At 43.7% G+C, this 144,179-nt stretch overlaps 2 protein-coding genes across 2 annotated transcripts; both read right to left on the bottom strand.

Moving 5' to 3' along the window:
* Positions 1-47,895: 47,895 nt before the first annotated feature.
* Positions 47,896-125,013, bottom strand: LOC145350578 (uncharacterized). Its single transcript, XM_080199780.1, has 9 exons — positions 124,893-125,013; positions 122,222-122,317; positions 104,178-104,306; positions 96,060-96,218; positions 82,656-82,754; positions 81,409-81,547; positions 78,852-78,946; positions 54,494-54,589; positions 47,896-47,958 (listed from the first exon to the last, which is right to left on the bottom strand). The coding sequence occupies exons 2-9, from the start codon at positions 122,291-122,293 to the stop codon at positions 47,953-47,955; spliced, it is 795 nt and encodes a 264-aa protein (XP_080055906.1). The 5' UTR covers positions 122,294-122,317; positions 124,893-125,013; the 3' UTR covers positions 47,896-47,952.
* Positions 125,014-130,897: 5,884 nt separating this feature from the next.
* On the bottom strand, positions 130,898-131,857 carry LOC145350709 (neuropeptides capa receptor-like). Its single transcript, XM_080199915.1, has one exon. The coding sequence runs from the start codon at positions 131,855-131,857 to the stop codon at positions 130,898-130,900; it is 960 nt and encodes a 319-aa protein (XP_080056041.1).
* Between the last annotated feature and the right edge of the window lie 12,322 nt (positions 131,858-144,179).

Here is a 144,179-nt window from a genome sequence, read left to right as displayed (position 1 = left end):
GTGTATAAAAGCTGGCTTCAGGTATTTGATCAGTGAGGGTGAGCGAGGAGGTAAGTCTCTGTGTTCAAACTGCTCTGTGCTGCTCAGAGGAGGTTGTTTCATGGTGGCCATATTAAGTTTCGAGTGGGGAGGGGGCTTGTGTGTGTGCTGGGGGGTAAGGGGTTGTTGGTGCTCATGGTGTCCAACATTGGATTATCAACACGGACTCAACTCAGCGCTGACCTCAGGTCTTAGCACTGACTCTGGGTCCTAGTGCTGGCAGCAACAAATACTGTTGCTGGTGGGAGATGGACTGGAAATTCTCTGAAGTGGCAATGCTGCAGCTTCAGGCCTTGTGAAGCAGCACCTTCTAGGGCCACTACTGCATGGGTTTGAGACTGGGGGGGGTGGTGGATAGGGGGGTGCCTGTACTGCCATTTCGGGATCTGTGGGGGGGGGGGCTATGGGAAGTGTGTGGTACTGGAGGTCTGTGGGGGTTTTGGGGAATATGTGTGATGGGGGTCTGTGGTGGGTATATGGGGAATGTGTATTGCTGTGGGGGGGGGGATATAGGAAGTGTATGTTGCTGGGTGTCTGTGGGGGGTTCTGGGGAGTGTGTGGCATGATGGGGGGGATGCAGGGAGTGTGTGTTGCTGGGCTGGGGGCTAGTAGTGCTCTTTAACCTCTCCACCTGTCTTTCCCCTTCCCCAAATCTACCCCTCTTTCAGATTGACATGATGGCTTTGTTTGGTTGCTGCTGAAACTGAGGAGGAGGAGCAGGAGGATGAATTGCGGGCACACGAGGCTCAGCCTTACCACTCACAGGAGTAGAGGGAACTGGGGGCAGGACGTGACCGCTATTCACCCGAGGAGAAGGAGTGAGCGGAGACCCCAGCAGTTCCACACATGAGTGACTTTGATCAACTGTCAGACATCATGTGCTGCCAGCTCCAAAAGGAGACAGTGTGTCACCTGTGCCATTTGTTGCAGGATCTGGCACCTCCGGGCACAGGGCGCTGGGGGCGGGGGGGGCACCCATTCCCGGTGGCTGTAAAACTGACAGCCACTTACACCTTTTTCATCACCGAGTCCTTCCAGATGACCAGTGGAGACCTTTGTGGCATTTCACAATCATCTGTCCACAGGTGTGTCAAGGAGGTCATGAATGCCCTGTATGCCCGGGCTGATCAGTACATTAAATTTGACCTGGACCAGACCCAGCAGGAAGCCTGAGCTGCAAGAGGCCCATGTTGCCACCCACTCAGTAGTGCAGCAGTGCTGAGGGCTCCTCAAAATGTTCAGGAGCCTGGACTGCTCTGGAGGGGTCCTACAATATAGATCCTTGATAATGTCACACATTGTGGTGATGTGCTGTGCCCTACACAACTTGGCGCAGCAGCAAGGAGACCTTTTGGTGGTGGAGGCCGACCAACCAGACGTTATTGTGGAGGAGGCCACCCAGCAGCAGGAGGAAGAGGAAGACAACGAGCAACATCACCTAATCACAGGAGGGCTGGCGGCAGCAAACATCAGGCATGCGAGCATGGTGAGGGAGGTCCTGATCATCATGTGCTTTGGTCACTAGGGGCCTGTGTTGCTTCACGTGGGTTCCATTCCCCTCTCACACCTTGGAGTCCTACAATCTCCTGCAACATTGTAACACCAAGCAGAAGGCTGATGACAACTTGATTTGCACCATTGCGATGATGCTCTGGTGCAAACTAGTCTGACGCCTACCTGAACTCTACATGCATGTTGGCACCTGGGTCCAAGTCTGGTGGTGGGTAAGGAAGCATAAAACCCCAATGCAGGGCCCTGGGGTGGATGAGTTATGGGGGAGAGGAGGGAATCTCCTGTGGGGTCTGGGGATGCCATGGCAGATGCTATAAGTCGCTGCCAGTGTATAGCACCACTGTAGACACTGAATTATTTGAGCACCTTGATTTTCTCAGTAGCAGTGCATTGAGGGGCCTCCCCCACTGCCTGCTATGCCCCGCGATCTGTGAAGCCCCTGGCAATTGTCCAGTGGAGGACCTGGATCTTGAGGGCCCTAGCCAGCTTCCAGAAGTCAGGGATGTATCCATGACACCCTCTTCATCTCACTGTGCCTGAGATGCCCTGGTGTCAGGAAGGGGGAGTCAGAAGGCATAGCCACAGCCGCAGTCTCCTGGATGGAAGACCCCGGCACAGGCTCGAGCCCTTCCTCCTTCCTTGGGGTTCCTGTGTACCCGTGGGGCTGTGTGAACAAATCGTCCTCCCCTGTGTCAACTCTGCTCAATTTCCCTCTCTTATAGATCCAGCTGAAATGTGGCTTTAGTATGTATGACTGGGAGCCAGTGAGCTGGCCAGAACCTAGGCCACTCCATACACAGCATCATTCATTGTCAATTTCAGCTTTAGAAAACTCTTAGCATTTCTACAAGCTATCACAGAGACAGTAGAAATTAATCAGCATGAAAACAGTAAGTAGTTGATGGTTCCTCTAAACAATGCTGCTGAGGGATCCTTCCTGTTGCTGAACACAGGTTCAGCTGTGAGGATAAAGTTAACATGTTAGCTAGGACACTGATTTACCGACTCTGCATTGTTCCGGCATACATTCTTAATATCTGCAATGCCACCCTTAGCTCGTGTCACACCAGTATTGAGCACACGTAGCATGGACATCATTCTGGTATCAAAATGGCCTGTACAGCACCAATACTGCTTCTCGGTCTTTTAGTTAAGATTAAGCATCAGATCAAGTCCAAGATAGACAGTCCTTGTCTTGCTCGCTTGGATGTTGTTTGTCTCTCTTCTGGGGACCACAAACCTGTGGTGCGGTGGTGCTTCTGCAGTGAGCTCCAGAAGCCCTGTGTCACCTGGCCCTGCCAGGCCTGGAGGATCACCTGCATTCTTGCTATTGTTGTTGAGGCCTCTACAGCCATAGACCGCTGTATCTCAGCACTGTCCCGCTGGGGGCTCCTGCAAGCTCTCGAGCTTCTGAGTCTGGGCCGCAGAGTCTCAAAGTCCTTTGAGGCCCTCAGTTGTGGCCTACTGTGATTCGACCATCGCTTGGAATCTGCCACTCATGGTGAGAATTTCCTGCCTCAGGCTTTTCAAAGCGAACGTCACCCTTGCAGTGTTGGCCTGGGAACCGCGCAAGACAGGCACTAACTGGTCTGCCTGAAAGCTTTGGAACTCCTCCCAACAACTTTGCAGTCAGTCCAGTACTGCTGTCAGCCCCCTCTGCATACCCTGGCTCTGTTGCTGCATCACCAGCTGCTGAGAGAGAAGTGATCACAGAAGCCCAGCAGATTGTCTGAGGCCAGCCGAGTCCTCGCCTCCGGCAGGCCCCTGCCTGCCTGAAGTCTCAGACATTCTGTCCTCCACCTGAAGTACATCAGTAGATGTGTCGTGCCCATTAGAGAGTGACCCAGCTGCTTTGCCGCTAACTTGGCCCACCGATGTGAGAATCTCTGTGATGGTGAGTTGCGAGGTGGATGCTGATGCAAAATTGGTGCTGGCCTTGGAGGTCCCTTTATTCACTTCTTCCGAGGAATCTTCCAAGGTGTCAAGGGTGGGAGCAGCAATGGGGACCGTGATGCCAGATGGTGCAGGCTCAATGGGGTCCCTTCCTGCAACACAGAATACAAAGTTAAGTGCAAGGGAGGGAGAGGAATCTGGGCTGCGTCAACTTACATTCTCCAACAAGTGGAGGATTGGCAGGTGCTCATTTCTATGTTCCAGCCCAATCATGCTGTCACTAATGTTCCACGTGCCCTCCTCTCCCACAGGCTCCAGTGCCTGCTCCTCCAAGGGGATGAGGATCCTGGATCTCAGACACACCACTCCCTTTGCCCTTTCCTGGCGATTATGGGAATTCTTCTCCTGGGGATGTCTCTGATGTCCATGGAGGGGAGGAGGAGGCTGTATCTGGCCAGGGGACGGGATTCTGACAGCAGAGCTTTTTTTCCTGCTGATGCGTACCCAGGTAGTTAGTGTTTACCAGCAGTACGTCAAGCTGTGGGGGCCATCACTGCTGGGCCCAATTCACTCATCGTCTCATTTTTAACATGCTCATTTCCAGTAACAGCAATGTGAATCATTTTGTTTTCAAAAAGATTATTAAAATTTTAAAGAAAACCAACATTCTATGTACAAGTCCATCTCTTCTAATGTCTAGATTAGTGAGTGAATGGAACTGTTGCCATAAAATTAAAGATCCCCAAGCATAGGTAGTTGAAATGAATAAATTTACATTGTGATATGATGGTGAGCTTGATTCACTTGAACAAAGCTTACATTTACATTTCAGTCAGTAGAACAAACTTTCTTCTTTATTGTCATTTCCATGTCCATTTTAGCTGATAAAGGGGAATGGGAAAATGACCTTGGCTTTAATTGCTACAACAAAGGACACATTTCTCTTTTAAAGCAAAACAACTCCCTCAGCCCAATTCAAATGCTAATAAGGACAGAACTGAATTGATGGCTGACTTTCTCTCGCAGACAACCAGCTTCTATTTTACTGTGACCCATTCATCCATGTGACTAAAAGAATTTATAGTCCAAATTCCAGATCAAGTACTGCAGTTCATGGTCTGGAGCATGAACCATATCAGCACCCACTTAGTCATTCAGAATCCCCTGCATAGTTTGATGTCCGTGCACTGACACAGATGTATGAATTTTCAATAAAAGCGAAGTAAATGCCTACAAAGTATTTAAATTCAGAGCACCCAATGACAAGACTAAGTAATTTCCTGCTATTTTTAAATTTTCATTAAACTACTTTGAGGGGATCTAGTTTTGGAGATAAAATGCAGAGAAAGAGCAAGAGAAAAGTGGGACACCAGAGAGAGTAATGGTTTATCATTTGATTGTTCACTGGAGCGAGCAGAGTGAAGGTTGCACGGAGTAAAGGTAAGCAATTACTTTTGTAAAGATTTTCGCGGGCTTTGTAACAGTTTTTCTGCTTTAAAAATTAGACAGGAAGTGGGCCGCGGGGCTTTGTGGGAACGGATTTTTTTTATCAGGCAAAGTTTAAAAGGACTGCTGTAGACAGCAGGCAGCGGAGTGAGAGGGAAGCAGAGTGAGCAGTAAGGGCTTTGGATCACACAGCTTGAGAGAAAAGGGCGAGGTAAGTTTAAATTCTTAACTGTGTTTAGAAATCACTAGGAGACTCGGATGGAGGGGCATGTGATGTGCTGTTTCTGTATGATGTGGGAGCTGGTGGACCCCAAGGCCCTTTCCAGTGACCATGTCTGCAATAAGTGCTGGTTGCTTGAAGAGCTCCATCTCAAAGTAGATGAGCTGACCTCTGAGCTTCAGACACTGAGGCTCATCAGGGAGAGGGAGTGTAACCTGGATAATGGGGTACAAGAGAGATTCGCACCCCCTAGTCTGGCTAACTCTAAGGGTCAGGAACAAGAGGGTGCTGCTGAGGGGAGGAAGGATGGGGGGGAGTGGGAAGGAAGGGTGAGAGGAAGGAGGGGGGAGGGGAGAGTGTAGAGGAAGGGTGAGAGGAAGGAGGGAGGAGTGGGGAGGAAGGGTGAGAGGAAGGAGTGGGGAGGAAGGAGGGGGGGACCCAAAGGCCTCAGCCTCTCAATCTGCACAACAGTTTTGAGGTTCTTGCTCCCAGTGTGGACAAGAACAAGGGCTGTAAGGTTGATGAGCAAACTGGTCATGGTACAGTGGTGCAGACACAGGACAAAGAGGAAGAAGTAAAGAGGAATGTAGTGGTAATTGGGGATAGTGTGGTTAGGGGTATAGACACTGTCTTTTGTCACAATGATAAAGAATACAGAAGAGTGTGTTATCAGCCTGGTGCTCGGGTCCAGGATGTCTCATCTGGGCTGCAGAGGAACCTGGAGCGGGAGAGTGAGAATCCGGTCGTTGTGGTACATGTGGGTGCCAACGACATAGGCAAAATGCGAACTAAGGATCTGCAGAGGGAATATGAAAAGCTGGGAATCAAATTAAAAAGCAGAACCAACAAGGTGGTTACCTCTGGATTACTACCTGAACCACGTGCAGATGGGCGTAGGGTAAATAGGATTAAAGAGATGAATGGGTGGCTCAGGGATTGGTGTGGGAGGAATGGGTTTGAATTTATGGGGCATTGGCACCAGTATTGGGGCAGGTGGGACCTGTTCAGATGGGATGGTCTTGGTCTGAACCGTGCTGGGACCAGAGTCCTGGCGAATCGTATAACTAGGACTGTAGATAGGGCTTTAAACTAATTGGGGGGGGTGGGGGGGGGAGGAGGGTGCAGGGGTAGGAGAAATTACAATGTCTAAAGTAAAAGAGAGGGTACGGGCACAGGAAAATGTTGAGGATGACCCAATAATACAGGGAGAAGGGGGCATGAGAAAGGTTGGTAGCTTTCCTTCAAATAGGGTACAGATAAAGGCTGGGATAAAGACACTTTGCCTGAATGCACGAAGCATTCGGAACAAAGTGAATGAGCTGGTGGCGCAGATCAGCACAAATGGATATGATCTGGTGGCCATTACGGAAACATGGTTGCAGGGTGACAGGGACTGGGAGCTGAATGTCCAGGGGTATCAAGTGTTTAGGAAGGATAGACGGGAGGAAAAAGGGGGAGGGGTACCTCTGCTGATTAAGGACAATATCAGGATGGTAGTAAGGGAAGATACAGGCTCCAAAGAGCAGAACGTGGAATCGTTGTGGGTGGAGATATGGAACAGTAAGGGGAGGAAGACGCTGGTGGGTGTGGTCTATAGGCCCCCAAATAATAACTATAAACAAGCAAATAAATGATGCGTGCAGAAATGGAACCACGAAAATTATGGGGGATTTCAATCTACATATTGATTGGTTGACCCATGTCGGACGCGGTGGGCTTGAGGAAGAATTCTTGGAATGCTGCCGGGATAGTTTCCTTGAACAGTGTGTGATGGAACCTACGAGGGAGCAAGCTATCTTAGATCTGGTGTTGTGTAACGAGGCAGGTAGAATTAGGCATCTTATTGGGAGGGATCCTCTTGGGACGAGTGATCATTGTATGGTTTAGTTTTTGATGCAGATGGAGGATGAGAAAGTAGGGTCCCAGACCTGTGTCCTCTGTTTGAACAGAGGGGAGTACGATAGGATGAGAGAGGAATTGGCAAATGTAGATTGGGGGCGCAGATTGGTTGGTAGGACTGCTGAGGAACAGTGGAGAATCTTTAAAGAGATCTTTTTCGGTGCTCAGCAGAAATATATTCCATGGTAAAGAAGGCATGTAGGAGAAGGGATAATCAGCCGTGGTTATCGAAGGAAATAAAGGAGAGTATTAAATTAAAAGCTGATGCGTTTAGAGTGGCTAAAAGTAGTGGGCGAGTAGAAGATTGGGAGAGGTTTAAAAATCAACAAAGAATGACTAAGAAGTTGATAAAGAAAGGAAGGATAGACTATGAAGCTAAACTAGCACTAAATATAAAAAAGGACAGTAAGAGTTTTTACAAATAAATAAAGAGGAGGAGGCTGGCTAGAGTGAACGTTGGACCCTTAGAGGATGAGGGGGGGATTTAGTGGTGGGAGATGAGGAAATGGCTGAGGCCTTAAATAAGTTTTTTGCCTCGGTCTTCACGGAGGAGGACGTGAATGGTTTGCCGGATATTAAAGATAGAAGGATGGTAGGAGTTGAGGGCCTGAATGCGATTACTGTCACTAGAGAGGTAGTGCCTGATCGACTACCGGGACTGATGGTGGACAAGTCCCCAGGACCGGATGGAATGCATCCCAGGGTTCTGAAGGAAATGGCAGAGGTGATAGTGGATGCCTTAGTGATTATTTACCAAACTTCGCTGGATTCTGGGGAACTGCCGGAAGATTGGAAAATGGCTAATGTTACACCGCTGTTTAAAAAGAGTAGCAGGCAAAAGGCAGGGAATTATAGGCCGGTTAGTTTAACGTCTGTTGTTGGAAAAATGCTTGAATCCGTCATCAAAGAAGAAATAGCGAGGCACCTAGAGGAGAATTGTTTGATAGAGCAGGCGCAGCATGGATTCGTTAAGGGGAAGTCTTGTTTGACAAATTTATTGGATTTCTATGAGGATGTGACTTATGCGGTAGACAGGGGAACCGGTGGATGTAGTGTTTCTCGATTTTCAAAAGACGTTTGATAAGGTGCCGCACAAAAGGTTGCTTCAGAAGGTTAGGGGGCATGGAGTTGGGGGTAAGGTGTTAGCGTGGATAGAGGATTGGTTGTCTAATAGGAGGCAGAGAGTTGGTATCAATGGGTGCTATTCTGATTGGCAATTGGTGATTAGTGGAGTGCCGCAGGGATCGGTGCTGAGGCCTCAGCTATTTACCATTTATAAAGATGATCTGGAGGAGGGGGCTGAGTGTAGGGTGACGAAATTTGCTGATGACATGAAGATGAATGGAAAAGCAAATTGTGCAGAGGGCGTGGAAAGTCTGCAGAGGGATCTACATAGGCTGAGCGAGTGGGCGAGGACCTGGCAGATGGAGTACAATGTTAACAAGTGTGAGGTTATCCACTTTGGCAGGAATAATAGTAGGAGGGATTACTATTTAAAGGGCGAAAAGCTGCAGCATGCTACGGTGCAGAGGGACCTGGGGGTCCTTGTGCATGATTCGCAAAAACCCGGTCTGCAGGTGCAGCAGGGGATCAAGAAGGCGACTGAGATGCTGGCCTTTATAGCGAGGGGGATAGAATATAAAAGCAGGGAGGTCTTGCTGCAACTGTACAGGTTATTGGTGAGGCCGCAGCTGGAGTACTGTGTGCAGTTTTGGTCGCTGCACTTGCGCAAGGATATCTTGGCCTTGGAGGGAGTGCAGAGGAGGTTCACTAGGCTGATAACGGAGATGAGGGGGTTAGACTATGAAGAGAGACTAAATAGACTGGGTCTGTACTCATTGGAGTTTAGAAGGATGAGGGGGGATCTTATAGAGATGTATAAGATAATGAAGGGGATGGATAGGGTAGAGGTAGAGAGATTCTTCCTGCTTAGAAAGGACAGCAGGACTAGAGGGCACAGCCTCAAGGTAAGGGGGGAGCAGTTTAGAACGGAGTTGAGGAGGAACTTCTTCACTCAAAGGGTGGTGAATCTCTGGAATTCTCTGCCCGTTGAAGTGGTGGAGGCTACCTCGCTAAATATATTTAAGACACAGGTAGATAGGATTTTGGTAGACAAGGGAATTAAAGGTTATGGGGATAAAGCGGGAAAGTGGAACTGAGCCACTTCAGATCAGCCAAAATCTTATTGAATGGCGGGGCAGGCTCGAAGGGTTAGATGGCCTACTCCTTCTCCTACTTCTTATGTTCTTATGATTTGCATTAAAAGAACAACAACAACAAACTTACCTTTGGGCTTCTATCATGTTAGCAAAGGAGCGCCTGTACATCTGATACAGCTTGCCAAGGTGGTCCTCTCCCTGATAAGGTTTTTCTTGCACTTTTTTAAGGCTTCTCATCTAACAAATTGGTAGAATCAAAGTGAATATGAGAAAATAAAGGAACATCCACTGTGAAATGTTAAGCATGTTTACAAAATTTAATAAATGCTACTAAAGCAATTAGTAACTGCCTTTCCCCATCTGGTTGAGAAAGATAAATTTCATTGGAGATGGGACATTATAGCTGAGCCCAGGTTTGTCCTCAAATGAAACCTACATATATGTTCTTTCAGTGTGGATCACTGGATGGAGATCAGAAATGGGAATCCAGGTTGATAACCCTCTCTCTAGCTCAAGAGCAGTCATGTTATTTATATAGTAGTTCTGTTGTGGCTGAAGTTGAGATTGGCTAACTCAGTACAGGTTTGCAATGAAACCTTGGGCCTCCCTAGTTCTATATAGTCCACAACAATCACATGTGATGTATTTAAATACTAAGCCACAAAAATTTCTACCTCTGTAAGTCCTGGGTTTGTGATTATTGCATATAATGCTGAATTATTAAAAGCTCAAATAACATAATGTGGGTAGAATTTCCACTACGATACTCTTATCTCCCACTGTAAATCCAGCAGCAAAGCAGAATGAATGGCCATTTCATTGGAGTTTCCACCAATATCACAATAGAGCATAATGGAACTGCAGTGGAAATTTCAGCCCAACATTGTCCATATTAAAATTATGGGCCAAAATTTGCTGGAAGGAAATGCTGAGTTCATGGTGTACCTTATTGCTAGTGTGTGACACCAAAACAGAAATTCATAGTGAGGAAGAGAACTCCTGTAGTTAGGAAATTGTAACACGTTACTGCGTGTTTTTGTTGTTCTTCCATGAGCATTGTAAAGATGGGAGTGCTCCATCAACCTCCCCGTGACTTCCAAGAATCTGCTAAATGAAATAAACTTGCCACAGCAAGTTAGAATTGCTACTTCATGGCATAAGGGACCTGTTAACATATCACTCAATGTTGAAGACCCAGAAGTGAACAAGTGAAATGTTTGTATCTCACTCCCTCAAGGAATAACTTGCTCTTAGAGATATTTTCTTTAATTCTTTCTTTTCCTTTTTGTCTGTTTTCTCTCTCAATGTAATCTTTCTAGCTAAATCTCTTGCTCTTTGTGGATCTACTTTTGGTTCTAATTCACCCTAGTTCCTTCTTTCATTAAATTTAAATGGTTAATCCTGTATTGACCAAAGTTCCAGATTATCTGAACCTTTACCAATCTGTACTTCTAGAAATTGGTATTGTAAAAATAATTGCAGGTGAGGGAATATAATTCACCTCAGATGCGCACCATGAGATGCCCCACTCCAACAAATTCTTGACCTAAATTCTACATTTTTCTGTCATTTATTTTTGCAATGAAGCATTAATGAGCTATAATTTAGTAGTCTATCATTATGATCCTCTTGGGATGAGCGATCATTGTATGGTTGAGTTTTTGATGCAGATGGAGGATGAGAAAGTAGGGTCCCGGACCTGTGTCCTCTGAACAGAGGGGAGTACAATAGGATGAGAGAGGAATTGGCAAATGTAGATTGGGGGTGCAGATTGGTTGGTAGGACTGCTGAGGAACAGTGGAGGATCTTTAAGGAGATCTTTTTCGGTGCTCAGCAGAAATATATTCCGATGGTAAAGAAGGAACGTAGGAGAAGGGATAATCAGCCGTGGTTATCGAAGGAAATAAAGGAGAGTATTAAATTAAAAGCTGATGCGTTTAGAGTGGCTAAAAGTAGTGGGCGAGTAGAAGATTGGGAGAGGTTTAAAAATCAACAAAGATTGACTAAGAAGTTGATAAAGAAAGGAAGGATAGACTATGAAGCTAAACTAGCACTAAATATAAAAAAGGACAGTAAGAGTTTTTACAAATAAATAAAGAGGAGGAGGCTGGCTAGAGTGAATGTTGGACCCTTAGAGGATGAGGGGGGGATTTAGTGGTGGGAGATGAGGAAATGGCTGAGGCCTTAAATAAGTTTTTTGCCTCGGTCTTCACGGAGGAGGACGCAAATAGTTTGCCAGATATTAAAGATAGAAGGATGGTAGGAGTTGAGGGCCTGAATGTGATTACTGTCAGTAGAGAGGTAGTGCTTGATCAACTAGTGGGACTGATGGTGGACAAGTCCCCAGGACCGGATGGAATGCATCCCAGGGTTCTGAAGGAAATGGCAGAGGTGATAGTAGATGCCTTAGTGATTATTTACCAAACTTCGCTGGATTCCGGGGAAGTGTCGGAAGATTGGAAAACGGCTAATGTTACGCCGCTGTTTAAAAAAGGTAGCAGGCAAAAGGCAGGGAATTATACGATGGTTAGTTTAACGTCTGTTGTTGGAAAAATGCTTGAATCCATCATCAAAGAAGAAATAGCGAGGCATCTTGAGAAGAATTGTTTGATAGAGCAGACGCAGCACGGATTTGTTAAGGGGAAGTCGTGTCTGACAAATTTATTGGAATTCTATGAGTATGTGACTAGTGCGGTAGACAGAGGGGAACCGGTGGATGTGGTGTTTCTTGATTTTCAAAAGGTGTTTGATAAGGTGCCGCACAAAAGGTTGCTTCAGAAGGTTAGGGGGCATGGAGTTGGGGGTAAGGTGTTAACGTGGATAGAGGATTGGTTGTCTAATAGGAGGCAGAGAGTTGGTATCAATGGATGCTATTCTGATTGGCGGTTGGTGACTAGTGGAGTGCCGCAGGGATCGGTGCTGGGGCCTCGACTATTTACCATTTATACAGATGATCTGGAGGAGGAGGCTGAGTGTAGGGTGTCAAAATTTGTTGATGACACAAAGATAAGTGGAAAAGCAAATTGTGCAGAGGGTGTGGAAAGTCTGCAGAGGGATCTACATAGGCTGAGTGAGTGGGCGAGGACCTGGCAGATGGAGTACAATGTTAGCAAGTGTGAGGTTATCCACTTTGGCAGGAATAATAGTAGGAGGGATTACTATTTAAAGGGCGAAAAGCTGCAGCATGCTACGGTGCAGAGGGACCTGGGGGTCCTTGTGCATGATTCACAAAAACCCAGTCTGCAGGTGCAGCAGGGGATCAAGAAGGCGACTGAGATGCTGGCCTTTATAGCGAGGGGGATAGAATATAAAAGCAGGGAGGTCTTGCTGCAACTGTACAGGTTATTGGTGAGGCCGCAGCTGGAGTACTGTGTGCAGTTTTGGTCGCCGCACTTGCGCAAGGATATCTTGGCCTTGGAGGGAGTGCAGAGGAGGTTCACTAGGCTGATAACGGAGATGAGGGGGTTAGACTATGAAGAGAGGCTAAATAGACTGGGTCTGTACTCGTTGGAGTTTAGAAGGATGAGGGGGGGATCTTATAGAGACGTAAAAGATAATGAAGGGGATGGATAGGGTTGAGGTAGAGAGATTCTTCCTGCTCAGAAAGGACAGCAGGACTAGAGGGCATAGCCTCAAGATAAGGGGGGAGCAGTTTAGAACGGAGTTGAGGAGGAACTTCTTCACTCAATGAGTGGTGAATCTCTGGAATTCTCTGCCCGTTGAAGTGGTGGAGGCTACCTCGCTAAATATATTCAAGACACGGGTAGATAGGTTTTTGGTAGGCAAGGGAATTAAGGGTTATGGGGAGAAAGCGGGAAAGTGGAACTGAGCCACTTCAGATCAGCCATGATCTTATTGAATAGCGGGGCAGGCTCGAAGGGCTAGATGGCCTACTCCTGCTCCTATTTCTTATGTTCTTATGATGTTTGAAGTCATTAATATGCATTTATACATCAACAGCTGGCCTAAGCCACTCAATGCAATAAGAGAGAAGTCAGCAACAAAAAATATCAGTGCCTACAGAAAGCTGGACATAAGAACATAAGAACATAAGAAACAGGAGCAGGAGTAGGCCATCTAGCCCTTCGAGCCTGCCCCGCCATTCAATAAGATCATGGCTGATCTGTCATGGCTCAGTTCCACATTCCCGCCCTCTCCCCATAACCCTTAATCCCCTCTCTTATCAAAAACCCATCAACCCGCTTCTTAAAAATATTTAGCGAGGTAGCCTCCACCACTTCAACGGGCAGAGAATTCCAGAGATTCACCACCCTTTGAGTGAAGAAGTTCCTCCTCAACTCCGTTCTAAACTGCCCCCCCTTTATCTTGAGGCTGTGCCCCCTAGTCCTACTATCCTTTCTGAGCGGGAAGAGTCTCTCCACCTCTATCCTATCCATCCCATTCATCATCTTATACGTCTCAATGAGATCTCCCCTCATTCTTCTAAACTCTAACGAGTACAAGCCTAGTTTATTCAGCCTCTCCTCATAGCTCAACCCCCTCAACTCCGGCATCAGCCTAGTAAACCTCCTCTGCACTCCCTCCAAGGCCAAAATATCCTTGTGTAAGTACGGTGCCCAAAACTGCACACAGTACTCCAGCTGCGGCCTCACCAATGCCCTATACAGCCGCAGCAAGACCTCCCTACTTTTATATTCAATCCCCCTCGCTATGAAGGCCAGCATCCCATTCGCCTTCCTGACCACCTGCTGCACCTGCAAGCTGGGTTTTTGCGACTCATGCACAAGGACCCCAAGGTCCCTCTGCACTGTCGCCGGCTGCAGTTTTTCTCCACGTAAGTAATAATCCTTCCTACCATTATTCCTACCAAAGTGGACCACCTTGCACTTGCCAACATTAAATTCCATTTGCCAGTTCCTGGCCCATTCGCCCAGCCTATCTAGATCCTTCTGTAGACTCTCCACACCTTCCGCGCAATTTGCCGTTCCACCAATCTTGGTGTCATCAGCAAATTTCGACACCATACACTCGGTTCCCTCCTCCAGATCATCTATATAAATGGTAAATAGCTGAGGCCCCAGCACCGACCCCTGAGGCACTCCACTAGTCACCAACCGCCAATCCGAATAGCACCCATTGACCCCCACTCTCTGCCTCCTATTTGACAACCAGTCCTCTATCCACGCTAACACCCTACCCCCAACTCCATGTCCCCTGACCTTCTGCAATAACCTCTTGTGAGGTACCTTGTCAAACGCCTTCTGAAAATCAAGAAAGACCACATCCACCGGCTCTCCTCTATCCACCGCCCTAGACACATCCTCATAGAACTCCAGTAAATTTGTCAGACACGACTTCCCCTTAACGAAACCGTGCTGTGTCTGCTCTATCAAGCAATTCCCCTCAAGATGCCTCGCTATTTCCTCCTTGATGACGGATTCTAACATTTTACCTACAACAGACGTTAAACTAACCGGCTATAATTCCCCGCCTTTTGCCTGCCACCCTTCTTAAACAACGGTGTAACATTAGCCGCTTTCCAATCTTCCGGCACTTCCCCGGAATCCAGTGACGTCTGGAAAATAACCACCAAGGCATCCACTATCACCTCCACCATTTCTTTCAGAACCCTCGGATGCATTCCATCCGGCCCTGGGGACTTGTCCACAATCAGCCCCCTCCAGTCTGTCGAGCATCGCCTCTCTAGTAACAGTAATGTCATTGAGACCCTCCAGTCCTACCACCTTTCCATCTCTAACACCCAGCAAATTATTCACGTCCTCCTCCGTGAAGACCGAAACAAAAAAGTTATTCAAGACCTCAGCCATTTCCCCATCCCCTACCACTAAGTCCCCCTTCTCGTCCTCTAAGGGTCCAACATTCACCCTAGCCAGCCTCTTTTTTTTTATATACTTATAAAAACTCTTGCTATCCTTTTTTATATTAAGCGCTAGCCCAGCTTCATAGTTTCTCCTACCCTTTATCAATTTGTCAATCTTTGTTGACATTTAAACCTCTCCCAATCCTCTTCTCGCCCACTACTCTTAGCTACTCTAAATGCCTCCGCTTTTAATTTAACACTTTCCTTCACCTCCTTCGTTATCCATGGCTTATTACCTCTCCTCCCACGGTCCTTTTTGACCATCAGAATAAATTTCTGCTGAGCACCAAGAAAGATCTCCTTAAAAATCCTCCACTGCTCCTCAGTAGACCTACCTTCCAATGCGCTCCCCCAGTCCACATTCGCCAATTCCTCTCTCATCCTACCGTACTCCCCTCTGTTAAAACAAAGGATACGTGTCCGGGAACCCACTTTGTCCTCCTCCATCTGCACCAGAAACTCCACCATACAGTGATCACTCTCCCCAAGAGGATCCTTCACCGCAAGGTCCCTGATTCTACCCGCCTCATTACATAACACCAGATCCAAGATAGCTCGCTCCCTCGTCGGCTCCAACACACACTGTTCAAGGAAACTATCCCGGCAGCATTCCAAGAACTCCTCCTCGAGCCCACCGCGTCCAACATGGGTCGACCAATCAATGTGTAGATTGAAATCCCCCATAATTACGGCCGTCCCATTCCTGCACGCCGCACTTATTTGCGCATTAACAGCCCGCCCCACCTCCACATCATTATGTCTTGATGCAACTATATCAGGTTTTGGTGAGGTCATACCTGGATTATTGTGTGCAGTTTTAGACTCCTTATCAGAAAGGATGTTCTTGCTCTAGAGGGAGTGCAAAGTAGATTTACCAGACTGATTCCTGAGATAGCAGAACTGATGTATGAGGAAAGATGGAATTGGTCAGGACTGTATTCACTGGAGTTCAGAAGAATGAGGGGAAATCTCATAGAAACCTATAAAATTCTTGCAGGACCAGACAGGGTGCAAGAAGGATATTCCTGATGGTGGCTTTGTTCAGAAGAGGTCACAGAGGATACAGGACAGACTGTTTAGAACAGAAATGAGGAGAAATGTCTTTATCCAGAAAATGGTCAGCCTCCACTACTTCTGCTACCACAGAAAGTAGTGGTAAGTTGTGGTCAAAACATCCAATGTTTTCGAGAAGCAGTTAGATATAGCTCTTGGACTGAAGTGAATCAAAGAATATGAGGGAGGCTACTGAGATGGATGATTAGCCATGATCATAATGAATGATGGGACAGGCTTGAAGGGCTGAATGGCCTCCTTCTGCACCTATTTTCTACGCTTCCATTTAACTGTGATAGGAAAAACTATGCCTCAAATACAAGTGCTACATCTTAGCCGGAGAGCCTGCCTGACCAATACATATCTGGGACATTCATTGTTCCAGTGACTCAGTCCCCTTCCCTCATCTCTTTTGCTAATGCATTGATAATCAGTGCCACACCATGCTCACACCATGAATTGGAAAGTTTTGTTTGACTTTGTTTCCAGTTTTAACAGCTCTCGTGCCTTTACTACTTCATCATTGACTCCCTTCCCTTTCTCAACTTCTCTACATTTCTGGAGATAGGCTACCAGTTAAAATTCACAAACCCACCTTGACTACACTTACTGACACCCTGCTTCCTGTAAGGGTCCATTCCATTTTCTCAGTTTCTCTGTCTCCACCCCAACTCTTCTGATGATGAAACTTTCCACACCAGTGCTTCTGGTATGTCTTTCCTTTCCCTCACCTGACGATCTTTACCCAGCATAGTTGACAAGGTTCTCCACTTATCTGATCCATTTTATATATTTCTGCTCCCATTGCTTTCCATCCTTCCCAAAACCATGCTCGGGTCCCTCTCACCCTCGCCGTCCACTCCACCAGCCTCTGTAATCAATAGATCATCCTTCACAATTTCCACTAGCTTCAGCATGATGCCACCACCAAACACATCTGCCCCTGCCCTTCCCTTTCAGCATTCTGAAGGGACTGTTACTTCTGCAACATCCTGGTCCACTTCTCAATCATCCTTTCCCTGTGACACTTTTCCGTGCAAGGACAGGAAATGCAATACCTCTCCTTTCACCTCCTTCCTTCTCACTATCTAAGGCCCAAACATTTCTTAATTTCCTTGTGCTTCTTCCACTTTAGTATATTGTATTCATTGTTTATGATGTGTTCTCCTCACCAAAGGGGATGACCACTTTTTGGAACACCATCATTCAATCTAAAGCAAGACTCTGAGCTTCCTATCACGTGTTATTTTAATTCATCACCTTGTTCCCACTCTGACCTTTTAAGTATTGTATGAATCATTGCTCGCTTCAGCTGAAAGCAGGTTACCGCAAGGGATGATAGTAAAGGCGAATAGTTCAGAGCCAAAGGCCTTTCAATGCCATAGTTAGCGAAAATTCATGTCAGGAGATTTCTTACGTGGGAACATATATTGCAACATAAAGGAATAGGTTTATTCATTGTTTAGATTTAAGATTGGGACGTGGGACGTGGGATTATGTATTTGGCAGTGATCTGGTGGGAATGTCCACTTTGACCCCTGTAATTGTGTCTAGGGTAATGAGGCAACAAGAAAGTGACTTTAGCCAAGATGGGAATTAGCATCTGGATTAAATAGATGAATGAGATATCATTATGCTGAGTGGTGGAATGCAATTGGTTGAGGTGAGTGTCAGGGATTATAATTGACGTGTGTACATTAAATGGGGTGGAATTTCACAAGATTTTTTCTAAGTGTCCAGCTAGCATGAAAACAAGAGAATTGCTGATCTGTTTTTCAGGTGAGTTTTCACACCCAATTTTATGTACTCAGTCTTTGAAAGTATGGACTAGACCATTTCTAACCACTAGAGGCAGTGGGTGGGACTTAATTCGCCAGATAGTCAGCAGCTCAGATCGGAGTCACAAACTGCACATGTGCAGGAAAACTGGAAAAAACAGCTTTGCTGACAGAATCTCTCCTGGGCCAGATACAGCTTCCCCATCCCCTAGGGACATCAGAGACACCCCCTCCCCCCCAACATTACTGACCTCCTTGCCACCCCCACCCCACCCCGTGGGACTGCAAGTGCTGACTTGGCTTCCCCTCCATGGTAACAAAGCAAACTGCATTAAACTGACTGGAATGGTCTTACGGGTGCATGATTCACCCCAAACTACCTGCCGCTGATCTACCCTAACAAGGGGCAGCTCCATAAAAAACCCAAGGATAGACACACAGGCAGACAGTACAGGAAGAAATGGCAGGGTGGTAAAATTCTAGCCACTAACTTTGTTTCTTTCACAGATGCTGTGCAAGTCGCCCTGTCCTCCTCCCGATGTACCCTCCCCACCTCTCACTGGAGTCTGCTTGCCATGCCTGTACAAAATCCCTGGATTTACTTCAAGTCCTGGATCCAAGAATTCATGGGGGACTGCTTGTAATCCCTCCAGGGGCCAGTACTCTGTCCTGGTGCTGCTAGGACTGCAGAGTTGCAGGCTTATTGGGCAGGACTTCCTCCCAGATCTGGGTGAATGTCCCACTCTGATTCACCTGGCTGCCCCAGCATAATATGACAATGGAACAGCTGGGTATCAGGTGGGTGGGGTGACCAAAGGTTTTTTAGTCGGGAGAGGCAGGGAATACATTCATCCTGTAAAATCCAGCCCACAGTTTCAAGAAAGTTGGGCATAAATTTGGGAGTCAGCAACATGCTAAAGGACTTTGCAGAGTAAAGGGAGATTGAAGATTGGATGGTAGTTTGCAAGGATAGAGGGGGACAAGGGGGGGGGACATTTTGAGGAAGAGTTGATGGCAGCTGATCTAAAAGATGAACAGTACCTGAGAAGAAAAAAACATTTACAATATCAGCTAACACAGGGTGCAGAAAGGTAAACTGGGTGATCAGCTGTTTGGTGTGAATAAGATTAAGAAAGCAAGAGATTCAGATCATGTGGTCTGGGTAGGAGAAAGTAGTCCTGACTGGTACATGTGGTTTAGGTAGACGAATGTAGACCTAATCAATACATGTGTTCTGAGTAGGGGAGTGCAGACCTGATCACATGCACTCCAGGTCTGGCAGATGATAAGCTGTAGGTAAGATGAGTAACAGTTGGCTTGGATAGCTGAGGCAACTTGTAAAGCAATTTTCTTAAATTGAAAAGTGCAGTCTACTTTCAATTAATGTGTGAGTGCCTTGAATTTGTTGCAGCATTGTAACACACTGCAATTTAGCTTTTACTGTATATTCAATTCAGTGAATTGCTGAAAGGACAATAAAATTTGAATTGAATTGAGAACCCATCCAAATAACTGGAATTATGGACATATTCACTTTTCCCTCCCCCTCTATCTGTCTCCAGACTAGATGCATATCTTATATAACTGCCCCACCATTAGATTCACAGCTGTAAGATACATACCAGGCACTATATCCACACCTGTGAGACTAATGAAGCTATTAAAGCACACATACATACCTATCTAAAGATTGACAGGCATCAGATACATCTTTCTCAGAGGTATCAGATTACAAGGATCTTCAAAGAGCCCAGAAGCAGCTACTGATAGACTGACAAGAGATCAAATGCATTTCTGGAGCCCACCTAAATCTAACAAACGACTGAGACTTTCAAAAAGCCATGCCACTGCCACTTTGAGATTGACAAGATTTGGATCTTTCCCCAATAGACCACTGAGTGTGATGTGTAACATTTATAAATAATACCTGCTATTATTTCAAGTGCTATAGTTGCAGACATCATCCTACTAACCTCAAAACAGGGAACTTCTGATAGGAAACTGAAAGTGGTACCGTGCATGGACAGTCCCATGATATGACACAGCATGCGGTTGTGTAGGTGAAACAAGATGTTCTAAATGCATGTACTAGTTTGTCTAAATTAGTTTGAGTCTTCAAAATACAGACACATTTGACCAGATCTGAATAAAGCAGTAATTGGGGCTTCATACTTATGCTCTTGTTTGATAAATCACAAAGCTGCTATACATCTACGTTTTCTAACTGGAGTATTTAACCACTTCACTCTAACCCCAGTAATACTATAATTAAATGTAAAACAAATTGGATTTTTGTTTTCATAACAGTTTGGGAAGATCTGAGCAGTCGCGTCATTACTTCTGGTGCCAAAAAGAGCAGGCACTGGTTTGATTCCTGATTTGCATCATGCTGAGTGTGATCACACTGAGCTGCTGGGAGATGTTATCAGTGGAGAGAGTTCCTAGTGACCAGGCTGGGTGTGAGGATGTTCGGTGGCATGGTTGCCTACAAGCAGGAAATGCACTTACCACACAATTCCAGACTTTAGGTCAAGCGCAAAACTAAAACCTGTCAAAATACCCTCAGAAGAATTTATATTCAACTTTCTTCTGAAGATGCTGATTCTTGCTTATATTTAGTTTTTCCCAAAAGTCAAGAGCCTGATTCCTCTGACCTCTCCCGTGGTAGGGATTCTCCAGTCCTGCTGCAGCAAATTGAGTTTTGGCTGAATGCCAAATTCTCTGTTCTCACTGTCAGCAGTGATGGGGCGAATGAGACTGGAGAATTCCGGCCCTGACCAATGGTTACCAAACGTTTCCTTCATGTGGACCAGTACATTGTCATCAAAAGCTTTTGTGAACCATAGCACACGCAAGCATTTTAAACATTTCTTTACATAGCCTATGGCTGAAGGATGTCAAACTTATATATCTATGGATATTAAAAATAAAGCTATTTCTAATTGTTTTTGAGGCACATTAACAAATGCACTCATCACAGTACGTTCACCTGTGGTAGGCCTATCAGTAGAAACCTAATGAGAAGGCTCATGCTGCTTTGCAGATATCAAATGCTGGATGTCATGTTCCAGGGATGACCATCTCAATTGGAGATCTGCTTCAATGTTCAATTTATTCTGATATTTGATCTTCAATGTGACAAGCCCTGAAAATCCAGTTTCACAAAGGTAGGTCGTAGGAAAAGGCATCAGAAATTTTGTTGCCTTGGTGGACAGTTCTGGGTATTCCGAAGCAACTTTAAGCCAAAAGTCAGCCAGGTCACTATGAGAAAAATCCAGCTTTAAGCACTGTTACAGGCCAGTTCTGATGTGGAGATGCCGGCGTTGGACTGGGGTAAACACAGTAAGAAGTCTCACATCGCCACTATCAAATAAATTGTTGGACTTTAACCTGGTGTTGTGAGACTTCTTACAGGCCATTCCACAGGGCTGTCTTGCTGTCTCGAGGTCAGGTTTGTGAGGATGTTACCATCATCAAGGCTTGCAAGGGATTCTGAACATTGTGTCAGGAAAAGGGAAGTACTCATGTGTCTGTTTTCAAACTTTGTGGGTGCTCTCAGATGTCATGTTTCACATTGTTTGGAAACTGCATTCCTGCCGTGGCCAAAAAATCTGACAGATTCATAAATGAGTTATAATTTGATTTATCAAACTGTCTGGCCCATATCTCTATTTTCTTGATCATTGCTTCTATTTTGTCCAGCACATGAAGAACTGTCACTGATTCTGCAATAAAATTATCGCTTAGGTAAAGTTATCTGCAGATTGAGAATTGCTGTTTGACTGTCCAGGATGGATAATTTTTTACGGATTGATGCTGAACTCTGTTTAGTCCTTTCATCACCATCTGCAAACTCTGAACAATGACACGTCAGTTGCCCAGATTTAGTTTCTGTTGGAGGTGGACTTTGTGGCCCAAAGCTTTTGGGAATTGTGGCTGCTGTGGCCAGTTCTGAGCCTGCTTTCAGCTCATTCTCTTTTGACCTTTAAGCAGAATTTCCCATTTAACCTGTGGTGATATGAAATCCAGCAAAGGATCCACACAGGGTGGTTCATCATGAGCTTCATCTGTGCATTTATTTGAGTGACTTCCTCCAGTTGAAAGTTGGAAAACAATCTATCATTAACCCAACATTTCTGTTCACCTTGGAGATCTTCATTCCTGTAGGTACCTCATAAGAACATAAGAAATAGGAGCAGGAGTAGGCCATCTAGCCCTTCGAGCCTGCCCCGCCATTCAATAAGATCATGGCTGATCTGTCATGGCTCAGTTCCACATTCCCACCCTCTCCCCATAACCCTTAATCCCCTCTCTTATCAAAAACCCATCAACCCGCTTCTTAAAAATATTTAGCGAGGTAGCCTCCACCACTTCAACGGGCAGAGAATTCCAGAGATTCACCACCCTTTGAGTGAAGAAATTCTCCCTCAACTCCGTTCTAAACCGCCCCCCCTTTATCTTGAGGCTGTGCCCCCTAGTCCTACAGTCCTTTCTGAGCGGGAAGAGTCTGTCCACCTCTATCCTATCCATCCCATTCATCATCTTATACGTCTCAATGAGATCTCCCCTCATTCTTCTAAACTCTAACGAGTACAAGCCTAGTTTATTCAGCCTCTCCTCATAGCTCAACCCCCTCAACTCCGGCATCAGCCTAGTAAACCTCCTCTGCACTCCCTCCAAGGCCAAAATATCCTTGCATAAGTATGGCGCCCAAAACTGCACACAGTACTCCAGCCGCGGCCTCACCAATGCCCTATACAGCCTCAGCAAGACCTCCCTACTTTTATATTCAATCCCCCTCGCTATGAAGGCCAGCATACCATTCGCCTTCCTGACCACCTGCTGCACCTGCAAGCTGGGTTTTTGCGACTCATGCACAAGGACCCCGAGGTCCCTCTGCACCGTCGCCTGCTGCAGTTTTTCTCCACGTAAGTAATAATCCTTCCTACCATTATTCCTACCAAAGTGGACCACCTCACACTTGCAAACATTAAATTCCATTTGCCATTTCCTGGCCCATTCGCCCAGCCTATCTAGATCCTTCTGTAGAGTCTCCACACCCTCCATGCAATTTGCCGTTCCACCAATCTTGGTGTCATCAGCAAATTTCGACACCATACACTCGGTTCCCTCCTCCAGATCATCTATATAAATGGTAAATAGCTGAGGCCCCAGCACCGACCCCTGGGGCACTCCACTAGTCACCAACCGCCAATCCGAATAGCACCCATTGACCCCCACTCTCTGCCTCCTATTTGACAACCAGTCCTCTATCCACGCTAACACCCTACCCCCAACTCCATGTCCCCTGACCTTCTGCAATAACCTCTTGTGAGGTACCTTGTCAAACGCCTTCTGAAAATGCCATGCAATCTCCACATTTTGGTCAGATGGACAGTGCTGAGGAAGTTGAGCTGTGTTGACTCATTGTTTACCTGTATGTGCTTCTTGGAGGTAATACACGGAAAGTCTGCCTCTGGAAGTTGGCGGCCACTGATGCATCTTCAACCATGCTTGTTTCTTTGTTATCAAGAGAGCTTCACTGTTCTATTCTCCAACTGTATTGCCAATTTCAGGAACAATTTCTTCAGTCAGTAGTTACATCCTCTGCGCTGTGCAAGATCCCATCAGCAGCACAACTCAAATCACAGAACTGATTGCCTGACGCTGCGGTGAAGCTCTGCACATCTCCCATCCATTATGCATTCATCCTTTTTGAATCAAATAGTATGATTTCAGTTTGCTCGTGTCCCTTAGATTCCGAGGGACAACCAACAGTGGCTCTAAAGATTGGCTCAGTGCTGCAGCCAGAGGAATCACCTCCATGTGTGAGAACACAAAAACAGGGCTGTGTACTCCTCCTATAAAGCCAGGTGAGGTGTATTGGATAAGCAACATCATGAGATGTGGGCATGATGGCACTGCTGCACCTGTAAAGACTGAGATCATTCTGGTATCTTTCATAATACGTATTGTGTTTCATACGTCTGCAGTGGAAGATCACTCACAGCACCCTCATAGACCACCAGTGATCTACAGAACACAGGTTGGGAGCTATTGGTGTAGATCATGATTGTCTGCTTCATGGGGACCAGCATAGTTCAACTCGATCCTATACTCCATATTAGGTGCTCACACACATGAGCTTCCCAAAAAAGACAATCAGAGATGTACACCATAAATGACTTTTCTCTTTCTGTTAATGTTGCCTAGCCCAGGAGGTTTTGGTGGTACACTGCGCCAGCTGCTGCTGCAACTGAGATCAGATAACTCAGCATAGATCAGTAACTGAATCTGCAACCTTCTCAGTATGGATGTGTATGGATTAGTACACCATCAGTTGGAAGTCTTGACTCACCAGACATTCAGGGAAGACTTAGTAATTAATGAAAACAATGAGTTTAATTATCAGTGAGACAAACAATCAAACTTTCGGACCTTCCTCCGTTGCTCCCACTCTCCCCACATACTCCAAATCCAACTCCCTATGCCTCTTGCTTCAAACTTGGACTTGACAGTGGTGGAAAGTTTATCATTAGTATTGAGTTACACAGAAGCAGAAACATTCCTTAATCCTGCCTGATGCAGGGAAAGCTAAATTTTTGCATCCCCAGGGTAGCAGATGATTTATCTGACGACTATCTCCAAACAAGTGCCAGATATCAGAAGGTGAATTTACAAGTGTAAGTGATCTAAGTGTCTTTGCTTTTGTTAATGAAGTTTCCCAGCAATTTACACTAAGGTGTGCTGGATATTCTTGAGACTGAGGTTTAATCTCCAAGACTGGTTTCATCATATTAGCTCTACAGCTGACTGCACATATTTTCTTATTAGCTGTATTCATCTACTTCAATTAATCTGTAGCTCTTGATTTTTATCCTGTTGTCTCATTCTAAGCTCTTTGTTTCTTGTCGTTGAGCTATCACTGCTTTGGCATTTATGGTTTCAACTGCTTTCAGCAAATCATTTAGCAAATATCTTGTGAGAAGTAGATTTGTAACCTGTACCTTGGAAAGGAGATTATGTGAGCGAGACAATTAGTGCATGAGTGAGCGTAAACGGTTTGCATGAGACTAAAGTGCTGAGAATTGGTGAATACATCCCCCTGGTGGCTCAGGGAATTCATCCAGTGAATAACAAAGCCACATGTTTGAACCTTGACCTATGCTGAGTTAGCTGCCATTTTCTAGGCCTTGATACCAATAGACGCAGTAGAGTTTTACTCAACCGGGCACTGGTTCAGCTGCTGACAAAGGTAAAATTACAGAAAAATATTGACATGTTGGAAACCCAACTCGATCCCTCTCACTTCCTGCTTTTACTATAGCACATAGTAAAATGTTGGCTCTCTAATTATGTTAAGAAGCAACTAATTGTGAATTTAAGCCAGCTTTCTGGTTTTACCAGGCAATATACAGCTTTCCTAAACTGGGTGAAACTCAGCAGGGTGAGAGCACTATGGGGATTGATGGCTCTGTGGAATTGACAGGCTCAAAAGTTTTTATAGACTGAAGCTGTACAGCTGCTTCCCTACCAAAGTGAAAGGCTTGCATTTACAGGACAGTCTGGAGTGCTTTCACTACTTTACAAGTGATTCTAACATCTTGGAAGATATTTCACCAATCTTGGAAATTTAATCATCTCGATCTGCATTGGCCTGCTATCCAACATTCACTGCAGTGTATGGAAATACTTTATACAACTCAGCCTGCGATCTCTGATGAGGAACAGGAGAAGTAACAACTGCAGCATCATCTGCAACAGGAGCGTCACCATCAGCCGTCTTTGCCTCACCACAGAGGGAATGGACCCAGAGCGCCAGGTCGAAGGACTGAATCCCTCTGGCACAGGGTATACAGGCAAACAAATAGATTTCCCAACATGACTGAACAACAATGCCCCAGGAAACTTAAACTTGCATACAGGTCAGATCCATCAAAATCTCCAACTACTGGAACAAAATCTCATTCCCAACGGACCAAATGGGCAACCACTGCTAGTGGCCAATAAGGTCACTGCAACTCTGAATTCCTTCACCTCCAGCTCCTTCCAGGGATCCAGTGTTGACATCTGCAGGATTCCATAATCTGTTGCCAACATGTGACTCCCAACTGACAATGTTTGCCAGGTCAATCACTAACCCCCGTTTTGCTATTGATGAAGATATTCACAACCAAAGGTTTTTGGATATGCTGCAGTGGCTGGATTCCTACAGTTACAGGGAATATTTGGGATAAAAATGTGCTTGTGCAGTAGTGTTCAATGTCTTACTACGTAGACTCATCAACGAAAGACAGCACCACAGGCTGCTATCTGCATAGCTCACACAGAGTTTCTTCACTGATATCAAAGGAGATCACATGGACAATGCAGATTATGGCTCATGGTGCTGCCATAGTCCATGTAACATTGCATCAAAGAGGTGCTTTGGAAACACATTTTAAACCTGCCGGCAGTACACATGTGGCAATCAGCACAATCTCAGATCACCAGCAGCCTTTACCATTCAAAAGGAATGCAACACACTGTTGTTCAGTTCATGTCAGCTGTGGCTCAGTAGGTAACAATTTTACCTCTGAGTCAGAAGGTCATGAGTTCAAGTCTCACAGGAGTATAAAAATCAACGCTGATGGTCTTTCTTATCAGAAGTTAACCTAAGACCATGCCTGCTGTCTCAGGTGGATTTCTAAGAATCCATGGAACTATTCTGAACTAGAGTTAGCCCTGATGTCCTGGCCAATATTTATCCCTCACTGGACATCATACGAATAAGTTCTCTGCTCACTATCACCTTGCTGTTACAAGAGCTTGTTATGCATAAATTATCTGCTGCATCTCCTACATTATAATAGTGACGATGCTTCAGAAGTATTCAATTGGCTGTAAAACACTGTGGGATGTCCTGAGGTTGTAATGTATAAATGCAAGTCTTTCAGGTTTGTCATCACTGAAAAGTTTGATGTGTTCATTCTGCACATCTTCCACAGTAAAAAGTCTGACAACACCAGGTTTTAGTTCAACCGATTTATTTGATAATAGATTCACAAGCTTTCGGGGTTAGTCCCTTCGTCAGGTGAATCTTCCACAGGCCAGAGACACAGAGGAAAGGCATAACCAGAGCCATATGAGCACAAAGTTGATAACTGAGCAAGCCATTGTATTGTTGCAGATGTAATTCAGATGTCAGGACAGGTTTGAAGGTGCCTCCCAGAATGTACCAGCAAAGGTGTCCTGAATTGTAGCGCTCTGATATGGTTTGTAGTACATTACATTGCTGGGAGGACTGAGGCTGTAGGATGAGGAAGGTGAGGAATGCTCGACATTCTCAGAAGAGCAAGGGGAGCCTGAAGTTCCTGTAGCAAATCATTTAACTGCCAGAATAGCCTGCAATGGCTTATCCAGGCATAGTCCAGATCACCTGAGTGCCTGCAACCTTAAGGCACCAAATGAGCAAATCCACTGCTGCCCCTTCCTCTGCTACCTAGCCCACCCCCTCCATCCATCTCTACAGCCCCATACAAATCATTGCCAAAGTCACAAATCCTTCCATCTTGTTCACACTCACAAAAGTGAGAGAACAAAGATGTGGTTCCAAGTCATGATGGTGTCTGGTTTGGTGGGGAAATTGCAGGTGGTAGTGTTCCCACGCAGCTGCTGCCCTTGTCCTTACAGGTGACAGGCAGCATGGTGGCACACTGCTGCCTCACAGCACCAGAGCCCAGGTTTGATTCCAGCCTTGGATCACTGCCTGTGTGGAGTTTTCATTCTCACCATATTTGCATGGGTTTCCTCCGGGTGCTCCAGTTTCCTCCCACAATGCAAAAATGTATAGATTAGGGGCAATAGCCATGATTATTCATGGGGTTATGGGGACCTGGTTGAAGGTGGTTACTAATGATTTAGCCTTATCTTTTTCACTGATGTGCTGGGCTTCCCCATCATTGAGGATGGGGATATTTGTTTTTTTAATTGTCCTTCATCATTCATATGGCAGGACTGCAATAATTAGATCCAATCCATTGGTTGTGGATTTGCTGAGCTCTATCTACTACTTACTTCAAGTAGTCGAGATATATGGTAATCAGCAGGAAGTTTCTTTGCCCATGATTGACCTGGTGCCATGAGAATTTATGGGGCCCAGAGTGAACATTGAGGATTCCCAGGGCAATCTCCTCCGCACTATATACCACTGTGTGGCCAACCCTCTGGGGGGGTTTGTTCTGCTGGTAGTGTGTAGGACCTTGTGTTTAAGGAATGATTCTGTTAGTATGACTATGTCAGACTGTTGCTTGACTAGTCTGTGAGACAACTCTCGCAATTTTGGCACAAGCTTCAAGATGTTAGTAACGAGGACTTTCTGGGGTCGACAGGGCTGCATGTACCATTGTTAGTTCTAGTGCCTAGGCCGATGCTGGGTGGTCTGTCCGGTTTTTGATTTGTAGCAGATTGACATAACTGAGTGGCTTACTGAACCATTTCATAAGCCACCTTGCAGTGGGTATAGAGTGACATGTAGGCCAGACCAGGTTAGGATAGCAGATTTCGTTTCCTAAAAGACATTAGTGAACAAGACAGGTTTTTATGAGCATTGACAGTGATTCTCCTCTGAACCTTTGCCAGTGCCTCTATATCGCCCCATCATGTGAGGGGACTAAAACTGGACACCATATTCTAGTGAGATGTGACGACAGGGACAAAATAGTATTTTTCATTTTACACTTAATTGTTCCAACAATACATTTTAACATTGAATTTCTCTTTGAAATAGTCTTTCAACACTGGTTATCCCATGTGCAATGTAATTGCCAGGTTCTTCTACTCAACAACCCTGCTTAATGTACCTGTGGTACTGCACCCATCCAAGTGCATTACCAAGTTATGTTTATACATATTCAATCCATTAGCAAGATAGAGAAATGTTCTCCATTGTATCTTGACCTGGTTGTAGTCTATTTTTCTCATCTAACGTTGATGCACCCAATATATATGTATATCATCTACAAACCTGCGAATAATTCTCCTGAATTCAGTAATACTTAATGAACACTATGCAGCAAGACATGCAGAAAGAAAATGTCATATTGAAGTGGGCAATAGCTTCCAGTCTGAAGTCATAAATACTTCCATTCCATTCCTCTCCACCCTGAATATTGTCACAGGTTAGTCATCCCCACTCTAAACCCTTCATACTTTTCCCACTCCATCCATTCACAACTCCTGCTTTTTATTATCAGCCTTAAATTCTCTATTGGTTGCCCCTGTAAAAACACCTCTATGATGTTTTCTTTCCAGCTCTGATGTTCCAGTGCAGTACTGAGGGACAGCAGCATTCTGGGTGATGCCTTCTTTCACATGAGATATCAAATCAAAGGCTGTCTGCCCTCTCAAGTGGTCAAAAAAGATTCCATATCAGTATTTTGGAAAATAGCAGGGAATAGCAGGGACTGATTGTGGACAAGTCCCCAGGACCGGATGGAATGCATCCGAGAGATCTGAAAGAAATGGCGGAGGTGATAGTGGATGCCTTGGTGGTTATTTTCCAGACGTCGCTGGATTCTGGGGAAGTGCCGGAAGATTGGAAAGCGGCTAATGTTACGCCGTTGTTTAAGAAGGGTGCCAGGCAAAAGGCAGGGAATTATAGGCCGGTTAGTTTAACGTCTGTTGTAGGTAAAATGTTAGAATCCGTCATCAAGGAGGAAATAGCAAGGCATCTTGAGAGGAATTGCTTGATAGAGCAGACACAGCAGGGTTTCGTTAAAGGGAAGTCGTGTCTGACAAATTTACTGGAGTTCTATGAGGTTGTATCTAGGGCGGTGGATAGAGGAGAGCCGGTGGATGTGGTCTTTCTGGATTTTCAGAAGGCGTTTCACAAGGTACCTCACAGGAGGTTATTGCAGAAGGTCAGGGGACAGGGAGTTGGGGGAAGGGTATTAGCGTGGATAGAGGATTGGTTGTCAAATAGGAGGCAGAGAGTGGGGGTCAATGGGTGCTATTCGGATTGGCGGTTGGTGACTAGTGGAGTGCCCCAGGGGTCGGTGCTGGGGCCTCAGCTATTTACCAGTTATATAGATGATCTGGAGGAGGGAACCGACTGTAGGGTGTCGAAATTTGCTGATGGCACCAAGATTGGAGGAAAGGCAAATTGTGCGGAGGGTGTGGAGAGTCTACAGGAGGATCTAGATAGGCTGGGCGAATGGGCCAGGAAATGGCAAATGGAATTTAATGTTGGCAAGTGCGAGGTGGTCCACTTTGGTAGGAATAATGGTAGGAAGGATTATCACTTACGTGGCAAAAAACTGCAGCAGGCGACGGTGCAGAGGGACCTTGGGGTCCTTGTGCATGAGTCGCAAAAACCCAGCTTGCAGGTGCAGCAGGTGATCAGGAAGGCGAATGGGATGCTGGCCTTCATAGCGAGGGGGATTGAATATAAAAGTAGGGAGGTCTTGCTGCGGCTATATAGGGCACTGGTGAGGCCGCAGCTGGAGTACTGTGTGCAGTTTTGGGCGCCGTACTTACGCAAGGATATTTTGGCCTTGGAGGGAGTGCAGAGGAGGTTTACTAGGCTGATGCCGGAGTTGAGGGGGTTGAGCTATGAGGAGAGGCTGAATAAACTAGGCTTGTACTCGTTAGAGTTTAGAAGAATGAGGGGAGATCTCATTGAGACATATAAGATGATGAATGGGATGGATAGGATAGAGGTGGAGAGACTCTTCCCGCTCAGAAAGGATAATAGGACTAGGGGGCACAGCCTCAAGATAAAGGGGGGGCAGTTTAGAATGGAGTTGAGGAGGAACTTCTTCACTCAAAGGGTGGTGAATCTCTGGAATTCTCTGCCCGTTGAAGTGGTGGAGGCTAACTCGCTAAATATTTTTAAGACGTGGGTTGATGGGTTTTTGATAAGAGAGGGGATTAAGGGTTATGGGGAGAGGGCGGGAATGTGGAACTGAGCCACGACAGATCAGCCATGATCTTATTGAATGGCGGGGAAGGCTCGAAGGGCTAGATGGCCTACTCCTGCTCCTATTTCTTATGTTCTTATGTTCGCCCTGGTGTCCTAGACAATATTCATCCCTTAACCAATATCACTAAAATATTTGACTGGTCACGAGCACAATACTGTCTGTGGGACCATGTTACACACAAATTGGTCACAGTCTCCTGCATTATAACAACGGGTGGGATTGTCCGCTTCCCACTGTGGTGTGTTTTGCAGAATTGACTCACCATTGGTTGGTGGTGGGATCTTATGGTCCTGCTGCTGTCAATGGGGTCACCTATTGTTTGCCCCCTTCACTGCCATGCAAACCACAGCAGGGGCTCGCTGTCGGTGAGGCCAGACAGCCCCATCAGTAGGAATGGCTGGAAAATCCCACCCAATAATTGCATTTCAAAAATACTTCATTGTCTGCAAAGAGCTTGAGAAGATCCTGAGGCCGTGAAGGTTTCTTTAGAAATGCAAGTCTCTTTTTCTTTAAAAGGTTCACCTGGGGGCTCTCTTCAGCTTTCCAATCCTCTCCACTCTAGCGTTCACCTGACAGCACTGGACCCCAGTCAGCATTTATAAATCACACCGGCTTGGGCCAGGATAAGCTTGGCTTAGCTCTGAAGCAACTGTTAAAATTCGGATCCAAGAAGATTTCCAGTTGGTACGTGCCCCAGGGCTTGTCTACTGCCACTCTGCCTGATTTCTGCTGGATGATGTAGAGATGCTGGCGTTGGACTGGGGTAAACACAGTAAGAAGTCTCACAACACCAGAATACTGATTTTATTCTGTAAACTGTGTGTGTCTTTATATGCCTTTCTCTGACCAGAACCTTCCACACACCTGACGAAAGAACACCACTTCCGAAAGCTTGTGGGATTACTATCAAATAAACTGGTTGGACTTAAACCTGGTGTTGTGAGACTTCTTATTCTGGATGAGCAGGGTTAATATCACTGCAGTCCATATTCATCCTCACCACATCAATCGATTTACTTTCTTTGTAATTTGTAAAGGACTTCCTTTCTCTTCATTTTATGTCTTATTTTACTTTGTTCATTGATTTACGGCATTCATATTCATCATTGCTGCTCAGATTTATGTTTTAAAAGGTGTTCCACTTGTTGTCTGATTTAGTATTGAACAAATGCCACATAGTCAATTTTTGGACATACTTATCCTGATCACAGGGATGTTTTTACACTTCTGTCTGCACATTTCTGCCATTCCTTTGCACCTGTTGTAATGTGACAAACACCTGTGGCAAAATCATCCTTTACCTTGCATTCAGCTGACCCCAGCAACCCATCACAAAACTAAACATTTAGTTTTGATGGATGATTACAATTCAGACACAATCCATTTTATATACTCATCGAGTGTAAACATAAGTTTCCAATCTGTGAGGGAAAATTAAGGCCATTCAGTTTTGAAAGCAATTATACATTTATTACAATGCTAACTAATTGATTCAGAATGTCTGCTTGCACATGTGCATGGTGAATGTTTTGTAACATAAATTCGTGCAAAAGTTGTCATGCAAAAATTTGAACACCTAGCTCCAGAAATATTCTGCATCAAAGTGGTTCAAAAAGACACCAGACCTAATGTTTAAACATTTCTCCCGATCGTCTTGCATTATAACACAAAGAGCAAACTGATAAGTAGGGAAACTATTCCCTTGCAGGTGGCATGATCTCCAGACTGAAGAAATGTGGAGTTTGAAGGACTTACAGTATTTTAAGAAATGCATATTGAAAGGTACCTCACACAGCTGAGGGAGGTGTAACTTCATGTCTTTGATGCTGTGAGAACAGTTGTTGAGCTTTGTAGTTTCCAGCTCTGTGTATGTGTTACCTCAGTAAAAGTGTGTAGTGACTCCCTGGAGCAGGAAGCAGTTTATACTGTAGTGGCCAATGTAACCCAGTCTATTGTTTAGGCCCATTCTCCACAATATACTAATTGCTTTTACCATGATAAAGAGGAGTATTCGTCTGCTTTTTCTTTTTTCTCTCTCATTCATTTCTTCTGCTGCCTGCTTTCTACAAATTGGGAGTCCAATTGTTATAGGCACATCTTGTCCTTAACCAGACAGAATCATGAAAGGAACATAAATAAACTTTGCAATTTAAAATGAAAGGCTTACTCCAGGTATTCCTGACTTGGGTCTGGAATTTTTAGCGATCTGGGCGTTCCTTCGCTTTTGGAAGGCAGCAAGATGAGGAACCATAATCTAGATTGAAGAGATATAGAGAAGACATATGAATCTTGGACTGGTACCAGAAAAGAAAAGAATTCTAAACTGAAACGCAACTGCTTTCATCATACATTGAAGGGTATGCTGCTAACATTCCATTTTATAGGATGGCACGTTGCAAATCTAATAGCACCACAAGCACTTTCAAGCAGCCTCTCCAGGAGATGGAGATATCATTAATACATGGCTCACTCAACAAAAACAGAAAATGCTGGAAAAACTCAGCTGGTTTGACAGCATCTGTAGTGAGAGAATAGAGCCAATGTTTCAAGTCTGGATGACCCTTCATCAGAGCCCAATTCCAACCTCATAATTCCAGCATCCACAGTATTTTGCTTTTATATTGGTACATGGCTACCTGACAAACAAAAGTCAATATCAGCAATTATACAACAATTGTATATCATGGAACATTGTGGGCCCCATTCAAATTCATTCAGGCAATACCAGAGATCTAAACTTTCTGATAATCTGTGTGTCCTGGGCTTATGAGTGATAGACTTTTTCCAGGCTCAGGAGCAGGATCCCCCTCCTCACCCCAACCCCGTCTCCCATCTGCCAGCCCACCTCCCCCACTTCCCCTCCACCACAGGAGATCCTCTATCAGGTACCAAAGACAAACATTATTTATCAAAAATTTTTAATGATTTGAGAAGCAACAGGCCTGATTTTACCATCAAGTTGCACCCGTTTTTGGGCACAAAAACTTGGTGAAGTTGGGTGTGAAGCAAGTAGCACAATCTGTGACCATCTCGGCTTCTTTACCAAGGGTCTAAAATGGCATGTGCATGCACTTAAATTGACTTAGTGGGCTGCATGCATAGCTTTACTGACAATGCCCCCTTTACCACTGCATTCACCAGTCAGATTCGGTGTGAAACAGACTTGGTCTGCAAAGGTCCGATTCGGGCACTCCAGCTTCTGAGGAGGTAAGTTCAGAGCTTCTGATGGCTTTCTGAGTCAGATCTGTGGTGGAGGGGAGGGAGGTTGGTCAGATGGCTCTCTGGTGGGGGGTAGGAAGCAAAGTCGGTGGGGGGCTCTGCTGTCACTCTGTGTGCATTCAGTGGGGGAGTGGGGGGGTTCTGCTGCTGCTCTGTGGTGATCGGTGGCGGGGGAAGGGGTTCTGCTGCCACTGTGCATGCGATCGATGGGGGGGAAGGGGGGCAGGAGTTTGTGATTGGTTTGGGTAGCAGAGGGAGGTAGAGGGATAAGTGGGTCAGTTATGTTGTGGAGTGGGGCAATATCTGTGGGAGTTGGGGAAAGGCATTATCTGGCCCGAAAGCAATGTGGCAGGGGAGCATTTTTCAATTTTTTTACTGCACATGTGCAGTTGAAGGCACCAATCGGAGCTGCAGTGTTTCGGGCACAATAAACCCTGCCCGTGGGTTTCTGCAGCACAATTTAGAATCACTGATTTTTTTTTCAGGCAGACTGCATATGGAGGCACCGAAGAACGGGTCTAAAAGTTGGATCTGAAACACTCTCAGATTTAAGTCCTAAGTGCCCAGCACTTAGAATTAAATGGTAAAATCGGGCGTCTCAGTTAATAGGATAAAAGCTACAAACTCAAGCAATAGAGGCGTTAGTGGAAAATTATTTTATCTTAACCCCTTAACATTAATATTGACACTGTTGCATAATGAATCATGAGACACTGCTATGCTGTGCAGTTCCCTGCTTTAGGCCCCGAAGGACTCCTGAATTTACACCCACCCACAGGGGACACTCGTCCACATCAGGTGGTATGATTCCCCACTGGGGATCTTCCTGTGAAAGATGAAAACAATGAAATACTGCACCAAGCAATACAGGAAATTCCTTCACACAAAATGGATGGAACTTCCAACAAGTTCACAGAATTATAGAATCCCTACAGCATAGACGGAGGCTATTCGGCCCATTGCGGCTGCACCAACCACAATCCCACCCAGGCCCTATTCCTGTAACTCCACCTATTTACCCTGCTAATCCCCTAACACCAGGGTCAATTTAGCAAGGCCAATCAACCTAACTTGCACATTTTTAGACTATGGGGGGAAACCAGAGCACCCAGAGGAAACCCACGTAGACACAGGGAGAATGTGCAAACTCCACACAGAGAGTGACCCAAGGCCAGAATTGAACCCAGGTTCCTGGCACTGTGTGGCAGCAGTGCTAATTATTGTGCCACCCCAAAATTGTGAAGTAGAAATGCCTGGGCAAAAGAGATCAAGCTCTATATATCTTCTCTGGACTCTGGTAGAAAATAGACAATGGATTCTAGGAGGTTTGCTTACAGGTTGATGTAAAGTAGCTGCTTATTATAGTTCAAGTCCTGCAGCTGGAGGAAGAGTTGCATCTCCAATACCAACCAATTCAGAGGATTTGCATAAGTCTGAATGTGGAAATTTGTCAACTGGTGGACAGAAATTCCATTAACGAATGTATTCCCAAGTCGAAACTTAGGACAGCTGCAGCAACTCAATGGCCACAATTTTCTGATCCTTCACCCAGCAAAATCTTCTGGTCTCACCAATGGTGCATCCGCACTGCAAGTTTCCCAGCGGCAAGGGATGCATTCAACAGAAAACATAATTGACAACGAGGAGACCAGACGATCCCGATGTTGGCCAATGGCAACCGCCTTCTCACAGCAAGATGCGTGGAAAATCCCACCCAATGATTTTATTTGTCCAAGAAAAATCTCAACTTTGTGCAGTTCTTGATCACACATTCAGGAGGAAGAGCCAAAGTTGGCAGCCGGAATCAGAGCAAAGCAGCCTCTAGCTAGAATACTTCCCAATAATATTGGTTGGCAACAATTGATTCATGGCAATGAGATAGATTCTAAACCCATTTATCTCCTCAGAATAACATTTATCATAATAAGTTAAATATTTCAAAAGCGAAGTTCATTTATTAGTCACAAGTATGCTTACATTCACATTGCAATAAAATCATTGTGAAAATCCCCTAGAAAAATAATAGGCTGTTTCTATATGTAATATACACATTAGTCAATGTACTCTAGGTTTGTATATAAAGAGTCACGACAAAAACTTGGAATAAGGTGTTTGAAAACGGGGGTGCAACACACACAAACACACACACACACATACACACACACACGTTATGATTTTTGACCCCATAACCTAATGACCTCCTCTTCTTTCTACGGCCTTGGGAATTATGTAGGAGGTCAGGCATTTCACATGTGTCAGTGCAGACTTGATGGGCCAAAGGGCCTCTTTCACACTGTATGATTCTTTGATTCTACACTGTAAAGTCTCTATGAATCTATTTCCTATGGGCAGGAATTTTGATCCTTCCTGCTGCAGGAACTTCTAGTCCCGCCAAAGGCAACTCTCCATGGTGGGATCCCTGGCAGTCAGCTGGGCCAGTCACACAAAATGGCTTCAACATCGGCAGGACCGAAGATCCCGCTGGTGCTAACAGTGAGTTGCCTCTGCTGCTGAAAAACGTGCCATGGGGGTGTCGGAATCCACCACTCTAAAAGTTTAATGCTGATTTTTGCCAACCGGAAATGGCACTAAGCATAGAAATATATCAATATCCTTGTCCAACAATAAGCTGGATAAACAGATTACATTTACTTTCAAAATATCACAGATATTTAGCACTGTGGGTGGCACAATGGTTCGCACTGCTGCCTCACAGCTCCAGGGACCTGGGTTCAATTCCTGTCTCAGGTGACTGTCTTTGTGGAGTTTGCATATTCTCCCTGTGTCCATGTGGGTTTAAGAACATAAGAACATAAGAAATAGGAGCAGGAGTAGGCCATCCAGCCCTTCGAGCCTGCCCCGCCATTCAATAAGATCATGGCTGATCTGTCGCTGCTCAGTTCCACTTTCCCGCCCTCTCCCCATAACCCTTAATCCCCTCTCCTATCAAAAACCCATCAACCCGCATCTTAAAAATATTTAGCAAGGCAGCCTCCACCACTTCAACGGGCAGAGAATTCCAGAGATTCACCACCCTTTGAGTGAAGAAGTTCCTCCTCAACTCCGTTCTAAACCGCCCCCCTTTTATCTTGAGGCTGTGCCCCCTAGTCCTATTGTCTTTTTTGAGCGGGAAGAGTCTTTCCACCTCTATCCTATCCATCCCATTCATCATCTTATACGTCTCAATGAGATCTCCTCTCATTCTTCTAAACTCTAACGAGTACAAGCCCAGTTTATTCAGCCTCTCCTCATAGCTCAACCCCCTCAACTCCGGTATCAGCCTAGTAAACCTCCTCTGCACTCCCTCCAAGGCCAAAATATCTTTGCGCAGGTGCGGCGCCCAAAAATGCACACAGTACTCCAGTTGCGGCCTCACCAATGCCCTATACAGCTGCAGCAAGACCTCCCTACTTTTATATTCAATCCCCCTCGCTATGAAGGCCATTCGCCTTCCTGACCACCTGCTGCACCTGCAAGCTGGGTTTTTGCGACTCATGCACAAGGACCCCGAGGTCCCTCTGCACCGTCGCCTGCTGCAGTTTTTCGCCTCGTAAGTAATAGTCCTTCCTACCATTTTTCCTACCAAAGTGGACCACCTCACACTTGCCAACATTAAATTCCATTTGCCATTTCCTGGCCCATTTGCCCAGCTATCTAGATCCTTCTGCAGACTCTCCACACCCTCCGCACAATTTGCCGTTCCCCCAATCTTGGTGTCATCAGCAAATTTCGACACTCTACACTCGGTTCCCTCCTCCAGATCATCTATATAAATGGTAAAAAGCTGAGGCCCCAGCACCGACCCCTGGGGCACTCCACTAGTCACCATCCGCCAATCCGAATAGCACCCGTTGACCCCCACTCTCTGCCTCCTATTTGACAACCAATCCTCTATCCACGCTAACACCCTACCCCCAACTCCATGTCCCTCGACCTTCTGCAATAACCTCTTGTGAGGCACTTTGTCAAACGCCTTCTGAAAATCTAGAAAGACCACATCCACCGGCTCTCCTCTATCCACCGCCCTAGACACATCCTCATAGAACTCCAGTAAATTTGTCAGACACGACTTCCCTTTAATGAAACCATGCTGCGTCTGCTCTATCAAGCAATTCCCTTCAAGATGCCTCGCAATTTCCTCCTTAATGACAGATTCTAACAATTTACCTACCACAGATGTTAAACTAACCGGCCTATAATTCCCCGCCTTTTGCCTGGTACCCTTCTTAAACAACGGCGTAACATTAGCCGTTTTCCAATCATCCGGCACTTCCCCGGAATCCAGCGACGTTTGGAAAATAACCACCAAGGCATCCACTAATCTGGTTTAATCTGGTTTCCTCCCACCATCCAAAGATGTGCAGGTTAGGTGGATTGGCCATTCCTTGGTGTCAGGGGACTGACAGTATAGGTGTGTGGCCTTATAGGGATGGGGCCTAGGTGGGATTGTCATTGGTGCAAGCTCGATGGGCCAAATGACCTCCTTTTGCACTGTTGGGGTTCTAATAACTGTTTTTGGAAAACCACAGACTGGATCACCAAATCAGCACTTTTGTTGAAAGTAACTTTTTTAGTACACAATATAGATGGGTAATCCCACTTTTTTACAAAATACTTGATATACCTTTCTGCCTCCATTCTGTCAACCTTTTCCATGATACATGTCTAGAATGGAAACTGCCTTTGTGTCATTTTGCAATTATGTTTCATGATGTGGAGATGCTGGCGTTGGCCTGGGTAAGCACAATAAGATGTCTCACAACACCAGGTTATGGCAAATTTGTTCCGAATATGGCAACCCTGCCTAAACCATTGCATAATTTGTTGTGCATGAAACATGCATGGCTATGGACATCAGAATGCAAAAAGCATATAAATCAGTTGAGAAAGCACTAAAGAAGTCAGAAGTGTTGGCATATTTCATTCCAAAGTTATCACTACAACTTGCCTGTGATGCATTGCCTTACAGAGTTGGACACACATTCTCTTCAGGAGAAGAAAGGCTTAAAAAGTGTTCAGTTAAATTACACCCAATTGGAGATGGAGGCACTGAGTATTATTTTTGGAATGAAAAAAGTTCACCAATAGCTCTACTTTACATTGCTCATAGGTCACCACCCCTGACAACTATCTTTGAGCTGCATAAGGATGTTCCCTTGCTTCTTTCAAGCAAACTCAATGCTGGTCTTTCATTTTATCAGTACATTCCTATGAGATCCAGTACCATCATCTTGAGTGCCACGCCAATACTGACACATTGTCAGCTTGCCTTTGCCTGCTGGTCAGGCATCACCCAGCAGTGTTTCCAATATTTTCTATTTTTCACAGATAGAACACAATCCAATGACTTCAGCTGAGGTCCAATGACAGACCAGAAATGATCCATGGTGGGGAAGCTACTGGAAATTGTATTAAACGGGAGGATAGTGGAATCACATCCTGAATTAAAGCCATATGTTTCCAGAAAACTCAAGTTGATAGTCCAGGGCAGATACCTGTTGTGGGGGATGAGGGAAATAATTCCTCCAAACTTGCTACAGAGTATTGGAATAATTACATGAAGAACATTCAGGATTAGTTTGAATGAAATAATTTGCAAGAAGCTATTTCTGGTGGCCAGGATTTGATGCCCAGATCAAGAAAAAAGCAGGATTGTGTCAGTCATGTGCACGGGTAAGGAGCTCATTCCTCTTCTCTCTATTGCATTCACGGTGTGGCCTAAAGTGCCTTAGCAACTTCTACACATGATTCAAGTCCATACAAAGGGTACATCTTTTTGGTTATTATTGATGCACACTCCAGATGGCCTGAAGATGCTCTCATGAAGTCAACAATAATAGAACAAACCTTCAAAAAGCTGGATGAGATTTTCACCAGATTTGGAAACCTGAACAGATTGTGAGTGGCAATGGAACACAATTTATGACTCAAAAATTTGAAGATTACATGAAGGTGAGTGGTATCCAACACATAAAATTAGCACCACACCACCTTTCCAGGATTGGTTTAGCCGAAAGATTTGTGCAGTCTTTGAAGCATTCACTGAAAATCTCTAAAGACCAAGGGCACGATCTGACAACCTCGTACTACTCAACTTCCTACAGGACAGGAGGTGAAAAAGAAGAAACACACCCAGCATTTCACTGGGGTGGGAGAGCACTGCTGGGGTGGGGGGAACGGGGTGGTGGTGAGGGTAGGGCAGGCACTGCTGGAGGGTTGGGGGGGGCAGGGGGAGGGAGCGGATGGTTGCAGCCAAGCTGTGGTGACTGGCACCCTCTTACTTCTCCTTGTTCAGATGGGGAATCACTTCGCTACTTGCAAAACTTCCCCAGCCATGGGGCAACTTATTGGAAAAAAAATTGATTCTGCAAAATAGTTGCTCTTCAATATGAATAATTTAATGATATTTCTTAATCTGCAGTTCCATTTTTCCTGGTGACTTCTTGAGTGGGAAAACCTCTATGCCAGTGAGTGGGATTAAAACAGCTTCATTATCTTCACAGTGAGATATTCAGCTTGCTACTTCATTCACCATTGTTGCTGCCAAAACAAAGGGCGCAATTCTCCTATCCTGCCCATGGCGAGTGCGGTGGTGGACGAGAGCAGAGAATCTAGCTGGAGCTAAAAGTCAAAAATCCAGGAATGTAAACTACATTGCAATTCTCCCAATAATGGGTTAATGGTGAGTCAATCTTCCCGCTGGCTGGTGGTGTTAACGCCAATTGCATTCACTTGCATCTCATGAATGCTCATTAAAACAGCTGCCCACCAGTGTCCTGTCAGGCCTTACAAACTTGTGTCACACCAGCACGAAATCATGTCAGTATAAAACCCATTAGATAAAGAGGGTTTGCACAAGGTGGCCCACAGATAGCCAGGAACTTCAGGCTGAGTGTAACACTGCCATGGTGCACTGTTTCTGATGCACTGTAAACTGTCGAGGCAGACCTGTTCCTGCAACTGGACCCATTGACCCTCCTGGGTCACCATTTCGGATTAGAACAAAGAACAAAAACAGCCTGGGAAACAGGCCCGTCGGCCCAACGAGCCCGCGCCACCATCTCAACACCACCAGTCCCCCTCTCCACCCACGACCCTTGTCTAATGTTTTATGGCCATCAGATTGAGGGAAACTGATTTAGGGACAATTTATTCCTGCCAATCAGCCTAACAGCACATCTTTGGGGTGTGGGAGGAAACCGGAGCACCCGGAGAAAACCCACACAAGCACGGGGAGAATGCGCAAACTCCCACAGACACCGGCCCAAATCCATGTGTCTGCACAGCAATCAGCGATAGTCACTGAGCTGTCGTCTTGCCCAGTATCTTGTCCAGTTTAGGCACACACTAACGACATGAAGCACTAGGCCAATCTCGAACAACCAAGAGCAGCCCCAGTACGACCCATCACGTGTATGCCCCTCGTTGGACACGAAGCGGACCGACTTAAAACCTGTGAATGAAAAGGGAAAAAAAAAAGTACAGTGCCTGGTGTCGGGGAATGCGGGTGTCTCCTTTCCCCTGGTGCCACACACCAATGCTGTGTTTATCTGAATAGCACTGTGCTGCAGGAGTCATGTAGCCACCATGGGCAGCACGGTGGCACAGTGGTTAGCCCTGCTGCTTCACAGCACCAGGAACCCAGTTTCAATTCCCGGCTTGGGTCACTGTCTGTGCGGAATTGCACGTTCTCCCTGTGCCTGCGTGGGTTTCCTCCGGGGTCTCCAGTTTCCCCCACAGTCTGAAAGATGTGCTGGTTAAGTCCATTGGCCATACTAAATTCTTCCTCAGTGTACCCGAACACGCTGGAGTGCGACGACTAGGGGATTTTCACAGTAACTTCACTGTCATGTTAATGTAAACCTACTTGTGACACTAATAAAAAACATTAACACTTAAAAACTACAAAGGTCCAAGGTTTGGCTAGGGTTGGAGTGAGAGATGGGGCCAAGGGGTGGGGACGGGGAAAAGGGATGGGTTACCTATTGAAGTTAAAGGGGGGAGGAGTGATGTGCAAGGATGAGGTGTGGGCTCAAGATGGCAGGCAGAGAGACAAGGAGGTGGATGAAGAAGATGAACAATGGAAAGCAGAGGGAAGACTGAGAAGAGGGAAATTGGACCCTGAAAATGCTGCATGAAAAGCTCACATGGGGCCAAAAGGTTACCACATTATTTACTGGAAGGGGATGCACAAAGACTCCAGATGCAGTGGGTAGAGGTTCAAGTGAGGCATGGTGATAGGCTCAGAGAAAAGGTGGATGATTGAATCGAGGAAGAAACTTCCTCTACAGGCTGCTAGCCTTTTCCCTCTGAGTTGATGACATGGAGCGACTCTTCCCACTCAGAAAGGACAGTAGGACTAGGGGGCACAGCCTCAAGATAAAGGGGGGGCGGTTTAGAACGGAGTTGAGGAGGAACTTCTTCACTCAAAGGGTGGTGAATCTCTGGAATTCTCTGCCCGTTGAAGTGGTGGAGGCTACCTCGCTAAATATTTTTAAGACGCGGGTTGATGGGTTTTTGACAAGAGAGGGGATTAAGGGTTATGGGGAGAGGGCGGGAATGTGGAACTGAGCCACGACAGACCAGCCATGATCTTATTGAATGGCAGGGCAGGCTCGAAGGGCTAGATGGCCTACTCCTGCTCCTATTTCTTATGCTCTTATCCTAAATGGGATGCTGAAGACAGCAATGCTGGAGAGAGTGATATGAGTGTGCTGCACTGGTGTTTAAATATGGTGGCAGGACCTTTGAAACCGCTGGTTGAAGGTGGGTGGGCCAGGAAACATGGGGTGGAACGAGCCTGTGCATAGTTAATGAGGTTCCAAGTGTGGAATCTGATGCAGATCTGCCATTCTGACCAGCGGGAAAGGTGCTGCTGGAGAATTACTTATATTTCTTTTAGACAGTATAAAGACGGATAAATCTCCGGGGCCTGATGGCATCTATCCCAGGCTGCTAAGGGAGGTGAGGGATGAAATTGCTGGGCCTCTGACGCAAATCTTTGTCTCTTCTTTGGACACAGGTGAGGTCCCAGAGGATTGGCGCATTGCAAATGTAGTACCGTTATTTAAGAAGGGTCAGAGGGATAACCCAGGGAATTATAGACCGGTGAGCTTGACTTCAGTTATAGGCAAGCTAATGGAGAGGATCCTCAAGGATAGGATGTATGAACATCTGGAGCGCTGCAATCTGATCAGGGATACGCAGCATGGCTTCGTTACAGGGAGGTCGTGCCTTACGAATCTATTGGAATTTTTTGAAGAGGTGACAAAAACGGTTGACGAAGGACAAGCCGTTGATGTCGTCTATATGGATTTCAGTAAGGCGTTTGACAAGGTCCCTCATGGTAGGCTAATAGAAAAGGTGAAGGCTCATGGGATACAAGGCCAGGTATGTAGATGGGTGGAGAACTGGCTTGGGAGGAGGAGACAGCGAGTAGTAGTGGAAGGCTCCTTTTCCAATTGGAGGCCTGTCACCAGTGGTGTGCCGCAGGGCTCGGTACTTGGACCTCTTCTATTTGTGGTATATATTAATGACTTGGAAGAGGGGGTAGGTGGTGTGATCAGCAAATTTGCTGATGACACTAAGATGGTTGGATTGGCGGGTACTGAGGAGCAGTGCCTGGCAATGCAACAGGACATAGACAGGCTGGTAGATTGGGCAGATAGATGGCAAATGGAATTTAATCCGGAGAAATGCGAGGTGATGCACTTTGGCCGGAATAATGTGGAGGGGAGTTATACGATAAAAGGTAGAACTATCCGGAGTATAGATACGCAGAGAGACCTGGGGGTGCAAGTGCACAAGTCCCTGAAGGTGTCGGTGCAGGTGCAGAATGTGATGAGGAAAGCGTATGGTATGTTAGCCTTCATAGGAAGAGGTATAGAATATAAGAGTAGGAGTCTGATGTTGCAGTTGTATAGAACGTTGGTTAGGCCTCACTTGGAGTACTGCGTCCAGTTCTGGTCGCCGTACTACCGAAAGGATGTAGAGATCCTGGAGAGAGTGCAGAGGAGATTTACCAGGATGTTGCCTGGTATGGAAGGGCTGTCTTACGAGGAAAGATTGAATGAACTTGGGCTGTTTTCCCTTGAGAGACGTCGGCTGAGGGGGGATCTAATAGAGGTTTATAAGATTATGAAGGGGATAGATAGAGTAAATGGTGGTAAGCTTTTTCCGCTATTAGAAATGGATAGAACGAGGGGTCACGGGCTTAGGGTGAGGGGGACTAGGTATAAGACAAATATTAGAGGGCAGTTTTTCACACAAAGGGTAGTGGGGGTGTGGAATGCACTGCCGAGTAAGGTGGTGGAAGCAGGCACGCTAGGGTTGTTTAAGAGTCACTTAGACAGCCATATGAGCGGGCTACATATAGGGGGATATAGTAGGCCTTACTTAACATTGTAGGCCTGGGAATACGTTTTGCCTCAGGGATGTTAGTCTTTGCCTGTTTAATAATGAATTTTTTTGTCTCCACAGGCACTTAAGTCCAGCAAGGGGCATGCATGCGGCAGGTTGTAGTGGGCTGCTCTTGGACGTTGCTTCGGGAGTTGCCTATTGCTTCATGTCGTTAGTATGCTTAAACTGGACCATCTCGAGGGCAACATGACAGCTCAGAGACTATCTCTGTTGCTGTGCGGACACATGGATTTGGGCCTGTGTCTGTGGGAGTTTGCACGTTCTCCCCGTGGTTGCGTGGGTTTCCTCCGGGTGCTCCGGTTTCCTCCCACATCCCCCAAAGATGTGCTTTTAGGCTGATTGATTGGGTACTAAATTGTCCCTAAATTGGACCTCCCTGATCCTCGCACGTTAGGTGTAGACTAAAATCATGAATAGGTCACTGAGACAGGGGGACGGCGGCGCGGGCTCGTTGGGCCGAAGGGCCTGTTTCCCGTGCTGTGTTGTTGTTGTTGTTGTTGTTATTTCATAATAACAGAATTCCACCCAAAATGTTTGCAGGTAAACCCTGCCTTTGTGTAATAGTGTAAAATGAGTAATAGTGAATTTGCACGGTGTTCTTTATGCCCTCTCATTTTTTATTTCCACTGATCTGATTTAGGCTTTTAATTCACTATCATGCCTTTTCATACTACCACTTAATGTCACAATTTACCCCCTTGTTCCATAAAATGCGTTGGAATCCAGATTTCTAAAGCTGTTTTTGATGCCGTTTTGTGATGAACTCCCTATATAATTTTTACAAGGTTCGTTGTGCTTTTTCAATTCTTTTTGCTGCTCTGAGTCCATTGTGTGTGGACAACCTCCTTGAAAAACTTGCACTTTCCTAACCGCCCTCCTCTCGCCAAGAAGAGGAAATTTTTTGTGTATTAGCTGTGTCTCTAGAGACAAGATGATGCTGCACTGCGTGGACATGGGATTTTACATTGCTCACTGTGATGCCATTTTCTTTTCTATTATTTATATTTTCCTGTGTGATTTTTAATAAACGAGCAATGAACTTTTTATAAAATCTGAATTGAGTTGATTTTTTTGGTACACAGCATGCAAAAAGTTTTAAAATAAACTATAGGAAGAAAAAGGAATTAATTTATTAGTAACTAAAACAAATGATTCTGTGTTGTTCTGAATAGCAACAGCAGGCTTGCAGTTATGTTAATGCAAGTTCTGTTAGTCAACATATAGAGCAATGGTACAATTTGCACCATGATGCAGCAAAATATATCTGCATCCTAAAAATACTGACACATTGCTTTGCATGCCCTCTTATTGGAAAGCAAAATCCCAGTCCAGACTTTGTGTTGCTTCCTAATCTTCCTGGAAGAGGGCCAATATTTCTCCCAGCAGCTGACTGCTATGTTGCCAGTCAAGATGCTGCAAGGGAGTAAAAGTATCTTGACCTTGCCCTGTGAGACTTTCTTTCAATCGTTCAGACCTCAGTCTGAAAATACATTGGCACCACTTTAAATAACACTGGCGTCTTCAGTGAGAGAAAAGTATTTCTCTCAGAGTTTGCTGCAGGGAGCATGGAACAAAGTTTAGGTTCTAATTCTAGCCTAAATCCACGCAAAAGTAATAACTTAGAGAAAAAGTAAATAGGAAGGTTTTTTTGAGGGATTCTTTTTAATTAGGTGGTCAGATTATCAAATTACTTGAGACAGTTAATGACTAAAGGGAAATAGAAAAAGCCCAGCCTATTGTAAACATCAAAGGTAAAAGTGAATCTTCATGATCTTTTCTTCCTCCTCAGATCACTTTCCTGTCTCTCCCCCCACCACCACCCCCCCAACACTTCCTTCCACCTCCCACCCCTTCCAACAGCTGTTGGCTGCTCTTTAAGTGATTGGTGTCAAACTTACCTCCTCACAGCCCGTAAAATTACAGTCAATCATCACGGGACGGTGGCATTATTTTGTTGGCAAGTCTTCTTTCCACAACACTCCCTCCACCAACCACACTCCCTCCACCAACCCCCCCCCCCCCCCCCCCCGCCCCTCACTAAACATTTTGAACATTTGACAATAGTAGCTTGTTTGAAGATGAGGTGTTCACTTTCGGAAAGTGTCCACTGCCATCGAGTGGTTTTCCAAAGGCAGAAGTGTTGGCCATCACTTCAAGTTGCTTTAGTGACTCTGTTAATTTTACCATTAACCCAAAACTGATCAAATTAAATTGTTCTCTGCGTTTTTAAGATTGCCTAGAGACTGATCAAGAGAACAACATTTGAAGTATTTCCTGCTTTATATCATTTGGAACAATTGTTATTTAGAAACTGATTAGACTATGCATTGCAGAATCAACCTAGACTGACCTGCTAAGGAATTAATGGAGTGGAACACTAGGGTTGCAGTACAACAAGAGGGAAACACCAAACAACAAGCTACAAAACGATGTTTGATGTGCCTTTGTAGTGCTGTGCCATCCATGAGCATGGCATGGATATGTCTCCCTCAGAGTGGGATCAAAAACTCAATTGCTGTAGTGTATAGAAATCCCAAACATTTCCTATACCGAGAGAAGGAAAAGTGGATGAAGTGGAAAATTAAACATTCTAATGGATCTCCTCACTGCTGGTCACATACTCAGGTTGACAGAGGCTTGGAAATAGCAAAGGGAAATAGGGACAAAAAGCAAATAAAAAGGGAATTTAAAAAAAGTCACAAAATATTTTGTTCATAATTTTCTAAAAATAAAATTTCCATTACTCTTTTTAAAAATGACTGAGGCAGACTTGTGAAAAAGCCTCTAAAACATGTCCGGTAGGATAATTCTTTTAACTTATTTGTTCAAAGTTGTACAGAATTAACTGGTACGTTTCAACTAAAATTTCTGTTAGCAATGTATAAGACTGACCCCCTGGTTCACTTATTTTTATTCTAAAATATTTGTGCAGTTATTTTTCTGAGTGAAACATTACATGCTTTTAGGGATTAGAAAATCCTGGCAAAGTTAGTTTGTTTACCAGATGGCACGAAAGTAAAATGTTTGCAGAGCTGAGTACATTTATTTTTATTCTACAAACACTGTAATTTAAGGTACACAGGGGGTGCAGGGCCAACTGGGGATTGACAATGTTAGGAGAATCTGCCAGTAATGCACTTTTGTCAATCTGCACAGTTATACACAATTTCAGGAAGCCATTAAAATTTCACCCGGCTACACGATGTTAGCTGATGCTGGTGTTTTTTCTTTACAAGATGGGATTTGTCACCAGACACCATGGAACTAACTCCTCATGGGCTTTCAGATTCCCTTGCTGAGCTGTGAGTCATGTTTTTAAAAATTATACTTGGAGCAAAATGCAAAATTCAAATACTTTCCTCGTAATCAAGTGTTCAAACTCTTATACTTGTGCAAATTTTCTGTAGATCTTTATTTCGTTTTACCTTGGTAAATCCACATTTATAATAGACACTGCAGCGATAAACTCTGAGGTTAACTTGTCTGCAACCTGATCCAATATCATCTGCATCTAAACCTGCAACACAGGAAGTTTTGATTCCTTATATGCAATGTTGTATGGAATTTGATTAATATTTCTTTGAGTAACCATATCCACTGATAATTTGTCAATGCTGAATAGCACCCATTCTGACATGGTCTTCATGTTTTGTGACATCCAAATTGAACAAAGGCAGTGATAAAGTGGTTAGCACTGCTGCTCCACAGCGCTAGGGACCCGGGTCACTGTCTGTGTGGAGTCTGCACATTCTCCCTGTGTCTGGTTCCCTCCCACAGTCCAAAGGTTAGGGCATTGGCCATGCTAAATTACCCTTCAGTGTACCCAAACAAGCGCCAGAGTAAGACAGCTAGGGGATTTTCAGAGTAGCTTCATTGTAGTGTTAATGTAAGCCTGCTTGTGACACTAATAAAAAAACTTAAGAAAAATAATTTCAGGACCCAAAACAATGCTAGGCTGCTGCCAGAATTATTGTGCAAAGCCCAAAGTGCATACTGGCAGAATGATGAACCTGCCTGGCTATGCTTGAGCAACTCAGGAATATCATTTCAACATGTTCCCAGCACAAATGAAGCTTTGCACAGGCAACAGAGTGAAAGGGTTTTCACACAATATGATAATCATGCAATCTTTAAAGAACAATTGCTCTCGAGATTATAGGGTCACAATCACTTAAAGGTTAAGAGGCAGCAAATGACAATTTTAAGGGCTCCAAAATGTTTCTAAAAGGTTTTCAGCTGTTTAAAGTCTGGGATCATGGAGTCATGATTAAGATCAAAGGGCACAAAACGAAGGCCAAAATTCTCACATGCAACCTTGTCTGCAGCTGGGAGTCTCCAGTCCCACTGCAATAAATGGAAATTTGGTAGAATGCCAAATTCTCCATCCTCACTGGCAGTGGTAACAGGATGCGCAAGACTGGAGAATTCCGGCCTAAATAGGAAACTATGAAATAGAGTTAGTGGGCAAGTGAGGGAACAGTTTATGAAATGAACAAGGCAGCACAATAGCACAGTGGTTAGCACTGCTGTCTGAGAGCACCAGGGATCTGGGTTCAATTCTAGCTTTGGGTGACTATCTGTGTAGAGTTTGCATGGGTTTCCTCTCTCATTCCAAAGATGTGTGGGTTAGGTGGATTGGCCATGATCAATGTGCAGGGTTACGGGGTTGGGGTCTAGGAAGGGTGCTCTTTTGGAGAGTTGATGCACACTTGATGGGCCGAATGGCCCTTTCTGCACTGTAGGGATTCTATGATTTTACTTCTTCATGAGATGGAAACAAGGAGAGCTCATACTCCCCAGAAGGTAGCTGTGCACCATATCTCTCCGAAGTTCGAAGTTCGAACTTGTTGATGTCATCATATAGTTGTTTCAGTGATTGTTCACCATGAGTCCAAAGGAAGAAAATGTCATCGATGTATGTAGTGCATTGGTTGAATGTCCTGTATGATGAAGAAGACTTGTTTGAACCTGTGCATGAAGACGTTGGCATATTGAGGTGTGAATTTGGTCCCCATGGCTGTTCCATGTGGCTGGATGAAGAACTGCGTGTTGAAGGTGAAGACATTGTGGTCCAGGATGAAGCGGATGAGTTGTAAAATTGCATCTGGAGACTGGCAGTTGTCGGCATTGAGTACTGAGGCAGTTGCAGTAATACCATCAACGTGGGGGATGGTGGTGTAGAGTGCCGAGACATCCATTGTGACGAGGAGTGCTCCTGGTTCAACTGCTCTATGTGTGCTGGGTTTCTGTAAGAAGTCTATAGTGTTGCAACAAAGGCTGGGAGTTCGTTATACAATGGGTTTCAGGATGTCCTTGACGTAGTTGGAGAGGTTCTCACACAGGGTGCCATTGCCTGATACAATGGGACGGCTGGGTGTGTTTGCCTTGTGCATCTTCAGGAGGCAGTAGAGATCTCCAACGCGGAGAGTATCTGGGATGAGAGCACGGACGATACTCTGAAGGTCTGGATCAAAGGTCTGGATCAGTCTATTGAGTTGATGGGTGTGTTCTTTGGTCGGTTCTGCGGGTAACTGTCTGTAGTGTTCCTCGCTGTTCAGTTGTTGGTATACTTCTTTGCAGTAATCCATTCTGTTCAGTATGACGATGGCCCCTCCTTTGCTGGTTTGATGACAATGTTGCAGTTGGCCTTGAGAGTGCAGATGGCATTGCATTGTGCTTGGGTGATGTTCAGGGCTGTCTTGTGAGTGCGGCCGATGAATCTCATGTTGACGCATCTCCTGACGGCTTGGGCATACACGTCGAGTCGAGGGAGCGGCCTTCCAAAGGAGTCCAATTCAACTCTTTCCTCTTTGGTTGCTGCACTGCGGATCTCTCTGTCGGCTGTTCCGGTTCATTGGCTGCCTCATTGTGTTCGCCGTTGGTCTCTTGCGGTTTGTGGATGAACTCCCGCAGCCTCATTCGCCTGATGAACTCCTCTGTGTCTGCTACGAGACTGATGGGGTCTGTTTTGGTAGTGGGGCAGAAACTGAGCCCTCGGCTGAGAACTTCGATTTCATCTGGTTAAAGTGTGTAGTCTGACAAGTTGACAATGGACTTCCCTGCAGTGGTACTGTTTTCTACTGTGGTAATGGGGAGGCTTGGTTGCTGCTGATGGTGATGCCGAGTTTCTCAAGTTTCCTGTTCTTGGTGTGTATGTAGATGGCGTAGTTCCTTTGTCTCATCTGCTTGGCAGAGTTTCACAGCTGATCTGCGTCCTGAGCGCAAGTTGAGAATATGGACTTGATCTTTGTTTCCGGGATGCGGCATTTGCTGTAGAGCTGGTGTACGAGGTGGTTGAGGAGTGTGAGAGGTGCGACAGCAAAGTCTCTCAGCGTAGTCTGTGTTATCGGTTGACCTGAGTGGGTCCATGATCTGTAGTCCTTTCGGTATCTTGTCTGCTTTCTTGCATCTTTATAGAAATTTGATGTCTCATGAGTGTGGAATTTGGCTATCAGTCTCTGCTCAGTGACTCTGCCTTGTCATGTGTTGTGAAGGCCGCCTTGGAGAACGCTTACCCGAAGATCAGAGACCGAATGCCCGTGACCGCTGAAGTGTTCCCCAACAGAGAACACTCTTGCCTGGCGATTGTCGAGCGGAGTTCATTCATTTGTTGTTGTAGCATCTGCATGGTCTCCCCGATGTACCATGCCTCAAGACATCCTTTCCTGCAGCATATCAGGTAGAAAACATTGGCTGAGTTGCAAGAGTATGTATTGTGTACCTGGTGGATGATGTTCTCATGTAAGATGACGGCGTCCCTGTCGATGATCCGGCATGTCTTGTCGGGGTTGCTGTGGCACGGTTGTGTGGTGTCATGGTCACTGTTGACACAATCATTGAGCAGAGACTGATAGCCAAATTCCGCCCAGATGAGGAAGGCCTCAACTGAGATCTTGGGTTCATGTCACACTATCTGTAACCTCCACGACTTGTCTGGGCTTGCAGAATCTCACTAATTATCCTGGCTGGAGACAATACACATCTCTTTAACCTGTGCTTAACTCTCTTTCCACTCACGTTGTCTCTAACTTTAAGACTTAATTACCTGTAAAGACTTGCATTCCAACCATTATTTTGTAAATTGAGTTTTTGTCTTTATACGTGAACAGAACTCCCACTTACCTGACAAAGAAGCAGCGCTCTGAAAGCTAGTGGCTTTTGCTACCAAATAAACCTGTTGGACTTTAACCTGGTGTTGTGAATCTTCTTACTGTGTTTACCCCAGTCCAGTGCCAGTATTTCCACATCATGTCCTCCACAACGACAGGAAGATAAACTCTTCTATTCTATTTCAGATTATCCATGGAAGCATTTTCATTGTTTTGCCAAGTTTTTTGGCTGTGGCATACAACTTACTGGTTGTGGACATTGTTGGCTAAATCAAGCTTGTGGACGTTTTGATAGAATTATCTCTGTCAAAGGACGCACAAACCTCCTTCACGCACTCATGCACCAGAAACCAAAGGCTCCTCCTGCCCCAGTGCTAGCCCCCAGCCCCCTCCCATCACCCCCCCCCCAACCCCCCTCATTCCACTGTGGGTTCCAGATTTACTGTTTACCCAAGGCATGCCTTCATCTCACACAGCATCATGCATGGAGGCAGCAGGCAAATTCACTCTCAAAACCTCACAAATAGCCCTCGGAAACTTAATGTTGTGGGTGAAAAATCCAAATTATTAATAGAAAAGTCACACTTGCACTTCCACGGCTGCACTCCAGGAATCTTTGCACTCTCACAACTGGGTGACTGCTTCTGAATGCATTTCCTTCTTTCCCCTCCAACTTGATGAGTCTGGGCTGTGTGTTGCTGCTAATGGCTCTCTGTCTCTCTCGTTTGTTGCTGGGACTTTGTCGGTTACAGGAAACGTCATTAACATTGGCTATGAGTCAAAGTGCTTCTTTCTGTCATGGCAATGCTAGTGGGAAAGAGACTGCACCCTTCACAACTTCAGATGTGTGAACGTTTGTGTGCCGACCTTCCTCTCACTCTTCCTAGGTTTGCCGGGGAAATGCTGTAAATAGGTCAGGATTTGGGTATTTTGAATTGCCAGCTATGATTCTTTTAACCAGGCCTGTGCTCTTAGTTATTCGCCAACTGCTTTCCCTCCCAATTTTGACGTGCCTCTTTTTAAAAAAGTCATTGCACCTTACAGCAAATACATATCAGTGGCCAAACACCATTAAGGGCCAACTAAAACCATTAATCAGAGACCAACTGGAACTTTACCAGTTGATCTGCTAGAACCTTATGGCATCTAGAACATAACATCTGCCAACAGCTGCCCAGTGACAGACCAGGAACACCAGTACTCCAGGATCACTCTGAGGCCCTTTCCATGGTTACCATATCCGTAGGGTCTCAGCTGCAGCTACAGGCTCCATGTAGAGGATTATAATGGCGGCCACTTTTAATTTCAAATATTTCAGAAGTGTTAAGAGGGTGCCTGAAGGTGGAAGCATCATCTCTCTCCCCTAACCACAATAGCTGGCTGAAGCTCCCTTGGTGCTGCAGCAACTCCTATTGGCCTTCCAATTACAAGAGCATGCCTACTGTGCTTAGCTGGACAACAACCGCGCCCTTTGGCCGACCCAGTAAAAATCACTTTGGTGTGAGGTCAGAATCTGCGTTTGATCCAGAAATCGATAACCCAACACCAACCGGAAAATCCTGCCTCAAATCTCTGGCCTTTTATTCCAGAGTAGACAGAAGGAGCTCAGTCATTGGCAAGTAGATATGCCAAGACCAGTAGAAATGGACTCAGGTTGTAGGTGCTTGTCATTATCTATCAGTTCAACCGTGAAATGCTGTCTTTGAGAAAAGAATTCACGTGGTGGGGGGGGGGAAACCACAAAAAAGAACTGGATTAAAATAAAACAGTACTAAATAGGATCAGTGCAACAAAATGAAGCATTTCTGATTTAAGAGCCTGGCCATCTTTAATCCTGTTCCATACACAGGCATAATGGAACCGAGCAAATCCTGTGCAGTATATCTCTGATGTGGAGATGCTGGCGTTGGACTGGGGTAAACACAGAAAGAAATCTCACAACACCAGGTTAAAGTCCAACAGGCTAGTGGCTTTTGCTACCAAATAAACCTGTTGGACTTTAACCTGGTGTTGTGAGGCTTCTTACAATTTATATCTGTTAGATGGCCATTTAAATATTTTAGCTTTAATTGAATGATTGCACATAATGCACATAGCACTTCAGGTTGTCTGATACAGAAGTACACGCTGGAATTACAGTGCAGAGAGAAACAAGCACAGCTCCTGAATTCTGTCCCTCTAATGTTCCAGTTGAATAGTTGCTCTCTCAACAGTAGAAACAACGAATTGGGACCTATTACTGAAAAACAGTTATTACAAACTATCTGTTCCATTTCACAAAAGCATTAAAAAAAACAGCTGGCTTAAATTTTTCAACAAATGAGTGCTGGCCTTGCCCTCTATAAATCTTCACTGCACATTTATTGGGAAACTTATAGATGCTGACTTCTCAGCTGTCAGTGCCAAAGACTATAACTGACCAGTGAGTAATGCCTCTTGCAGTTCTGCTGACCACCAAGTTACACTCTGTTTACCGACTCTCCAATATAACCTTGCTTCTGTAGGACTGAATTGACTTTGACAGTAACGTGTGAAAAAATATTTCCAAATAACTTCATCAGTTCCAGAATGCCTATGTAGTTCTATGCTGCCACCGACAGTGTGAATGGTGTTTTTGTTTCATCTTCCTATCGATTTTGCTTTTGTTTGTCTTTGGGTTTTGCAAATGTATTACTGCAGCTGAGAATCCAATGTGTTAATGGTCTTTATATCTTGACAGCAGATAGGAATGTCTAATGCTGGATTTCCTCCATCACAATGAGCATCCATCTCCCTCCTGTGAGTTGTAAAAAGCAGCAATGTTTCCAGCACCTACTCACTTTAGGTGACAACAGTTAATTAGCTGGAGAGGAAAAGAAGTATTAATTCTAACACTGGGCAGTGTGTCTGCTGTTGAAAAACACTGCTAAATATGGAGCACTGAGCAAGAAGTTTGGCACCTACCTTGGGAAACATTTGCTCAGTTTCTTCCTGCACTTTCCTTTGTTTGCTCACGAGATGGTTTATATGTTGGAAGGATGGTAATCCTGGAAGCCCACCCTGTTAAGGACATGAACAAAAACTGTAATGAAATGAAAAAGAACTGTAAGTGGTAATCACTTACCTCCTTTGAGAGGCTAGTCTGTTATAATGCAGAGAATGTCATATTTACAGAGGGCAAGGCCAGCACTCATTTGTTGAAAAATTTAAGCCAGCTGTTTTTTTAATGCTTTTGTGAAATGGAACAGATAGTTTGTAATAACTGTTTTTCAGTAATAGGTCCCAATTCATTGTTTCTACTGCAAATTGACGAAAGTTTTGTATCCTTATTAACACTGAAGTTTTTAAAGGAGATCAAATACTAGTGTACTGTTTTATAAAAGTACTTAAGGAGAATGATCAAATCTCCATTCAAATAAAACTTTGATAAAACATCTTATTTTGATCTATTTCAATTACTTCAGTTTTGATAAGATTGCAATACTTTTGCTGGCACTGTACATAATGAAGGCATTGCCTGGTCATATAAACCAAGAGGTCATTGACTCAGTTCTGATCTGTGCTGAGTTAACCAGCAGCAACTGGTTTGTATAGTCACTCTAGTGTTCTTGGGGTAATAGGATGAGACCTCTGCCAGAGTTCACATTCCTGAGTAATATCCACTGACCTTTGCTGAAAAGTGTGTTTGTTAGATGTTAGTGGATATCACGTAGGAGAAGGAATGGGCTCACTGTGATGATGTCCACAGTTGAATAGCAGCTGACATTAACTGCCATAACAAATGTCAGCTTGCGCAAAATTCTAGGAAGTTATGAAAGTTTGTGTAGATGTAGTTCTTGAGAGGCAGAATATTTTTAAAATGAAAGCTGGAGTTTCAAGGTTAATGAGAAACTTGGTGGTGAAATTCTTGCAGCCTTTATTTTGCACGCAGCACAATTCTCTCATATGGGACTAAATCCTGTGGACAGGAAATATTTCCTGCTGCAGAGGCCAAAGTGAAACCACACCATATCTTCCATCATTCCATCATATCTAGCATCATTCACTAAGCAACCCCAAGGAGGGTTTTGCACCATCTTCTGTGACATGTCAGACTTGATGGTGCATGTCTAGCCATCATATCTGGTTGTTATATTTAAGAGATGTCTAACATCTGACCCATTGTTGAAGAGGTTGGAAGATGGAGCTCCTTGAAAACACTGAAGCTTCAAGATCCAGCTGATAAATGCTTCCCCACCCACAGCTGTGATGCTCCAGGGTCCAAGATTACTGACGGCCTCCATCCAGATCTCTGGAGGCAGCTCAGGCCTTCTTCAGGTGAGTCCTGACTTCTGCATGCCATGCTAGTCCAGGCGCATTCTGGGCTGTCAAGTTTTCCCACTGGTGTCATGCGGAAATGGGGGGGTAGATTCTGGTTGGCCTTTCACCTATTAACCCATTAATCAGATGCAAACAAGTTTCACACCGGTCTCCAGTGGGATTCCCAATTCATCATGGCAGACAGCATAGGACAATCCCGTAGTATCTTCACACTGGCGTGAGACCAATTTTTGGGCCTCCCACCAAATTCCACCCCCACTCTGACAAATCCCATCCCCTCTGCCCTCCATTGATCCCGCCAACCCAATATTTTTACAAATGCATGCTCCTGGTAGGTGGACTTCTGCCCCCGAAAGTACATAATGGGAATTTAGCATATGTTCCTCCCCTGCTCTGCAACAAGGTTTTGTCTATTTTCCTATTACACTAAACCTGACTGCCTCCAATTGTTTGTCTGTAGATTTCGCAATTGGCACTGTGTGAAACTGTCTAAAAGTGAAGATAATCTTTTCACTATTGGTTACTTCCCAACCAAATTAAGTGTTGAAAAACACAGGTAAGCCATTTAGTGTTGTTAAACTGACATAGACAGTGAACAAAATCATCAGCACACAAACTTATATGGGCATTTATGAATCAAAGCTATTTCAAATTTGGCAATAAGAGTAAGTAATGTACTGCCATTTCATGACAGAATTCCAGAGGTCTCTCAATATCAGAGAATGAATTCCACACGTGTACATTGCTGATGTGGTCCCCACACACACTGACAGAGAAAATCAGAGTTAGAGAAAGGATCACAAAACACATTTAAATTAATGTAAATTTCAGATGTGTGAAAATCATGTCAAATTGAAGTGTTGTTAAAAAGCTACTGTAATCATTACAAAAAATGTGCCAAATCCATTCCTTTTTAAGAGCTCGATCATTAATGAATTCAATGAAACATATCCTGTACGTTGCTGTAACATTTTGCTGTTTTTGGGTCTTCTGAATATTCACTATGAATGTGGTTGTTTCACGGTGAACACATCTAAACTGCAGCTATTTCCATTCTAGTTTTCTCATATGCTGCTAAAACGAGGTTTGTATTCTTGTGTTATCTGCACCATGGAATTGTGAGTAAACGCTGCCCATTACCTTGTACTTAGAATCTCTTTCAGCAGGCATTTTTACACCCAGCAGCCAAAGTGTGCCAGCACTGGAGTGAGCAGTGTTATCGGGTGTTAGCTGCACAGCTCAAAGACTCTTCTGAAAAGTATCACATCATTAGCACACTCCTTAGAACTTTAAAATCCAATTCTTAGGTCAACTCCAAACCAGATTAATCTGAAAAAGGGATTAGTCTGATTTAGCCAGGTAAATGCAGCAAAACATTTTCTGTCTCATCACTCTGGCTTGCTGTGACAAAGACACCCAATAAGACTGTTGCTTAAACTTCATAGAAAGAAGTGAATTAATTCATCTGCTCCAAAATGACAAAGTCCACACATCTAAGGGAGTTTACTGTAACACTGTACAAATTGGAAAGAAAGCAGCAAATACATAAAATTAGTCATGTTTTGGGCTCTCTTTCAGTCCCAATTCCAAAATGGCTACTATGTAATTCTGAAATGCAGAAAAGATTATATGGATTTATTCTTAGGCAAGGTAACATGGCAAAATGTCTTCAATAGGATTTTAATCTTTCCATTTCCCCTACAAGTGACTTATCCAGTGATATCTCACCTGGATCCTGCTATTTTATCCCAGGTGCCAGGGACCAGAAACTGTTGTGAACCTTCTTTAACAGTGCAGATTAGGGTCTGATGACATTGTTGGACCCTGTCTCTGGTTTGACTGGAAAATAGTAGTCATGATGTGGGTATGCCGGCGTTGGACTGGCGTAAACACAGTGAAAAGTCTGACAACAGCAGGTTTTAGTCCAACCTATTTATTTGATAATATACTCGCAAGCTTTCGGGTTAGCCCCTTCGTCAGGTGAATGGAGAGTTCACCTGACGAAGGGGCTAACCCGAAAGCTTGCGAGTATATTATCAAATAAATAGGTTGGACTAAAACCTGGTGTTGTCAGACTTTTCACTGTGTTGACTGGAAAAGCCATTGTGTCTTTCCTGCCAGATGAAGAATGGGAGGTAGTTCTGAGACAATGTAAATGTTGTTTGCTTTTTTTCTACCTTTTTGTGAGGCCAGGAGTGTGATGTGTGTTACTACAAGCCCAGCAAGAAAGATTTAGGCCTCCCAGGCCCTGGAAACCCTTCTCCTCTTGGGCCACAAAGAGTGCTAGATGAGATTAGTTGCTGGGAATTCCAACACTCAGCCTTCCCTGACACTTTCTGTTAAATTTATGTTACAGCACTGATTATATTGTGAAGTCGCAACTTCTCAATGTTCATGAGCAACAACCCCCCTTCCCCCGCACCCCACTTCTGCAAAAGCTTTGCTGACACACTGGGTTCTGCACTTTAGTAGAATGCGCTGCTCAATTCAGGCTTTTTGAGAGATCCCGTAGGGTTCTATATAAATGCAATGTTTTCTTTTTCTACCCTCCTTCTCTAATGTTGCATAGCACTGTCTGAAATCAAGATTCCTTACACAGTTGTGTCTGGTCCATTTTTCCATGTATGATCAAATGCGCTATTTCTTGCAGAACAAGATCTTTCAGGCTGCTGTGTGAGATCACATATGTGCTGTCTAGCAGGAACATTAACAGCCAAGCTCAACGATGGGCACAGTTTAACGACATAATATACTCCCCGAGGATATACACCTCTCTATGCATCACAATCATGCAGTTCCCTACAACAGCCTAGCTGAACTGAATTCTCCTGCTCCTTACTGCTTTCTACTGCTCTTCTGTCATTCTCTCATCATCGGCTGAAGGTGCTGAGTCATACGTCCATTCACAGTGCTGACTGCACACTGGTGTTATCTGCCCCAGTAATCATACCTCATTTGTGACAATCAACATGCTTCTAAATCACAGACAGCATCACAGCCAAGCCTCGAGCCTTTATCCAACATTCATAAACATATATAAAATAAAAAACAGAAAATGCTGGTCTGGCAGCATCTGTGGAGAGAGAAACCGTTCAGGTTTCTGGTCGTGACCTTTCATCAAAACTGGGCAAAGTTTGAAGGAGGACAAATGGGGGAGAATGGACAAAGAGCAAGTGGGAAGACCCATGATAGGATGGAAGACAGGTGACATTAAGTGATCAAAGAGTTATTGGAGCAGAGCCAAAGGGAGTGGTAATGGGACAAGTAAAAAGAAAGAAAAGATGTATCCAGAGGAGGTGTGAATGGCAGAATAATGAACAGCTACTGCCTGAAAACAGAAACAAGAAAAAAATATTTGTTGAACTCAATATAGAGTCCTGAAGGCTCGAAAGTGATTCATTGAAAAATGAGGCGCTATTCCTTCAGCTTGTTTTGTGATTCATTACAACACAAATGGGCAAAAAAAATTGGCAAAGAGAGTACAATGTGGGAAAAGGGGAACTTGTCCACTTTGGCAGGAAGAAGAGAAAAGCAATACATGGAGAGAGATGGAAATCTCTGCGGCACAGAGGGATTTGGGTAAAAACAAAAAATGCTAGATAAACTCAGCAGATCTGGCAGCATCTGTTGAGAAAGAAACATAATTTACATTTACATTTTTCCTCAGAGCTCAGATGGGTCAGGGTGCCCTGGTACATGAATCACAAAACATTACAATGCAGGTATAGCCAGTGATTAGGAAGGCAAATGGAATGATGGCACTTATTGCAAGGGGAATGGAATATAAACATAGGGAAGTGTACTACAGCTATACAGGACAATAGTGAGACCACATCTGGTGTCATGTGCCAATATTTGGTCTCCTTACTTAGAAAGAATATAATTGCATCAGAAGCAGTTCCAAGTGGTTCACTCGACTTATCCTTTGAAGAAGTCGGCTTATGAGGAAATGTTGAGCAGGTTGGATCTATACCTACTGGAGTTTAGAAGAATGATAGGTGATCTTATTGAAACATACAAGATCCTGAGGGAACTTGACAGGGTGGATGCTGAAAGGATGTTTCCTCTTGTGGGGGGCATTTAGAATTAGTTCAAAAATAAGAGCTCCCCCATTTAAGACAACAGAGGGTCATTAGCCTGTGGAATTTTGTCCCCAGGGAGCAGTAGGGGCTGGGTCATTGAATTAGACAGATTTTTGATTGACAAGGGAATTGAGGGTTATGGGGGGGGGCAAACAGGAAAGTGGAGTTGAGGACACCAAGAGAGTAACCATGGTCTTATCAAATGGCAGAGCAGGCTTGAGGGGCCAAATTACCTACTCATGTTCCAAATTTGTGTGACTTTATGCTGTTGCACTACATTAAGCAGAGGACAGAATGCCTAGAATGGGACTAAGATGGGAAATTAAAATGGCAAGTGACATGAAGACCAGAGCGATGCTTGCAGTCTGAATGGAGGAATTCCAGGAAGCAGTTACCCAATCTGCAGCAAATTCAATTGAAAGAAGTATGCAGAAATCCTGAAAGGGATTTCACCTGAAAGGGGTGTTTAGGGCCTTGGAATGGGGAGGAGAGAGAAGATAAAGGGCCAGGTATTCCATTTCCTGTGCTTGCATGGAAAAGTGCTGTAGGAAGGGGATTGGGTTTTGAGGGTGACTGAGAGTGAAGCAGGGCATCACAGAGGCAAAGTCCCTTCAGAATGCGAAAGAGGAGGAGAGGGAAGCAAACATATGATTGGTGATGCACACAGTGGAGGTGATGGAAATGCTCTGTTGAATATGGAGGCTGGTGGAATCGGAAGGTGGGGACAAAGGTAACCATATTGTCATTCTGGGATGGAGGAAAAGAGGTGAAAGCAAAGGTGTAGAAAATGGGTTTGACATAGGCAGGGGGTCACAGTGGGAGGCAATCCTTGGTTGAGGGAAACAGAAGATAATTTTAAAGTATTATTGTGAAAAGTTTCTTCATCAGAACAGATGCTGGAAGAATGGAACGGTGCAAGATGTGAGGAACTGTAGTCAAGCAGCTCTGTGAGTTTGTGAGCATATAGTCAATATTAGTTGATTGCCTCTATTTTATGATCCATAACACCTAAAAGGTAGAGAAAAAGTTTGCTATTAAAGTGTTATAGAATCACAGAATCCCTAGAGTGCAGAAGGAGGCCATTCGACCCATCGAGTCTGTACTGACCACAATCCCACTCAGACACTATTCCCATAACCCTACACATCTACCCTGCCAATCCCCCTGACATTTGGCATGGCCAATCAACCTAACCCGCACATCTGTGGAGGAAATCGAAGAACCCGGAGGAAACCCATGCAGACACAAGCAGAATGTGAAAATTCCACACAGACAGTGACTCGAGGCAGAAGTGAACCTGGGACCCTGGCGCTGTGAGGCAGCAGTGGTAACCACTGTGCCACCGTGCCACCCGTGTCAGATGAGATGAGGGTGAGATGAAATTGTGCAGCATTTGAACTTTGGTCACAGAATCTTGAGTTGTGCTGAATGTAAGTTGATGATGCTGAAGATAGAAAAGGGCAGGTTGACAGTGTAGAGCATAGAGTGTAGACCTCAGAATGTGGCAATAAGCAGTTTGAGGAGCATTGAATATCTAGGAGACACCTATAATCATGGGTGGATCTGATACATGGAAGGCAGAATTTCCATTGGAATCCATGTGGAACAAGTTGAAGCTGGAGACAGTTGTGGAGGAAGGAAGTGTGATTGTGAAAGTGAGTTTTGGGATTATCTGATCAAAGACAAGCAGGGAAATGGAAAGCAATGAAGATAAACAAGGTAAAAGAGACAGATCGGAGGGAAAAGCAAACCTTCTTTGAGGTGGTATTCTTGGAAGAGAAGAAGCGGTGATTTAAACACTGGTCGAAAAACAAAATGTTGCTGATGTTGGAAGTTGGAAATGGAAACAGAAAGTGTTGGAAATAGTCAGCAAGTCAGGCAGTGTCTAAAGAGAAAGAAATATATTCAAGGCTGGAATTTTCTAGCCCACACCAAGAAAATCCCACTAGCGTGAAGAGTCGAAATATCCTGGCCAAAGCTAGGCAGTAAAGTGGCACAGTGGTTAGCACTGCTGCCTCACAGTCTCAGGGACCTGGGTTCAATTCTAGTCTTGAGTTTCTGGTGTGGAATTTGCACAATCTTCCTCTGTCTGTGTGGGCTTCCTCTGGGTGCTCTGGTTTCCTCCCACACTCCAAAGATGTACAGATTAGCTAGATTAGCCATGGTAAATGCTTGGGGTTACAAGGATAGTATAAGATATGGGCCTGGGAAGATGCTCTTACGTAGAGTCAGTGCAGGTTCAATGGGCCCAATGGCTTCCGTCTGCATAGTCAGGTTTCTATGGGACATGTGCTGTTGATTATGAATCATTAATTGAGAATCCGAAACTTGAATCCTGGACGGTTCCCTGATCTGATTCCAGTGCCACTAAAGCATGAAACCTTGCAATTACTGTGTTCTTTCCAGCTTTTCATCCTATGCCAGGCAGGGGAACTTTGTTAGGCAGAGCTGAAACAGAATGTTCTGCCACCAGGCAGACGTGTTTGCCATTCAAGTAGTGAGAATTCACACTACTAAAATACTTGTCAGCACAAGTCACTGCTACTCTTCTTACCCGCTTCCTAATTTCAACTAGACAGATACCTGCTGGCGTTACACACCCTTACTAACATGATACACAGCCTACTAAACAGAGTTAGACACTCATTGACAATTAGCAGCAGTAGCTGCTATACCTCACAAGTCATGACGTGGAGATGCCGGCATTGGACTGGGGTAAACACAGTAAGAAGTATCACAAACCTAGGTTAAAGTCCAACAGGTTTATTTGGTAGCAAAATCCAATAGCTTTCGGAGCGCTACCCCTTTGTCAGGTGACTCACTTCTGACTGTGTAGTACAGAGTTGGAGTATATGTTGGACATGTAATCTCCTGGTAGCTTAACCACTCATTATTCCTTTATAAATTTGAAAGTTATGTCAGTCAATGTGACTGATATTGTACAGCAGTATTGTGGAGCACGTTCACTGTAACTATCTAAACTGGTACAGACCATTAGATCACTGAACTGGAGCTCCCTGCATGTTTCGCTGTGAACATCAATCTGTCTTTCATTAGTTGTTTTAAAAAATGTTCAGGAGCAAGTACAGATCAATAACTTAGTGGAATGTTCAGGTTAAATTACAACTTGATAATCATTCCCAAGACATAATTAATTATTCGTATCAATCTTATCCTTATCTGAGAGTACCTATTACGCCATGATTGTTGTGAATGAACCTCTGATGTATTTTGTCCACCATTTTAACTGTTGTCAAATTGTTTATTTAATACCGCTATTAAAATAACAAGGAATATCATTCAAATTACTAAGTTTATAAACAGTATGTGGTCAAGCAGCCATTCATAAAATTGTAATAATATGACTGCTTCTCCCAGGGCCATTCTAAAATGTCACATTTCAAAGCACTATGCTATGAGTTCAGAAACAGACCATTTTAAAACCAGTCTCAACCTATACAGCACGGAGTTCTACTCAATAACACTGATTTCAATTCATCCCAAAGCACTGTAGCCAGCTTAAAGATTGTGGAAATTTAAGCTCAAGTTACATTCAGCACAACTCAAGATTCTGTGATCATTGTAAAAGCATTGTGCTAGAAGCAGACCACAGCTACATCCATTGCATGCGCAGTGGCCCCGATCTGTCAGTGCCCCCACTTTGCTGACAGCTCGATCGCTGGCCAGCCCAGGACCTCCACAGTACTACCCCTCCAGCCCACCTCACAGCCTGATTGCAGCCCTCATGACAACTCCTGGGCCAGCCCCGACCTGCAACCCCCTCCCCTCCCACCCTGGGATGTCCAGCCCGCCTACCCTAGCAGTGGCGATCCCCCCTTCCCTCACCCCGGTAGACCTCCCGTCCCCTGAGTCAGACTCCCCCAGGAGTCATAGAACATAGAACACTACAGCACAAACAGGCCCTTCAGCCTAAAAGTTGCGCTGATCACATCTATACCTGCCAAGCCATAGAACTATCTGTAACTTCCAATGCCATTAGATCCCATATACTCATCCAGAAGATTTTTCAAAGACCCCAGCAAGTTCGCCTCTACCACTACCGACAGCAGCCGATTCCACTCACTCACCACCCTCTGAGTGAAAAACTTTCCCCTAACATCTCCTCTGTACTTGCTTCCCAGCACCTTAAACCTGTATCCTCTCGTCGTGACCATTTCAGCCCTGGGAAATAGCCTCCGAAAATCCACCCTATCTATTCCTCTCAACATTTTATAAACCTCTATCAGGTCACCTCTCAACCTTCATCTCTCCAGGGAGAAGAGACCTAGCTCCCTCAACCTATCTTCATAAGGCATGCCTCCCAATCCAGGCAACATCCTTGTACATCTCCTCTGCACCCTCTCAATAGCTTCCACATCCTTCCTGTAGTGAGGCGACCAGAACTGCGCACAGTACTCCAAGTGGGGTCTGACAAGGGCCCTATAAAGTTGCAGCATTACCTCCCGACTCCTAAACTCAATCCCTCGATTAATGAAGGCCAGTACACCACACGCCTTCTTGACCACATCCTCCACCTGCGAGGCTGATTTAAGATCCTATGGACCCGGATCCCAGGATCCTTCTGCTCTTCAACCCGGCTAAGACTCCTACCCTTGATATTGTACTCCTGCATCCCGTTGGTCCTGCCAAAATGGACCACTACACATTTATCCGCGTTGAAGTCCATCTGCCACTTCTCTGCCCAGTCTTGCATCCTATCTATGTCACGCTGCAACTTCTGATATCCCTCCAGACTATCCACAACACCACCAACTTTCGTATCGTTGGCGAACTTACTAACCCATCCCTCCACTTCCTCATCCAGGTCATTTATGAAAATAACAAACAGCAAGAGTCCTAGAACAGATCCCTGGGGCACTCCACTGGTGACCGACCTCCATGCAGAAAAAGACCCATCCACAACCACTCTCTGTCTTCTGCAGGCAAGCCAGTTCTGGATCCACAAGGCCAAAGCCCCTTGGATCCCATGCCCTCTCACCTTCTCAAGAAGTCAGATCAACCCCCTCCTCTCCCCCAGGAGGCAGACCATCCCATCCCCCCACCCGCCCTGATCACTGGCCTCCCTCCAGGCCAGTCTGATTGCTATGCAGAATGGCAGCAGGACCCCGCACCCCAACCTAGGCCCTGCCCACAGTAGGCCCCACCCCATGGGCACTGCCTGATGTGGGCAGTACCAGAGGACACAGGCTGGTGTTGCCAGGGTGTCCATGCTCATGGGGCACCAGCCTCCCACCATCCGACTGCCCTGGGGGGGCCCTGATTGCACCCCCTTCATTCTGGCAGGGTCTCATGCTAGTTCCCTGAACGTGGGGAGCTAGTCTGAACCCTGCCAGAATGAAGTACTCTTGGCAGGGTGGTAAATTCTATCAGGAATGGTGAGTTCCTGATAATGAAATGCAAAATATATTTAAACTACATTAAAAAAAGATTCAAATGACTTATCTGTCTTCATGCTGGTTTTCAGCATGGCCTGGACTTTGGCTCTGCTCTGGCTCTGGGAGATGCGCATGCATTCCTGGCGCATGCGTAAATTCTGGAACGAGGCCAACGACTTGCATCTCCCAGCCCTCCCCACCAGAAAAGTTGCAGGTCGCGATGAGAGAATCGTCCCCTGTATTTCTATTTTGAGTGCATTGTCTTTGAAAGTTGCAGCATTTGGTTCTCCACAAATGGCATTGGGACTCTTGCCAGTGTGCTTACTGGTCTAAACAACAGGCACTCCTGGGCATTTGCTGCTTGAGGTTATGAAGTAGGCGGCTGGAGAGGCCTTTTAGAACTTTGGTCCACTGTGTAGGATGTAGGGGGCAGATGTGGATGACAGATATACAGTTAGTCAGTGGCATGGGCTCTTCATCTTCTGACTGGGTGGAGATGGGGAATGAAGCGATGGCACATTGAATTATAGAGCAGGCTTTCAATTACAGTTCTGTGGCTTTCAGGATAGAGATGGACAGTCTCTCAGGCAGCAACATTCCTTGTGGGGCAGCAGATAAAAAGTTGCAAAGAGGGAAGTGGTATTGCGAGCAACGGCACAAACCAAGAAGTGAGCATCTTTCAACACTTGTGTTCACTGCTATTGTGGTTGATTAGGGGGGCAGAAGATGGGGTTGGTGGAGGTTGTGTGGGATCTCGTTTTGAATCCGAGTAGGAGCATTGGGAGCTACTGTAACAAGTGAGTCGGTAGCTGGATTAGCAAGTTAATCAGTGCTCTTGTTGAGATTGGTAAGGACTTCGCTGATATTTTAAACTCACCTTGGGAATCAGGGGAGAAATTACTGAGAATCAGCAGATCTGCTGATCTGGCATTTGAAGGTTTTGCTAGATGGGCTGCCAAGGAAGGAAATGAGGAAGCGGGATTCTTCAATCAGGATTCGGAGTTCCTCTCTGGTTCTTAGATGATGTCTTAGTTTTTTAGTTCTCTCCTCCAAGAGGCGATTTCCAGTAGAATATTGTGTCAGTTTCAGAGTTCCTGTCTCACACAGGGTCACAACGTCCCCAGAAGTTTAACCACACAGAGATCCCACCATTTAGACTGGAGGATAAGCAAATTGGAGTTAATGTGATTTACCTGCTATAAGTGGTGGGCAGTAAAAGCAAACACCACTACTGTGATCCTGCAAGCCCTACCCTAAACAGAAATACAGACCTTTATTTGGGCTAGAGAATGATGGGAAAGGCAGACATGGACCAGGACTTTCTGCCATTCATGCCAGTGAGATCTTCCCCACCGCAGATTTCCCACTGGCCTGGGGTGGCTTCAATGGGAAATCCAATTGGCAGTGGCAGGACCAGAGAATCCTTCTGCCGGCCAACTTGAGGCCGAGAAACACGCTGTGTGGGGGCTGGGAGTAGAGAATCCCACCCACAGATCAGCACTAACTCTGCTGTCTCTGTCAGGGAAAAAAATATAATAATCACGTTAGTAAATACTACACAGGGATTGATGAGGCGTGATGCACTATCCAAAATCGTCAATGTGTTTCAAGTGTTGTAGGTAGTGCCTTTCCCATGACACTCATAGAATCATAGAATCCATACAATGCAGAAGGAGGCTATTTGGCCAATCAAGTCTGCACCGACCACAATCCTATTCAGCCCCTAACCCCGTAACCTCATGCACTTACCCTAACTAGTCCTCCTGACACTATGGAGCAATTGAGCATGGCCAATCCGCCTAACCCACACATCTTTGGACTGTGTGAGGAAACCGGAGCATATGAAGGAAACCCATGCAGACACAGGGAGAATGTGCAAACTCCACACATACAGCGACCCAAGCCGGGAACCGAACCCAAGTCCCTGGTGCTGTGAGGCAGCGGTGCTAACCACTGCGCCACCATGTTGAAGATGATTCTGAAATTTCTGCTTGTGTTCTGATCAACATTTATCCTTGAACCAACACCTAAAAACAGATTATTTGGTCATTATCATGTTACTGTTTGTGGGAGTTTGCTGTGTGCAAATTGGCTGCTGCTTTTCCTATATAATGGCAGTGATTACATATTGAAATGCATTTCATTGGTAGGAAAGTGCTTTGGGACATCTTTAAGATGTGAAAGATGCTATAGGTCTGCAAATCTTTTTCACTTTCTCGCTTTGAAATTGGCTGTAGTGGTACTGGCAAATAGTTAGCGCTATTTGTCCAATGTTGACAATATTGCCCCCTCACCACATGGACTATATGTAATGGATTGTGTAAAAGGTGAGGATTATAATCATTACCTATTCTGCCATTTGGAGTAGTTTTATATTGATGGATAATCAGTGCTGTCTGATCTGATGAGCTGTATTGTGCAATATAAGACACATTTCACAGTGTAGATCTAGGTTATACATGCAAGTTCAAACCTGATTTTTTTGATCCAAAGGCAACTGAATGCATCAACAGGATCTGGCAAACACTTGTTAATAAAAGTAATATTCCGAAATAATAATGTGTACCTAATGTTTTTCTAAATTGTCATTTTCAGGAGCTGTTTCAGCAGCTTCCTGAATATAATGCACTGGTTTCCCTTTCACATTTCCTCTTTTCAACAGAAATTTTCTCTTTGCTGTTTCATCATGCATCTGTGAACAATTTCTCTTGCTCAAGTCAGACTGATGATAACAGGGAATGAGTTAAGATCTATTTGTCCTGGGCCAGGCAGGGTAAACAGTGACCCATGTGACTTACCTTAGGTAGGAGGTAGGATGAAAGACCTGCCTGGCCTCCTCACGGTTTGGTGACATTCCCAGTAATCCTTACAGCATTTGGAAGCAATTACAAAAGTCAGCTGAATGTACTCTTAAGGGGTTTAATGGTCAAATCGTGTAGGACCAAACTTCTAAAGAATGTGGTAGATCACAGAGTTTAAGACAGGATGTACATATGCTCTGATCACAAAACTAATCACAGATACCATGTCAATAAGTACAATGCTTGTTTAATAATATTCTTGCTGTGATGCAACTGATTCAATATAACTGTGACGCAAATGATTCAATATAAGTTAAATCTAAAAATGTATTTTATACCTAAGTTCACGACAGCAACAAAAACCATATTATTTTACCTGTGAGATTTATATTTATTAATATTTGTGCTATTTCATGAAACAATTTAAACAAATATTTCTCTGGCCTACAAAGATGCAGGAGACTAAATTAAGTAGTCCCCCAAAACTGGGGATATTATTGAACTAGAAAGAGTACAGATGAGATTTACTAGGATGCTACTGGGACTTGATGGTTTGAGTTATAAGGGGAGGCTTGATAGATTGGGACTTTTTCTCTGGAGCATAGAAGACTGAGGGGTGATCTTATAGAGGTCTATAAAATAATGAGGGACATAAATCAGCTAGAAAGTCAATATCTTTTCCCAAAGATAGGTGAGTGTAAAACCAGAGGGCATAGGTTTAAGGTGAGAGGGGAGAAATACAGAAGTGTTCAGAGGGGCACTTTTTCCACACAGAGGGGATGAGTGTCTGGATCAAGTTACCAGAGGTAGTAGTAGAGGGCGGTACAATTTTGTCTTTTAAAAAGTATTTACACAGTTACATGGGTAAGATGGGCATAGAGAAATGGGCCAAATGTAGGCAATTGGGACTAGTTCAGGGGTTTAAGAAAAAGGGTAGCATGGACAAGTTGGGCCAAATGACCTGTTTCCATACTGTAAACCTCTATGACTCTGACTCTATGATAGGCTTGCCTTCGTGTCCTGATACTTGTGGAAGAGATAATACTGACCATTATTGGGATGAGGTTATTGCTGAGGCTATGGCCAGCTGTGGCACCAAAACCATCGAAGATCAGGGCATCCTCATAATTAATCCACCTTTTTACATCCCACTTCCTCCTCCTTTACAGGCTTTACTGATTTGCAAGTTGCAGATAAGATAAGCATTCACCTCTTTGCCCCCACCGGCAGTCAATGTCAATTAGCATAGAGAAGTCTGAACCCAACTTGTCACAGGGTTTTGTGTGCAGTTTGGAATCTGTCCTTTCCAGCACAAAAGTTATGGCTATCTTTGTTCGAACACATATGGACCCAACCATAATGCAGTTATAATGTGATGTCTGCTATTCCCGTTGCAGGAAAAGCAGCAGCCATTCAATGTTCGAAAGCTATTGTGGAAACTCAGGCAGCTGCCATCCTGGCTGTGGATGCCAGTGTGGAGCAGCAGTCCATCAACATTTGTTCCTGCAGAATATAGGTATTGAGGTGCCGCCCCCTAGCATTGGCTCCATGGAGTGTAAAACCTGCTGTCCTCTCAGAGACAACAGCGTTGTGTTCCCACCTCTGACACTTTGCTCTTGCCCATGTTGTGATGGTGCAATCTGAAGCTAGGTCTCCTAGGCCCAAAGCTGCTCGAGATCATCTCTCAAAACCATTTGCACCTGCCCCACTGAAAATTATCAGCCTTGTACCAACCATGCTGCAGCCACTGGGGTAGCCCTGTATTTGTGCACTGGACAAAGCAAAGACACAGAGGCACTAAGGATAATTAGTTGACTATATGATAGCCTATTTGATTTCTATCTGATTTCAATTATAAATTTGGTTTGGAGTGTTTACTTGGTCAGACACAGAGAGTAGGTAAATTGTGGGAATGTTGCTGAATGAGAAATTAGGGTTGTTGCTCCTGGTATCGCATTAAGGGTGAGTTCTTCACTGACAGGCAGACAGAATAGGACTGTCTAGGTCTTCCTCCTGCTCATATTCCTCCTACTCAGCTGTATGAATGATAGCAAGGGCTGCTCCATCCTGACTGAGAGGGTGTCCAGTATGAAGTAGACCAGAATGAACCTTAATACCTGCTTTACTGAGTAATGCAGGGTCCCTGCCACATGGTCCAGGTGACGAAAGTGTGGTCCCAGTCAGCAATGGTCTGCCCACTCATCTTTCCTGAGACAGTGCAGTTTTCGTTGTAAGCATGCTGTGCACATGTACATGGGTTATGGACTAGAGTCGTCAGTCATGTGGTTGGCGAATAGCCCTTGCCACACACTACTTACCCCTTGGTTTATCTGGGTGGTTTGAATGCAACTGGCACAGCAGACTGCTGCAGAATGAAGGCATCATGACTGCTGCCAGGATACCTAAGTGCACGGACTGGTAGAATATGCTGCCAGTGGGTGCACACTGATGGAGTGGAATCTTGTTCTGATCCAGTACAGGGCAGTATTGACTTGCAGTGCCTGTGATGGGATACAGTCAACGGCATCCTGCACCAAATCTGATCCTAGTAAAACTGTGAGCTCACTTCACATGCTGAGCTCTGACAAGAGAGAATAAAATGTTATTTTAAAATGTCTTTCATTCATGGTCCTTAGTGACCTCTATCTAACAGTGGATGGCGGAGTGTAAGATGTTGTAATTATGTCCAGCTCCATCCGTGACATTCAATGGCGTTACCATCGCTGAATACCCACCATTAACATCATTGAGGGTTACCATTGACTAGAAATATAATTGGAGCGGTATATAGATATTGTGACTGCAACAGCAGATCAGGGGCTGGACATTCTGTGATAAGTAACTCACCTTCTGCCTTCCCATCCACCACTTACAAGCTACAAGTCAGGAATGTGATGGAATACTCTCCAATTGCCTGGATGGTTTCAGCTCTAACAACACTAAAATCTCAACACCATTCAGGACATATTAGCCTATCTGATAGACACCCATCCACTAACTCAAACATTCAGTCCCTCCAACATGATGTACAATAGCAGCAATGTGTACCACCTACAAGGTGGGCTGCAGCAGTATGTCGAGGCTCCTTAGGCAGCACCTTCCAAGGCCAAGACCACTACCACCTAGAAAGACAAGGGCAGCAGACACATGCAAACACCACCCCTTGAAAGTTCCCATCCAAGTCACTCACTATCCCGACTTGGGAATATATCATCATTCCTTCAACGTCAGTGGGTCAAAATTTTTGAACCCCTTCCCTTCCTAACTGCATGTAGCTACACCACAGGAGCTGCAGCAGTTTAAAAAGACAGCTCAACACTATCTCCTGAAGGGCACTAAACGCTGGCTCTGCCAGTGATGCCCACATTCCACAAATAAATGAAAAGCAAGAAAGGATCCAGATGCCACAGTTATGTTCATGGTCACTGGTTGTGTGGTCCTTCAGTACCTCTGGCTTCAGCAGGTAGAAGATTTCACTGAGGATGTCCTCCCTGATTCACAGACATTTCATACATTGTTCTACACTGAGGTTCAGAGGGAACACTCTGGGCAGAGATGGTCTCCTGCTGAGAGTCCTCTCCCCCTGCTGTTCCACGCGCACTGGGCAGCTCTGCCTGGTCACTGTTAATTCCCTAATGCTGTATTCTCAGGGGGATCCTAATCGTGCAGCCCTGTTGGCAGAGAAACTCCTTCAGCACCTGCCACTATAGAAAGCACTAACACTTGTAGAAGTTGATTGAAGCTAGCTGTCCAGCAAAGAACTGAAATCACAGCAATTGGTATAGGCTGGTGAAGCCTTGGGAATCCAGGGAGAAGGAATCTTGGAAGGCAAGATTGAAACCCTGTGAGGTGGACCATTGTTAAAGCTGTCCAAGTTGGAGCAATCATTGGAAACAATTCCAAGGAGGGATCTTCAAAGGTGGAGATTGGAAACCCGTGTGAGAAAGATAAAGTTTCAGCAGGATCAGTTGACTCAGTGGGATTAACATCTGGGTATTTATTGAGAGATCCATGGAATTTTATGAGGTCGTATGTGTCATTTACGCTGGTGTGGTGTGTTCGACCACAGTTTTCCTGTTAATTCGCATGTACCTGATAATTCACCTGACTGTTAGAGGATAAGATACGTATTGTAAATTGTTTTATCCTTCTAAACTTGTATGGTAAATTTATTTTTTTGGAATCTTGTGGCTTTATTCCACAAAAAAGCAGGTGTCTTGAATTCTAACCTTTATTTACTTTGAACAAATGGCTATTGGTCCCAAACCAGATCTCCCCCCATGTCCTAGGATGTGGCCAAGATCATAACAGAGGTAAAGAGCAAGCATTAGGTGGAGCATTGAGCTCCAAAGTGGCAGCGCTGATATCAAATCAAGTTTACAGCACACACACTAACACGTCCATCAATCTGGCATTTGGTACCATGCAAGCTGTGGATGCCATGTTAGATTGCTTGGGATACTCAGGGTGCCCAATGAACCTAATTTCCTGTCCGTTGTTTAAGATAGTATTCAGGGATTTGCGTACCCTCCCCTTCCCGTCCAATGTATCCATTCTGCAAAGACTGGCTCTCATGTTTCCTCATGTAGCCAACAATGATACACTTCAAAGAGTATGTTGTTGAATGTTTGGGATATCCTGAAAAATCTAATAAGATCATTTCTCTTCCGTTTGTAAAACTGGCAACACAGGTAAAGCCCTCCAGTACCATGTGTGAACCAAGACCTGAAGGCTTCATAAAGCTCTTTGACAACAACATGCATCATAATTGAACCCAATCTTGTTCTTGCTAACAGCTAGTTCTCTAGCAGGAATCCCTAAGCAGCAAGAACCATAAGTGATTATTTCGTTTCTTCTGCCTGGCCTGCCACCTTTTGAAAATCTATTTGTTGTCAGTTGAGGATTTAATGCAGAACTTGTTCTGTGTGGCTGAACTTCACTCTAACCAGTTCTTCTGTTTTTACTTTTATTTCCATTGAAAAGGTTAATATGCTGAAGCTGAAAGCATGTTTGTGTGTTTAGCAACACCTTTAAATACTTCATCCTTTATTGTGAACACCTTTGGATGGTGTGATGACATAGTGGTTAGCATTGTGCCTCACAGTGTCAGGCACCTGGGTTCAATTCCAGCGTTGGGCAGCTGTCTGTGTGGAGTTGGCACATTCTCTACATGTCTGCGTGGGTTTTCTCCAGGTGCTCCAGTTTCCTGCCACGGTCTATAGATGCTCAGATTAGATGAATTGGCCATGCTAAATCGCCCCTTAGCATCAGGAGGATTAGCAGAGTAAATATGTGGAGTTACGGGGTCTGGGTGGGATTGTTGCTGGTTAGTTTCGATGGGCAGAATTGCCTCTTCTGGTATTATAGGGATTCTATGATTCTATGAACTTCAAGACATGGCAGTTAATTTATTTGTACACTGCAGTAAGAAGAAGCACAGTATCAAGGAGTTGAATTCCTGCAAGGAATTCAATTCCAAATTGTCTGTCATAACTTTGATGGAAACTCTGAAGAAACATTAACAGCATTTATGCTATTTCTCTGGTTTTTCCTCAGACCTTCAGCTGAAATTACAACAAAGAATCAAGAAACACCCCACAGATTACGCCCCCCCTCCCCCAAATCTCCCACTACTAATACTGACTGCACCTGAAGTCTCTCGTTAGCAGCAAAAACCTGCAGACAATATGGCCACACAGGAACCTCAAACTTGAGATGTCTGTCTGTCATCACCCCCATAACTTCCAATTCTGTGTTGATTTTACTTTATTTTTTCAACACTTTTTGTGCTTTCCATCCTGAATATGAGCATCACGTTAGTATATATGGCTTGAGCTCTGAGTTTCTAACGGTAAGCCTACACAGAGAGTTGTCACTACACAGTTGTAAGCCAATGTCAAGGTCATGTTTCACTCTCTCAGATCACAATGGTTCTGAGAGCCCTCCAAGGCCTCACTTAAATGCACAGGCTTCAAAGTTGAGCCCAGACAATGATTACATTTGCCCTATTTGACCTCAGAAGGTTATCATAGGTGAAGCTAAAGAACCAGGATATCAGGAGAATTTTTCAGTACAGCAAATTGTTGTGGTCTGGAATGCACTATCTGAAAGGTGCAGATTCAATAATAACTTTTAAATTAAATTCAATATAATACTTGAAGTGCTCATATTTGCAGGATTATTAAATGTGCTGGGAAATGGGGCTAACAGGTTAGTTCTTTCAAAGAGGCATGATTGCGCTGCATCATTCTATGAAGTCTCACAACACCAGGTTAAAGTCCAACAGGTTTTTTTGGGATCACGAGCTTTCAGAGCACTGCTCCTTCATCAGGTGAACTGTTGGACTTTAACCTGGTGTTGTGAGATTTCTTACTGTGCCCACTCCAGTCCAACACAGGCACCTCCACCTCATGGGTATCATTCTATTACTAACATTTGTGAAATGCAACACATCACACACTGTTAGTCAATCATTTCTGTACACCTGATGATGGATGATTAGTTTTATCAGCAACAATATTGAAGTATAAAATATAACACTCCCTGGGTCTCCAACAAAATCAAAATTAAGTACCAAATAAAATAATATCTTTGTAGGAATTACTCTTGAACTTTACCTTCCAGTTGACCTTCCTTAAATTATCTTGTGCAACAGTACATGGGGAATAATAATCATTCATCTTTGTATAAATCATAGTTCCTAATCCATCCTATAATACAGATCAGAATGTACACTACACAAAATACGGCTGCTTCAGAAAGCAGTTCTCTATCACAAAATAAATCCGCTAATAACAAAATATTCAATGTCATCCCCTAACTACGGAATTAGAAGAACAAATCAGCTGCTTCAGCTCCTACATCTAATGGTCTACAAAGAGTAAAATGAAGACTATGTGGGGGATTTTCCAGCCGCACTTGCTTGTCCACAGTCAACGGACCTTTGCATGGTCTTCCTCCTGTCCACTACAGTTCCTGTGGTGGGAGAGATGGGAAAATTCTCCCCCCCATGACAAAAAATATAACTAAGTAATACACTAAGTAATCTTTCAATCTTATTAAAGCAAATAAAACATTGTGTAAATGCATTTCATTGCATTTGAAAAAAAATTTTGTGGGAAAAATACAGTTTTATAAGAGATAATTAAGAGCATAAAATAAAGTAAATAGGCATAATACTGAGGAATCAAGCTCCCATTAAGATAACAAATGACAAGCCCAATGAGTAAAAGTTTATACTGGTTTCTGTATCTTAATTATAATTCCACACTGACACTGCATTTAATACCATTTTCTACTTTGTATGATAATTTTACTCTTTTTATCATTTATTGACAATAACTTGGGGTTATAAACTTTGATTCTCCGCTAACTGCATTAACAAGAACCTTATTACAGTAAATTCCTGTGTGAATGAATAGACTGCAGGAAAAACAAGCATGATGAAACAGATGAGTCGTATGTCACAAGACGTCCACTGACTTTCTTCCAGATTATGCAGTACCCAAAGAAAGAATGTGCCCTGCAAATTAAACCTTTAACTGCCTTCAGCAATCACTTGACAAATTGAGCTAAGAAATATTGCCACGTTTAGTAGATTGGAAGAGTGATGTTTCAGTCGCACTACTGTGTGAAAGGCCCAACCCATCCCAACTCATCATCCAGGGCACAGCTGTTAGTCTGTACACAAAAAACCAGGCCTGAGATAAACCTGGAGTCATCCTTGACTTCCATTATTCACTTTTTCTTCTACACCTCTTTCTAAACAAATTTCCACATCTATGTGGAAGAAAAGCTCCTGCAAGAATATAAACTACATTTCACATATATTATAATATCGCCTTTAAAACTGAAAAATGTTGACTAAGTGCTTGAAAAAATAAGAAGCATTGGTTAGTTCAGAAGTACCTCAACCTGCAAAATATGCTGAAATTCAATGTGGATACGTATTTTACAATTACACCACAGATGTCTACCCCTTCTTTTGGATCAATTTTGCATTTGGCTCACAAAAAGAAATAATGGAGTGTGATCAAAACTGATCTTTTTGGTTGAAAATATACGGCATGGTGGCACAGTGATTAGCACTGCTGCTTCACAGTGTCAGGGACCTGGGTTTGATTCCTGGCTTGGGTCATTGTCTGTGTGGAGTCCACACGAGTTTCCTCTGGGTACTTCAGTTTCCTCCCACAGTCCGAAAGTGCTGGTTAGGTGCATTGGCCATGCTAAATTCTCCCTCAGTGTACCCAAACAGGCGCTAGAGTTTGGCGACTAGGGAATTTTCAAAGTAACTTCATTGCAATGTTAATGTAAGCCTACTTGTGACACTAATAAGTAAACTTTGCTCCATGCACTGTGAAAGATTCTCCTTCACAATATGTAATATTTAACCTCTATTGTTTAAACTACAGCCCATGTCTCCTGCTATTTGAATCTTCGGAGACCGGATGTACAACCCAAGATGCTGCAGCAACCCATGAAAGCCCAAAGCATTTACTCCATGGGAATTATCAAGGAAGTCTGCATTTCCAATAGGCAATTCCCCTGCTCCTTGAGACCCTCTGAAAAAAATCTCGGTGGGGTAGGCAGGAAATATTCTGCTCTGTTCCCATTTTCAGCAGCAGCAGAAAATTCAACAAGAGCCTAAACTATGATATACGCTGGCAGAATTTCCTGTAATAATTGTCTCCAACCCCTGCCAATCACATAACGGGAATGCTGACGTTCAACATCAAGAAGCCCATGACAATAAAGTTATATCTCATTATCAGCCCTCTACGTTTTATAATACTGCACCGCTTCCCCTCCCTTACCCCCTCTATCCCCCCCACCCCCATTACATCATCCATTCACATTAGAGTATCCTCACTTTTACATGAATTGCAACAAGTCTCTCAGGGTGTGCACCTGGTGAGCAGAACCCACCAGAGTGCAGGTGAGTGCATTGCACAGGATGGAGAGGGTCATGCTTGGACATTGCCCCCAGCATTAAGTTGCTGGGGGGCTCCCACCAGCGTGGTATTATGGGACCACCTCTCTCAACTTTTTTTATTAAGTGTCTGACAACATGGTAGAGAAAGCCATTGTTGGGGTCGGTGGCTTTAATGCTATTTATCCCGCCTGTTGTCCCACTCTGCCAAAAAAATAGGAAAATTCCCCACTCTGACTAACTCCGATGCAGAGACTTCAAATAGTTTCAACTTCTTTCCCTAAATATTTACCTAGGAATTGTTAGACAGAAAAATCCTAGTCTAACTCTTGAGTGATTACTGAACTGAATGACCCCTCCGCTCTCCCCCACTGTCAATCACTCCTCATACTAAGCCTTCTGATGTTCTGACTACCTACCTTAGCCCCTTGAATCCCCCGATTCACCTAACCCTCTCCCACATACCCTACTCACCTTCCAGCCTACCATTTGCCAGTCTACTACCTTACCCAGCTACCACCCAACCCACCAACCATCCTATCCAGCAACCACCCTACGCACTTACCCACTTAACTCACCCACCTTCACACTTATCCGTTCACTCAACATCAAGTGCTGTGATTTTTTTTCAATGGCATTTATATGGCAAGGTTGAGTGCAGTAGTGTGTGCTGACACTGGTTCAAAACAAAATAACTATAAGAAACAGAGACACATTGGAGTGGGCGCAAGTAGTTTCAGGATACAAATAGTTCATCACTACATACACTGGAAAAAGAATGTATCTTCCATAAGACACTTAAAATTTACATTTGTATAAGGAAAGGACAAAGGGCCTACACATAAAATTGAAGTGAGTGAGTGTTGGAAGCCTATTTCATATTTACAATGTCATACTGGCATGTCACAATACCGTTTGTGCAAATGTATTTATAAAAGGACCTTATAAGGTAGTAATAGTCAACATAACTGGAGCACACACCAAAGAGATTAAAACAGGCAGCTACTGTATTTCACCAAGTTTTCTATCACCCTTTACATTCCTATGCAAAGTTAAATATTTCCCTGAAATAAAAGGTTGTGCTAGCATTGAATATTTGTGCATTTCAAAGGGTATGCTTCCTTGAATGGCATCAATCTTCTTAATAAACTATCAGCCTAAAGATCATAAAGAAACAGTGGAGTTGGCCCCCCCGTTTGCTCAATGCCTTTTACCTAGTGCATAGCTGAGGTATGCAAGCCAAGAAGGCCCCAAAGTTCCTTCAACTGGGAAAAAATGCCCTGAACTTGGAATAAAAACCATTCAGGTTTCCCACTCTTTATTGTTATCCAACAGAGGAGAAACAGCCAGGGTTCCCATTCCTGACTGCTAACCATCAACTCATGACCCCTGCTGAAAATGCGCATGTGTGGACATTGAAGGAGTGAAGGGTCAGCTGTGTTTCTCTCTCACAATGAATATCCTGCTAATAGTGAGTGTCAAAGCTCACATGTAAATAAAACCACTTAGGCACTCTACAACCACACCCTGAAAAAGGGAGAAAAGGAAGGGAAAAGAAAATTGGCAGGGGCAAGAAAAATTGAACTTTTGGGGCACAACAAGTACAATATACCATTTAAATGGTATATTCAAAAGAATTAATCAGAAATAATATTTAAACTATTACAAATTAGAATACAAACATTAACAAGTGAAACTATCATATAGTAATTTAGTTTCAGTGAATGAAAAGCAATGTTAATGATTACTTATGTCGTTGTAATTGTCCTGTGTATACAAAGATAAGTTGCTTACAGTTATGAGATGGTTATTTTTTTTGCTGTTGACACACGGGCTGCTTGCTGGATCTTGCACAGGTTTCTTTTTGAAGCGAGGTAATGATCTAGTCACTGTTAGCAAAAGAATAGAATTTCAGCAATAACTTTTATATTTAACGTAATGGAACATCCCAAATCATTTCACAAGGATGTTATCAAACAGAATGTGACACTGAACCATCTGTGGAGATATTAGGAGAGATGATCAAACGTTTGGTCAGAGAGGTAGATTTGAAGGAACATCTTAAAGGAGGAAAACAGAAATGTAGATGGTTTTAGGGAGGAAATTTCAGATTTTAGGAGCTAGGCAACTGAAGGCATGGCCACCAAAGGGGATGCTCAAGACATTTAAATTGGAGGAGCTCAGTTATCTCAGAGGACTGGAAGAAGTTACAGCGGAAGGATGAGAACTTTAAGATTGCAACATTGCTTGACTGGAAGTCAGCAGGTACAGGGGTGATGAGTGCATGTGACTTAAGGATGATTAGGATATGGACAGGACAGTGAGGGGGGCAGAAAAAGATATGCTCAATGGAGGATAAGATGACAAAGAAGACACACCAAGGTAAGATTTGGTTATACAAGCCATTCCATCCCTCCACATTCTAGGCAGTGTATGTAATGAATGATATAGTCAGAAGGGAAGACTTCAATTGGGGGAAGTGTCTTTATCCTCAACCAGATTTCCATTAGGCCTTGATGTTGATGCAATCATCCACAATAAGCTTTGTTCACAAGGGAATGGACATTCTGGAGAAGATGGAGAGAAGGATATTGTGAGCTGATTTGCTGACAGAGTCCACAGGGTCAGCACTGCAAGGAATGAGTTGTGATGTGGATATGCCGGCGTTGGACTGGGGTAAACACAGTAAAAAGTCTGACAACACCAGGTTTAAACTGACTGTGCTTTATATGCTCTGTCTGAGGCCAGAACTATCCATTCACCCGAAGAAGGGACTAACCCCGAAAGCTAGTGAGTGCACTATCAAATAAATCGGTTGGACTTAAACCTAGGAATGAGTTGGACATGGGAAGAGATTGGCAAGATAGATAGCCAGCAGGCACACTAGTTTGGAAAGTTGGCAAAAAGAGTAGGATAGGCAGTTGGAGTTGCTGCTCATAAGCAGGCCATGTTGCATACCTTGATGGCCCTTGGAGAACATTAGAACGCAGAGAGGAAAGGCCCAGGTTTATCTAACAGAAAGTCAAGCTGGACAACAGGAGGGTTGAGGAGTATTGTAGGATTCAGGAAGGGGCTGGGAAGAGCAGAATAACCAAGAGGGGAGAAGTAGAAGGCATAGTGATAGCTGAGTGTGTTCTAACAGGGGTAAAGAGAAAAGAAGTAAATTGGAATAGAAAAAAGTGACAGGCTCAGGTCCAGAGCGGCAGCTAAAATGAGCAATGAACGGATACAAAGGAAACTCATATTACATAGTGCTTGTATTTAACAATTATCAGAATACTTATATTTCAGTTTTAATCAGGGAATAGAGTGGAGAAAATATGAGGGGTCCTCATCAAAGATCTCGATAAGAACATAAGAACATAAGAAATAGGAGCAGGAGTAGGCCATCTAGCCCTTCGAGCCTGCCCCGCCATTCAATAAGATCATGGCTGATCTGTTGTAGCTCAGTTCCACTTTCCCGCCCTCTCCCCATAACCCTTAATCCCCTCTCTTATCAAGAACCCATCAACCCGCTTCTTAAAAATATTTAGCGAGGCAGCCTCCACCACTTCAACGGGCAGAGAATTCCAGAGATTCACCACCCTTTGAGTGAAGAAGTTCCTCCTCAACTCCGTTCTAAACCGCCTCCCCAGCTCAGTAGTGACAATAGCTGGTATTTGGGTTTTCTGGGATCTCATGCATCCATGCACAAAGGAGATTGTGGTGTGGTGGTAACACCATTGGCCTATTAATCAGAGGCCCAGGCTAATGTTCTGTGGTATGACACGCAATGGAATTTGAATTCAGTCGATAAACCTGGAACATAAAGCTGGTCTTCAAGATGGTGACAACAGCAACTATTAACATTTGTTGTCAAAACCCAACTGGTTCTAATGTCTTTTTGGGAAGGAAATCTGCCATCTTTACCTTGTCTGGCCAACACTTGAGTCTTAACCCCCCTCAGAAATGGCCTAACAAGCCATTCAATTCAAGGGTAATTAGGGGTGGGCAACAAGTGCTGGCCTTGTCAACAATACCCACATCCCATGAAAGAATAGAGATAGTCTTTAGCCTGGTAAAATAGCTCACAGCCCCACGTATTTATTCTCAAATTACTCAGAAATACACCCATTCTGACCCAAAAATTAAGAGCCAAATAGTTGGAGAGTAAGTAATGGAGAGAGGGCGGATGGATGTGGAGCACGACTTCACATCCTTCTGACAATAAAATCAACATTCTATAAAACACTGAGCTAAACTCATGTATATTTTCTACACAGAATAAAGGAACTTTTTAAGTAAATGTAGCCTCTCATGGACTTCCCTGGGCAATAAAGTGATAGACATGGGTAAGATAATATAACTAAACTTTTTAACTTTACGTCCTGGAGCTTTGTTTCAAATTGCGTAGCATGAGATGCTTGTTTTAACAGGCGCCAGAATTCTTCATAATCTCCTCGGTTTTTCAAAATTCCACTCTTTGCCAGTTGGTCCTGCATTTCTACAATCTGAACAAAGGGAGTTTTAAGAAGAGGTTTTAACACAAAGTGACATCAGAGTTCCAGGTATAAATCTCATGACTTTTGGTGCAACACTGTGGCCAATTCTCACAAACTCATTGAAAATATCTGGCTTTTTACGTAGTTTTGAAAAACATGTATTATTTTCATTCTTGCACATGCAGCAATTGTAAGTATTATTACGCTAACACATTTGACTGCTAATGTAATGACCAAAACACACAAGCAATCATCCCAGCCTCTACAGAGTGGCTCACCAAGTTTCATTGATTGTAGATAAGGCAAGGTGATAAGCATGTTCCCAGATTTTATCCTTAATCTATGCTGAGGTACATGCAGTGCCATATTGAACAACAAGCTTTCCAGCTGAACCTGGTGGTATCCTCAATTCTCTGTTCTCGCAGGTGCATGTCCCAGCAATGTGAAGCTTTCTGAGATTAGTTAATCAAACACAAGCCAGGGATTGAAGCTGGAGTCTCTTGGTTTTATATGGTTTAGTACCATCCACAAATTACAGTTTTAAATAAATTACAGATTCAGCACCACAATAAAAGAAAGACAAATGCAAAATCCTGATTAATATGCAGTCTGGAGCTAAGATCAATCTTTAGGCTTTCCTATGAAACTGAGCTCTCCCTGGTATTTGTGTAACATTTACTATTTGGTAAATGCCAATTAAGGCCAGGATCAGCCATTTATATATCAAGCGGATTTAGATGTTGCTCACTGTATCTCTGCATTTATAACACTGACAGTAATACATAAACCCTTTCTCTTTATATATTGTCAGTGGCCAGGGTTGTTTAAATTTATTTAAGTGCTTTCTATTTAACTGATTATTCGTCTGCTAACGTAGCTGGAAAAAACAAGATGACTTGTACATTTCTGAATTCCATAAGATATAAATGATGCTTTTTGATTTCATTTCAGTTTCTGAAATTATTTCCAGAAGAATTTAACAGAAAAATTAGTTTGGATGGTAAAGATGCTAAAACTGTCTTTTGTGACACCGTTACAAGATTTGAATAACAATTGTCTGAATAGGTTTGAAGTTTTTTGTTAAAACGGCATAAAGCAAAAGACTCAGTATTCATACCATGTAAAAATGTGACTTTGGAACGGACTTGAGATATTTGATTTCATGACAGAGTTGGGAGAATTCTGACTGCTGACCAAATAATCGTCTTGTGGTATTCTAAAAAAGACAGATTGAAGAACTTGTCAGTAGTTCTAGTAGCTGAGATACAAAGCACCGAGCAAATGACATGTAAACACTCAGCCACAGGAAGCCATTAACAACACTGGCCACCAATTAGGACCCAGCAGGTAACCTTAACACTGCCTGCTGATGCTGCTCCACCTCTCCTTCTTTCACATAACTCACTGTTTTAACGGAGGAAACAACAGGCTGTTTCATTTATCCAGCAATTTGTACCAAAAGATCCCTGCTGACAAGACTATAAAACCGTTTGTAGTCCTTCTCTGCCTTCTTTTCATTGTGTGCCATAATAAGCAGCAATTACTGGCTGCAAAACAACTCTGTTTCTTACAAGAAAAAGGGAAATGAAGATTCGGTAATGTCCTCAGACTTCTCTGAAGTCATTTATGCAAAGTGCATGTCTCCCCTTTATTTAGAAAATAAATATATTGTTTATTTTCTCCCCAAATTCTTTACTTGTTTTATATCAATGAAGATGCTCTATTGTGGTTTGATGACCAATTCATCAGATGTAATTCTAATATTTTTGATTTGATTTGACGTATTATTGTCACATGTATTAGTTTACAGTGAAAAGTATTGTTTCTTGCACACTATACAGTCAAAACATACTGTACATAGAGAAGGAAAGGAGAGAGTGGAGAATATAGTACATAAGAACATAAGAAATAGGAGCAGGAGTAGGCCATCTAGCCCTTCAAGCCTGCCCTGCCATTCAATAAGATCATGGCTGATCTGTCGTGTCTCAGTCATAGTGTTACAGTCATAGCTAGATCAACCTAATACATGGTGGGTCCATTCAAAAGCCTGATGGCAGCAGGGAAGAAGTTGTTCTTTAGTCAGTTGGTACATGATCTCAGACTTTTGTATCTTTCCCTGATGGAAGAAGGTGGAAGACAGTATGTCTGGGTGTGTTTGGGTCCTTGGTTATGCTTTTCCGAGACAGCTGGAAGTGTAGACGGAGTCAATGGTTGGGAGACTGGTTTGCGGATGAACTGGGCTTCACTCATGACTTAATGCATTACAATATTTGTAACAATAGGTTTTGAAATCTTTATTATTATCTTAACTTTTTAAGTAGTTTACCTGCATTTGCATAGTGCTCATCATTTCAAATTGTCTAAAAAGAATGGATTACATTTGGGCTGAAGGATTGCTGTTGCATAAGCTGATTTTCATATGCTCCGGTTTTTCCTGGGTGCTCCGGTTTCCTCCCTCTCAAAGATGTGCCGTTTAGGTGGATTGGCCAAGCTAAATTCTCCTTATTGTCTCAAGATGTGTGGGTTAGGTGGATTAGTGGTTGAACATGTAGGGTTATGGGGGTAGGGTCTGGATGGGATCATCTGTCGGAGAGTTGGTACAGACCCAATGGGCGGAATGATCTCCTTCTGCACTGTAGGGATTCTATGATATCAGTAGTAACACTATAATGATTCTCTGACAACAGTTCTCAAATCATTAAGCATTACAGGTTTAACATTTAAAAATTGTCTCTCATTTGAAATGGCAACAATTTGATGGAGCATAAGCCCATAAGACATTAGGCCACTCGGCCCATCAAATCTACTCCACCACTCAATCATGGCTAATTTTTTTCACATCCCCATTCTCCTGCCTTTTCCCCATAACACCTGATCCCCTTATTAATCAAAAAACTATATACATTTATCTTAAAGACACTCAATGACCTGGCCTCCACAGCCTTCTGCAGCAAAGAGTTCCACAGATTTACCACTCTCTGGCTGAAGAAATTCCTTCTCATCTTTGTTTTAAAGGATTGCGCCTTTAGCCTGAGGTTCTGCCTTCTGGTTCTAGTTTTTCCTTCTCATGGAAACATCCTCTCCATGCCCAGTCTATCCAGGCCTCGCAGTATCCTGCAAATTTCAATAAGTTCCCCTCTCATCCTTCTAAACTCCAATGAGTACAAACCCAGATTCCTCAACTGTTCCTCATACGACAAGCTCTTCACGCCAAGGGGTCATTCTTGTGAACCTCCTCTGGGCCCTTTCCAAGGCCAGCACATTCTTCCTTAGAAATGGGGCTCAAAACTGCTCACAATACTCCAAATGGGGTCTGACCAGAGACATATACAGCCTCAGAAGTACATCTCTGCTCTTGTTTTCTAGTCCTCTCGATATAACTGCTAACATTGCATCTGCCTTCCTAACTGCCAACTGAACCTGCATGTTAGCCTTAAGAGGATCTTGAACAATCTTGAATCTTGAAGCAAGATCTTATAATGTTGCCATTAGAATCCTTTAATCAATTTACTAAAATGGTAACTCTTGGACTATAGATTGGTATTTGGATACTTCTTTGTGAAAGCATGTTCCTTTTTCATACTGCAGACTGCTTCATGCATTAAACAAAGACTTTCAAGTTTCTTACAAGTTGTTTTTTAAAAGTTTTTTATGGTTTTGCCTTTGATTCTGGAGTTGTGTATTGTACCTCAGACATAGTCTGTATTCTATGCGCATTTGGGCATGACAGGATGCACTGTAGCGTTAAAGGAATGCATTACAATAACCTGGGAAGATGGGACTATCTGCTGCCCTCCAGTGACAACAAAATGATAGTGACTAACAGAAACATCTTGGGCTTTTTAAATTTGATTTTGGTTTGGTTTGATTAATTATTGTCACGTGTATTAGCATACAGTGTTATTTCTTGCTTGCTATACAGACAAAGCATACCGTTCATTGAGAAGGAAAGGAGAGAGTGCAGAATGTAGTGTTACAGTCAAAGCCAAGGTGTAGAGAAAGATCAATTTCGTGCAAGGTAGTTTTCATTTAACACCAGATTCAAAGTGCTAACAGTATGTAGTTAGCCACTAATGCTATTAATTCATAGAGTCATATAATCCGTACAATGAAGGCGGGCATTTGGCCCATCTAGTCTGCTTCAACTTTTGACCTGGCTTACCCTGTAACTCCAAGTATTTATTGGGGTACTCCCCCTAATCTTGGGACCCTAAGGGGCAATTTAGCATGGCCAATCAACCTAACCTGCACATCTGAGGACTGTGGGAGGAAACCGGAGCACCTGGACGAAACCCACACATACTTGGCAAAAAATGTGCAATCTGCACACAGCAGTGCTAACCATTGTACCACTGTGCCATGCCGCCTGTGATGTCATCAGATTTGTACAATACATTATTGCATAAAAAGTAATAACATCTTATTAAAACCTTGACCAGTGGAATTTAATGGACAGATTTTAGAGACACATGTAACAGTGTGTTGATCGTTACTAAAAAATATTGGTTTATCAGTTCAATTTTGCTTTCTTTTACTTTTTTTTTCTCCTGTGCCATTTCCCCACTTAATAGGAGACAAGGTGAGTTTCTCCCTGGCCATTGCCAATGTTTGAGAGAGTCACAAGAGATAATAACCTTAACATATTCTAGCCCTGTTTTTAATTCATGTCATCATTTCAACATATACAGCTCTTGTTTGGGAACTCATTATAGGAAACCTTTTGGTACAAGCTCATTTCCTATCATAGAATCATTAAATACTCTGAGGTACAAGTTAGTTGCCATCAAAAATTTGCTGTTCTCTCTTTACACCATTGCCTCCAGGCTAAAAATGTATTCAGAAACAACCCAATAGTATTAAAGAAACATTAGTTTCATTGGCAGCACTGATGAAGCCCCGAGGAGGCAGTTACACATCATTAATTAGAAAGGGTTGCTAGTGTCAAAGTACTTTCTGAACAATATTTGTATCTGGTTTGCCAGTTTGATTTTGACTTGTCAGCTATTTTTTGTTTTTATTCCAATTCAATCCATTCAAGTCCAATTCAGTGTCTCAACAAGTTGAGACATTCCCGATCCAAGCTGACAAGACAGGCCTCTCACCTCCTGTTTTGGGCTTGATCTACATGATCCAAGCTGATTGGAGTAGGCATAGCTCCTCCTCCAAGGCTTGATCTCATTTGCATCTTAGCCAAAAGGCCAAGGTGCCGCTTTGGGGGATTGTGATCCAAGGAGAGCAAGGGGGGAAATGGGGATGGGAGGATTGGCCCAGGAAGAAGCTGAAAAACCAACTGAAATAGTGGGCAATAGGGAATAGAGTCTAGATCTGGGATGGGGGGAGGGAGGGGATGGTGGGTGAAATACTCCAGGACAGTATGGGAAATTGTGACTAAAGAAATCAGGAACTAGGGCTTGGATTAAATAGATAGGTTATGGAACAAAGGCTGGCGATGTAATTCGATTGATGATGGAGACTACGGATGATTTTTATGTTTGTGGTGATAGTCATGCAGGCGGATCTGAAAGCAGAGGGATGAGGATGTGGGTGAGGAGGAGTCAGCACACTTCAGCAGTCTGCAGGACCCAGGGCTGGATTTTATGAGCAGCAGCCAGCTGATTGGTTATCTCCAGGGTATCTGTCTCCATGCAGGGTGGTTCTCTGCCACAGGAATTGCTCACCAATCAGATGGTCAGCAGTTCAGCAGCACAACCAGGAGCAGTGACCAACAATGGGACTGCACTGGAGCAAGAGAGAACCATGAAATGACAATGCCCTCCCACTGCTGCCAGCAGATCCTTTCACTTGTTAATTCAAAAAAGATACAATGCATGGACATGTTCCTTTTGTCTGCTGAAGACAGACTCCTGTATATGAATGTATGTAGCTTCCAACAAGCTAAGTGAGCTATATTGCAAGCTTGGCTGATAATCTTAAATTGGTTTTAGCGCAATTCTTACCACATGACTGTTCAGAAAGTGCTGTCCATTCACAGAAACACATCAAATGTCAGATGTTATGCTCCGTCCTTTGTAAGCATATGGTCAGTACTCTGTCTACTGCAATTAGCCAAAGGAACATGTTGTTTGATATGATCTGCCAGCTGTTGGGATGTGCGACCTATGTACCTAGTATTGCACTGGCATTGACCGTATTCATCCGTACTGGGCTTGCAAAATTCAGAATCTAATGCCTTATGTTAGATGTGATCTCATGATTTGACTGCAGATTTTGCATCTATCCTGATGAGTGCAACACAAAAATATTCAACAGCGTGTCGCTTTTTCTGCAATCCTCAAATTCTGCACTACCAAGTGATTATTTGAACTTAACGGTATTCCAAGTAAAGGTTAAGATGGGAAAGTAGTCATATTTAAGAGGTTAAAATAAAAACACGAAGCCATAATGTTCATTTGGAGAGCCAGTGCAGGCACAATGGGCCGAATGGTCTTCTGCACCATAACCATTCTGATTCTGTGATATTCAGCAAGATTCTACTCCTCATCAAAAGAAATTTTTTTTTTGGGTTTATGCAACATGAAGATACACTTTTAATGACTCCTCAGTTTGATGATTTTACATCAGTGACTTTGATATTCAAAGTTCTAAGTTTGATAAAAACACTTGAGCTTGAATATATTTTTCTATAAATTAAGATCAGCAAAAGTAGCCTTTCAGAATAGCTGAGTTGAGTCATCTGGGTTCCCACGTGGGATCCAACAAGGCTGACATTCCCCACATCAATTATAAGGTAAACAGCAAGAAATATTCAATTATGTAAGATCTGACACATTTTTCAGACATTCTTTAGACAGGCTTCATTATCCAGTCTCTCCTTTTTCTCCCTGTTTTACTGGAAAATGGGTGGAATGTAATGATCCCGGTGGGAGGCCAGTCCACTTGCCGGAGAGCTGACAGTAACCCCAATGTGGCTAATTCCTACAGCCCCATTGGAATTAAATCTTAGTTAGTCCACTGGCTGCTAGCCAGGTTCCCAGTTCCACCAGGGTAATTTCTCACAAATTCAGGGCAGGTGCCCCACTTCCAAGAGCTACCTGGCAATTCAGTGCTTCTCCTAAATGGATGAGGAAAAGGCAAAATCACAAAATGTGGATGGCTGCTCATGCCTCACAAAGGGATCACAGGACTGTGGTGCTCACTCTCCAGACAGTTTGTCCTGAGTGGCATCCAAACACCTTGTTCCTGGGAAGCCTGGCGTTATTTCCTCTGTCCCAGTGGCATGGTGCTCTGATAGGAAACAGCCTGACATGTACTACTGTCCTGCAAGATGGCGTTATCAGACCAGTCAACTCCAACTGTTGCCACTCCAGTTGCCCCTCTGATTGTGATCCATCAATGACTGGTCTGATAGCAGCTGCCAGTTCTGAAAGTTCTGACAGGCAGCAGCAAGCGTCATGGCAACCAGGTTGTCACAAGCTTGTGGAGGGTACTGTAGTGGGTAATGCCACCTACATTGTGTGCCTCTGTGGAGATGGAGACAGAGATTGGTACCTGGTTGCTTCTTAGTTGAGGACCTGCTGTCACATGCTCCACTGGTATCCGCAAGGAAGAATATACTTCCTTGACAGCGTCACAAATGAGAGTTGTATACACAAGACTCACCCTGTCAGTTGCTGCACATCTGTGGTGAGTGATCTCAGCACCTGCACAACATCTCCCCAACACAGAGTGGCAGCAGTGTGTGCCATCTAAAAAACGCACTGCAGGAACTCACAAAGGCTCCCTAGGCAGCACCTTCCCAACCCACAGTTACTACCATCTGGAAGGAAAAGGGCAACAGGCACAGGGGAACAGCACCACCTAGTGGTTCCCCTCCTAGCCACTCGTCATCCTGTCTCGGAAATATATCACCGTTCCTTCACTGTCGCTGGGTCAAAGTCCTGTGGGTTTACTTATACAATAAGAAGTCTCACAACACCAGGTTAAAGTCCAACAGGTCTATTTGTAGCAAACACCACTAGCTTTCGGGGCTCTGCCCCTTCGTCAGGTGAGTGGGGAGTTCTGATCACAAACAGGGCACATAAAGACACACACTCAGTTTACAGAATACTGATTAGAATGCGAGTCTTTACAGCTAAACAAGTCTAAAAGGTGCAGACAATGTGAGTGGAGATAGCATGAAGCATAGGTTAAAGAGATTGTCTCCAGCCAGGACAGCTAGTGAGATGTTGCAAGCCCAGGCAGTTGGTGACTAGTGGCGTGCCGCAGGGATCGGTGCTGGGGCCCCAACTGTTTACCATATACATAGACGATCTGGAGGAGGGAGCTCAGTGTAGGGTAACAAAATTTGCTGATGACATGAAGGTGAGTGGAAAAGCAAATTGCGTGGAGGATGCGGAAAGTCTGCAGAGAGATTTAGATAGGCTGAGTGAGTGGGAAAAGACCTGGCAGATGGAGTATAACATTAGCAAATGTGAGGTTATCCACTTTGGAAGAAATAATAGTAGGATGGAATATTATTTAAATGGTGAAAAGTTGCACCATGCTACTGTGCAGAGGGACCTGGGGATCCTTGTGCATGAATTGCAAAAACCCAGTCAGCAGGTGCAGCAGGTGATCAAGTAGGCGAATGGAATGTTGGCCTTTATTGCGAGAGGGATAGAATATAAAAGCAAGGAGGTCTTGCTGCAACTGTACAGGGTACTGGTGAGGCTGCAGCTGGAGTCCTGTGTGCAGTTTTGGTCCCCTTATTTGCGAAAGGATGTATTGACCTTGGAGGGAGTACAGAGAAGGTTCACCAGGCTGATACCGGAGATGAGGGGGTTAGCTTATGAGGAGAGATTAAATACAAAGAACAAAGAACAAAATCAGCCCGGGAAACAGGCCCTTCGGCCCAACGAGCCCGCGCCGCCATCTCAACACCACCAGTCCCCCTCTCCACCCACGACCCTTGTCTAATGTTTTATGGCCATCAGATTGAGGGAAACTGATTTAGGGACAATTTATTCCTGCCAATCAGCCTAACAGCACATCTTTGGGGTGTGGGAGGAAACCGGAGCACCCGGAGAAAACCCACGCAAGCACGGAAAGAATGCGCAAATTCCCACAGACACCGGCCCAAATCCATGTGTCTGCACAGCAATCAGCGATAGTCACTGAGCTGTCGTCTTGCCCAGTATCTGGTCCAGTTTAGGCACACACTAACGACATGAAGCACTAGGCCAATCCTGAACAACCAAGAGCGGCCCCAGTACGACCCATCGCCTGTATGCCCCTCATTGGACACGAGGTGGACCGACTTAAAACCTGTGAATGAAAAGGGAAAAAAAAACATTATTATTGTACCATACCCATTTACATTACCAGGGATGCCCCAATGCTATTGACCCTTATTTAAAACAATCTCCTATATCCACCCATCTCCAACCCAGTCATGTGCCTGTCTAAGTTATTCTTAAATGACTCTAGCGTGTTTGCCTCCACCACCTTACTTGGCAGAGCATTCCATACCCCCACTACCCTCTGTGTGGAAAACCTCCCTCTAATATCTGTGTTGTACCTCTCCCCCCTCACCTTAAGTCCATGGCCCCTTGTCCTACGTGTCTCTATCGTAGGAAATAGCTTACCTCTGTTTACTCTATCTATACCCTTCATAATCTTATATACCTCTATTAGATCCCCCCTCAGTCGGTGTCTTTCAAGGGAAAAGAGCCCCAATTTCTTCAATCTTTCCTCATACCCCAGTCCTTCCATACCAGGAAACATCCTGGTAAACCTCCTCTGCACTCTCTCCAGAGTCTCCACGTCCTTCCGGTAGTAAGGCGACCAGAACTGGACGCAGTACTCTAAATGCGGCCTAACCAACGTTCTGTACAACTGCAACATTAGACTCCAGCTCTTATATTCTGTACCCCTTCCTCTAAAGGCTAACAAACCATAGGCTTTCTTCATCACACTCTCCACTTGCACTGCCACCTTCAAAGACTTGTGCACTTGCACCCCCAGGTCTCGCTGCGATTCTATACTCCTTACGGGCTTACCCTTTATCATATAACTTCCCCCTACATTATTCCGGCCAAAATGCATCACCTCACATTTATCCGGATTAAACTCCACTTGCCACGTATCTGCCCAATCAACCAGCCTATCAATATCCCACTGTATTGCCTGACACTGCTCCTCACTGCCCGCCAATCCAGCCATCTTGGTGTCATCAGCAAATTTGCTGATCACACCACCTACTCCCTCTTCCAAATCATTTATATACACTACAAAGAGAAGAGGTCCCAGTGCTGAGCCCTGTGGCACACCACTAGTGACAGACCTCCAGCTAGAAAAGGACTCCTCCACTACTACTCTCTGACTCCTCTTTGCAAGCCAGTTCTCTACCCATCTAGATACCTGACCACATATCCCATGAGCTTTAATCTTCTGTACCAACCTACCATGGGGGGCTTTGTCAAACGCCTTACTGAAATCCATATAGACGACATCAATGGCTCGTCCTTCGTCGACCGTTTTTGTCACCTCCTCAAAGGATTCCACCAGATTCATAAGGCAAGACTTCCCCTTTACAAAGCCATGCTGCATATCCTTAATCAGATCGCAACGCTCTAAGTGCGCAAACATCCTATCCCTAAGAATCCTCTCCATCAACTTGCCTACCACTGACGTTAAACTCACCGGCCTATAGTTACCCGGGCTATCCCTCCTACCCTTTCTAAACAACAGCACCATATTCGCTATCCTCCAGTCCTCTGGGACCTCACCTGTGTCCAAAGAAGAGACAAAGATTCGCGTCAGAGGCCCAGCAATCTCATCCCTCGCCTCCCTAAGCAGCCTAGGATAAATGCAATTGGGCCCCGGAGATTTATCAGTTTTAATGTCAGCTAAAAGCCCTAACACTTCTTCCCTTGTAATCAATAGATCTTTCAATCGGTCTACCGCTCCCTCAATGACCATACTAGACATCAAGCCCCTCTCCTTCGTGAATACCGACGCAAAGTATTCATTCAGGATCTCCCCCATTCCCTCTGCCTCTAAGCACAATTCCCCACGTTTGTCCCTGAGAGGACCGATTTTACCCCTAGCCACCCTTTTGTTCTTAAGATAGGAGTAAAACGCCTTTGGATTCTCTTTAACCCTGCCTGCCAAAGCCATCTTATGCCCCCTCTTTGCTCTCCTAACTCCCCGTTTGAGATCCCTCCTACTCTCTCTGTATTCCTCCAACGCTCTCTCCGTTCCCAGCTGCTTAGACCTGACATACGCCTCTCGTTTCTTCCTAACCAGGTCTTCTATATCTCTAGTAATCCACGGTTCCCTAATCCTACCTTTCCCATCCTTTCTCCTAACCGGCACATGCCTTTCCTGCACCCATTGCAGTTTTCCCTTGAAAGACTCCCACATGCCTAACACGGTCTTGCCTTCCAACAGCCTATCCCAGTCTGTATCCCTAAGCTCCTGCCTAATCTGGCTGTATCTAGCCTTCCCCCAATTTAGCACCCTCCCCTTAGGACAGCTCTCATCTTTTTCCATTCTTATCCTAAAGTAGTCGGAATTGTGGTCACTATTAGCCTCATGTTCGCCTACCACAACCTCAACCACCTGACCCGGCTCACTTCCCAGAACTAAATCTAGTATAGCCCCCTCTCTAGTCGGGCTACCTACATACTGTTGCAAGGATCCTTCCAATACACATCTTACGAGTTAGACTGGGTCTGTACTTGTTAGAGTTCAGAAGGCTAAGGGGGGATCTTACAGAGACTTACAAGATAATGAAGGGGCTAGATAGGGTAGAGGTAGAGATTCTTTCCACTTAGAAAGGAAACCAGAACTAGAGGGCACAGTGTCCCAGGGGCATTAAGATAGGTTTGGCCCCCAGGGCACTGCCCCTTGGTACAGGTTGGTACCATGAAGTTGGCACCATACCAACCTGGCAGTGCCAACCTGTGCCAAGAGGTGGGCCCTCGACGGAGTCTCACAGAGGGAATTAACTTACATGTGGATATGGTTGGGAGTGGATGGATGAATCGGTTGGACTAAAACCTGGTGTTGTCAGACTTCTTACAGTGGATGGAGAAGCAGGGGATGCTGGCAATGGCTGTTGGATGGGGTAGGGGTTGTGGGGGAAGAGGTCAATGATCAGGGGTGGGGGAGGGGGGGAAGGGGACCGATGATTGTAAGGGAGGACCCTTTAAAGATGGTGCCCTAAACTCTGTGCAGCTGGACATTGTCAGCATATTGAGGCCCTGTCTCTCTACATGATAGTGTGAAACACTCCCCCTTGATTTATTTTGGCAGAGTGTAAGAAGATGTCGGGAAAACACACTGATTTTCTCGCCAGGAACAACACTCTTTCATCTTTTGGTAAGTTTTCCCCCATTACCTATTAGGTTTAATTAAAAATCTCAATAAACAAATTTATACGTACATCATTTGTGATTTTTTTTACCTCACATCACTTCTTCAGTAGAAAACATCTTTCTCCCATTGCAAACACTGCTTCTATAAATATCACTCAGCTGGTTTATGCTGACTGTCAATCCTTCAAAGCTAGTTAAAAATTTGATGAAGGGAGAAAATGCCTCAGAACTGCACCAAATATTATGGGGACAATTCTCCCAGCCTGATGTGCTGCTCTTGCAGGGAAAAAATTGCTCTAGCAGGGCAATGGGCAGGGGGACATCAGCAAAGGGCACCTTGCCGGGTGCCACAGCCTTGACGTATCTCCGGCTCCAAGATTTTTGGTGTAATTCTGGCACTGGGCTGACTTAAATTTGAAGTTAAATTGCATTAGTAAACCCGGGACTAAAATCTCCAGCAAGTGTCTCCCTCCTGCCAGGAATGGTCCCCTCCAGCAGGATTTATTCCTGCTCCTTACTAATGATGAACAGACAGCCGACCCCACTGGCAGATGGCATTAATGCCCCCCAGGAGATCATGGATAAGGGCGGGGTGCCAGCCTGCTCGTGCCAGTCTTGCCCCCGGCACTGCCAAAGGGATACCCTGACACTGCTCACCGGGCAGTGCCAAGGGGGTGGGGCCATATGGGGAGGGCCCATTGTGGCAGGCCAATATGGACCCTATCAGTGGCAGTGAGTCCCACTCTGCAAAAGGATCGCAAGGAGACAAGGGGGTGATCAGGGCTGGCCATCCAGGTGGGGTGGGGAAGGAGGTTCGGGACAGTGGGAGGTGGAGAGCGGAGGCATCGGGTCTTGCCCAGTGAGGTCCAAGAGGCTAGTGATCTGAGGGTGGAGGGTTGGACGGGCCGCGATGGTCAGGGGTGGGGGGGGGGGCTTCGTGAGTGCGGGTCCACTGCACATATGCCAATCTCTGCTGTAAAAGATCAGCACATGCACAGTGGTCTGCTCAGTGCTATACTGCTGGCCTCCCAGGTGGGAATAGGCCCCGTCCCCAGGTTTTCAGAGTAAATCTCGTTAGGACTCTCTGCAGTGCTCAGAGATTCATTCTAAAAATCATGGTTAAAAAAAACAGGAGTTACTCCAATTTTTACATGAATTTGGCACTTCGAATTTTTTTGGGAGAAGGGACTGCCTATATGAACCCTGTGCTGGTGGCACAAAATATAAAAATAATTGTTGCCAATAAAACCCAGGATACAAATACAATAATTATTGTCCTATTTAAAACACAGTGCAGTCTCCAGAGACCATGCAATGTTCAGGGTATTTACTATATAAATGCAGCTATAAGTTATTGTTGTTGATGGTAGCAGCATATTCCATATAAGGTAGAGCCCGTGAAGACAGTTGCAGCCAAATTTTCGGAGAGTCGGGATGACTTGGGAGCCTTTTGAAAATGACGTTCGGTTCCAATTCCGAGATTCCTGACTCTCATCCTAGGATTTCTGATTTTAAGGCTGTGAGCCTTAAAAGACATTCACTACCTGGTTAGCTCCATTGCAGGGATAGGCATATCCTGGCACTTCACAATTACCAGGGAGTCAGACCATGATTCTTGTTGTGATTTACAACATTTAAATTTGCATGAGGGAAGTTCAAAAAGTCCTCTTCATGCCCCTCATTGAGTTGCACATATTTGTGCTTTAGTAGTGGCTATTATTGCTTTGAACCCATTGCTCTGGAAGTGATTCCACCAAAGGGACAAATAGCTTTCCTTATGAATGATGTAATTATGTATATTATACATTGTGTAATGGGGCATGATCCTTCCTAATACTGCAATGTTGCATTGATTGCTGTACGTTATTTTGTCATAAGCGATTAATTGGTGAGTTTTTTTACTAAGACAACTAAGCGGTAACATTTCCAGTTTCCTCTTCAATGCATTAATTTTCACCTCATCTGTTGAACTTTGTTGAATTCTCAAAGAATTTTGACTGCAAGTTTGCAGCAGTAGCAAACGCCAGGTCAAGTGTTCTCTCTCCCAAGAATGAACACAACATTTTTCTTAAATCCTAATAAGAATCCTGGAAAACACCACAATGTGCACACCCCCCGTCCCCCGCGCCAACTCCAGTGTATGTATTATTTTAACAAGTAAGAATATTCTCAGATACACAGTGCTCTTCATTCACACACACCTGTTTCTTTTCCTGCTCTTCAATGTTCCGCTGGAACTGAAGGTCTCGCTGTTTGATTTCATGACGTTGTCGTTGTACTTTCTTGCTGAGCAGCTCCATGTATTGTAAACGCATGGCATTCCACAGCCTGTACATGTTCTTGTAAGCCTCCAGGTGGCGCTAAATAATGACCAATAATCAAGTTTATCATTTATACACAGGCTCTGATATGTCACAAATTGAATACTAAAACTGAGTTTGTTCAATACATGTGGCACAAAAAGGGATGATTTCACACCAGAGAAGTTCCCTTTGGGTGCCAAGGTAAATGAATTACTTTTATGTAAGTAAGCTCTGAAGGATTTTGACAGCTGAGGGAAGTGGTTTTAGTTCCTGATCAATATGAACTTTTCATTTTCCTGTATGTTCCGTTGTGATTTATTGCCATTTGATGTAAAGTGAACACCTGCTCCCCCTTTGAGGCTCTCTGTTCTAGCCCACTTGCCTCTCATTTAAAATCCTTGTTCTCAACAGCCCACCCAAGCATCATGAAAATGCTCTCACCAAGCTATCTTCATTCCTTTTCTCTCTCAGCATCTGACTGAGTGACTTCTTACCCTAGGTGATATCAACCTCTATCTCAATTTATCCTGATCTCTCTTCTCTGAGTTCACTGTCCCCTTATCCTCCCTCAATCCTTTCCAGTATGAACTCCCCAGCCATATTTAAAGTTACCTCTGTGATCTGGCCATTTCACTTGTCCCACTGCACCTATATCATCACAGAATCCCTACAGTAAAAGAGAGCATTCGGCCCATCAAGGCTGCACTGACAACAATCCCACTCTATCCCTGTAACCCCACATATTTACCTTGCTAATCGTCCCCAAAACTAGGGTCAATTTAGCATGGCCAATTAACCTAACCCAGACAGCTTTGGACTGCAGGATGAAACTGGAGCATCCGGAGGAAACCCGTACAAACACATGGAGAATGTGCAAACTCCAATAGACAGTGACCCGAACTGGAAGTCAAACCCAGGTCCCTGGCGCTTGTGAGGCTGTAGTGCTAACTACTGTGCCAGCGTGCCACCTATTAATTAAGATATAGCCATTTCCCTTCACTTTCTTGTATCACTGTCCATCCATATCTCCCTTTACCCTTCCTACTCTACTTCTTCTGTGTCTGCCCCAGTAAAGAGCACTCTCCAAATGCACTCAAAATGACACATTCATATTCACTTGTAGCTATGATCCAGTTAGAGACCATTAGTATTAACCAGGCAATCAACCAGCAGAACTAAGCCCCAAGATTTTGCATTTTTAAATAAAAGAACTTTATTGTATATAAAGAAATTAAACAAAGAAAGCACCACTAACTTAACATTATAACTTATAAAGACTTGTGCTATCAACTCAGTTCCATCTTTTCCTTTCCCTCAAGCGTTCCCTTATCTTAAGAAATCATGATGGTTCATTCATTTGCACTGGCACCACCCGAAAGATATGCCAAAGTCTTCTGGAATTCACTTTAATTCCCCTCTGTGCTCTCAGCTTTCCTTTCAGTTAAGATTATATGGGAGCCATTCCACTAGCCTTTTTGGCTATGTAATCATCCACCTTTACTTTACAGACCTCACAACTGTGGATGCTCCCACTCCATGTTTTGGGTGCTGGCAGATACCAAATTGCCTTCCCACACTACATTTGGCCATAAGGCCCTGTAAGAACCACCGTAGATCTTGTCCATGAGTTATAAGCCATAGAAAATCCTTCAGCTGCTTTTTCCTCACAAAATTCAAAAGAGATACAGCCACACTCCACTTCTAAACAATGAACAATGATTTAATTATTTTCTATGCTTGAAGTTCTGGCCCAACTGACTAAGATTATTTCATTTGGCTTTCCCAACTCAGTGGTCTGTTCTGAAGTCTGCATGACAACAATCCTGGGTGATTTGATTGTTTGAGATTAACGGGAGGCCTGATTGTTTCAGTGGGAAGAAGGCAGAAGGTGTTCATATTTGGAAACAATGGCAACGTCCTGTACGCCAATAGTCATCTCCAAAATCTCCGAAAACTGTTGAGAATGTTGAATTGTAAGTAGATCTGCTTTGAAGTATCTATTTAATTGCAAGCTAAAAGATAGTTGGGGTCTCAAAATAGCCAATTAGCATTTTATCTGGATAAAAGGCCCCTGTGATTCACAATGCCATGGACGTTGGCTTTGAGAGGGGATGGATTCAATATACTGCTGAAAATCCATAGACAAGGTCTGTCTGCAAGAATCTAAGAGAGGGAGGTGCTATTGTCAGCAAAATGCTGTGGCTCATTACACAGGAATACAGGTAGGAGCTTGGAAACTTGGCTTGGAAACATCAAATTCACAAGAAGTTAAAGTGAAGCAGGAAGGTTTGTCCAGCTTGCATTAAAGGAAAAGCCTTCAGGAAATAACGACACTTCAAAGACAGTTCTGAGATTAAAAATTTCCAGGCTGAGAAAGGAAAGAAAGTAAACCTTGGAGTGGTTCCACAAGAACCGAAGGTTTACTTAAAGGACAGTGTAATATATATCTGTGAAGTGTGTTTTCAGCTGTACTAATAGAAAAAGAGGAACATCCTGCTTTGTGATTTAAAGTATAAGTTAAAAAGTGGTCTTTGGTCAATAGTGATTTAGCCTTTTGTTACAGTAAAAGTCTTAAAAAGTGAAATTTCTGCTGTGTCATCCTTTCAGACACAGGTTTGAATTGTCTTTTAAAAGTTATAGCAATTATAACAATATGTAGATAACTGGTTTAGCTATTCACTGCCATAGATGACTCACCAAATAAAGCATTATCAGGTCTTGCTCCTTTTTGACAATAATGCTCACCATTTCAGGATTATCACGGAATGCAGCCATTCAGCATCAGTGTAAAGGCCAGTGTGGGCAGAACCATCATGAGAGCACCCGCTGGGGTAAATTATCTAGTCCCATCCACCGCAGGAAGGATGGTCAATCCAGCCTTTGGGTGGATGTGACCAGAATATGCTGCCCATAGGAGCCTGGTGATGGTCAATTAAAATGTTGTCTCCTGAAGATTGCCATGCCCATTTTGTTGCTAGCAAGCGAGGACTCTCAATTCTGATTTGGTCCTGACATCAGGATTCCAAAGCTGGCAGGAATGTTTTGACAATTATTTGTCATCAAATAAATTGGTTGGACTAAAACCTGGTGTTGTCAGACTTTTTACTGTGTTTACGCCAGTCCAACGCCGGCATAACCACATCAGGAATGTTTAGCCCTGTGATAAAGCAGAGCTAGAAATGTGTTAGTCCATCATTGAGCCTAACTTGGAGCTGGGATTGCAGGGATTGTGAGTCTTCTGCACTTGCTCTTAACCACTCGGATCTTTTAACAACCTTACTCACAACCATTTGTTATTATTGATCGGTGTCACTCTGTCTCTCTTGCACCAGTACAGATGCAATGCTTGACTTAACTGTAAAATCTCTCCCCTCAGTCTCCACCAGAGAAGCTGGCTGTCTTTTCTGTTTGTGTCCAGAGTTTTCTGAGCCTGTTTCAGATTTGCAAAATTTAAAGGTCTTTATTTACTTTTAGCTCCTGGGATCACTGGGGTAGATTATTGTCGAATGACGTTTGGACTTCAGGAAGATCACAGAGATGGGGTGGGGGGGGCACAAGATCTTGAAAACAGGGATGACAAATTGTGGGTGGGTGGAATTTTCCATTTTTGCTTCAAGATACAGGAGCAGGTGTGATAAGCAGTGTGCAGCTTGCTGGCTGTGGGTGGTTTTTCTCATCTTTTGTTCAGCATTTAGAAGAAATAAATCCTGCAGGCATGTCCCACACCATCTCACTGGCAGGACCCAGAAAGAGGCAGCAATGTGAACTTTCAAGAGACCTTCTAAAGCTTGCGAGTATATTATCAAATAAATAGGTTGGACTAAAACCTGGTGTTGTCAGACTTTTTACTGTGTTTACGCCAGTCCAACGCCGGCATACCCACATCATAGGAACCTCAGGGGCAGGGTTGATCACACCAGCGAGAATCTCACTTCTCATGGGATTTGATGCCCTTGTCACCATTTGTGCCTGTGAAAATCCCAGCCTGAAACCTTACTAAACTGGCAACTACTGTAAGCACGGGGGAGGGGGTGGTGAGCGGGACTTGATAAAGAGAAAAGGAAAAACGTGTAAACAAGAGGAAATGGGAGCCACTGTGTTTAATTCTCATTACAGGCAGCAGTTTTGAATAACCACTAATTCAATAAGCCAGTGCAATAGATCGCGGGCAACTCGATGTGACTTGAATCAACAAAAGCTTTATTGTCAAACAAGAATACTAAATACAACAAGGTCAGATTGAGTTACAACATGACTGCTCTACTTGACCCTCTGGCTCCAACTGTGAGACCCTCATTGAAAAATGAGGATACACCCCCTCCTCCCGATTGGCTCAGCTTCCCACCAGGATGATCCATAGGGTCAGGACTGAACATGTGACCCTTGGGAAACACCCGACTCCCTCTTAAAGGGCCATGCTCTTCATGAATGTTCTTCGTTCTGTCATTCACATGTCCTCTTGACATCTCTTTTGTTTCTTGTTCCAATACCACTCACTTTAGCCCTGTATACTTTACATTAACATTATTATTACATTTCCGGGTCATTGATTGGAAATGTTGGACAGAATTTTCTCAAAAAAATTCAAAGTGCTGAGTGAGTGAGAAAACGTAAGTTTTCGCATCAGTGTTTTCAGTAAGGTAAGTACTGGGAATTTACCGCTCTCTGTGCAGTCTGGAAGCCACAATGTGAATCTTGCCCTGGGGGTGGGGGGGGGAGGTGGGGTTGGTTGGCGGGGGAGTGGGGTGGCGGCGGCGAAAGCTGCAGCTTGCCTGAGAAGCCACCTATTGAGTTCTGGTACATAGTGCACTGGAAGACCTGTCACCCCCACCCACCACCCCCTCCCCCCACCCCACTACCCTCCCTTCCCGATTGCTGCCCCAAACATCACCCCTAGCAATTGTCACTACTCACCGCCCCCAAGTGCCAACCCCACTAATCAACCCCCTCCGCAGAGTTGTCCCCTTACCCCCCCCCCCCATGGAGCACCCCCCATCCCTGTCAGGCTCCCCCCTCTCAGGCCCTGCCCCCTCAGACCCTAGCCCCTTGGCATTGCCAGGGTGCCTAGGGGGGTCACTGCTAGGCTGCCAATGCCAGGCTGCTCCATGGACACTGCCCAGCCCTGCCCCCAACCACCCAGGGGGCTTCAATGGCCTCTGGTCCCATTGGCAAGGTCATCATGTCTGGACCTCATTGGTGGGGCTGTGATGCTTGTCGCTGAGGACCTCAACCGACAAAGGGCCTAAGGTAAGTGAGCTTGGACAGGAGCTGCCAGGGCTTGTTAATGACATGTTAATTACATCATTAATATTACGGGCACGGACCCAATTTCTCACCTCTCACCCTATCTTACAAGCTCATTGTGCTGATCTAACTGGTCAGATTGCACCCATTAACTCGATTTCTCCCTCCACAGATGCTGACTTATCCACTGAGTATTTCCAGCATTTCTGTTTTTTGTCACTGTGTTTCACACCCAGGGTTCTCACCAACTTCACCATGGTCTATTTTTTGTTTGCATTCTCACTTTTAAAGAACAATACACCAAAACAACAAGAACTTGCTCTTCCATCACTTGCTTAAGGATCTTACTTCTTGCAACATAGTCCCTTTCTCCCATTTACTGCTTCCCACATCTTCTATGTCACAATGAGGCCAGACTGGGCACCTTGTGGGTTGAGATTTTCCAGAAAACAAATAAAAATGGATCAGGAAGTTATCTATCGGGCTGATTCAATGATCTAGCACACCATCAGGGCAAGGCCTCGCAAAGAGCCCTGGTTGGAAAATCACAGGTCTTAACTATCCGTTTAAATAAAGGGGAGTTTATTTGGCTCGGCAATTTCAAAGCCAGGGTTTCCTGAAAAGCCCAGGTTCTGGATCAGTCCTCAAATTTCAATGTTCTGCTCATCTTAAACTGAATGTTGAACAGTGGAAATTTACTAGACTGATCAAACTGTGAAAGATCTAGGGATTGTCCTGTCATGTTTAAGTATTGATTAGAAAAAACACTTCAGGGGCACTGCTTTCTATATTCCAAACACTGAACATGGATGCTTCTCAGCCTTTTGACTAAGATCAAGCCCAAGATGGAATGTAATGCCTTATCTTGTCAGCTTGGATCCTGTTTTCTCTTTTATGGGGACCTTGAATTGGATTCAATTTGAATTTGGCTTTTGGAACAAGAAAGGGATGGATTTGGGTTTGCCAGGTCCATTCTGAACATTGGCTTTGTAACTTTAAGGGTGGAGTAAAAACAAATTGAACATGGACTGTAAGCTTAATCCTGACTGTATATAGTAAATGTAACTGTGTTGAAGTACCTCAGAGTACAACATGTATATCATTTGAAATTAACTATACTCTCTGTAATGAAAATATTGAAATATTTATAATGTTCTTATTATTGTGCTGAAGCACTGCATCTGAATCTCTAGAGATTGTGAACTTTTGTAATGTTTCTTTCAGATATTTTATGAATAAAGTGTATTTTTGCAAAGAAACATTGGACATCACATCAACTGCACATCAGAAAGTCCCATTTTGTTCTATACCACTGCCTCAAACATGATCATTCAAGTATGAATCAAGTTGCTACTTTTTATTGCTCTGCATTTAAGATACAGCTCCCAAACATGGTGAAGAGGACTTGTGGTCCAACATTGCAATCCTTTTCACTAATGTGTCGCACAAGAAAGGCAGAAGCATTTGTGCTGCGTCAGTCTATCAGGCCAATTTAGATACACTGCCAGTTTCTGATTTTATGTTAGAAGCATTGAATCCCTACAGTAGAGATGACCATTTGGCCCATCAAATCTGTACCAACCACAATCCCACCCAGACCCTATTCCCATGCATTTATCCTGCTAGTCCCCTGACACAAGGGTCAATTTATCAACCTAACCAGCACATCTTTGGATTGTGGGAGGAAACTGGAGCATCCAGAAGAAACCCATGCAGACACAGGGAGAATGTGCAAGCTCTGCACAGACAGTGACCCAAGGCCGGAATTGAATCTGGATTCCTGGCACTGTGAGGCAGTAGTGCTGACCAAGAGGAAATCTGTTAACCAGATCAGTTTTTAAACTATAAATCATTGACAACCCTCAGTCTCCATTACTGAGACTAGCTTTACATTCCAGATGTATTAACTGAAGTTAAATTCTCCAGTTGCGACGGTGGGACTTGAACCCATGTCCCCAGAACATTCAATTGGGCCTCTGGGTTACTAGCCTAGTGACATGACCATTGTCTCCATATACCACTATCTCCTTCAATATTCATTGAATTTATGAATTTAGAAACTGATGCAATTGAGTTCAGCTTTAATGACACCAGATATGTCCAAAGAGATGGTTTTGTCAGGGGATCTCCCAAGGCCCAGTTCTAGCTGACATCTTTATTCTCAGTTGTCGATGGAATGAGCTGGAACCTCCTACCCCTTGCATATTCCTGATATGTAGATGATATGTTTGCTATTTTGAATCTGCAGTTCCATGTAAGAAATTCCTTACACATCATTAATGCACATAATCCAATGGTGAAATTCACTTTTGAAATGGAGCAGTCTACCGAACTCCCTTCTTTAATGCACTAGTTAGTGGTGATACACCTACCACAAACCTACCTTCACTGATCAATATACCGAGCAAAACTGAGCTCTGGGCATGCTGAGAATGAGAGTAACAGATCATTTACAAATAGTATATTTGTTGTCATTGGGATACTCAATCTGCTGGCAATGGACACTGAAAAGTATTTTACCATAAGTGTTCAATTTTGATGAGGGCAGATTTTCCTCTTTGGGTACAAGATTTTGGCAGGACACAGTCATAAATTTTGGGAACTTAAAGCTGCCCATGAATTTGCTGAAGAGTACGTGCCATTTCACCCTCTCCAGTGCAATTCTGCTTGGTTTATACATTGAACAGCACAAAACCTCAAAGTTTCAGTTGAAGAATATACCAATGTTCCACACGACCCGTGCTCAGATAGATGAGCATTGCAGATGTTCACCTGTTCCTGGAGGGCCTTCTTTGCTGCTTTTCTTTTCAGATTCTCTTCATCTTCAGCCAATGGGGTAAGTTTTCTCTGCTTGCCTGGTTCTCTGGCCTTTTGCTCTCTGCTCTTTGGATCTCTGTCATACTGCAAAAATCACAGAATACCCAATGTTAAACTGAATAGGAAGCAGAAAGCGTGCTAAAAGAATGTTCACTGCATGTTTTCAAACAATAAGGACATGTTTATAGATCAGATTCTAAAGCAAGGCTACAACAGAATCTTATCATTTATCATCCGCTTGTGCAGATCGAGCCTATACCCATTGGAGTTCAGAAGAATGAGAGGTGATCTTATTGAAACATATATGATCCTGAGGGGGCTTTGGCAGGGTGGATACTGAGAGAATATTTCATCTTGTGGGGTCATCTAGAACTAGGAGACAAAGTTTAAAAATTAGGGACAGGTTTATCAGTGTTTCTTGCCGGCAGGATCTTACAGTCCTGCCAATGGCAACCCTCCACCACGGGATCCCTGGTGATGGAGGGTGCAAACAACAGGAAACTCCATTGAAAGTGGCTGGACTTCTGCCATGGCTGTCTCCCATTTAAGAATGAGATATGTACATTTTGAAAAGCAATGGAAGCTGGGTCGTTGAATATATTTAAGATTTAGTGAGTTAGATTGTTGAATGGCAATAGAGTCAAGGCTTAATGGGAGACAGACAGGAAAGTGAAGTTGAGGCCATAATCAAATCAGCAATGATCTTATCAAATGGCACAGCAGACTTGAGGGGCTGAATGGCCTACTCATTTTGGCTATAAACTTTAAAAAATCTTAATATTTCAATTGTTATACAATATTCTTGTTACAAGTAGATTGCAATTACAAGTCCAGAATGAGCCTGAAAAGGGAACAGTTTTGGATCTGTTTTCTCGGCGAGTTCAAATGTCAAATCTTATGCACTTGGTGGATGAAAAGATCCTGCAAGCTGATTCTCACCAGTAGGGGGAGTGGGTGGGCCTAAATAATCAGAAAGTTAGCTAACAGCAGCAGAGACCTGTCAGACAGCTTCTGCTGCTGTAGCTGGCCTCAGTGGCCTAAACCTGACCCCTGTGCTACTACGGGGCCTCACAGCCAATTGTGAGCCCCACAACCCCTGGCCAAACTGATCATTCCTCCCGCTGACCTTCGCCGGCTAGACTAATCACCTCCCCACATCCCCCATCACTTGCAACTGCAGAATGTGCAGCACTCCTCCCTCTTCCAATCACAGCTGCAGAGTGTGCATCAGTCTCTCCCCTCCCCCCTAATTGGCCTGCTCCAGTATGGACCCATCTCCCAATCAGACTTGCCCAAAAGCCCGACCCCTTTGGTACTGCCTAGTGGCCGCTGGGCAGTGCTGGGTTGCCAAGCTGGCATTACAGAGGTGCTAGGCTGGCAGTGCCAGGCTGGCACTACTCATGGAGTACCTCCCCAGCCCCCGACCTCCCAGGGGGCCTCAATGGCCTCTGGTTCAACCATGAGGCCATCACATTTAGTCCCTGTTGATGAGGGGCCATACATGATCCTCACCAGAGAGAACCTCTCAGGTAAGGCCACACAGGCAAGTGAGCCCAAATGATACTGTATCAGGCTTGCTAATTTCATTTAAATGAGATGTAAACCTGATTCCCTAGCTCTCTCGCGATCTTACCTGCTTGCCCCACCATCAGCTGGTGGAGCGCAATGATAAAGATCATTCCCATTGTGTTGATCAAGATAAGTGATGTCAGCCCTGGCTATTTTTTAAGCAAATATTGCAGGAGTGACACAATTACAGAGAAACTCAAGGCTCATTACTGTGGGTACATCATTATTGACAAATTCAACTGAATTTGTTGAAGAGGTAACTGAAGTAATGGTTAGAAGAGTATCTATGAATGCTACTTATCTGGCCTTAAACCTGATAAAGTCCCACATGTGACATTGTTAGCTAAAGTTGATGCTCATGAAATTGAAAGCAAATTATTGATCTGGTTAGAAGGAGACAGCCCGCCCCATTGCTGGGATCCTGCTGAAAGCCAATGGACTTTTGATTGGACATCTGAATCTCCCATGGTCCTGCCGTGACAAGCCCGGAAAACCCCAGCCAGAGAATAAGGATAATGGGTTGGTATTCTAACTGGCAGGCTGTGACTAGTGGTGTCCCACAAGGATTTGCATTAGGGCTTCAACTATTCATTGCATTTAATCACGGCTTAGCTGATGGTATAAGAAGCCAAATATCAAAATTTGCCAATGATAAGAAGATCAGTGGCTTTGAAAGAAGAGTACACTTACAAATAAATATTAATAGATAAAGGGAATGGAAAGAACTACGTCAAATGGATTTTAAAGTGGGCAAATATTAGGTCACTTACCTTAGACCAAAAATGGTCTAAGAAGACAAGTGGTATGTTGGTCTTCATAGTGAGAGGATTTGAGTATAGGGATAGGGATATTTTGCTGCAATTATATAAGGCACTGGTGAGGCCACACCTGGAGGATTGTGTGCAGTTTTGGTGTCCTTATCTGAGGAAGCATGTCCTTGCTATAGAGAGAGTACAGTGATGATTTACCAGGCTGATTCCTGGGATGACAGGTATGTCATATGAGGAGAGACTAAGTTGGTTAGGATTTTATTCACTGGAGTTTAGAAGATTGAGAGGGAACCTCATAGAAACTTACAGAATTCTAACAGGGTTAGACAGGGTAGATTCAGAAAGCATGTTCCCAATGGTGGGGCGTCCAGAACTAGGGGTCATAGTTTGAAGATAAGGGGTAAACCTTTTAGAACTGAAGTGAGGAGAAATTTCTTCACCCAGAGGGTGGTGAATGTGTGGAATTCACTACCACCGAATGCAGCTGAGGCCAAAATGTTTTTTGATTTCAAGAAGAAATTAGATATAGCTCTTGGGGCTAAAGGGATCAAGGGATATGAGAGGAAGGAGGGATCAGGATATTGAATTTGATGATCAGCCATGATCAAGATGAATGGTGGAGCACACTTGAAGGCCGAATGGCGTACTCGTGCTTCTAGTTTCTATTAACATGTATGGATATAATCAAAAAGACTAATGGATTGCCAATCTGTAAAGGAATTTAGAGGAAAATATGACAAGGGGGTAGAAATCATGTCTCAGCTCCACAAAGCCCTGGTTAGACCACACCTGGAATATTAGCAATAGAACTGGACATTACACCTTAGGAAGGATATGTTGTCCTCGAGATTCACCAGAACAGTAACTTGAATAAGGAGAACATACAAAAACTAAGGTTGTATTCTCTAGAATTTCAAAAGTTAAGAGTTTATTCGATTGAAACTTTCAAGATATTGAGGGGAGCAGATGCTATTTTTGGTGCTGGGGAGTGTTAGGGGTTCACAGCCTAAAAATTAAAACTGGGTTTTTCAGGGATGAAATTAGGAAAAACGCAAAGACTGTAATCTTATCATTCACACTGGTGGGAATTTCCCACCCCGCTGCAGTGAATGGAGACTTGACTGGCTGCCAAATTCTCCGACCTCGCTGCAGTGGGAATGTGGTGTGAACGGCAGGTAAGATCACCCCCAACGGATGGTAGAAGTTTGGAACGCTCTTCCACAGCTCGATACTCAGTTAATTGTTAATTTTAAAACTGAGATTGGTAACCTTTTGTCAGCCAAGGATATTAAAGGGATAATAAAGAGATATGGGGCAGAGGTGTGTGTAAAGAGTTAGGCTGCAGATCAACCATAATTGTTATGGTTGGCTGTTTACCGACACTTGTAACTCTAATTGATATGTAATGGAGGGATATCTGTAATTCACACGGCTGTGTGGACACAGCTGGAAATACTCTCTCCTCTGAGGAATTGTCACCCTTGTCGGTATTCAAAATGGAAAATCAATAAGTGAGTGAGATAGATTCAAGGGTCTCCTGCCTTACCTGGCTGGAATTCCTGGACTGTGTGGCAGCCCCTCTCTACCTTCATGCTCCCAACTTGCACTGTGACTTGTATTTCAATGTTTGCTTAACATAAACTCATCAATTTCACGCAGGACTTGTAAACTAAATGTAGGTTTGATTATTTGGAGATGTAGAACAGGATTGGTCAGCAGACAGATTTACTATAAATATTCAACAGTTATTGTTAACAGAGGCACACACTTTCAAATCCTTCACACCACATGTTGCTGGCTAAACTGAAAACTACTCAAAACAGTACCTATTGGTGGTATGGTTTACACACTGGCTTCTTGCTCAGTAGCATTTTCTGTCCTAACGTGGTATTCTAACAGTGGTCACCTTCTTAACATATAATCCACATAGTTCTCAACTTCACAAATGAACCACTATGGCTCTAGCTTAAGTTCTGAAACTTGGAGCTCAACTTCCTAGAGCTGCTGACACTTCCTCAATATATGCTCAGTCTAGACCACATGAAGCATTCACAACTGCCCACATGCCACAGTGTGCATATTCCATATAGCTGAGCATTCGGATCATTTACTATAAACTGGAGACTAGAAAGTAGAAGTACTCGCCCTTACTCACCAATCAGCTCCTCTTCTTGAGCCTTTAAGGCAGGTACAGTAAGTTTATTTAAAATTTTACATTTTTTTATAGTCCAGCTATTTACATACCTTTCCTAAAAACTACTGAATGAATGTAACCTTTGCATACAGACCCTTACAAAATATCCCAACCAATCAACTTATGACTTTGCTGTGATGTCACTTTGTTTCTTTTCACTCTTCTAAAGAGCTGATTGGTCTGCCTCGATTCCCAGGTAAATGTAGGCCTTGAACCTTTGCCCCAATTTATCTCCTCCCATTCTGGATTGGTTGCATTCATATCTGCCTCCAAGTCCCAGGTAAATGTAGACCTCAAGCCTCACCCCAGGTTTACATCCTTCTGCTTGGGACTGGTTCCATTCAGGTCCAGTGTCTGGTTGACTCGGGCAAGTCCCTGCTTTTGTCCATAGAGACTGCAAGACCTTCAAATCAATGACCCATTTTCCTGTGACATTGCACAAGATTTTACTCATGTTAGCCTAGTCTACAGCCGCCAACACAAGTCTGAAGCTTTGCCTTTAGATTTGGTCATAGCATTTTAAATATATTGGCTTTGGTGGGGGCGGGTGATGATGTGGAGTGATGACTGGATCCAATATAGATTCACCAGAATTAAGTCAACACTGAAAGGGTTAAATTATGAAGCCAGGTTGCAAGCCCTGTGTTTAGAAGGATGAAGGGTGATCTCATTTCACACAGACCCCGTAGACCCCTCCTCCCTGTTACCTTACAAGCCACATTATTCTCATCCTCGCCCTCACAACCTCTGTCTCCAACAACAGGACAATTACCTGTTGCTTTGTTGCAATCTTCTTAGAACATTCCCAAGCCTGTCAATCTGGCTAGTTTCCAGGCAAGAAATCTGTTCAGAGAAACATGTAGCCGCAGAGTTGAACTTCAATGTTTCAGGAAGACCGAGCTTCTGAATTTCCAGAGTTCCTCCTACTACTTGGAAAGTCCACCCCAGTAAATACCAGTTCAATCACGACAAATATGTTTCCCCTTGAAATGGACAAACTTCATATATATGGTGTCAAGATGGAATACTGAATCCGTCTCAGAGCTTGTTGCTCCCAATCTTAATGTGGTAAATCTGTACTTAAGCATATATGGAAGGTATAGGATGGTATTCCACTGTTAAATCACCTACCAACTCTCATTGAGTATTTAAGTGTGGTGATCATTGCAAAATTCAATACCTTTTGACTTTTAAAATTATGTAACACATCACACGCCAAGTACATTCATTGTTAATGTCTGCAAAAATTTGAAATGCTCTCCCTCGTGCCAACTACAAATAATGGATTGAGGCGTTCCTGGCCTTCCAGCATTTCAGCAGTATCCAATGACAGTCAGTCAAAACAATAAAACATATACAACACTCTGGGCACCTCACGGCATCAAACATACCCCAGCAAATGTAACACTACCAAACATACAACACAAAAAACTTCCAAGCTAATACAGAATGCAGCCATCGCAACAGCAAAGGATAGTGCTATCGTCACAACAACCATGCTGATTCACAAATAAGATCATAACAAAAGAAACCTCGTTCAAGAGACATGAAGGAAGATAAACTGCTGATTGGTAATTAGATGGGGGAGCCCCCTCATCATATATTTCATTATACGTTTATCAAGAGGTGAAGAAATATAGTATTGATATATCCTCAAAGCAAAATAATACAAACATAGGAATTAAAAGCTGGAATAGGCCCCTCTAGCCTGCTTCACCATTTGATAAGAGCATGGCTGCTCTGATTGTGGCCTGCTGTCTACCCCCTATGCACTTTGACTCTCTTGTCAGTCAAGAATCTAAAATAATCAACAAACACGGAAAATGTCAAACATGAGGCTGGAATGTACCATTCTATTCCTAATCACAAATCAAAAATGACCTAATGCACAAACCACAAATCTTGGGGGTGAAGCTGCTGCCATTGCTGCTGCTCTGTGTGACTGAGGGTAGGACTCTGATGTCACCAGGAATTGTGGCCCACAATATATGGTGGCTTTCACTTACTTGCAGTGGCAACAGGAAGTAGGAGTGTGGGAGTCACATATGGGGAAAACAATACTGGGAGATGCTGTGAGAGGAGATGGAGAAGGAATCCATCATTTTCAAGAAGAAAGTAAACATCATAGCCGGAATTCTCCCGCCATTCACCGGGATTCTCTGGTCCTGCCGGCAGAGCGACCTCTCCCATAGGTTTCCTGTCAGTGTGGGGTGACGTCAATGGAAATTCCCATTGACAGTGGAGAATCCCACTGCTAGCAAACAGTGCGTCACCTCCCGCCAGTGGGAAACATGGGACTGGGAGGCTGGACAATCTCGCCCCATATTTTAGATAAAGATTTCCATGTCCAGAGTAAATTTCAAAGTTTTGGGAATGTAAATAGGTTGTCAAAAGTTAATATTTCAGATTGGGGGAGGTGAAGAATTATGACCCCAAAGTATCCTTTCTGCCCCCACTCCACAACATTCCACAATATTTAAACCCCCAACCTTCATCACTTGTATTCCTTCACCCTCTATCATGTTTTCTCTTCTCCAACAGTGAACAACTGGGGATAACTGCAACCTCCCATATCCCAGTGCACTTTGATTAATTACTTGCTTTAATGTTTAATATTTATGTCATTTCTTTCTGAAGCTGTTGATCAGCTTTTGTTAGTTTTCTTGAGGACACATATATGCAGCAGATGCAACCTGATGAAGGTTGAAGAATCACCAGGCAAGACTGTTCCCTTCCTGTTGGCGAACACTTCAGTGGTCACGGGCATTCAGCCTCTGACCTTCGGGTAAGCATTCTCCAAGGCGGCCTTCACGACACACGACAGCGCAGAGTCGCTGAACAGAGACTGATAGCCAAGTTCCGCACACATGAGAACGGTCTCAACAGGGATCTTGGGTTCATGTCACACTATCTGTAACCCCCGTGACTTGCCTGGGTTTGCAAAACCTCACTTACTGTACTGTCTGGAGACAATACACATCTCTGTAACCTGTGATCAGTGCTCCTTCCACTCACATTGTCAGCCACTTCAGGTCTTGAACAGCAGGTTAGGTGTAAAGATTCGCATTCTAATCAGTAATCTCTAAACTGTCTGTGCTTTATATGCTCTGTCTGAGGCCAGAACTCTCCATTCACCTGACGAAGAGGCAGTCCCCTCGAAAGCTTGTGAGTATTATCAAATAAATCGGTTGGACTAAAACCTGGTGTTGTCAGACTTTTTACTGTGTTTACGCCAGTCCAACGCCAGCATTCCCACAACCTGATGAAGGAGCAGTGCTCCAAAAGCTCATGCTGCCAAATAAATCTGTTGGACTTTAACCTGGTTTGGTGAGAATTCTTACTGTGCCTACCCCAGTCCAATGCCAACATCTCCATATCAACCTACAGCAACAGTGTTGATGATGATACATACGCATCAATATATCAACTCAAAACTTCCACCACAAAGTGCAACCTCATCAAAATGACCATAAGCAAATTGAAAGTTTGGTTCTAACATAACAAGACTACTTGGAAATACATTTATCAAAGGAATCATGGCCATTCTCACCCAAATGTTTCTTCTACCCTTGCCTAAGGGGGCAGAGTGAGGCCAATGACTGTGAATTTTCACCCCATCTTTCTTTGAAGAAAAGATGGGAAGTACCATAAACAGGTTGTACCCATGTTGGGGTACTGCAGAAACATATTTTGTTTAAAGAAGGGCCTTCAGTTGAATGATTAACTGGTCAATTCTCTTCACAGATGAGGCCAAACCTGTGAATATTACTTTTTGTTTCTGAAATCTAGCAGCTGCAGTTTTTTGTTTTCTTGTCTCCATTTTAGCCATTGACTCTGTTTTTAATGTAAAATCATAAATGGCCTGACTGAAGTAAATTGATAATTTATATTTCATCAATCTAGGATCCAACAAGCTCCAGTTAATGATTTTGTATAAAAAACGATTGCAATATCATCCAAACACCAGAACTGTCAGATAAATTGGACCATTATTTTCTGTCAGCAGCTGCTCTGAAGCAAATTTCAGGAGCAAAAACCTTTTGAGTGACAGCCGGGAATAGTTCATTTGGACATTTGACAAGGAGGTCTTGCAGGAAATAATGAAACAAACTGCTGAGTTAAGTGGAAGGTTTGAAGGTAGATTTCTAACACATTTAGTGGATATACATAGCAATAATAAAAAAACCCAACTTGGCAATCAAAAGACACTCCAGAGACACATGGATGTTCCAGAGACACATGGACATCCCAGAGATACATACATGTTCCAGAGACACATGGACGTTCCAGAGACACATGGATACCCTCCCAAATGATGAGGTGCAGAAGATTTCACTGAACATAACACCTAGTCAAATTGTAAATCTGTTGGTCAATCATTCCATCTGGATTGAACAAATGGTCTATTTTTTTGAAAATAATAAATGTATAAGCATTTGGAAGTCAAAACTGTACAAGATTTGTGCAGCCAAAAACAAATTGGTAAACTTGAATTTATTGACTGTGTCTGTAATGAGCTGGGTTAACTTGTTCTACACAAAAACGCAATTCACTGCAATTTATTCATCATTCTTCAGCTAATCACACAGTGCCAAATGTGCTTCTCTGCATTGAGGGAAGGAAAGTCTTTGTCCTTTCATTCCATTTACGTCCCTGTTGCTCTAGCAACACTGAGTACCATGCATGCAAGCCAGCAAATAATTCTCCTGTCCCTTAGGCAGTAATTACCTTGTCATTTTTGGAGGATGCCCATTGTGCGCCCGGGCTCCGGAAACAGTATGTTTTTCAAACTTGTGGTGTCAATTATGTAGCGATGATGTGATGTGCCCAGGTTACTACAGTTATATTAACTTTATCATGCTAAAAAGGCTGTTTCTCTCAAATGTATTTTTTCCCTTTTATGCTCTCTACAGAATTAATCAATTTTACTTCCATTTGGGAGCGGATTGTGCAGTCACTTCCACTATTTCAAAAACAAAGCCAGGAGCTGAAGAAGAGGGGAATGTTGTTGTGAGTTTCCATGACAAAGCGCAATGATTTTGATGGATTGTCAGATGGCTGTCTTACGCTATACCTGTGAAATGGAGAACATGGACTGGAAAGACCAACCCACAGATAACAGCATAAAACTCTGACATTGCCTGGCCCTCAAAGCTAAATCATAGCAAGACACAGGTTACATTTTGGATATGAAAGAACATTTGGTAATTTGCCTTATTAAATACACGTAAATGGGAATGGAAAAGAATAAGCTTCCATTAACTTGCGATTTCTCCCCAGAAGAAATCAAAAATAACAGCAAATGCTGAAAATCAAATAACAACTGAAAATCTTGAAATGCTCAGAAGAATTTTATGTATTTCAAAATTCTATTTTAGCTTTTAAAAAAGAATTATTAAGGTAGAATAATGGTGGGGAGATCTGCCTTATTGTATAAGTCAATATGTAAGTATAAATATAAGTTATAAATGTAAGTATAAATTTCATTGACTGCTTTACTTTTCACTGATCTCCTTGAAGTGAATGAGCCTGTTTAAGATGCCAACCTTTTTTTTTAATTCATTCGTGGGACACGAGCGTCACTGGCTGGCCAGTATTTATTGCCCATCCCTAGTTGCCCTTGTTCAGAGGACAATTATGAAGCAATCACATTGCTATGGCTTTGGAGTCACATGTAGGCCAGACCAGGTAAGGACAGCAGATTTCCTTCCCGAGAGGACGTTAGTGAACAAGAAGGGTTTTTTGACAATTGACAATGGTTTTATGATCAGTTGATTCTTAATTCTATATTTCTTTTTGAATTCAAATTCCACCATCTTCCCCAGTGGGATTCGAACCTGGGTCCCCAGAAGCCTTAGCTAAGTTTCTAGATTAATAATGTAGCGATAATACCACTAGGCCATCACTTCCCATAACATCACTTGTAATATCTTTGGTGCTAATTTGGCATTTAGGCATTTTTGGAGGGCTGGAAAGTAGTCTTAGATATTAAGCCTTCATTGTGCCCATTTAAACACTCAGTTCCCATGCATTTTCTGCTCTCATTTTACATTTGTTGCATTTGTAGTTGTCTTTTCCTTTCTCTCACTTTTTTATTTGCTTTCTCAAACAGCTTGGTATGGCTCCTGCTCTGCCCAAGACCACAAGAAACTACAGAAAGTTGTGAATGTAGCCCAATCCATCATGCAAACCAGCCTCCCATCCATTGACTCCATCTACACTTCCCGCTGCGTCAGCAAAGCAGCCAGCATAACGCAACCTGGATGTACTCTCTTTCACCTTCTCCTGTCACAAGATACAAAAGTCTGAGGTCACGTACCAACCAACTCAAGAACAGCTTCTTCCCTGCTGCTGTCAGACTTTGGAATGGACCTACCTTACATTAAGTTGATCTTTCTTTACGACGTAGCTTTGACAGTAACACCACATTCCACATTCTCTCGTTTCTTTCGCTATGAATGGTATGCTCTGTGCGTATAGCATGCAAGAAACAATAGTTTTCACTGTATGCTAATACATGCGACAATAATAAAGCAAATCAAAGCTTTCTCTCCATAAATACTGCCAGACTTGCTTGGTCCCAGCATTTTATTTCTTTTTACTTTAGATTTCTAACCTCTCCAGCAGTTTACTTTTGTGTTGATAAAGTACAGCCACACTGGTGTACTCAAATATAAATCAGCACCTTCAGCAAGAGATGGAAGGAAAGAGTGTCAAGAAGTAACAACTGTTTGAATTTAAAAGCCAAACCTCAGACAGCAACAATATGATGTCATAAAGATCTATCTAAAGAGTGGGAAGCCACCACTGAAGAAGTAAATGAAGAACCAGATGCTCAAGAGGCCAGTCAGAGAAATGGTGAGTTCTTGGAGGGTTGGAGTGCTAGAGAGGATTACAGAAGTAGCAAGGCAAGAGGCTAGGGATGGTTTTAAGCATGGGGATGAGAATGTCAAATTTGAGGTGTTCGCCGGCTAGCATAATTCAGCAAGCACTGTGGTAATGTGTGAACAGCATTTTGTTGAGTTTGGGATATGGCCAGCAGTGTTTGGAATGAGCTCCAGTTTATGGAGGGCAGAGAATGGGAGGGCATTAGCATAGTGACTTTTAAGGTAATTGTGCTAGTGTGACCCTTACAGCAGCAAACTCTCAGGGAGTCATGTGACCCATTCAGGCAACAGGGCTGGAGCGTGCGAGTCCTAGAGCTGGGTTTTCCTTGCTTTTAGGATCTGCAGTGATGAAGTAAGGGAGCCTTTATATCATTCTCTGTACATTGTTACTTACCTTAGTAAACCATTTATTCATTAATCTACTTGGTGGTCCTCTCTTTTTGGAGATACTACATATAGTTTCAAAGATCAGAGTGTCTTTCTACTGCTGCAGAAATCGAGAGCCCAGACCTTGTGTGGAAACCTTTTAAAAGCAAACTCATTCAGCAGTCGGTGAGTCTCAAAATGTTCCTTTTTGGGAAACTAGACCCACTGGACCCTAACATGGAGTAGTGTTTGCAATACATAAATTAAAAACACAGGCGTTTGAAAGGTGAATTTAAGGTAGGGCAGGGGAAGAAAAGCAGCAGGTAATCCTATTAACAGCCTATGGGGCTCCAACCTATAGCCTGATAAGGAATCTGACTTCTCCAGTTTCCCCAACTCCAAACCTTACGAGGAGCTTGTGGAACTACTCAAGGGACATTATCACCCGAAGACTTTGGTAAGAATGCAGTAATACAAATTTAATTTGACAACAAAAGCCCAGGGGAGTTGATAGTGGCATTTGTGGTGTGCCTAAGACAAATGGCTGAACATTGCAAGTCTGGGTTTGCACTTAATGACATGTTGAGAAACAGGCTAGTCTGTGGTGTTAACAATAAATATAGCTAATCAAAAGAAATTATGAGCAGGAACAGCGATTATTAAAAAAAGATAGTCGAGGTCATCCAGGCTATAGAAAAGGCTGAAAGGGAGGAAATGGAGGAAGTGTGCAAGAAGGCAAGGTCCACCAAGTTTGGTGGTAAGCTGCTGGTGGTCAAGGTACCAGGGAGGAAAGCACACAATGTAATGAATAGAGGGGCTTGGAGCAAAAGAGAGTGCAGAGGTATAGGGAATTTGATCCACAGACCAGGTGCTATGAAGAATGCTACCTTTGTGGGGATTGGGGGGAAGATGGCTGTCAGGAGAGGTATAAATTCAGGGAAGCTACATGTTATGTCAGCAATATGAGGGGTCACATTAGGAGCAAATGCAAGATTAAGCAGAACCTACCAGGGGCCAGCAAAAAAAAATCCAACTTTGGAACACAATATTGAGAATAACCCTGAAAATGATTCTGAAGCTTATAGGTTAAACAACATTAAGCTGGGTAAGATGGCCCCAATTATGACTGTGTTGATGATTAATGATCCGCCACTCAGCATGGAGATAGACATGGGTGTCTCCATTACAGTTATAGAACAAACGTATCATTACTTACAAAGAGGGGTTCAGCCCCTAAAATTAGAAAGCACAACAGCCAGGCTAGCAACATATGCTGGGGAAGCTTTATGGGTCCTAGGAATAACAACACCTATAAGCTACTGGCATCAATCAGCTCAACTGTCTCTAATATTATTAGTAGGCAGCCAAGGGTCAAGATTGACGGGCTGAGATTGGCTTCACCAAATAAGATTAAATTGACTAAATCATTGATGGAAATTTCCATGATGTTTTTTTAAAAATACCAGGAGGTGTTCCAAGATGAGTTAGGCAAGGTACATGGCCCTGAAAGAAAATATTTACATGGATCCTGAGGCCATGCCAAGTTTTATAGTGTCCAACCTGTACCCTATCGATTACAGAGGAAAGCTGAGTTTGAACCCAAGTTGCTGGAAGAATAAGGCATCATCAATTCTGTATAGCTTTTGGAGTGGGTGGCTCTCATCGTGTCAGCGGTTAAGTCAGATAGAGATATTAGGAAATGTGGGGACTACAAATTAATCATCAATCAAGCAGCAAAACTGATTGATACTCAACACCAAGAATTTAAAATTTGTATGCCAAATTAGCAACGGGCTTAACTTAACTAAATTTGATATGAGCCATGCAAATCAACAATTAGAGTTAGATGAGGCATCTAGAGAATTGTGACAAAAGATACCCACAAAGGTTTACACCAGTAAACATGGTTACCCTTTGGAGTCTCATCAGTGTGTGCAACTGTCCAGTGCATGATGAAAATATTACGACAGGAACTGCTGAAAGTGGTTGTCTACCGAGATGATGTCCTGACTACAGGGATATCCAAAGAGGAGCATCTGGCAAATCTCAAAGAAGTTTTAAAAGATTTAAGAAGGCCGCAGTAAGACTAGAAAGGTAGAAATGTCCACTCCAGGCTTGTGAAGTAATGTACTTAGCATTCAAAGTGGACACAAAAGGGCTGCACCCGATGGAGGAGAAGATAAAAGTAATTAAGGAAGCATTAGCCCCCAGAAATGTATCGGAATTGAACGGTGAATTATTATGGGAGATTTATTCCTAATTTTTCATGGTGTTGGCACCCCTACACACACTGCTTAAGAAGCACCAGAGGTGGTATTGAAAAGATCATCAGAAAAAGGCTTTTGAACTGACATTGCAGTCATCCAGACTCTTAGATCGTCGTGACCCCTCAAAACAGGTCATTTTTACCTGCAATGCATCTCCTTATGGAATCATAGCAGTTTTATCTCATAAGATAGAGGATGGTGCAGAAAAGTCTATCACACAACTCCTTGACTCTAACTGATGCTGAAAAAGCTTACTCTCAAATCAAAAAGGAGAGAGTAGCAGTCACCTTTGGAGTGAAGAAATTCCATGGACAGCATTTAATAGTAGTCACTGGGCCTTTTAAAGATAAGGCCCGCACATTTACCCCACTAACCCCCCCCCCCCCCCCCCCCCCCCCCCCACAATTTACGCATTTTGGGACACTAAGGGGCAATTTAGCATGGCGAATCCACCTAACCTGCACATCTTTGGAGCGTGGAGAAAAGTGGAGCATCCGGAGGAAAGCCATGCTGACATGGGGAGAACACAAGTTGTACACAGATACTGACACAAGACTGGAATTGAATCTGGGTTTCTGGCGTTGTGAAACAAGAGCGCTAACCATTTGTGCCACCATGCCACCCAACTTTCTCAATACATTGCCTGTGTTGTGCAACAGGTCAAGATTTGGACCCAGAAAGACCCCATTTTATCTTGAGTTATATATAAGGTGCTCCACAGCTGGCATTATGATATTATTATGGGGAGCAAGGGTGACATTCCCACTCACTCTAGAAATTTATTGTTACAAGAGTTACATTGTGCCCACCCTGCGATGACAAATGCTCGCATGCAGTTACATGTGGTGGCACTGAGAATCTGGTTGAACAATCTAACCAAAATGTAGCAAACATAGCCACCTGTGGCCCTAGTGGATCCTTGGGAGTGGCCAAGTTGACCAAAAGTGCAATTCCACATTGATTTTGCAGGCCCATTCATGGGCACTATGTTCCTGCTCATAATAAATGATCATTTTAAATGAAGTCCATGGCCTCATCAACAACTATAGAGAAATTGCGACAGACGTTTGCCACCAATGTGTTGCCCAAGGTATTAATATCTGATAAATGGGACAACTTTCACTTGTGAAGAGTTCCAACATTTCATGAGACCCAATGACGTTCAACATACTCAAACTGCTCTCTTCCACAGTGCTTTAAATGGTCTGGCTGAGAGAGTCCTCCAAATCCATCATGAAGAAAGAGTCATTAGCCTCTCAACAAACCAAACTGGTCTGTTTGCTGATTGCCTATAGAAGAACACCTCAAATCACCACTGGTGTGACACTTGTCGAATGGGGAAGATCGGACATGGCATAGAAAAGGAAAATGGGAAATTGCACTAAGGAGTGAAAGAAGGTATTGTGGCTAAAATGCAGGTGGGGCAGATGGTAGGGTCAGCAATAGAGGAAACGGGAGACTGAAAGCTGCCTTGTGGGGCATGGATAATCATTTCTCCTATTACTCCACTGCTGGTGTCCCAGAAGGGTCTTTTTTTTGAGCTTTAACTACTCACTGTATTTATTAATGAATTAGATGAAAGAATAGAATGTCACATATCTACATTTGCCGATGTTGCAGAGCTATATTGCACTGTAATCAGAGTAGATGGAAACATAAAATTACAAAGTGATAGCAATAGATTAAGTGAATGGATAAAACCATGGCAAATAGATTTCTGTGTAGGCAAATGTGAGACCATCCATAGTGAACCTATTAATGAAAGAACATAGTACTTTATAAATGACATCAAAGGAAAATCATTTTTAACTAATTTGCTGGAGGTTATTGATAAGGTAACAGAGAGAGTTAATGAGGGTAATGCTGTTGATGAGATATACCTGGACTTGCAAAAGACATTTTATAAAGTATCACACAACAGACTAGTGCGACAAAATTATAGCTTGTGGAATAAAAGGGGCAGCAGCAATATGGGTATGAAATTGGATGTTTGATAGGAAACAGAGTAGTGGTTCATGGATGCATTTGAGTGAAAGGAATGTTTGTAGTGGAGTTCCCCAGAGTCAGTGTTGCAGGCCTTGCTCTTCCTGATATATATTAATGACCTAGACCTGATGTACCAGGCACAAGTTCAAAATTTGAGCATGATTCAAAACTTGGAAGTATTGCAAACAGTGAAGAAGATAGTGTAGAATTTCAAAAGGACAAAGACAAACTGGTGAAATGGGAAGACAAATTGAAATTCAGAACAGAGAAGTGTAAAGTGATTCGCTTTCATAGGAAGAATATGAAGAGACAATAATGGTACAATTGTAAAGAGGTGCAGGAGCAGAGAGAGCCAGGTGTCCATGTGCATAAGATGGTGAAAGTGCCAGGACAAGTTGAAAGAGTGGTTTAATAAAGCATGCAGTATCTTCAACTTTATTAACAGGGGCATAGAGCACAGGAGTAAGCAGTATAGAACACTGGTTCAGTCTTAACTTAACTCTGCAGCTAATTTTGGGCAACATTCATTTGGAAAAATGTAAAGTCATTAGAGACAGTGTAGAAAGGATTCAAGAGAATGGTTCTCAGGATGAGGAACTTCAGTTACGGACATAGAATGGAGAAATTGAGACTGTTTTCTTTGAAGAAGAGAAAGTTGAAAGGAGATTTGATGAAGGTATTCAAAATGAGAAATTGGTTCAGAATAATTGTGCTGGTCGAGAGAAAGGAGAAATAGTTAGGTCTCATTCCTGATCATTGTGTAATGACTCCAGTAGAAAATGTGTGCATTGACGCCAGGTCAAGATAGGATCAGGTTTGACCACGACACCAAAATGGCTTAACTCACTGCTTGAGCTCACACAAGAGAACACATTTAGACAAAGATCCTTTGGAGCTATCAATTTGAATCAGTGCTTCTAATAATCATCAGTTTCAAAAGTTGCTACTTTGGAGCTTTGCATGTCTTATTATTTAAGGAAGCAATCACTTTTCATTCACAAAACTTCTCTGCATTGACCTGACACTCTTGTTCATCAGCTAAGCATTTTTCATCTCACAACTGAGTTTATTGCATAATTGAAAGTATAATAGATTTTGTTCATTTCACAGCTCCTGTATCACTGTAAAAACTTCTGTAGAGTTAATTTCCTCTCATCCTTTTGCTAATACTTCCTGGCATTTTGTATGGACTTTTAAGGGAACTCAAAATAACAAGTGCCAGCATTTCATTTTCTGGCTAATAATATTTCTGCTGTAATTACAGTACAGATTCACTGAATGAGAGTATTATAAGAAAAGTTTCACACTGTCTTAGTCACAGAAGAATACTATCTTTGCTCCAGTGTAACATATCTACATATAGTATTTGAAGAAATTGGAAATGTTGAATTTGCATGATGTTAATCAAATGTTGTTGCATTTTTGTCATAGGTAAACATAACTTTGTGATAATAAGTCATGCATGATATCTATGTAGAATACAATAACATGTTCTAATCACATCGATCTTTGTGATTAGATGATACAGTTTTCGGATTAAATTCAAGAAACTTCAGGGCCAGTTTGTGTCAGAAACAGGGTGTCATAATGCTGGAATCATATTGCATTGGAATTGCATCATTAGCAGTAATGCAATCTTGCTCATGTTCATATTAGAGGGTTTACTGATATTGTACAGTACCAAAATTAGGGGAATAAAGTTCAATTTGCCGACGTAAAGGTCAGTATACTTTAACTAACTAACTGCTTTGAGACGGTTCTGTGGGATGTGGTAGGCCATGAGGTAAGCACACATGTTTCTTCCTTTTAATTTCTCACACCAAATTTGACATCCTTCAGCATAACAAATAGATAATAAATGTTGTTGTTGCAATCTCAACTGGGAATATACTGCTCTAATGCTGAATATAAAAGTCATTACTTAGAAGGTTTATCATGGAAATCAGGTCATAGGTTCTACCTGTTTCTTGTGCTCAGGTGGAAGGTATGCATCCAAGAGAGAAGGAAGGATGCTTTTTTTATGTGTAGACATTTGTAGTTGGAAAGATGAGGACAGCTGAAATGAAAGAAATAATGAATAATTATAAATTAGCATACATTACAGGAATTGGAAAAAAAGAGGCAAACTCAGTTGGAGTGCATGGCTCCTTTTACCAGGTCTCAACTGCTTTCATGTGTTGTAGCCTTTTTCTCTCTAGTCTCTCCCCTTCTGCATATGTTTTCTTTTTTTTCTTATATCCTTAAATCTACTTCTTTATGGCTTGTTTTATTTGCTGTTGGAGTGTGAGTGTCATTGACTGTGCCAGCATTTACTGTCTAACCCTAATTGCCCTTGAGAAGGTAGTGGTGAGCCACCTTTTGAACCACCATAGTCCATCTGATTAGATACACCCAGAGTGCTATAAGAGAGGGAATTCCAGGATTTTAGCCCAGCAACAGTGAGGGAACAGTGACCTTGGGGCATGGAGGGGAACTTGCAGGTGGTGATATGCCCATGTGCCTCCTGCCTTTGTCCTTCTAGATAAAAGAAGTTTTGAGTTTAGGGGAAGCTGTCAAAGAAGTGTTCCCCAACTGCTCGACAATCACCAGGCAAGAGTGTTGTCTTCCTGTCAGGGAACACTTTAGCAGTCATGGGCATTTGGCCTCTGATCTTCAGTTAAGTGTTCTCCAAGGTGGCCTTCACGACACACAACAATGCAGGGTCGCTGAGCAGAAACTGATAGTCAAGTTCCGCACACAAGGATGGCCTCAAACGGGATCTTGGGCTCGTGTCACACTATCTGTAACCCCCACAACTTGTCTGAGCTTGCAAAATCTCACTAACTGTCCTGGCTGGAGACAATACACATCTCTTTAACCTGTGCTTAACCCTTTCTTCACTCACATTGTCTGTACCTTTAAGGCTTGATTACCTGTAAAGACTCGCATTCCAATCATTATTTTGTAAATTGAGTTTGTGTCTTTATATGCCCTGTTTGTGAACAGAATTCCCACTTACCTGATGAAGGAGCAGTGCTCCAAGCGTTAGTGGCTTGTGCTACCAAATAAACCTTTGGACTTTAACCTGGGAGACTTCTTACTGTGTTTACCCCAGTCCAACGCCAGCATCTCCACATCATACTCTGCAGCCACAGTATTTATATGGCTGGTCCAGCAGTTTCTTTTTTCCTATTCATTCATGGGATGTGAACTAGGTCAGCATTTATTGCCCATCCCTGTGGGCATTTAAGAGTCAACCACATTGCTGCAGATCTGGAGTCACATGTAGGCCAGACCAGGTAAGGATGACAGGCATCCTTCCCTAAAGGACATTAGTGAACCCGATGGGTTTTTACAACAATCAACAATAGTTTCACGGTCATCTTTAGACTTTTAATTCCAGATTTTTATCCAAATCAAATTTCACCATCTACCATGGTGGGATTTGAACCTGAGTTCTCAGAGCATTACCCTGGGTCTCTGGATTATTAGTTCAGCGACAATACCACTACATCACTGCCTTCCCATTTCTGGTCAATGGTAACCCCCTGGGAAGTTGATGGTTCTCTTTCCATTCTGTTTCCATCTCTCCCCTTTTTCCTATAGGTGAGAGTTGGTGTGTGACAAGGTGTGATGTGGTTTAGCATGGCAGGGGGTAGTGATGTGACAAGGTATGACAAGGTGTTGTCTGGTGTAGCACAGTGTGCTGTGATGTGGCATTCCCTGTTGTGATCTGGCCTGCAAGAAGTTGATTGCCAGGGATTGTATAGATATAGCAGTATCCGATTTTAAAATGTGCTCCATGCTGTTCATCAGTGTATCACAAAATGTAGTCAATATTTAATGGGCGGCACAGTGGCACAGTGGTTAGCACCGCTGTCTCATAGTGCCTGGGACCCAGGTTCATTTCCTGATTTGGGTCACTATCTTAGAAACCCTATGGTGCAGAAAGAGGCCATCTGGCCCATCGAGTCTGCACTGACCACAATCCCACCCAGGCCCTACCCCCCTATCCCTACACATTTACCTGCTAATCCCTCTAACCTATGCATCTCAGGACACTAAGGGGCAATTTTAGCATGGCCAATCAATCTAACCTGCACATTTTTGGACTGTGGGAGAAAACTGGAGCACCCAGAAGAAGCCCACACAGACAGGAGGAGAACATGCAAACTCAAATAGACAGTGACCCAAGCTGGGAATCGAAGCCAGATCCCTGGAGCTGTGAAGCAGTGGTGCTAACCACTGGGTTACCGTACCGTCCTATCTGTGGTGGAGTCTGCACGTTCTCTCTGTGTCTGTCTGGGTTTTCTCTGGGTGCTCCAGTTTCCTCCCTCAGTCTGAAAGATGTGCTGATTAGGTGCATTGGCTATGCTAAATTTTCCCTCAGTGTACCCAAACAGGCATCAGAGTGTGACAGCTAGGGGATTTTCACAGTAATTTCATCGAAGTATTAATGCGTGCCTACTTGTGACACTAATGAATAAACTTTAAACTTAAATGCATATTTTTTGATTAGATTACATACTTGCGATTAATTTTTAATATATTTTGAATGAAACCTGAAAATATTAATTGAAAATCGAATCACATTTGCAAGTAGTTAAGCCTCTTATTTGTCAAAGGATACATAATGATCAAATTTAACTTACCAAAATGAAACTTGTGAAGTTAGTTAAAATGCGTGTGCATCAGGGACTCTCAACTTTTTCCTTTGAAAACCAATGAATTCAGGGGATATAGTGAAAAGAAATCGGGGGATGGCTCGAAACCAAAACCTCGGCCAAACAAAAGAAAATAATCAAAACATACCAATATATAACAAGAGATTTTTAAGCCCCGCTGAGTACTTTGTACTTACCCAAAGAGGGACTGAGCAGTCAACTTCCGTAAGCCTGGTTGCTGTGGGTGACTGGGGACGCAGTATTGAGTGGATCCCGCCCTTTGCTCTGAAAATGCTGTGACTAGCTTCACTCTGGTGTTCTTGCTCGGAATGCCATCAATGTTATTTAAATACTCCTGCACCCTGCGGGGTGGATACCTGAGCGCTTCATTCCGAAGCTGCTGCAAGCGACTGGGACCCTTGTTTTTTTTATATAGTTGAGGCACAACTCATCTTCCTATTCAAACTGGGGAAAGAATCGGTGAGGAATTCAGAACACCGAGAAACAGTAATCAAATCACATTGGTAGACCAGTTTTTCTCCCTCTAAATAATCATGTGAGCGATTCAGTAGTTTAGAGAATTAAAATATCTTTTCCTGCTGGCTTGTTTTTCTTGCTATACAGTTTAAACCTCTTACAGCACAGCACAGCATGCTGTGGACTTGTCATCTCACCATTGCGAATACTGAAAACACAGGTCTATTTTTAGCAATCATTGTTCGCTATCCTTCACAGTCAAAGTCTGTTTGTCTCCTCAGTTCTACATTGGACTTACCTGGAATCTCAGCATCATGAATAGTCCAGTACATACTGGGGTGGAGTCATAACCACTTGGCATTTGTAGGGATGTTTTCTAATTTGCATTCATCCAATTTGAGCATTTCTAATATAATTTCTTTAAAATGTATCAACAACTATAAGGGTTATTCTAATGCACTGTTTAGATTTTAGTCTTTTTTTAAACCACCTGCAACAAATATTAAACCTAAAATTGTCACTGTTAAAATGGCTCTGGTAAAGAATCCTGGAAGGCTGCAATGGAAACGCGTGCAGGAAATACAACATCAATTCTTTCACTTCCTATCACGACATGGTTCAAGACTCCAACACTTTTTCTAGGTGAGACAGTGATTTCCATGGACCTCTTTCAGTTCAGAACATTGTATTCACTTCTCAAATGCAACCTGCTTTACACTGGGCAGACCAAGTTTAAACTGGGTGACCTCTTTGCAGAACACAAACGTAACTCCTGAGCCTCCAGTCACTTGGCATGTTAATTTTCCACCTTGCTCCTGCACTAACCTCTCGATCCTCAGCCTGCTGCAGTGTTCCAGTGAAGCTTGAGGAACAGCACCCCATAGAGTCATTATGGCACAACAAGAAGTCATTTGGCCCATCGAGTTTGTGCCAGCTCTCTGTGGAACAATCCAATCAATCCCATTCCCTGGCTCTATTCCCATTGCCCTATAAATTTATCTCCCTCAAGTATCCATCTAATTTTCTTTTGAGATCATTTTATCATTTCAGATTTCACCATCTCCCCATGGGCAGCAAGTTTCAAGCCATTACCATTCACTGTGTAAAAAGTTCTTACTCACCATCCCCCTCACATTTGACCAAAACTCCAAATCTGTGTCCCTACTCCATCTACCATCTGAACATATTCCAATCTTGGACACCTCTATCAATTCTCCTCTCTATCTTCTTATTCCAAGGAAAACAACCACCTTTTCCAACCTAATCTTGTGGCAAAATCCCTCACCTTGGAATCATTCTGGTAAATCTTCTCTCCACTCTCTCAAGGGCATTCACATTCTTCCGAAAGAGTGACCCAGAGCTGAATGCAACACACCTGCTGTTGCCTAACTGCAGCTTTATAAAAGTTCATTATAACTCTTGCCTCTGAACTCAGTACTTCAATTTATAAAGCCCATGATCCCAAACGCTTTGTGAATTACTCTCTCAATATACCCGGCCACCTTTAAGGATCCATACATGTGAATTCTCAGGTTGCTCTCTCCCCACACACTCCTTAGAACATTAATTATACATTGGCTCTCTCTATCCCTTCCACCAAACTACGTCACCTCACGCTTTCCTTGGCATAAAACCTGTTACACTTCTGACTTTTCTCAGTTCTGGTGAAACATCATTGACCTGAAACATTAACTGTGTTTCTTTCTCCACAGTTGTTGTTTGACCTGCTGAGAATTTCCAGCATTTTATGTTCTTATTATGCTGGAAATGCTTGGTGCTTGGTTTTCAATACATCAAAGGAGCAGCTTATAAAATAAAACTGCCTAAAATCCATTGGCCTACTCAGTATACGCTGGTAGCCCAAAAGGAGAATGAGTTTAATCAGGATTGGTAACAGCTGCCCACAGGAAACCAGACAACATTTAAAATCCCCAGGATCAAGAGCATGCTATGCGCATATTTAAAGACAAATGGATTCTTCACAGCATATGTTTTTTGCATGGACTGAACAAGCAACCTGGTACAAAATCTCCTGAGGCCAAAGTTGCAATCACACAGGGAAAATATGGAAATGTCTCATTAAGGAGTAATAGTAAGATTATTAGCATCAACTATCAACAATTTCTTACCAATCTCATTAATAATTTAGAAAATTGAATGTTCACAACCATGCATTTAAAGCTCTAGTTCAGCCACTGCAGCCCAGTCTATTATCTGGAATCCATCATTAAAGAAGAAATAGCAGGACATCCGGGAAAGAATGGTTCGATCAAGCAGACGCGGCATGAATTCATGAAGGGAAAGTCGTGTTTGATGAATTTACTGGATTTTTATGAAGATGTGACTAGAGCGGTTGGCAGAGGGGAACTGGTGGATGTGGTGTTTTTAGATTTCCAGAAGGCATTTGATAAGATGCCTCACAAAAGGTTGCTGTAGAAGGTTAGGGTACATGGAGTTGGGGGTAAAGTGTTAGTGTGGATTGAGGATTGGCTATCTAACAGGAAGCAGAGAGTTGGAATAAATGGGTGCTTTTCTGGTTGGCAGTTAGTGACTAGTGGCGTGCCGCAGGGATCGGTGCTGGGGCTTCAACTTCAACACCATATACATAGACGATCTGGAGGAGGAGACTGAATGTAGGGTAACAAAGTTTGCTGATGATACGAAGATGAGTGGGGAAGCGAATTGCGTGGAGGATGGCTGAGTGAGGGGGGTGAAGATCTGGTGGATGGAGTATAACATTGGCAAATGTGAGGTTATCCACTTTGGAAGCAATCGTAATAAAATGGAATATTATTTAAATAGTGAAAATTTGCAGCATGCTACTGTGCAGAGGGACCTGGGGGTCTTTGTGCATGAATTGCAAAAACCCAGTCTGCAGGTGCAGCAGGTGATCAAGAAAGTGAATGGAATGTTGGCCTTTATTGCGAGGGGGATAGAATATAAAAGCAGGGAGGTCTTGCTGCCAATGTATAAGGCACTGGTGAGGCCGCAACTAGAATACTGTGTGCAATTTTGGTCCCCTTATTTGTGAAAGGATATATTGGCCTTGGAGGGAGTACAGAGAAGGTTCACCAGGTTAATACCAGAGATGAGAGGGTTAGTTTATGAGGTGAGATTGAGCAGATTGGGCCTATACTCGTTGGAGATTAGAAGGCTGAGGGGTGATCTTATAGAGACATAAAAGATAATGAAGGGGCTAGATAGGGTAGAGGTAGAGAGATTCTTCTCACTTAGAAAGGGAACCAGAACTAGAGGGCACAGCCTCAAAATAAGGTGGGGGGGGTGGTAGTCAGTTTAAAACAGAGTTGAGGAGGAACTTCTTCTCTCAGAGGGTATTGAGTCTCTGGAATTCTCTGCCCATTGAAGCGGTGGAGGCAACCTCGTTGAATATGTCTAAGTCATGGGTAGATATATTTCTAATCAATAAGGGAATTAAGGGTTATGGGGAGCAGGCGGGTAAGTGGAACTGATCCACTTCAGATCAGCCATGATCTTATTGAATGGCGGGGCAGGCTCGAGGGGCTAGATGGCCTACTCCTGCTCCTATTTCTTATGCATCTTTGGTTGACCAATTGTGCATTCTTGACAAAGAATATTGGCCAGCTGGATTGTCCCCAAGTTATGGAAAATTGATAATAGCTTTTCTCTAGGTGGATTAAATTGTCATCTACTGCTGTAACCAATGCATTCAGAGATCATGGGGAGGAAGCTGGACAACATTTTCCCTAGAATGTATGACCATAACTAAACTGCACACAATTCCAAACAGTGTTGCAAAATGCGAGTGATGTTTCAATCAGTAATTTCCTTTGTTCTTTTAGGATGGGAATAGAGGGCTATGGTCCCCGGAAGGGTAGGGGGTTTTTGTTCAGTCAGCTAGTATGGTTGGTGCAGACTTGGAGGACTGAAGGGCCTGTTCCTGTGCTGTAATTTTCTTTGTCCTTTGTTCAACAGAGTTTAATTATAATGCCAACGTGCACAATAATTCTCAAAGGCCAGTTATCAATGCTCATGCTTGTCAGAGTACACAGACTCTTCCCTCTTGATGCATTGGCATGCAACATGTCACAACCTGGCTGTAATGTCACTGATTGGCAGAGGAGTTAAGGACAAGATCAGTCTCTCCATCTAGCACAATGTGGAACCAGACCTGTTGTGGAAACTATTGTGAAGTGTTAGTTGCCAAAATTCAACAAGCATCATGGTATCAAGTTTTTGAAAGTTTGTGCTGACCATGGGAATTGTATTGAGGACTATGCTAGCTTCAATATGTTACCCCCATCAGCTCTTACTTCTTCAATTTATTAAGGACTGGGTAAGTTTGACTCCACAGCCAAATATTATTGGCTGCCACTGGGAGAATTTTGAAAAAGTTCATGATCACCATCTCTTCCATTGGGGATGCGACCAGTGTCTGTTAATTGTAACCAGCTCAAGGTATCTGCCTTCGCGACTCGGCCTCCTAGTTACCCATGTTCAGAGAACAATTAAGTGTCAACCACGTTGTTGTGGCCCTGGAGTCACGGTTAGGCCTGACCACGTAAGGACAACAGATTTCCTTTCCTGGGACATTGGTGAACCAGTTGGGGTTTTCCTGACAATCAACAATGTTTTTATGGTCACCAGCGGATTCTAAACTGCAGATCTATTTATTCAAATTCCACCATCTGCTGTGATGAGATTGGAATCCGGGTGCCCAATACATTAGCTGAGTCCCTGTATTAATAGTCGAGTGATAAAACCACCTGTCCACATCCTGAGTGTACACACCCTGAGTTCTGGTAACCAAGACACTCCATATTATATACATCTGCAGAGCTCCTGGAGTGGACAGCATTAACTGCCTCAATCAGGGAGCTCATGTTCCAATAACTCCACCTGAGGGTTATCTGAAAAGTCTTTAAATATGTCTCTCTGCCACTTTCTGTGCTTCTCTGTCTCTGTCTGTCTGTCTGTCTCTCTCAGTCTCTCTCTCTCACTCGCTCTGTCTTTTGCTCTTGTTGTTCCCATTTTACTCATTCAGTCTCACTCTTTCCCATTCACCCCCGCTCTCTGCCTCTATATCTGTTTCTCTCCGTCTCTGGCTATTTCCCTTTGCCTCACTTTTTGTCTCCCATTTTCCCTTCCTCTCCCTTTCCCTCTTTTATTTCAACCTCCAGTTTGTCTTCTTCTGTCTCCCTTTCTCCTTCCCTGTATATCACCTTCGCCATTTTCTCCACTCTCTATCCCTGTCTCTCTCACTCTGTGAGAGTTTCTCTCTGTCTCTGTTCTTTCTCTCTCTCTGTCCGTTTCTTTCTCTGTACCTGTTAGAAACTCTTTCAAACTCTGTTGTTCTCCATTTCTTTATGTTTTTCCCTCTCTAAGCCAATGTCTCTCTCTATGACTCTCACTGTTGCTAACACTGCCCCCTCTCTCTCTCTACCTGTAACTATTTCTGCTTCTGCGAGGGTGTTTTGTTGTTGACAACATGAATGCCCAAAAGAAAGAGTCAGGGGACTTGTGGTTGCAGTTTCCTGTCAGGGTTTATTGAGTTGAAGAATTACAGTAAGGGGGTATTTCAAGAGATCTTTTAGCTGCTGTCTGAAGTGAGTCTGTGTCACAGCATAAATGACAGTATTTGTGCAGCAACTTGTGAGTTGTAGCATGAAGCCCAATTCCATAACAAAAAGATCTAACCTTACTGATTCATAGCCCAAATTATACATCCGAATCCATATAGTATAAACCATTAATGTCGACCATAAGATGATGAAATTGGCTGAGATAACAAACAGTAAAATGATGGATTTTCTTCGACTCTCCATCTCTGGGTCACTAGGGTTCTCCCCACTGCTGTGAGCTCGGAGTCTCCTGCGGGCCCTGCTGCTCACTAAAATGTGTCTGACAGTGAGAGCATTGAGCAGCAGAATCAGGACGAACGGGACACATGGAGTTAGAATGTTGTGGAGGAACTCGATTGTTCCCCAGACCGGAGATTCTGCAGTTTCCACTGAGAAAACACAAAACCAGGGATTGTTCACCAGCTGATATCGATTTAATAACATAAAATACCAGAAAATGTTCTTTAAACAGCTCAGCACTGTCACTGTTCCCAGAACCACAGCCACCGATTTCTCAGTGCAATATTTACTTTTCAACTTGAGGCAGCAAATAGCCACAAATCGATCAAAGGTGAAAGTGACGGTGAACCAGACAGAACAATCAGTGGCTGCGTAAAGCAGGACGGCATGGACGTTACACACGGGGAACGACAGCAGGAAATAAAACTGTATCCAATAAACAATGGGAATGTGTCTCAATATCAGATCGAGGATGACAACCAGCAGATCCCCCACTGACATGGCCACCAGGTAACGGGTGACACATTTGGACAGACCACAGTTTCTGCTCATCAATGTCACAATTGTTATTATGTTCACTGTCAGGGAGGAAATAAAGAATAAAATTAGATATGATTCAGGGGAGTAAGTTACCATTTAGACTGCAGATGGAACATTTTTTTAAAAAAAAGTGCACACACATAGAATCAATTTTTTTTTTATGATCCAGCACATCTCTTGGAGAGTGAGGGGAAAGTGGAACATCTGGAGGAAACCCAGGCAGACACGGGGAGAAGGTCTGAAAGGGGTCTTATAAAGTTGCAGCATTACCTCCCGCCTCCTAAACGCAATCCCTTGATTAATGAAGGCCAGTACACCATACGCCTTCTTGACCACATCCTCCACCTGCAAGGCCCATTTAAGAGTCCTATGGACCCGGACCCCAAGATCCTTCTGCTCTTCAACACTGCTAAGACTTCTACCCTTGTTATTGTACTCCTTCATCCCATTGGTCCTGCCAAAATGGACCACTACACATTTATCTGAGTTGAAGTCGATCTGCCACTTCTCCGCCCAGCCTTGCATCCTATCTATGTCACGCTCAACTTCTGACATCCCTCCAGACCATCCACAACACCACCAACCTTTGTATCATCTGCGAACTTGCTAACCCATCCCTCCACTTCCTCATCCAGGTCATTTATGAAAATGAGAAACAGCAAGGGTCCTAGAACAGATCCCTGGGGCACTCCACTGGTGACCGACCTCCATGCAGAAAAGACCCATCCACAACCACTCTCTGCCTTCTGCAGGCAAGCCAGTTCTGGATCCACAAGGCCAAAGGTCCTTTGATCCCTTCTCAAGGAGTCTTGCATGGGGGACCTTATCAAACGCCTTGCTGAAGTCCATGTAAACCACGTCCACCGCTCTTCCTTCGTCAATGTGTTCAGTCACATTTTCAAAGAACTCACCTAGGCTCGTAAGGCACGCCCTGCCCTTGACAAAGCCACGCTGACTATTTTTGATCATTCTAAACTTCTCTAAATGCTCATAAATCTTGTCCTTCAGAATCCTCTCCATCAACTTACCAACCAATGAGGTCAGACTCACCGGTTGGTAATGTCCCGGGCTAAAATAATTATTATGGAATGACTCAAAATGTAGTAGTGGTATGAATCCATTCTGGCCTCCCAGATTGCCTGGATACACTACAGTTCACCTACCCCACCACCCCCCCTCCCCCCCCCCCCAAACAGGTCCACAGACGCCATCTCCCTGGCTCTACAGTGAACTCCGTAACAATGTAACCCTGTACACAGAGAAGGAGAGAGGGCTGAGTGTAATGCTGCAATCATCTCAACGCGATGTGGATCCATTCAAACAGCTGATGGCAGCAGGGAAGAGGCTGTTTTTGAGTCGGCAACATGATGAGATCATAGTTAGCACAGCTGTCTCACAGGGAACTGGGTTTGATTCCCGGCTTGTATCACATCTTTTTGTGAAATAATAAACCAACTCAATTCAAATCAAATCAAATCAAATCAAATCAGTCTTTCACATCTCAAGAGCCCTGGTCTTACCAATGCACTTCTGCAGGTTGATGATGTACACAGGCTGGCTGTGATGGATAATGAATTTACAAGGCTCAATGTGGATATTGGGGTTAGGGTTAGAGAAGCTGGACTTGCTCAAAGTGGATCCTTTCCAGAGAAACACCACACGTTTTTGGAACAGGAGAAATCCCAACAGGCTATATGTGAGAATGGAATTGGTTTCAAAGTTAAAAAAAACTTGATTGGTGATGGCACAATCCCAGGAATTGAACCAGGTTCCCTGATTGTGTGAGGCAGCAGTGCTAAGCGCTGTGCCATATTGTCATCCTGCAAGATGCCCTGGAGACATGCAAGATCACGCCCAAGACTATGGACCCAAATTTACCAACTGGAGGCGAAGGGCCAGATTCGGACGTAAAACGAATCCAAGCCCGGAATCCTCACCCGTAGGCTTTTTGCCGGCTCCGATCCGGTCCACGTTGTGGGCGGGGCTTGGCTTTGCCGGAATGATCGGAGCTCTGAACTGCGCATGCTCAGTTCGGAAGAAAATCTGAAACAGCGCCCCCGGGGGTGGGGGTGGGGGTGGGGGATCAAGGTGGGGGTCTGCTGGCGGGGGGCCGGGGGGGTGGGGGGTTGCCTCCCAGGGGGTTTGGATCGAGGGGTAGGGGGTGATGGTCTGCCGGGATGGTTAGTGGTGAGTCTGCGAAGCATGTTCAGAGGTTCCTCTATAGAATAGGAATAGGGCACTGGTGAGGCCGCAGCTGGAGTACTGTGTGCAGTTTTGGTCGCTGCACTTACGCAAGGATATTTTGGCCTTGGAGGGAGTGCAGAGGAGGTTTACTAGGCTGATACCGGAGTTGAGGGGGTTGAGCTATGATGAGAGGCTGAATAAACTAGGCTTGTACTCGTTAGAGTTTAGAAGAATGAGGGGAGATCTCATTGAGACATATAAGATGATGAATGGGATGGATAGGATAGAGGTGGAGAGACTCTTCCCGCTCAGAAAGGACAGTAGGACTAGGGGGCACAGCCTCAAGATAAAGGGGGGGGGGGGGCGGTTTAGAACGGAGTTGAGGAGGAACTTCTTCACTCAAAGGGTGGTGAATCTCTGGAATTCTCTGCCCATTGAGGTGGTGGAGGCTGCCTCACTAAATATTTTTAAGACGCGGGTTGATGGGTTTTTGATAAGCGAGGGGATTAAGGGTTATGGGGAGAGGGCGGGAAAGTGGAACTGAGCCACGACAGATCAGCCATGATCTTATTGAATGGCGGGGCAGGCTCGAAGGGCTAGATGGCCTACTCCTGCTCCTATTTCTTATGTTCTTATGTTCAAACAAAAACCTTTCTGAAAAAATTACATACTGACAAAATGAGTCTGTCTGACTTGAAAAACATTAGCATTGACTGAGGAGAGGGCTTTTCTGGATGTTAAGGATGCTGATGATGGGTTGATTGTCCTTGGTTGTGCCAATTTGGCTGGAACATACAAATGTATGTTGGCTGTAATTGGGAAGAACAAATACGCAAGGAGCTCCAAGGGCATTTGGACATTACCTCTTCACTATTATGCCTATAAGAGAGCCTGGGTAACCAGGGCATGTTTACTGATTGGTTTCACAATCGTAACTCCCACAAAAGGAAAATCCTCTGTCAATTGGACCCCCCTAACACCCATCTCATATGTTTCAATCAATGTTCCATTGGTTCCACATGAAGAAACTAGCAGGCATCTTTATAATGCACATTGATGATTTTCTGTTGGGTGGTTCTGCAGAATTTGAGCAATGGGCAATAGATAAAATCAAGGAGTTTAAGGTTGGAAGTCAGGCTTTAAATATATAGTGTTCAACATTAAGCACCATAAGTTGGGAATGGCATTGAGTCAACTATCTTACTTAGAAAATGTCAATCAGACATAGTAAATCAAGCCAGGCCCTCACAAAAAGAGGATCTTGCATCCAAGGAAGAAATAAACCAATTAAGAAGTAAATTGAATGGTTGGCTGGTTGTGAACTCACATTAGACCTGACGTCAGCTATGACATCATGGAATTGAGTACTGATGAAATATGTTACAGTGGAGGATGTTCAAGAGCAAATAAAACATTAAAGAAGTTAAATTCAGAGAAATGCACACTCAAGTTTCCAGCTTTGGGTGATCCAGAAGATATGAAGTTAATCATTTTCAGTAACACTTCATATATCAATCTTCCAGATGGATTTTCTAGTACACCAAGGTTTATCATATTCTTGCTGGGAAAGAATAATAAATGTCCATTGGCCTGGGAAATGAAGCAAATAAAAAGAGTAGTTAAGAGCACCTTAGTTCTATCACCTGTGCCAGTGGATATCGGAGTGCACTTATTTAATATTCCAAAGGAAATCCTGTAAAGGGCCAATTGGAGAAAAGTTTTCCCATGGAATGCCATCTGTGTAACTGTTCTCTTTGGGACAATGTTCACTCAGCAAACGGCATCATTGAAAAAAGGTTGAGCATTGGCCTTATCAGCATAAAGGAAATACTAGAAAGAAGGGAGATTCCCAAAACAAAATGGGTGGATGCAAGTCACCAATTGTCAGACTATTTTACAAAGAGAAGTATTTGCTTCAAGAAATTATTAGTGGTACTGAAAGTGATACATCTTGTGTTATAATGACAACATGGAAAACCAATATTTTTTTCGCTTTGTAATGATTATGTGTTGAAGAAAAAAAACAAGCTTAAAGAAGGGAATAGGGTTCTATTAATGGTTGGTTGTGAGAAACAAAGAAGACGAGAAAGTATATACATAATTTTGTTTATTTTCAATTCATTTTTGGTTTATTTTGTTTGTGTTTTCAAATGTTTAAAGGAAAAAAAGGGAATATGTTGACATGTGGTCAAACTGCATTGTTAAGATTTGTTAATTATCCTTGGATCATATGGATTCTTACTCCTTTAACCAGTGTGCCTGTCAAAACTTTACTAACATCCACACTGAATGCACCACCTCACTAAATCTCCTTGTTCCCTCCCCAAATTTGGATCTAAAATTGCTTCTGAAACAGGAAGCAAAGGGTAATTGCCAATTGTCTTGTCATGGGAGGTTTTGTTTTCAGTGGGGTTTCACTGTACTCAGTCCAAGCTCATGTGCAGTTCATGTTGTACATCAATGATTTAGATGTAACAGTAGGGGGCATGATTAAGAGGTTTCTAGATTTTGCACTATCAACTGCAAAAATGCAGTTGATAGTGAGCAAGAAAGCTGACAACTGCAAGAAAACTGGTCAGGTGGGCAGAACAGTGGCAAATTAAATTCAATCTGGAAACTGTGCAAAGCATTTGGGGAAAACAAACAAGGGAAGGGATAGCAATACTGAGAAGTGTGGAAGAACAGAATGGCCTCGTGTTTGTCCACAAATCCCTTAAAGTAGGACAAGAAGTCATATTTCCTTTATCAACAAAAACAGAGGCTGGAACTTCCCTGCTGTTCATGCTGGTGGGATCTTCTGGTCCCGCCAATGGCACACCCGAGTCAGTCTTCCCAGCAGCATGGAGTAGAATCAGTGAGAAATCTGATTGACAGCAGTGGGATGAGAAGATCTTGCTGCAGGCCAATGACATGCTGCCTCCAGTTTGAGGATAAAAGCCAAGGGAAGGACAGAGGATCCTGCCCACAGGATATAAGAGCAAGGAAATTATGTTAGAACTGTATATAAAATTTTGATTAGGCCATAGCTGGAGTAGCATACACAATTCTGATCACATTACAGGAAGAACAGAGAGGAGATAAAGTGGCAGCCTCTGTTCACCATCCCGGGGCTCAATCATTCTGTTCAGATGAAGCAGCGCTTCATGTGCACCCATTTCAATCTGGTCTATTGTATTCACCAATGTGGTCTACTCTTCATTGGAGAGAACAAACAGACTGGTGACTGCTTTACACAGCACCTTCAGTCTGTCCGCTAGCAGGGCCTAGACCTTCCTGTCACTTGCCACTTCCACACACCACACTTCTCTCCTGTCCACATGTCAGTCCTTGGCCTTTTGCAATGTAAGAAGTCTCACAACACCAGGTTAAAGTCCACTGCATCTTCCCGTGCAATCTTAGTTTGAGCCATCCCCAAACCACTACTCTCACCCTCTTCCCTGCCTCTTTACCTTCTCCCTGCTCACTATCCCAGGGCCCAAACTCTCTTTTCAGGTGAAGCAGCACTTCATAAACACCCACTGCTATCTGGTCTATTGCATTCACTGCAGCCAATGCAATTTACTCTTCATCAGAGACAACAAGTACAGACTGGGTGACCGCTTAACAGGCACTGAAGGTGCTCTGCAAGCGGGACCCAGACCTTCCTGTTGCTTGCCACGTCAGCACAATATCTTGCTCTCCTGTCTACATGTCCCTCCTTGGCCTTTTGCAATGTTCTAGTGAACCCCAACGGAAACTGATGGGCACTTTACAGCCTTCCGGATGAAACATTTAATTCAACAACTTCAGAGCATGAATCCTCCCATCTCATTCATTCATTTTTATCACTTTTCATTCTCACCATTTTTCCCCTTCTCCAACCTTGCACTCTGCCTTGTCTCTAAACCACCTCCCTTCCCCCCCTTGAGGGCAAACTGTCTCATCCCTCAGGCAGCGCCTTCACAATCTGTACCTCTGTTCTGCCATTCACTCATTCCGATCACTCAAAAGGGCACTTTTAGCACCTTTCTCAGCCTTCATCCATACCATTTACATTTCTTTTGTCCAATTACAACTAACCCCCCACCTCACCATAGTATAAATTTTGTCTAATTTTTTTTGTTCCCTGCTGTGATGAGGAATCATCCAGACTCAAAATGTTGGCTCACTCCACAGATACTGTCAGATCTGCTGAGATTTTCCAGCATTTTGTTTTTGTGTGCAAGAACATGATTGCACTCGTTAGGATACATAGGACATTTATGAGAATGATGCTGGTAATGAATAATTTTAGCTAGGACAAATTGACTAGGTTGTGGTTGTTTTCAGAGAGGAAAGACCTATTTCTCTTAGCCAACAGTCAAGGGACATAGATTTAAGGTAATTGCTAGGATTACTCTTCAGTCTTTCATCTGTTGCCCTGTGGATTACAACACTTCAAGTGCATATTCAAGGATTTTGAGGTTTTCTGTCCTTACCATACTTTTAGATATTGAGTTGCAGAACTACCACCACTCTCAGGGAAGATATGTCTTCTCAAAGCCCCTCTAAATCCTTTTATTATCTGCACTACTTACTGTCTGTCCTAAATTAGGTTATTTAAAGCTCTGAACTAGTCCAGTTCAAGTTCAGGTCAATGGTAACACCCAGTATGTCGATAGTGAGGGATTCAGCGATGGTAAAGCCATTGAATATCACGGGATGATGATTAAATCCTCTCTTGTTGGAGATAATCATTGTCTGGCACGTTACAATAAAAAGCTGCCTTTTCTTGTTATAAGCCAACTCCATTACAGGAGTGTCTAATCACATTGTAGATGTTATAAAACGTCCAATCAGTCCAAAGATGTGCAAGTTAGGTGGAATGGCCATGCTAAATTGCCCCTTAGTGTCCAAGATGTGTAGATTTGGGGATTAGTGGGATAAATACATTGAGTTAAGGGGATAAGATTTGGTGGCATGCCCTCTTGGCAGGTCAGTGCAGACTCAAAGGGCTGAATAGCCTCCTTCTGCACTGCAAGGATTCTATGAAATTACAGATGTGGTATTGCACCTATATGAAAATGTCCACAATCCTTACAGTTCAGAAGGCAACTGAGGTTGTTAAGATGACTTTTGCAATTACTGCATACACTCAAAACTACCTCAAGTTGCTGGAATATTCCATGGATTGTCTCCACCAGCACCACTCATTCCCCCAAACAACCCCCTTAACAAGGAAATTCGATTTGTGCAATTCATATCTCCTAATGTGGATTTATCCAACATTTATGGACTCCTGGATTCAAGTCTCTGAGCTTGAAACTTAAGAGCTGTAGAGAAACCAATCAAATAATTAGTAGATGGAAATGGCCACCATTCACCCCCCATTACGAAGCAATATCTTTTAACTTCAAATTACTCTTGGGTGGACAACATAAGTATTGATCAAATGATCACCTGATTAAAGCGGTCTTTTGATAACAAATCCTACTCCAAGCACCAGGAGGTAACCAGTCAATCTGCAAACAACTCAACAATAGCAGCAAAGGCAACAGCGCTATGCATTAAAATTGAAGACTGTAACATTGTAAGGTGTCCAAGCCTGTTCCTTTTCAAGTCCACTAGGTACAAAAAACTAACCTGTTAGTATTTAGACTACAGGCAACTAACATTGCGACCTGCTGAAAATCTACCCCTTCGAGGGGCTGCTGCAATGACTTTGATTCTTGAATTCACCTAACTACATTTCAAGAGTGGAAGAATATCTTCTTCACCAAGTTACGTAACTTAAGTATTTCTTTAGTTTGTAACTAGAAAAGTGCACTACCATCTTTAACTGATCAATGGAGGTTGCTGATGTGGTTGATATGGGGAACTTAGAAATAAACTTGTTTTGGTTATAGTTTGCAAAACTTGGCAGTAACACAACTGGAGCAAGTGAGGATGGAAGCAGGCAAAACTGACCTTTCAAGTGCTGTAATAAGAAAGTACAAACTGACATTTTGCTCATGTTTTATCAGATTCTCTTGGTTTCCAAAGCAATTTGCAATCAATGAAGAAATGCAGACAACAACCCAAATCTATTTCCAGATTGTCAGACTAGACACACAATCCAAGATGCACATAAGCACCCGCAGAAGCCCTGACATGCTGACTCCATGGAAATTGCCAGGATATTTGAACTTGTCATGGGCAAATACCTGTTATCCTCTGAAAAAGTCTTCAACTCTGAGTTAAATCGGAGATTTCATCATTTCCAATGTAGTTACTTGAATAGTAACCCTGGAAATGTTAAACAGAAAAATCTTGATCTAACGTCTTGGGTAACCATACAAATCAATACCCCCAATCATTTGTACTCAACCCCCTCCAAACTGATCAGATTACTCCCACCACCTGACAACCCCCTCTCTACCAGACACATTGAACCCAACTGCCACCTTTTCCTCTTAAGCAGATGCATGGCCCACAGATAGCACTTTAAAAACTTACTCTTGTAAATCAACAAGGATTAATCTTTGTGTGTTTTTGTCCCTCAACTCAGAAACCATTTCCAGCATATTAATGCAGCTAGACCAGGTCTTCTTTATTTCTAAGACATACTTTCCACACACATATCATATGCTTCCCCACGGAGCTTCAAAGGAAGAGCTACAGTTGCTGCTTTTGTAAAGAATCCTGGAAGAATGCCACTTCAACAGCATTTTATACAAAACTGAGCTCCCTATATTCTGTGCACATCATTTGCTACTTAAACTAGCTCCATGTTCCTCAACATTTTAAATTCCAAATCTTTATTCTGATTTGAAAGTTTTTAATGACTTTTCCCCAGCCGACATTTGCCTCATCCTTCAAGAGGATGAGACTCTAAGGACTGATGTTCCTCTCATGTCCAGTTTCTAGCCCTGCTGTTTAATTTCCAGGAATGCAGCACCAACTTTCTGCTATGCCCAAGTAAATTAGGAATGCAATTACCAGTATTTTGTGATGTCAACTCTGCAGTGAAATGGACAAGGTCAGAGAAGGAAAATTAATGCTGGCCTTGCCAGTGACCTCTACATCCTGTGAATGAATTAAAAAGAAAGTTGAAGAGTAACAGGCTTTAGATTGCATCCCTGACACGGAGCACAAGACTTGGTGGTTAAGTCTATAGAAATAGAACCAGGATACAGTGAACTTCAGTGATTTGTGAAGATACTTAGGCAGTTAATTTTGGCTTTTTAAAAAAAAAGAGTTTAGTTGGAATTAATTTCAAAGTACTCCCAGCAACAAAGCCTTCTGCAAATATGTAGACATGTACAAAGCTAGGAAATGTAAACAAGGTACTAATAGGTACATGTTAGACTTGCAAACTTAACAAAATGCTCTGTCAAAAATATAGCAAAACTTACTGAAATCAACTCTCAAATCATATTAACTTATAGAGCAAAGTACTCCAAGTATCTGATTCATGACAATTTTAGAGAAGATAGAACTGCAAAAGATCCATAAACTGCAAAATGTACAGATTAGGGAATAAGCAACTTGAAAATTAAAAGAAAATCACAACATGATTTACTACATAAAAACATTAACTGAACAGGCTGACATTTATTTCCCCAAAATCATGCGTTTCATGTAAAGTTCTTCCAGAGGTCTTTCCTAATTATCTATTTACATAAACCATTCCACATGCTATTTAAATAGCGATTGTTTCCTTGAGAGATTTAAAAAAGTATAAAATGGTTTCAGCAAGTAATGGCTTTCAGTGATATACACCATATAACACAATAAAGTACATAAAATGTAATCTGAACTCTTTCAAACTGAATCACCAAGTAATCAAATGTGATTTAAAAAAAATGTTTTCACAGATTCCATCTGCAAACATTAAGTAATTTTTAAAATGACAGGAAATGTGCAGGAATTATTTAATCAGGTATACATTAAAAAGTATAAAACTAGCATTGGTTAAAGTAATACTGCACTATTTTAAACATTCAAAATATAAACTAGTTTAAATTTACTGTACACTTTCCATATTCAGTCATACATGTTGTCTGCAATGACAAAGTACAAATATAATCACTCACTCATCAATTTATTATTGTTCTATTAAAACTATATCTTTCTCAGATAGTCCAATTTTAAAAATCCTCACTTTTCATTTCAAGTTATGTCTATTGCTTGATGCCAGAAGAGTTTCATTTTTAAATAAAACATAATGAGTTGAAAGTTTATCCCAGCCACATAGCAAGACAACACAGAACTCAACATCTATAAACGTTGTGAATCAAGGATAGTTCTTATCACCACAATGGTCAGCTCTGCTGCCTCACAACTCCGGGGATCCGGGTTCAATTCCTGGCTTGGGTCACTGTCTGTGCAGAGTCTGCACGTTTTCCCCATGTCTATGTGGATTTCCTCTGGGTGTGCTGGTTTCCTCTCACCATCCATGCTGATTAGGTGCATTGGCCATGCTAAATTCAATCTTCCTTGGCAGCACTTCCAACTTGTCTCTGTCATAACACCAAGCAGTAAGAAGTCTCACAACACTAGATTAAAGTCGAACAGGTTTATGTGTTAGCATACGCCACAAATAAACCTGTTGGACTTTAACCTGGTGTTGTGTTTACCCCATTCCAACGCTGGCATTTCCATATCATAACAGCAAGCAGCTCCTCCCTCTGTACCTGAACCTGGTTTTATTCTACAGTTTGCAGTGATTGCTAGATCCTGGTTTCTAATGCCTGGAAGAATGGAAACAGTATCCACAGGCAATTGTTTAGTCTGCAACACCAACAATTTAAAATAAAATAAAGGGGGGAGTACATGCAGCAATATTTCCATTGGTTTCAGTTGGCCAGTAAAGCAGCAAAAATGTTGAAGCTGAGGCAGGAGAACAAAACACCCCCACCCCAGGGCAGGCTGCTATCCTGGCTCTGCTCCCCCCCCCAGGCCCTGCTCTCCCCAGGGCAGGGGCTCAGCCCAGACCCCCGGCTCTGTCTCTCTCTCCCCGGCCAGGGGCTCAGCCCTCACTGTCGCCGGGCTAAGGGAGGAGGCCGGGCAGCCTGGCCGCCGCCGCCTCCACCCCCGTGCAGCGGCCCGGGGCCCGGGGCCTCCTCCACATCCTCCCCACTGTGGCGCTCGGTGAGCAGCGGGATCTTCACCGGGTTGCGGATGTCGGAGCGCCGCTACCGCGGCTCTGAGGCGCCTGCAGCCCGCGGCTCTCCCCGGGTCCCGGCCCTGGCAGCGCCTCTGGATCAGCCGCACGGCCTCGGGACTCAGGCTGAGCGGGAAGCGCCGGTCCCCGGAGCGGATCGGGCAAGTCTGCTCCTCTTCATCACTCCGGCTGCCCGGGCCCGGCTTTATACTGGCCGGGCAGGGCGGTGCTGCTCTCTCCCCTCCCCGGTGACTGACTGTGCCCTGTCCCTGCCCAGAGTGTTCACCGGCCCGGCACAGAACACCCACTGCAAACAGCACCCACTGCCCATTGAAAACAGCACCCATGTCCCACTGCAAACAGCACCCACTGCCCATTGAAAACAGCACCCATGTCCCACTGCAAACAGCACCCACTGCCCATTGAAAACAGCACCCATGTCCCACTGCAAACAGCACCCACTGCCCATTGAAAACAGCACCCATGTCCCACTGCAAACAGCACCCACTGCCTATTGAAAACAGCACCCATGTCCCACTGCAAACAGCACCCACTGCCTATTGAAAACAGCACCCATGTCCCACTGCAAACAGCACCCACTGCCCATTGAAAACAGTACCCATGTCCCACTGCAAACAGCACCCACTGCCCATTGAAAACAGTACCCATGTCCCACTGCAAACAGCACCCACTGCCCATTGAAAACAGTACCCATGTCCCACTGCAAACAGCACCCACTGCCCATTGAAAACAGTACCCACTACCCATTGAAAACAGCACCCATGTCCCACTGCAAACAGCACCCACTGCCCATTGAAAACAGTACCCACTACCCATTGAAAACAGCACCAAGTCCCACTGGAAACAGCACCCATGTCCCACTGCAAACAGCACCCACTGCCCATTGAAAACAGCACCCATTTTGCACTGCAAACAGCACCTACTACCTATTGAAAACAACACCCACTGCCCATTGAAAACAGCATCCATGTCGCACTGCAAACAACACCCACTGCCCATTGAAAACAGCACCCATTTCCCACTACAAACTGCACACGCTGCCCATTGAAAACATCACCCATTTCCCACTACAAGTAGCACCCACTGCCCATTGAAAACAGCACCTACTGC

This window comes from Carcharhinus amblyrhynchos, chromosome 12 (assembly GCF_965287045.1).
Source record: "Carcharhinus amblyrhynchos chromosome 12, sCarAmb.v2.hapA, whole genome shotgun sequence".
Classification (NCBI taxonomy): Eukaryota; Metazoa; Chordata; class Chondrichthyes; order Carcharhiniformes; family Carcharhinidae; genus Carcharhinus; species Carcharhinus amblyrhynchos.
The sequence above is the reverse complement of the archived record's forward strand: the minus strand, read 5'-3'. Positions and strand labels throughout refer to the sequence as shown.

What these genes read in the sequence shown, in the direction of transcription:
- LOC145350578 (XM_080199780.1), bottom strand. Translation starts at nt 122,293, where the DNA reads ATGTCTACACATAAAAAAAGCATCCTTCCTTCTCTCTTGGATGCATAC. An exon ending in CACCTGAGCACAAGAAACAG is followed by an intron (nt 104,307 to 122,221) that starts GTAGAACCTATG and finishes TGATTTTTGCAG; the next exon opens with TATGACAGAGATCCAAAGAG. An exon ending in AGAAGGCCCTCCAGGAACAG is followed by an intron (nt 96,219 to 104,177) that starts GTGAACATCTGC and finishes GTCATTATTTAG; the next exon opens with CGCCACCTGGAGGCTTACAA.
- LOC145350709 (XM_080199915.1), bottom strand. Translation starts at nt 131,857, where the DNA reads ATGGTAACTTACTCCCCTGAATCATATCTAATTTTATTCTTTATTTCC.